Source organism: Cupressus sempervirens, chromosome 1 (assembly GCF_028749045.1).
Source record: "Cupressus sempervirens isolate cs-2001-9-10 chromosome 1, ASM2874904v1, whole genome shotgun sequence".
NCBI classification, from domain to species: domain Eukaryota; kingdom Viridiplantae; phylum Streptophyta; class Pinopsida; order Cupressales; family Cupressaceae; genus Cupressus; species Cupressus sempervirens.
The window spans coordinates 892387805-892531983 of record NC_143118.1 but is presented as its reverse complement, the minus strand read 5'-3'; the positions used below and the strand labels follow the sequence as shown (position 1 = coordinate 892531983).

Genomic DNA, 144179 nt, shown 5'->3' with positions numbered 1-144179 from the left:
GAAGGTGCGACTTGGCTAGATGAATGTAATTGAGATTTAGAGCATTCCAAAAAAAGAATCAGGTCAAAAGGCCCCACGGTTTGAAAGTTATTGCAGTTTTTCGAGTTTTGGAGACCTCCTAAGAATGCTTTGAAGTCAAGTTTGGGGCATTAAATGACCTCGAAAAGGGTTGAAAAATGGGGGACGAGAAAATATTTCCATAGGGCTATAGAGCGCTTCGAGAGCTTTTCGAAAATGTAAACGGTTCGTCAATCGGAGCTACGGTTCAAAAGTTATGCCTCCCAGAAGTTCGGCTACCGTTTCTGGATTCTTCTAGATTTGCACCGACTTCTAATGCAGCTTCTGGAACCTTCTATTTTGTCGATGGATACCTACTAGCACTTTCTAGAATGTACTCCTAGTCCTTAACCCTCTGGGGTCTATTTAAGGAGATTTTGGCATTATAAAAGGCAGTTCGGATTGGAGCTTGAGAGGAGGTGCTAAAAGGAGAAATATTTTCCAGATTTATGCTATTGTAAGCCTGTAGGGCATGTTTTCAAGTTTATTCTCTCTGCACTGTTTGTACTACCTTATTTTCTCAGTTAATATAATTTCCCTTTTCTATTGTGTCCATTCTGTTGTTGGGTTGTGTCCCCATCAAGTGGTATCAGAGCAAGTTTTCCTGAGTGTGTAGACAGAGCACCGACTGTGAGGCAGTTTGCACCAGGACTGTGTGGTTGTGGGTTCAAGTTAGAAGATGCCTCCACGAAGAGAGTGTGGCAGAAAGACCAGAGCTATTGATCCTGAGGAGGTTAGAGCCCTCCAGAGATAGGTACAAGCATTGCAAGAGGAGCTTCGTAGAGGAGCAAATATTGCTGCAGATGACAATAGTGAGGATGACAATGAAGAGGAAGTAATGGAAGTTGACGGGGAAGTTCTGAATCCTGTAGAGGAAAGGATTTTTAGGGCCATTACTAGGTTTGGGAAAGGACCTACAATTGAAGTGGGTATATTTTTGGGAAATTTGAAACCAGATGAGTTGATCGACTGGATCAATGAACTGGATGAATACTTTGAGTATGAGGATATAAGGGACCCAGATAGGGTTAAGTTTGCAAAGGCCAAACTAAAAGGCCATGCCAAAATCTGGTGGCAAGAGGTTCAAATGGAAAGACTTAGAAGAGGAAAGGAGAAGATCACAAGATGGGATCACATGGTGGACAAATTGAAGAAGCAGTTCATTCCTATGGACTACGAGCTTGATCTGTTTAAGAAGATGCATGGGTTAAAGCAAGCAGGAAGATCAGTCCAAGAATATACAGAGGAGTTTTACCGACTCCTGATTAGAGCAGGGCATGCAGAAGAAAATAAGGAGAAGGTTGCTCATTATATCAGTGGGTTACGACCTAGCATCCAAGAGGAATTAGGTCTGGCAAGAATGACCAGCGTTGAAGAAGCATACCAGTTTGCCCTACGAGTTGAAGAGAAGCTGAGTAAAAGGTTTGAAGGAAGACAAAGAGGGCGCGGTCAAGGAGGAAGGGGAAGTGGTAGATCATCTGGAGGCCACAATGAAACTCAAAAGAAAAATGAAGATGAGGGTACTAGCAGGAACTAGAGGAATGAGGGTTTCGACCGCTCCCGTGATCAAGACTTTGGAAATCAAACAGGAAGAGGTAGAGGACGTGGGAAAGGAAGAGGAGGCTTCCGTGGTACCTGTTTCCATTGCAATCAAGAAGGTCATCATGCCTTTGAATGCCCTCAACGAAAAGGAAGGATAGATAGGAGAGCTGAGGGCCAAGCTAGGGTTGCTCATGTGGATGAGGATGCACAATCATCACATTCAGAGGATGCAGAAAGAGGAGAGGCCTTGGTAAATGAAAGAGTCCTACTAAGTGGTGAGAATGAACCAGGGCAACGAAGGAGTTTTTTCTGTACCAGATGCAAGTGTGAGGATAAATGTTGTGATGTGATCATTGATGGTGGTAGCACTGATAACCTAGTATCAGAAGAGATGGTCTCTCAGTTGAAGCTCAAGAGGGAGAAACATCTCCAGCCCTATCAGATTTCTTGGGTAAAAGATGATCATAAGGTCCTGGTAAGTGAACAATGTTTAGTAAAATTCAAAATTGGGAGTTACCATGATGAAGTTCTTTGTGATGTTATTTCGATGGATGTTTGCCATCTATTGTTGGGTAGACCATGGCAGTTTGATAGACATGCAATACATGATGGACATGCAAACACATACTCTCTGACAAAGGATGGAGTTCGGCACAAATAGAAGCCCATGAAAAAGGAAGGTGAAAAGGTATGTAACAGTGCTAGGATTTTTCTTGTTGATGGAAGGAAGTTTTTAGATGGCATGAAACATCAGCGTATGTGCTATGCTTTGATTCCTAGGAAAGATAAAGAAGGTAGTAGTAAAATACCATTTGAAGTTTCAGATTTACTAGGAGAATTTGGAGATATTATCTCTGATAATGTTCTAGATGGATTGCCAGCAGTAAGGCAAATAAGTCATCAAATAGATCTGATTCCAGGAGCTAGTTTTCCTAACAAGGCTGCTCACAGGATGACTCCTACTAAAATAGAGGAGCTAAATAGACACGTTCAGGAGCTGTTGAGGAAGGGCTTGATTCGAGAGAGCCTGAGTCCATGTGCAGTACCTGCAGTACTTGCACCAAAGAAGGATGGAGAGTGGAGGATGTGTACAGACTCTCGAGCTATAAATAGGATAACCATCAAGTACCGGTTTCCTTTACCAAGGATGGATGATCTTATGGACTGCTTGAGTGGAGCTCAGTACTTCACAAAGATAGATATGAAGAGTGGCTATCATCAAATACGGATTCGTGAAGGAGATGAGTGGAAAACAGCCTTCAAGACCAAGGAGGGTCTTTATGAGTGGTTAGTCATGCCCTTTGGATTGACAAACGCCCCAAGCACCTTCATGCGGCTCATGAATGAGGTACTTAAGAAGTTCTTGGGAAAATTTGTTATTGTCTATTTGGATGATATTTTAATTTTCAGCAAGACTTTGGAAGAACATTTACTACATATTCGTAGTGTCCTTGAAAGGCTAAGGGAAGAGAAATTGTTAATTAATCTAAAGAAGTGTGTCTTTGCAAAAAGGGAGTTAGTCTATTTGGGATTTGTTATATCACCTGAAGGTCTCAAAATGGATCCAGAGAAGGTAAAAGCCATCTTGGAATGGCCTACTCCAAGGTCTGCTACTGAGGTAAGATCATTTCATGGTCTGGTTAGTTTTTACAGGAAGTTTATTAAGAATTTCAGTGGCATATGTGCACCTCTAACTGATACAATAAGAGGGGATAGAAAAGAGTTCAAACGGACTGTAGCAGCTGCGAGAAGTTTTGAATTGCTGAAGAAGAAGGTGACTGAACAACCTGTGTTGGCACTTCCAGATTTTAGAAAAGTGTTCCAGGTGGATTGTGATGCTAGTGGCAGTGCTATTGGGGCTGTATTAAGCCAAGAAGGTAAGCCTATTGCATATTTTAGTGAAAAATTGACTGATGCAAAGAAGAAGTATTCTGTTTATGATCAAGAGTTCTATGCAATAGTTCAGGCCTTAAAGAAATGGAGGCATTATTTATTGCCAAAGGAATTTGTTTTCTATACTGATCATCAGGCATTACAGTACCTAAATAGCCAAGGTAAGTTGAATCAGAGACATATGAAGTGGGTAGAATTCTTGCAGAGTTATACATTTGTGTTGAAGCATAGAAGTGGAAAATCTAACAGGGTTGCAGATGCATTAAGTAGGAGACAACTGTTGCTTACAACAATGCAGGTTGAAGTAGTTGGGTTTGATGAACTCAAGAATTTGTACCCTGAGGATCCTGATTTTGCTGAAGCCTGGAAAGCTTGTAAAGAACCTGTTGTTGTAGATAGAACCAAGTGGTTAGACTATTTGATTCAAGATGGCATGTTGTTCAAAGGTAGTCAATTGTGCATTCCAAGGAGTTCCATGAGGGAAAATCTGATTAAGGAGAAACATAGTGGAGGGATGGCAGGACATTTTGGTCGGGATAAGACCATTTCCATTTTTAGGGAACATTATTTTTGGCCTCAAATTACACAGGATGTGAAGAAGTTTGTACAGAGTTGCCAGGTTTGTCAAGTGGCCAAGGGGTTTAGTCAAAATACTGGCCTATATCAGCCATTGCCTGTTCCATCAAGGCCATGGGAGGTCATAAGTATGGATTTTGTTCTTGGATTTCCAAGGACACAAAGGGGTAATGACTCAGTATTCATGGTGGTTGATAGGTTCTCCAAAATGGTACATTTCATTCCATGCCACAAAACTCATGATGCTGTCCATATTGCAGACTTGTTTTTCAAGGATTTGATTCTACCACAGGCAGAGTTTGCTTATAATAACTCTGTAAATAGGAGTACTGGAAAATCACCATTTCAAATTGTATATGGGAATAGCCCAAGGACTGCACCAGAATTGAGGAAGATAGAACAAGGGGAGAGAACAAGTGTTGAAGCTGAGGAATTTGCTGAACACATCAAGCGTCTGCATGAGGAGGTTCAAGCACACATTATCAAGATGAATCAAGAGTATAAAGCTAGGGCTGATGCAAGGAGAAGACATAAGGAATTCCAAGTAGGGGATCTTGTCATGGTGCACTTACGAAAAGAAAGATTTCCAGTTGGTACCTACAACAAGCTGAAAATGAAGAAATTTGGCCCCTGCAAAATTTTGAAGAAACATAACTCAGGAAATGCATATGAGGTGGAGCTTCCAGATGGTATTCACATTTCTCCCATTTTCAACATTGCAGATTTGATAGAGTATCATGATGATGGTGCAGATGAGGAGCTGGTTTTAGAGCCGTGTCCAATTCCTGCTTCTAAGAAGGAGGAGATAGAAGACATTCTAGATCATCGTGTGGGTAGGAGTACCAAAAATAGGCAGTATGAAGAGTATTTGGTCAAATGGAAAGGACGGCCAATTGAGGACTCGACTTGGATTTCAGCAGCTGAGGTTTCCCATTTGGGATTTCCTCTACCATCCATAAAGTGACAGGGTCACTTTTCAATCTACCCTGGGTGTCTGATGCAGGAGCATCCAAAGGTATAAGGGCAATCCCGTGTCACCCAAAAAAATGTACTTAGACTTAGTTTCTATTTTATGTCTTTACATTTTTGGATACCCATTTGGCTCAAATAAAGGTTCCAACTCTCATAGTTCAACTATCAGTGCATTTGAAAATCTTGAAAAAATAGGAGCATGCAATTTGACCATCATTTTGGTGACCTAGAAGGTGCAACTTGGCCAGATAATGTAATTGAGATTTAGAGCATTCCAAAAAAAGAATCAGGTCAAAAGGCCCCACGGTTTGAAAGTTATTGCAATTTTTCAGGTTTTGGAGACCTCCTAAGAATGCTTCGAAGTCAGGTTTGGGGCATTAAATGACCTTGAAAAGGGTCAAAAAATGGGGGATGAGAAAAGCTGTCCACAGGGCTATAGAGCACTTCGAGAGCTTTCCGAAAATGTAAACGGTTCGTCAATCGAAGCTACGGTTCAAAAGTTATGCCTCCTAGAAGTTCGGCTACCATTTCTGGATTCTTCTAGATTTGCACCGACTTCTAACGCGGCTTCTGGAACCTTCTATTTTGTCGGTGGATGCCTACTAGCACTTTCTAGAATGTACTCCTAGTCCTTAACCCTCTGGGGTCTATTTAAGGAGATTTTGGCATTGTAAAAGGCAGTTCGGATTGGAGCTTGAGAGGAGGTGCTAAAAGGAGAAATATTTTCCAAATTTATGCTATTGTAAGCCCGTAGGGCATGTTTTGAAGTTTATTCTCTTTGCACTGTTTGTACTGGATTATTTTTTCAGTTAATATAATTTCCCTTTTTTATTGTGTCCATTCTGTTGTTGGGTTGTGTCCCCATCAGATGTTCATTAACAATTCACATCCTAATCTTTCCCACTACATGGTTATGAATTGCTTGTAAACATATAAAGATATCAAGGAAAAGGGAATGTTCCTTGAGCAAGGTCTCATTAGGGATCAAAATTTACAAGGAAAACACCCAAGACTGAGGGAAATATAATAACAAACCTCTCTATTGGAATAAAAACAAGAACATGGTCACCAATCGTACCACTAATACAAAAAGTGTTCATGTGGTGGGAGTTGTACCCAATGCACCTAGTACTCCTTATAACCAAATGTTGCAAACCCAATAGTCTTCTTATCAACACAATGTATTCCAACAACCACACCAATAGTCTCCATAAAAAAAAAATCAACTCAAAGCACAATCATCGAATCCTCCCAATAAAACTAATTCCATTACTCTCATATCTAGGTCAAGACCATTTGTCTTGAGTAAAACTCGAGTATACACCCTTTTGGGTGAACCCCTTGATGTTATTTTTGCGAAATTGGCCAAAGATAACCTTATTCAGCACCCACAAATGCAATCATTAGAACAAAATCGGTATAGGGCACCCTAGTATAAGGAGAATGAATTTCGCAAATTCCATCATGTTAAGGGACATTGCATCCTTAAATGTATGTAGCACAAAGCCTATGTGCAAGATGTATTTTCCTACAAGCCTCACCAAATGTAGGTTTATTGATATATCAAATTGCATTTCCTCCATATAAAAAAGGCAAAACCCTTGCAAACAATCCCATCACCATCAAACCAAAAAATGCCCTAACACAATAAGGTGATAACTGTAATAAATCACAAGACTATAATTTGGCCTATCTAAACTATGGAAATTTGATTGGCTACATATCTTATGAAGAACCTTCTATTTGTGTCAGCAATATCAAAGGCCCATATACCCAATATGTGGTCACAACTAGAAGAGCTCAACTCAACATAGCTAGACCTTTTGTACCTACCCAATCCTAACCCTCTCCATTAGGACCATCCCCATTAGGACCATATTATAACATCTTGGAAAAGCTTCAAAATATGCTAGCCCAAATATCCATTTTAGATCTCTTGCGCACAAGCCCACTTTGTCAAGAGATCCTTGGCTATACTCTTTTTAGGTCAAACATCCATACTAATATCAATGCCCTAGAATTTTTTAATCTAGTAGGCCATATATCTACCTAATGCACCTTATCTTTTAAAAATTCTAAAATCCCTTTTATTGAGCTAGATCATATACTTCCACTACACATATCCATTATGTTTTTCAAATTTCCTATCAAAAGGGTCATGATAGATAATGGATTGACCTTAAATCTTTGTACTTTAAAATGTATCAAACAAGTAGGGTACATTAAGGTAGATATTATAAATGAGTTCATCACTATAAAAGCCTATGAAAACTTGCAGCGGACCACTAAAGGGACTATCTTGCTACTCATTAAAGTTGGCCCAGCCATTGAAGAAATAGTATGTCATGTAGTTGATCTTAACCTTCCATATAAAATCCTCCACTGTCAACCATGGATTAATGCTATGAAGCTCATTCCCTCTACATATCACTAGTGCATCAAATTATTGTATAATGGCACTAAGATTCCACACTGATCCTGAACACTTTGCTTATTGCAATATGGTAGATGCCTCGTACACTAATCATTGTCCTAAAATCAAGATTGACAATACCATGGATAGCTCCTCTAGAACTTTCCATGATCTAGATACCATATTAGTTTCCACCCTTTTTATGGTTAAGATCAATTATTAAGGTTTTGGGGAATACAATCTTTTATATGCTTTTTCTATCGATGCTTTACCACTGGACCCACATATTGGAGGGCACCTGATCTATCAGGGGCCAAAACTAGACACCACTCCCTGACTCATAACACCTGGGCACACCATATTTGTTTTAAATGGGATCCTCGATGGAGAGGAAACAACTCCTAATATTATCACATGGATATAAAAGCATCCACCTCCAAAAAGTAAAGATCTTCTTGATCACTTCAAACAAGAATACCCATGGTCACATCACATTTCTACCAAGTAATGGGATTATCAAGAAGGTGGTTTAGGTCGTGTAGAGTCAGGCATTAGAAATATTTTTGAAGCCTACAAAAAGAAAAAAATAAAGAAAGGCTTAGGCTACAGACTCCTTACAACTAGGGGCCCCAACAAGGATAGTCATGCCTTTTTCAAAAATCCAAAATAATCTTGTTTAGGTTGAAGACATTCCTAAGGAAGTTGAGAAGAAAGCTTATAATGATACTTTCCTTAACAAACTTATCTTAGGAGACTTTGTGGTCTTCCAACTATCCATTAACCTCATAGAATTATCCTGCATTCACCCCAAACTTATTTATTTGGACCAACAAAGTTATATTCATATCGACAAGTTCTCCATGGGGCATACACTCCTTAGATTCATGGGAGCTGAAACACCACACAAGAAACAACCTCAACAATTAGCTTATGTCTACAAGTTGAACCCAAAAGGTTACTTTGGGGAGGAGGAAATCTCTAGTCACAAAAATGAATAGATAAAATAAAACAAAAGGAAAAAATGCAAAGAAAAAATATTCTCTGATGAAAACTCTTCTGGAGCACCATTGAATGACTCAAAAGATGAAAAGAAAATAAGGGATACATCCAATGGTGAAATTTTTTTTGAGGCACCTAAGGATGGATATTTCATCCTTCATCCATGGGATCACATGCCCAAAATATAATTAGTCCTAATAGAGGAAACTAGGCCAGTCAATATTAGTATAATAGAGATACCAAAAATCACATACATTGCAACATCTCTACCACTTGAACAAGCATAACTTTTGATCAAGGTTAGTTGCAAGAATATTGGTCACTTTGCATGGTCCTATCAAGAAATGTTGGGTTTGGACCCCAAGTTAGTGGTACACCACTTGGCCATAGATCCATAGGCTAAACCAATCAAGCAAAAACTTATTAAGATGCATCCCAAAGTTGCTTTATTAGTTAAAGAAAAATTAAAAAGACTTCTAGATACGGAGATCATTCACCTAATTGACTATTCGGATTAGATTTCCAATATGGTACCTTTTACAAAGCCTTCTGCTGATATTAGGATTTTCATAGACTTTAGAGATCTCAAAAAATCTTGCCCAACATATGATTTCCCATTACCAAACATAGACATGATTGTTGATCTCATTATAGGCTATGAGCTCTTATCACTTATGGATGGTTTCTTAATATACAATCAAATCTAGATAGTAGACATAGACCAAAATAAGACAACATTTACCACCCCTCAGGAAAAATTTTGTTATAACTTGATGCCATTTGGGCTAAAGAACATTGGGTAACCTATCAGTTAACCATGATAGTCATTTCCCATGATCTCATCCATAAAAATCTTGGGGATTATGTGGATGAAATTTTAGTCAAGTCTCTAAATGCGCTCCATCACTTATCTCACCTTGAGGAAGTGTTTGATATGCTAGCTATGTATCGTCTCATGCTCAACCCCAAGAAATGTGTCTTCAGTGTTACATTTGGAAGGATCCTAGGGTTCATTGTGTCATAACATAGAATTGGTATTGACCCTAAAAAAATCAAGGCCATCATGGATATGTCTCCTCCCAAGAAACTGAAAAAACTTTTCTTTCTCCAAGGGAAGTTGAAATTAGTTAGAAGATTTATCTTACAACTAGCAAATAAGTGTTGACCAATTACACACTTAAAGGGCCAAAATTTCAAATGGGATCCTATTTGCCAGTGCAACTTTGAAATAATCAAGAAATACTTGGCTAATCCACCTATTTTGGTTCTATTAGGTGTAGGAAGACCACTCATATTATACATCACAACTACCCCAACAACACTAGGTGCTCTTCTAGCACAACTTGATGATGCAAGAAAACAACAAACTATTTACTACATCGGCCACACTCTAGTTAGGTATGAGCTCAATTATATGCCCATGGAAAAGGCCTACTTAGCAATGGTTTTCACCACTTAGAAGCTTTTTCATTACATTTTGAGTCACAATGTGCAACTAATCTCAAAGATTGACCCTTTGAAATACATACTATCCCACACAATAGTCACAGGATGCCTAGCCAAGTGGGTCATGCTTATTAGTGAATTCAACATCCAATATGTTGAAAACAAATCTATCAAAGATCAAGCTATAGTATACCATTTGGCCAATGCACCCTTGGTCATAGATCAACCTCTCAATATGGAATTATTGGATGAACATCTCTACCTAATAGGAGAACTACCATCTTGGAAATTATAATTTGATAAGTCTTATAGATCCTATGGTTCTAGTGTTAGTATACTTTTGGTCACCCATCAAGATGACTATATTCCTATGTCTTTGAAACTCCAATTCTAGTACACTAAAAACATCTAAAAGTATGAAGCTCTTATTGTAGGGCTTAAAATAGAAGTTGAGTGGAACATCATAGAAATATAGGTCTTTGGAGATTTACAACTAATAATCAAGCAAGTCCTAGATGAATATCAGACTAAGGATGATAAGCAAGGATAGATCTTATAGATCCTATGGTTCTAGTGTCAGTATACTTTTGGTCACCCATCAAGGTGACTATATTCCTATGTCTTTGAAACTCTAATTCTAGTGCACCAACAACATCTGAAAGTATGAAGCTCTTATTGTAGGGCTCAAAATAGAAGTTGAGTGGAACATCATAGAAATATAGGTCTTTGGAGATTCATGGCTAATAATCGAGCAATTCCTAGATGAATAACTTACTAAGGATGATAAGCTTCAACCTTACAAAGATCATTCACCTGATTGACTATTCAGATTAGATTTCCAATATGGTACCTTTCACAAATCCTTCTGGTGATATTAGGATTTTCATAGACTTTAGAGATCTCAAAAAATCTTGTCCAACATATGATTTCCCATCGCCAAACATAGACATGATTGTTAATCTCACTATAGGCCATGAGCTCTTATCACTTATGGATGGTTTCTTAATATACAATCAAATCCAGATAGTAGACATAGACCAACATAAGACAACATTTACCACCCCTTGGGAAATCTTTTGTTATAACTTGATGCCATTTGGGCTAAAGAACACTGGGGTAACCTATCAATTAATCATGATGGTCATTTTCCATGATCTCATCCATAAAACTCTTAGGGATTATGTGGATGACATTTTAGTCAAGTCTTTAAATGCCCTTCATCACTTATCTCACCTTGAGGAAGTGTTTGATCAGCTAGCTATGTACCTTCTCATGCTCAGCCCCAAGAAATGTGTTTTTAATGTCACATTTGGAAAGATCCTAGGGTTCATTGTGTCATAACATAGAATTGAGATTGACCCTAAAAAAGTCAAGGCCATCATGGATATGTCTCCTCCCAAGACACTGAAAAAACTTTTCTCTTTCCAAGGGAAGTTGCAATTAGTTAGAAGATTTATCTCACAACTAGCAAATAAGTGGCAACCAATTACACACTTATATGGCCAAAATTTCAAATGGGATCCTATTTGCTAGTGAAACTTTGAACTGATCAAGCAATACTTGGTTAATCCACCTATCTTGGTTCTATTAGGTGCAGGAAGACCACTCATATTATACATCAAAACTACCCCAACAACACTAGGTGCTCTTCTAGCACACCTTGATGATGCAAGAAAACAAAAAAATATTTACTACATCAGCCACACTTGAGTTAGGTATGAGCTTAATTATATGCCCATGGAAAAGGCCTACTTAGCAATGGTTTTCACCACTTAGAAGCTTTTTCATTACATGCTGAGTCACACTATGCAACTAATCTCCAAGATTGACCCTTTGAAATACACACTATCCCACACAATAGTCATAGGATGCCTAGCCATGTGGGTCATCCTTATTAGTGAATTCAACATCCAACATGTTGAAAAAAAAATCTATCAAACATCAAGCTATAGTAGACCACTTGGCTGATGCACCCTTGGTCATAGATCAACCTCTCAATATGGAATTATTGGATGAACATCTATGCCTAATAGAAGAAGTACCATCCTAGAAATTATAATTTGATAGATCTTATAGATCCTATGGTTCTGGTGTCAGTATACTTTTGGTCACCTATCAAGGTGACTATATTCCTATGTCTTTGAAACTCTAATTCTAGTGCACCAAAAACATCTCAAAGTATGAAGCTCTTATTATAGGTCTCAAAATAGAAGTTGAGTGGAACATCATAGAAATATAGGTCTTTGGAGATTCACGGCTAATAATCAAGCAAGTCCTGGATGAATATCAGACTAGGGATGATAAGCTTCAACCTTACAAAGAATTGGTAGATCAGTTGAAGCAACACTTTACTTAGATCCAATTCACATAAGTGCCTAGATTTCAAAACAAGTATGCAGATGCTATGATTAGTATTGGTTCACTTTTAGAGATCCCTCAGGATGCTACGCAATGTGAATTCTTAATTGAGAAACTAAATGAGCTTGCATATGAGAATGATGAATCAACATGAGTATGCATCTTGGTTGGTCCCCAATCCTCATGGTACCAAAAAATTCACACTTACCTACTAAATGTTATCATATCTCCCAATCTCACAAGAACCCAATGCTAGAACCTCATTCCCAAAGCATCCTACTACACTATCGTAGCTAACACCCTATATCATCATGGTTATCATGAAACTCTCTCTTGGTTTTTAGATAGAAACAAGGTTGCAATGGCTCTAAAAGAGGTACATGCTAGACTTTTTGGTGCTCACATGAGTGGTATAGTCTTAGCTAAGAAAATACTTAGACCTAGATATTATTAGCCTACTCTAGAGCATAATGCTTGTGACTTTGTCAAAAGGTGTCCATGATGTAGTAATATGCAATTTTAATTTGAGCCCTTGCTAAAAATCTTCAACCTATTGCACTGCCATGGCCATTTACATGCTAGGGGTTTGACCTTGTTGGTGTTATAACACCTCTCTCTTCAAAAGGACACAAGTCGATAATCATTGCAACTGATTATTTCAATAAGTGGGTAGAAGTAGTCCCACTCATCATCGTCATAGGAGTTCAAGTTTCTAAATTCATCTTGTATCGCATTATCTGCTACTTTTAGATCCCAACTACCATTTTTGGAGACAATGGAGGTAATTTTGAAAACCTCAACATGGAAGAGTTGTGCACCTTGCTCCACATTCACCACACTTTTTCTAGCCCCTACTTTCCACAAGGTAATAGTTAGGTTGAAGAAACTAATAAAATTCTACTAAAGATCCTAAAGAAAGTTGTCAATTATTCCAACGATGATTAGCATTTGAAAATCAGCCCTACCCTTTAGGCTTACCATACCTCATTACATACATCCATAGGCACAACCCCATACTCCCTAGTCTATATTCCCAAAGTAGTATTGCCTATTGAGGTTGAACTCCCATCCTTGCACATTTCTTTGTGAGGGCATATATCAACTTAGGAATACAGAGTATCTAGACTCACCCAACTTGATCTACTTGATAAAAAATTTCAACATGCCTATAACCATCTCATGGTCTATCAAAACTACCTAAAGAATAAATTTAATAGGAAAGTCCATCTATGATAATTTTAAGTAGGTGATATGGTCCTTAAGGAAAACATGAAAGTCAAAGTAGACTGAAAAAAAAAGGGCAAGTTTGAGCCCACATATCTTGGTCCATATGTTGTCACAACATCCTTTGGCTCTAGAGCTTATGAGGTATCAACCTTTGAGTGTGAAACATTGAATGATCCCACAAACATCATTCACCTAAAGAACTTCTTTGCCTAAAACCCTCGATGTATCCTTCTAGTCTTTTAAAAAGAATAAAATAATCAATTTATATATATATTTAAAATATCCATTTGAGACAATGAAAGAGTCAAATAAAAAAATTCATTCATACCTTTTATTTATTTAAATGTCCACTGCTTACAAACTATCCAAACAACAAACATGTGAGCACTTGCTTACAAACTATCCAAACAAAAAATATATGAACACTTTTTCACAAACTACCCAAATAGGAAACATTGTAATCACTGAAAAAAACCAACACATGCTCATTGAGAAGCCCCTCCTAGAGGTGGGGCATTTGCGTTTCCTGTAGCGGTCATTCCCTTTTGTGCAATCCCAATCTCCATTATATTGGTGAACTATTATGTCTAATACTTTTCTTTCATATCTATTTTCTAGCATTTTCATTGAATCCTCTCATGTTTCATCATATTCATCCAATTTTGGTACCAAGTAATGCATTCATTACTCATGTTTAGTTATGTTGATACTCTCCATGCTAAACTATTGGTGTGCACTATTGTCTCCCTAAATGCTTCCACTTGTGAACATAGTTGAACCAGTTCATTCTAGGTCCTTTCCACCATAGCTCTCTTAGTGGTGAATGATGCCTCTACAATTTCTACTTGCACTCACTCAAAAAATAACATTGTTTCCTAACACTTAGCTTCCATACGTGTATCATCTTCTCGATCCCTTTTAATTAGGCCTTGAAAGAACTCGATGTCTTTCTCCACCTTATTGGCCTACACTTTTTCAACTACCATCTCTTTCGTCAACTCTTTTTCCATCACCACCACTGCATCCTACACTACTTGAACCACAATATCAGGCTATGATACTTGAAATAGCCAAAAATGTAGACAATACTGGGTCATCCTTTTGTTCTTTAGGGATATTTGTTATGTCCTGCAGAATGTTCTTTCCCTTCCTCCATAGGGCTACTATGAGCCTCACCATGGATTTATGTTTCACTTCTGATAATGTCCCTCCTATAGGCGGTTCATTTCTCGCATCCACTCCCTCTAACAGTACTCTCACACCTAGAGAATATGTCTCCTTTGATTTTTCCCTTAGGTCTATTCATTGCATCACACCTTCTATTAACAACTATAACATGGTTGGATCTTCTTCTCCCTCTTCTACCTGATCTTGCACTTGATTGATTTCACCAGCATCTATCCCTTCCTACTCACACTACCACACACTTCAATTGGTGATTTTTCTGTCTCTTCTTGTTGGCTCCACTTTATACCCTATTTCTATCTCCTCAACCACTTTCTTTCTACTTTGCTTTCTTTTTCCTCTTCACTCCATCCCCTTGTGCCTCCTTCTATTGCTTATGGATTTTGCATGACCTACTCTTGCAAATCTACCATTGATAATTCATAGGGCTCCATTCTTTGCTCACAATTCTCTTATTCTTTCTAAAACACTCAACTCACTAGGATTTCATCAGTTTCACTCACATTTTTTAGAACTAACAACATTCTCCATAGCTTTGATTACACACTATCAATATCTACAGCAACAAGCTTCAATATCTAGCACCATAACAATGAAGTTGACAACCACCTCCATCTTGCCCACACATCACCTCCTCTGTAATAATAGTATGCTATATCCTACCTCTTTCTACTAGCTTCTCATCCTAATATTTTCATCCCCTCTATCTACTCATCCCAAGGCTATCCACTATCTCCTCATCCTAAGCTTTTCCCACTATCTCCTCATCTTGATATTTTCATCTGCTATCTCATCATCCTAAGCTTTTTCTACTATCTCCTCATCCTAAAATTTTTATGCTATCTCCTCATCCTAATATTTTCTCACTATCACCTCATCTTGATATTTTCATCCAATATCTCTTGATCTTGAGCTTTTTGTGCTATCTCCTCATCTTGAGATTTTTTTGCTATATCCTCACCTTGAGGTTTTCTCCTGCTATCTTCTCGTCCTAAGTTTTTCATCTGTTATCTCATCATCTTGAGCTTTTCTCCTACTACCTTCTCATCCTAAGTTTTTAATTCACTATTCCCTTTGTAGATATCATGTTTAGTCTATTCTATATCCTCCAGAGTCATTCCTTCTCCTAAGCCCATTGTACACACCTTGTTTATGTTATATTAGTTCATGTTTTCATCAAAAATTGTAGTTCTCTTGGTTAGACACTTCAGCAAATCCTTGTACATGATCTCTTGTCATCAAAGTGTTGCCCTCAAAGGTTTTGATTGTGTGTCTCATCCTAGTTCCTACTACTACTGATAGATCCTTTTAGGATGCATCTTTCCTCTTATTTGATCTTGGTCTGCCAGTATCTAGTCTTGTTAATCTATTTGGGAAAAGTTTATTTTCTTTCAATTTATTTTATTTTCAAGATTTCCAAATTCAGTTCTTAAATTATCTCTTCCAATAAATTGGATTTTCCCCTCCTCAAGGTCACCATGATATTCTATTTCTTAGTGTGCTATGAATGGGGTAATTCAAGAGCAAGGTTTTTCTTAGGGCTTTTTTATCTTTTCTTCTTCTTATGAGTCAGTTGGATATGGCACTTGCATATTAAAAACACGTGATCAGTTGTGGTTACATGGTGCACTTGGGAAATATCATTTTCTTTTGGGTTTCCTAGTATCATTTCCACTTTTCTTCCTTTGGGATTCATGCATGATACTAGAGAAATCCTTGTGTGTTTGTTTTGAGTCAGTCCTATGTAATATTGGTGTAAAGGCCTTGATGTTCTTGGAAACCTTGGCATATACCAAATATTCCTATATTGAAATAAGTGCTCAACTACATGGTGGTGCTCCCATTTGGAACACCCCCATGCTCAAGCTTTAATGGATTCCTTCACACCTCACTTCCATGGCAACACAAGTCTTTTTTCCACACCCTATCCAAGCCTCTCATCCAATCAATCCTATGATCATGATCCAACATATCTATCAATATCATAGTATCCCAAGTCCTCCATCCCCTTTCCACCTCCTACATCACTCACCCTCAAATCCCAACCCCAATTCCTTAACAAGTCCTTTTTTGTCTTCTCCTAAAGTGGAAGTATGCATCCTTATTAATCCTCTATTAGCCAATTGTTAGGAATAGAGATTACTGAGATGGGGAGTGAATCAATAATCTACAAACTATAGTTGCCAAATGGATATTATTACTTACTTTAAGACATAAATAACAAAGTAATAAAGTAATGCTAAATAATAATAATAACCATGCACAAAGATAACTCATAACACCATATTTTGTTAACTAGGGAAACCTTGGCCAAGGGAAAACCCTAGTGGGGGTGATACCCACTAGATAATATACTAATATATAAGTTCCTTGTTAGAGGATGGACCCTATTAGGACTCAATGAGAAAATTTAGTATAAGGAGTCCATGTTAGGAGACTTTGAATCCCTATTAGGAGATTCCAACCTTGTTAGGAGTTGTGGTATAGTAGATACAAGATGAGCCCACTGCCCATATATACACTTCGAATAACAAGAAGAGTTCACTGTGCAAACAAGTAATCAGACTTCTAAAAATAAGTAATGTGACTTCTTCCTCAATTGATCTCTAATCTTCAGCTTGATCTCAACTCATAAAATAGCTTTCACAAAACTTCTCATATATCACTTTCACAGTAAGTTAGCATATCAAAATATTTGGACAACTTACAATCACAACTCCACTTCTCATCCCAAGATGTTCTTTGCTTAAATACCATGCCTTTACACAAATTGTTGCTACATCAGCTAAGACCATAATACACTTTTCCAACATATTAGAGTAAACATCCAGGATGTCAGCCCTAATTGGATAGGTAATTATTTTGTAAACAAAATAATCCTTTCCTTCAATTTTGCTGTCCTATTTTGCTTAAACATGAAAATCTCTTTTCTGTACAATTTGTACTGATGTTTGAAGCTATACACATCATCATTAACATGTATAAAACCTCCATCTAACTTTTCTAGTCATAATATGACATCTGCAATAAGTTATAAACAAAACAATATATTGTTGTATACAAAATTCATACGTAGACAATTTTTTGAGTACCAAAAGTTAAGTATCTTTATTTTCAAGGTTTCTTGTAAACATCTAAAACATGTGTTGTCATAAATGACAATAATTACATATATTCATTAGCCAATTGTCAATACGTTCCACCTCCTACATCACTCACTCTCCAATCCCTACCCCAATTCCTCAACAAGTCCTTTGTTGTCTTCTCTTGAAGTGGGAGTATGCATCCCTATTAATCATCTCTTAGCCAATCTTTGTTCTCCCTCTTGCACCCTAACTCATTGTACCTTTTGAAGAAGTCACTATGCTTCTTTTTCTTTCCCTACTACTTTCCTAAGGGAGCATCACATAGTCCATTATCTCCTCTTCTACTCAAGACTAGTAGAATCATATTGCCTTAAAAAATTTCTTCATGTCGTCTATCTTCAAAATTCTTTGAAATAATATTGTTCCAACACTATCCCAAAGCGGGGCAAAACATAGATACCTAAATCTATTTACATCACTTAAGTAATCCTATTTAGTCACCTCCTAAGGCATCATTAATTAAGTATTTAATATTTAATTAATCTATTGTCATTCCTTAGTTAATTAATTCAATTAATCAATTATAGACCAATTGATAAAATCAAATGAAAAATCCAAAGTCTAATTATCAATTAAATCCCTATTCTCCTATTAAATTAAATAAATTCATAAAACTATTTTTTAAATCACAAAAATCTCCTTTTATCTAATAAATAATTTTAAATAAATTTCCAACTCCTAACTATACCCAAATCTCCACCATTACCTAAATCGAACACACTGACCCATGCTAACCCCACTTAACTAACTAATTAACCTACCTCATAAGTGCTAGCCCACTTGCATCCCTATAACATGCCACTTGCACCCTGATTCCCTCTTAAACTAAGCCTAATCCCTTCCTTAAGCATATGCACAACTTTAGCCAAGGGGTATGAAAGTCTTAAACCAAACCAAAGTCAAAGTTCTATCCTATCTCTCTTGCATTCTTATCCAAGAGCCTTAAAGGCTCTTAGATGACTTGAAGGATCCTTTAATCTCTTTTACACCCATTTTCCATGCTCACCTTCCCTCGTCCTCCCTTATCCTCCCTCATAACTCCCTATGACCACCTATCTTGACCCTCTTCCCTATCCAATCCCCTTGTGACACTTGTCACAAGGCTAGAGCTTTGAAGAAGCATAATCCATGTGCTCTCTTCTCCTTGCATCATAGCCCTCCTTAACCAATTCCCTTTCCTTGCATCTTGACCCTCCATCTTGCTACCCCTTTGCCTATAAATAAAACCTTTTTCATTAACAATGGACAATCAACTTCCATGCAAACTTATAATGCCCCATCAGCCACCACAACATACCCATTTACATCCTCACCATGTCAAAATCCATACACACTTCTATTGTTGAATCCTTCATCCACCTCCACAGATGATAACTTACCATTTGGAGCTTGAGCATACATGAGCACACATTTCTCAATCACTAGACACATTGACACCATCAAGGTCACACTTGGGAGTCTACCATTCTTGGTTTGCTTGCCTCAAATGTTTTTCCTTTAGCTTCTCATTAAGTGATGTTTAATTTCATTCAATCTATAATTTTTTAGTTAAAATTCTAAATGTTATTTTGCATACTAGTTTAAATAAAGCACTACATCATGTTTTTCTATGGAGTGTTGATATGACCTAGGAGGTTATAGATGTTAATTTTGTTTGGTTTGACAGGTATTTTTCCTCAAAGTTGAGGATTCTATTAATAGGAGACAACCCAAGAATACCCTAACCCTTACTAGATCTAATTAGGCCCAACGATCATGCCAAGGATCTAAAAGTGAGCCATAATTGGGGAGATATTATCCAATACTCTATGTCTACTATTTTTAGAGTGTATGTTTTCCAAGGGAAGCCTCATGTTCTTCCCTATCAAGTTCCTCTGAAGGTTGGGATTGCAAAATTTCTATGGTAGATATGAGGACTAGAAGAAATAGAACTGATGGGGAGATCTACAAGGACAATTTTCACAAACTTCATAGTGGTCAACAATTTTTTGCTTATAAAGGGAGGATGGAGACATCTAGGTAAGTTCCTTGATAGGTACAGAATGGTTATATCCCATCCTCATTTCATTGACCTAGAGGGCTTTTATGATATGTTTAAAGATAAGACCAAAGCTAAATCCTATAAACATTTTGTTTACTTTCTTAAGGACATTATTAGAAATGAATTTTCATTGCAAGAATAGGAAGTAAGAAAGTAAAAGTGGAAAGTGTATAGTATAATTCTAGAGTTTATTAATGCATTAGATAAAAAATATGACCCCCTTCATGATATTAAATATTGGGGAGATGAGATTAATAGACTTATGGAGAATTTTGTTGGGTTCATGCAAACTCTTAATGAGAAAAAGTCAATTTTGATACAAGAATACCCACACTAGGTTATAGAGAATGAGAAAAGTTTAGAAAAAAGAGCAATCATAAGCCCAAGTTAGTACACCTTACAAAAGAAGGCAATATATGTTGTGTCTAGAAGTGTGAATATACAAACTATCCCTTTGTACAAGAGGTAGCTCTCAGAAAGCCCTCCTTAACACCAATTACTAAAAGGAAGAAGTTATACTAAGGTTCATCATCGAGAGATGATAAGTACTCTCCTTCACAAACACCCATTCCTATTGATAATGAAGATTCCTTGATGGTAAACCTAAGGAAAGTGGGAGGCCAAGGTGACCTTGTGATAATTACAATAGAGGTGGATGAAGGAGCACCAGAAGAGCCTCCAATGCCACTCCTATCCTTTTTTGTAGAAGATTTCAGAGGAAAGGAGATTGATCCTATTATAGAGAAAGAAACAAGGAAGTTTCTTGATGATGAAGGTTTTTTAAAATCTAGGACCTTCATCTAGTGTTTATGAAGGAGTAACATTGAAAATTTTGAGGCAAAATGCAAGAGGATAAAAGTAGAGCAACCTACTAGACATGAATCTAATATTGAGGAGGTAGTTAAGGCTAACCTTATGCAAGAATTCAATAAAATAGCTCCAATAGGGGAAGATAATTACTAAAATACTTGGGAGTAATGATACTATCAAAGTGGGACATTGCTAATGCAATGATTTTTGATGTAGTGAGAGAGGAAAAATATACCAAATTCAAAACTGAAGGAGAAGTAAAACAAGCCTAGAAAGGGGTAAAGAAGAGTGATGACCAAAGCCTTGGTCATGTGGTCCATTCAAAAGAGAGATATGTTAAGGGCCCAAGAAATTTCAGATTCTGATCACACTAGGAGCTTAATGGTCCTTATAGTGGAAGAAATAGATAGTGAGCAAGTAGCTCAAATGGATAAGGAGGTAGTTGATTTCAGTGTAGTAGTAGCTACCAAAGACAAGAGAAAGTTCCTAGTGCTGAATGAGAAATTTGAGAAGGTGTTGGAGGCTTATGATGAAAGGAAGACAAATCTATCAACAAGGAAAAATAATTGCAAATATGGAGAAGCAATTTGGAAAAAACTAAAAAGGGGTAGGCAGTCCAATTAGCTTAGAATTGTAGCTTCCCTTGTTCCACTACCAGCCTTTTGTCCTATTGTGGAAATTCCTAGTACACCATAGCAACCAAAATTCTACATATCTATGAGCTCAATGATGGAAAGATAAATACATGGTCATTGCATGTAGAGCTGGGCATCCAACATGGAGACAGTTAGAGATACAATTATGTATTTAGTAGACAAAGTCAATTGGCCCCTTTTTCACATAGGGTTGCCAAAATTGGTGGATACTTGGAAGGAATTGAATAATAATGAAGTGATCTTAAGATAAACTATGAATAAATGGATCAATGGAGGTGATGTCATTATTTTTCCATGATGTTCTATCATTGACAATTCTGATGACTAGATGGAGAGAACTTTTGATTAGGCTAGTGATCTTTTGAATTTTGATCACAAAAGGGATTTAGTGCTGAGAAGACTAAGAATTTGTTTCTCAATGTATCTTAGAAAATATTTTTACCTCTTTCCTAATGTTTTAAAATTTATAGGTTGTATAAAAGAAAAAGAAGACTGGGGAAATAAGTTGAAGGAGCTCCTTTTAGGATGAATAAGGTGGTAAATAAAGAAAAATATATTTGGTTTGCTAGGACCACAAAAGAAAATTTTCAAGCCAAATTATTCTTTGATTCTATCAAGTAATATTTTTTTGTGATAAAGAAATTGGTGAAGGATATTCTAAAGAGAGAGAAGGAAATAATGAACTTCAATTGGTTAGATGACACACTTTTCAACAAGTGGATTATAGATTATTCTCTAGTAACACAATTGTTGCAAATGGCAACTGAAGAGAAATTTGTGGACAAGGTAACTACCACAGAGGAAATACGATTGGTTGATAAAGTTGTTCAAACCAATGCATAGATAAGGATAACAATATTTCAATAGTTGATATAGCCACCCAAAATGATGATTTGGTAGATAATCAATAGCTTACAACGGATATCCAAATGTCAGAGCCTATCACAAAAGAACAGAAAGTTGTCCCACAACCTAAGGAACAAAAAAAAGAGGAAGATAAATCATCAAGTATAGTGGATATCCAATAAAATTCCATAATAAAGGGACCATTGGGTTACCAAGAAAAATATCGATAATTTTTTCTTCTCTCGCAGGGTTCAATAGTTACAGTTTTGTCCTTTTGTTATCCTTTTTGTTTTAAGGATAGCTATAAATTTTCTCTTTAAGCCTAAAGCTTGTTGAAACTCACATTATATAAGTGATTTTCCAAGGCTAGTGGAGGGGCTAAATTTCTTTTGTTGTACGATTCTATGTAAATTTTGAGTTGGTCCATGCATATTGTAAATTTGTTCCAAAATTGAATACAAAAGTTAATCGTTTCTAGTCTATGTGTGTTATTTGCTAATAGATATGATCATTGAATTGTATACATTTTCAAAAAAATTAATACAAATACAGAGAGTTGATTTCATCCTGGATCTTGTCTCTATTCAACTATTCTATGAGATTTGATAGAAAAGTTTATTAAGTTTTGGTTGTAATTCATATTGAAAAATATTTCAATTTGTTTTTTTGCTGATAATATAATGGATTATGTAAATGGTTGAGGAATATTAAAATAACTTTATGGATTTAAGAAAAGATATGATAAGCATGAGATCTAGAAATGAATATAGATTTATTTTTTGCATAAATTGTTAAGATAGTATCTAGAAGTAGGTGTGTGATCTTTGTGAGTTATAGCCCAATGGATCAAGCATTGACCATCATTGTGAATTGATTTTATTAGAATGTTTTTCCAAATGCAACAAACTTATATCAATCAATCTTTTAATATTCTGTTATCCAAATGTGAAATGTCATCATGTACTTGGTTAATGGTGTCTAGGGTTTGGTAAAATAGATCATTATCATCTCTTTATTACCATTGAATTAGAAGAAAGAAGGATAAACAATCTATTATTTCATGATCTCATATTGAGAATCTTGATTTAAAAATGAATAAGACTAAATTCTTAATGTAAACCCACCCAAATCTTGCAAAATTCAAAGTGTAGAAGACTTTAAGGTCTTGTTAGTTGGTCCTTTTATTTTGATCTTCAGAGTCAACATAATGGTCTTTAACTAATTCCTAGGTTTTCTAGCATCATAAACGGTAGTTTAAGTTTTGTCAAATTAGGAGCCAACACTATGGTATCCAGCTAGATTTCCATGTTGCATGAGGACTACTCCTAGGGAATATTATGATGCATCTATTTGTATTTCAAAAGAATGTTTTAAATCAAGAAGATATAAAACTGGTGCAAAACATAACTTTTGTTTTAACTCCTCAAATGCTTATTTTTGAGAACCTATCCACTTGAAATTTTCTTTCACACTTCCTCATAGTGATTGATTTAAAGGCCAAAAAAAATTTGAAAACCCAAATACAAATATGCGATAAAAATTAGCTAACACCAAGTATTGACATTAAGGTCAATTTGTCTATCAGTTACTCAACACTTAGTCAATTGGTTATAGTTCTACCAATCTTTATAGTTGCTACCAAGCTTATCATTCAATTTTCAGTATTAACCAATTGATTTAGTTTTGCTTGTGCTAGGTAGTTAGAATATAGTGTCTATTGAGCACCTAAGTTAGTTTGTAGTGTTTGTCAAGCTACACAGTGTTTACATAGCTTCATAAACAAAGTTCAATGTAAATTGACCGTAGTATAGGCTACCAAGCTAGTTAGTAGAAGTGAAGAAGATCATAGTGTTAACTAATCTATGGTATGTTAACCAAGTTATACTGTATCTACCAAGATTGTTGTGTTGACAATGTAAATCTAGTGTTGACCAAGTCATGCAATGTCAACCGAGTGATTTAGTTGCTATCAAATTTCTAAGCGTTCATTGAGTCACACAATACTAACCGAATTCAAGCTACTTGGAAGTGATTAGTATGGACCAAGCTTCAAGCTTAACTGAGTGCCAAATTTTTTTGAGCATTGACATTATTTTTTGTGTATCGAAACATCACCAAGTTTTTCTTCATAACCCAAGTTACAGTAGTTGGGCTGACTTTGTGAACTGTGATGAAATTGGTACTGTAGCCAACTCTAGTAAGTTGTGGTTTTGATTGGTATATATGTAATGCATTGTCTCATATCCAAGTATGTATGTGAAGAATATATGATGAGCATAAGTGTCAATTAAAGAAGGCTACAAACAGTATAAGGGACAATATAGATTTATTCATCACAGGCAAGTGATCATTACAATACAAGGAATCTCAACCAACAAATCAGAGTTGCAAATCAGAGATTAACCACTGGTTCATGCTAATAGGTGCATTAGTCAAATCCTTTAATAGGGTAGACTTAATATTCTTTGCTAAATATCTTAACTAAGTGCATACTTCATTGTATGTTTGTAAATCCTTTAACAACGTGGACCTCACAATCCTTATTGCTCCTAATAGGATAGATCAATAGAAGTGGTCAATTGTAAGCCTTAATAGGTTAACTTTCTACTATAATACTAAAGCTTATGGATCTCATCCCAACCCTAATTTTACTTTCTAATTAAAATATTTCTAGAACACCATATCTTGTGTCAAAGTGTTATGAATGTTTTAAATGCTTTCATTCTTTCATGCATACAATTAGATCAAAATATTATATGAAGGATTAATTGGTAAAGTAAGATAAAGTTTTATTGGTTCTTGATTCATGCCTCTTGTAACAAATAGATTTTCATAACAAAATAAAGGTGATCTTGAAAGATTTTTCCACAACTAATTATTGAAATTAAATATCTTGAATTTCTATTCATGAGACATTAATTGATTTTAACTACTAATGATTAACTATGATAAAAGAACCAAACTAAAATAACTATAATAATGTTCAACTAAAATAACTATAATAATGATTGACTGAAATAATTGTAATAATGATCAACTAAAATAATTATAACAATGATCAACTAAAATAACTGTAATAATGATTAACTAAAATAACTTTAATAATAATAAACTAAAATAACTGAAATAATGATTTACTATATTTCCTTACATGCAAGTAAAGTAAATGTATAACATGAAATAGAAAGAAGAAAATATGAGAAGTAATTGGCGAGTTTTTAATTGGTTCTACAAGCCTTGGCTTTTGGTAAGAGGAGAAGAATTAACTTAGGCTTAACCTCCCAACCTCGGACCATATTCATTCCCACACAATTTATTGAATAAAAAGGCACTCTCTACCCTAGGATTAGGCTTGGAATACTTTTATTCCAACCACCTGAGCATTCTAGTGTTAGAATATCTGCACAATTATGGACAGCCATGTCTAAATAACTAGCACTACTAACATCAAGTGATCATAGATGGAAAACATGCCTTTAACAACCTTGGCCAAGGTTTTTGGATGGGTTCAATGACCTGATCACCACCACTAGACTTGAGAATAGAGGAACACTAAGTATGAACATGCATGGGCTATTAAACAGTTTTCCCTTTAAAATAATCTAGAATTGTTATATCATGTCTAATTTTTATTTGCATGTTATTGTAAATTTCTATCTCACCTCTTCCTTGGCTATACAGCTGGGTGAGTCCTAGGTGTTTGAATCTCAAAGAAAACAACATTGTTTGTTGATCCTCAACTTTATATAAGAATATTGCATATTTTTGACATATCAAATTTTTGTGACTTGAGAAATATAATATTAAGACTTGCAAAATAAATACCATTTGATTCTAAAATTTAGTAGTAAAATAAAGATGTGAAATCATATCATGAACAATTGGTCTTAACTTATCATGACAATTTATGACTTAAGGATGAACTATCTGATGATATCAAAAAAGAATGTTGTATGATATTTGAAGAATCTATACTTACTACTATAAATACAATACAATGGTATTTGATAAAAACACATTATACATCAATTGGATATGGTAAGTCAACCACATAACCTAGTAAGTTCAGAAGTATTGGAGCCTTGGATGGATGCTATGAATCAATTCCTTCATGGAAATAACTTCAAACATAGATCTTAGTGTGATTACCAATCATGTCTTTCAACAAAAGTATTCAATGAAATGGGCAAATCATGGCAAGCAAATATGTAGAGGAAAAGAACATGAGGAATAATGAGGAGAGATATTGTGAGGAATGAGACTCTATGGTCTCTCATGACTTCATAATTTAAAGAAGTATTTGAAAAACCTTTTGGCTTCCAAGAAGTAATAACTTAAAAAGAAAAGACTTGGCTTCTTGAATGACGATATGCCAAATGTGCATTTTGGTTTCTAGAAAGAATTTGAATAAATATGGAAAAATATTTGAAGGTTATAAATCAAGGATAATTACAATATGTTTATCTACTTGCACATAGATGTATTTATGAGGTGGCATCATATTATTTATTTTATCCAAGGTTGTATATATTTTCTAAATACATGCTTTATTTGGAAGATTGTTTTAGCTTCTAGTAGATGTATTTGAATGTATGTATATTAGATAAAATCTTGTATACAAATATTATGGTGTCACCTTTATTTCTATATCTATGTGCATGTACATAAATTTACATTATAGTGACGTGCTGAAAAAGTCAATCAAAAGCCATTTGAGGTTCGCATTATTTTTGATTAATTAAAAAAATAAGTAATATTTTAAATGTTTATTTAATAGCTCATGCATGTCCATCGATTGTATCCTAATGTTAAATTTGGTAGGTCCTTACCAAGAGAGTTAAAGGTCATACTTCTTACCCCAATAATTGGACTAAAACAGTATCCCATTCCGTTGATCTTGTTTAGCAATGCTTCTCCCCTTCATCTTCTCTTGCAATCACGTATGCAATATTTTCCATGATAATAACAAGTTCCATGATAAATCTGTAATAACATTTAATTTAGATAAGGAATTTAATTATTAACCATAATTCTAAGATCAAGCAACTGCTAATCATCGGATGAAAAGCAATGGATAATGATTATCATCATTAAATAGTTAGCATAATGAATACAACAGATATATTTAACTACCCTTTTCACATGATTATGAAAGAAAATCTATTCAATTCAATGGCTATAAATAAATTAAAATTATTTCAAAATTTGGGATGTAACATACCCCCCCCCCCCCCTAAAGTTTTTCATCATCCTTGATGAATTTCAGAACAAAACTTAAAATTTATATCTATTCATACTATTACATTAATGAAAAGAATTAAAAAGTAAAAGTTCATGCTCTAGCCCTTGAGATAAGATGAGGGTATTTTTGAAATTTTTTGTGATAATCTTCCCAAGTAGCATTATCCTCTACATACTAATCCCAATGGACCTTGCATTGAGTCACATCTCGATTTCATAAGCATAGCTTATGCACCTCAAGTATTCTGAGTGGTTCTATTTTCACCACCTATGGTTCTTGTACCTATAATAGGTTCCAATCAATTATATGATCATGATGAGTAATTTATTTCTTAAGGTACGACACATAGAATACGTCATGCATCCTTGCAAGAGATGGTGGTAGAGCAATTTTGTAGGCTACTAGGTTCATAATTTCCAATATTTCAAAGGATCTCACATACCTTGGAGCTAACTTGGCATTTTTACCAAACTTGATGGTCCTCTTCTAAGGTTTTACTCTTAATAGCACCTTTTCTCCAAATAAGAATTCTCTAGGTGTTCTTTTCGCATCCACATAGCTTTTCTATCTATCATTGGCTTCTTTCAATCTTTGATGAATTTGGATTACTTGTTCTTCCATTTCCTTAAGCATTTGGGTCCAACAATAATTCTATCCTCCAATCAGCCATATAGAGCCTCAAAGGGGACCATTTTAATGATGGAGTGATAGGAACTATTATAAGAAAATTCTACCAAGAGTAAATATGTTTCCCATTGGTATTGCTGATCCATACAGTAAACTCTTAAAAGATCTTCTAAAACCTGGTTTACTCTTTCTAGTTGACCATTAGTCTCAGGATGATAAGCTAAACTAATGTTTAGCATACTCTCTAATGCTAAAAATAATGTTTTCAAAATTTTAAAGTTATCCTAGCATCCCTATCTAAGATAGTTTTTTGTGGAACTCTACATAAATTGGAAACATCCTTTATGAATTTATGAGCAATTTCTAGTGCTCCATCGGTTAGATTTCTTGGTATAAAATGAGAAACTTTTGTCAATCTATCTACTACTACTAGAATGTTGTTGTGTCTATTCCATGTCATATGTAACTCTTGTATAAAATCCATGGAAATTATCTACAATTTCTGTTTTGGTATCTCATTTGGGTGCAAAAGGACAACTAGGTAGAGATGTTTTGCTTTTAATCTTTGGCATTCTCGACATCCTACCAAAAATTCTATAATTTCCCTTTTCATTTTTTTTCCACAAAGATAGAGGTTTTATATCGGACAACATTTTAGTCACTCTAGGGTGTCATGAATATGGAGCTGAATGAGATTCTTCCAAAATCATTCTTCAAAGTTTACTTTTGTTAGGTATATAAATTCTATCATGATATCTTAACAATCCATCCTCTTCTATCCTAGATTCTAAGTACCTAGGATCCTACGGGTATTTTATGAGAGCTTGGCTGATCGTTGCATAAAATTCATCATGCTCTAGATGTTGTAAAATTTGATCTTTTAATCTAAAATTTATAATAGCCATTGCGAAAATGTGTCTCATTCTACTTAAGGCATTTTCCACTTTTCTTTCTTTACCCTTGATGTAATTAATGTCAAACTCATAGTCTATTAGAAATTCTAGCCATCTCCTTTGTTTAGCATTAAGTATGGGTTGGGTAAAAATGTATTTTAGGCCATGGTGGTCAGATCAAAGATCAAAAGGTTTCCCAATCAAGTAATGTCTCCACATTTGGAGGGCATGTACTATAGTTGCTAATTCTAGATCATGAGGGGCATAATTCTGCTCATAATTCTTTAACTTCCTTGACCGGTATACAATTAGTTGCTCATCCTATGCTTGTACTCCTCCAACTCCTTATGTTACATCTATTATGACTACGAATTTCTTTTGTGGATCAGCTACACATAGTACAGGTACAGTAGTTAACTTTTCTTTCAAACATTCAAAAGCTAATTAACATTTTCCTGTCCATACAAACTTCCTTCCCTTTCTCTAGAGTGATGTGATCGGATAAGCTATCTTGGAAAAATTTCTGAAAATTTTCCTATAGAGCCCTACTAATCCCATCAAACTTCTAACTTTTGTCACATTTTTAGGTATAGGCCATTACTTAATTGCCTTGATTTTTGATAGATCTATAGCTATTCCTTGAGCTGATATAATATGTCCTAAATACTAGATTTCCTTTTGATAGAAAGCACACTTAGATAACTTTCCGTATAACTTATGTTCTCTTAGTCTTTGTAAAACTTTTTCTAGATGTTCTTGATGTTCCTTCTCCTTTTTTGAATAAATTAGGATATCATCTATAAAAACTAGTACAAATTTATCTAAACAATCTTGAAATATTCTATTCATCAAATTCATAAAAGTTGCTGATGCATTGGTTGACCTGAAAGGTAAAACTATGAATTCACAATGCCCATACATTGGTTTGAATGCAATTTTGTGAATATCTTCATCATTAACACAAAGTTGGTGATATCTTGACCTCAAATAAATCTTTGAAAATACTATAGCACCTTTCATTTGATCAAAGAGGTCATCAATTCTAGGAAGTGGGTATTGGTTCTTGATAGTAACCTTATTAAGCATTATGTAATCTATGCATAATCTCATAATTCCATCCTTCTTCCTAACAAACAATATTGGGGCTCCCCATGGTGAAACACTAACCCAAATCAGTTTCTTATTTAGCATATCCTACAACTATAATTTCAATTCCATTAATTCTATGGTTGTCATCCTATAAGGGGCTCGATAAATTGGTTTTACTCTTGTATTAATTCTATAGTGAAGTCAAAAACTCACAATGGAGGTAACCTAGGAAGTTCTTCAAGACATACATCCTGATATTTCTTTAGATAAGGGTACTTCCTTTTAAAGGTATCCTTCAAATTTTCCTTTATTTCATGTGGGGCATCCCTTAAATTTTCAATCCTTACTACAAAGATCTCACAACCTTTTCTTCCACATTTCTTAAGTTGCATGGTGGATATCTGTTTTGATTTAATCTCATGTATAACCCCTTTTATGTTTACTAGTTTTCCTTGGTCATCAAAACAATCTACAATTTTAGCAAGATAGTCAACCTTAGCCTTATGCACACTGAGCCAATTAATGCCTATAAAAATTTCATAAGACCCAAGTGGTGCCACATATAAATTCAATTCATGGGAGAAATTTGGAAAATCAACTTGAGCCTCAAATAGACACTACTCTACCTTAGCCCTTAACTAGTTCACATACTCGACTGTCCATTGTTTTTCCATAAAACTAGATCTCTTGGGAAACCTACTTAATGATTTAGTGATATAAAACATTCAAAATCTCCTTTATCAATTAAGATGGTAATAGGGTTCCTATAGATCTTACCTAGAGTTTTGATCAAGCATATCTATTGTTCTGCTTGTTGATTGTTAAGGGCTACATGAATCCTTTGCTGATAAACATGCTACTATTATTAAAGGGGTGGTTGGTGTGGCTGATTGGTATTGATCTTAATAGGCCATTTATTAGAATAATTATCTCCTCCAAAAGTGAAACATCCTGAAGGTGGCCCCTTCTTTTCACTACCCTTATTATTCTTATTTGTATTGAAATTACTTTTAAAATCCTTGATTACATTCCCTTTTGTTTCTAGTTTACTAAATTTATAATCCTTAAATTATTTATTTTGAGATCTAGTAACTGTACTTTCTATATTCTTGTTTTTTTTTCTTTTATAATCCCAGATGAAATCATCTCTCTTGATTTTATATTCCTATCAGACAACCTTTTCTAGAGCTTCTTCCACAGTTCAAGGAGTGAGAACATCAACTACCCCTCCTATTCTATTATTCAAACCCATGATGATTTTTTTCACTTTTAGGTTCCTATCTTGTTGCTATGGTGGTACATACTTGTTGGAATCATAAATTTTGATGATATTCCCATGGGGGAGTATTGTAGATATGTTTCTATGATGATATGTTACATTCATGACTGAGTTTTTCATTAATGTCAACATAGTAGTTTTTTGTGGTATTTAATAGAAAAATAGCAGAAAGATCAAGTTGGTACAAATGTATAGTTGAATATTCTAACTATTAGAGGTTATGTGAGATACTTTTGAGTATCTTCTATATGCATTTAACATCAAAAGAAGAAAGGATAAGTCTAGAAGAAGTTATGTGAGTTTTGGTGATGTCTGTTATGAGAGTTTACAAAGGCATGTTCTAGTAAACTTGTTATATCTCTTAGCAGAGTTGATATTCTAAGGATTGAGGTTGTGGACATGAAGAAGATATGTTGATGATGACGTGGCTAAGTTGAAAATTTATTCAAGTTGCAAGGTAGAAGATTTATGGTATCCCTAAGTGTAACATGTTCTTAATATGATCCTATAATAATTAATTTAGAAGGTCTAGCAGCTAACTCAGGGAATTTTTTTTGAGGAATTGATATAAAGGAAGGATATTTTCCTTTGTCATGGTATGGTTTTGAATTGATGATAAGCAACAATAAGAGCAGTGTGGAAGTGAAGGAAACTTCATTGCCAAGGTTTTGTTGAGTGATCTGAGGTTTGATATTTGTATTTGGGGTTCATGACCTAGTCTACAAGGTCTGATAGTGATTGGCTCAGTTGACAAAATAAAGGGAAGAAGAAAATAATAGTAAATTACATGTTTAAGCAGTGAGCTCTTCTTGTAGTTGAAATTGCATGTTTGGACAGTGGGCTCATCTTGCTGACATTGCACTACACTCCTAATAGGGTTGGAATCTCTCAATAGGGATTCAAATTCTCCTAATAAGGACTCTATGTACTAAATTTTGTAATAGAATCCTAATAGGATCCATCTTGTAACAAGGAATATTTATATTAGTACATCATCTTGTGAGCATCATTTCCACTGGGGTTTTCCCTCTGATCAATGGTTTCCCTAGTCAACATATCTAGTTTAATTATCTATGTGCATTTTATTATGGTTGCTATTTACTTTGATTGAATGGTTAATTTTTTTTAAAGAAGATAAATTTTTTAATTATTAGATAGCTGATTCATCCCCTCTGCCCTAGTTATCTTGGTGGACTATTGTTTCTAACAATTTGTGTTGGAGCATTAGTTCCTTGAACATAAAGTTTATCAACTTTAGGAGATTCATGGAAAACATGTTCAATAAAGATAGTCCAAATTTTGATGGAAAAAATTATGATAGCTGGAAGGAAAAGATGAAGACACATTTATTGTGTACGGGTCCAAGATATTGGATCTTGACAAAATTAGAGAAGACATTCATTGTTGAAAAGGTTTTGAAAATTTGCACCAAGGAAAAAAGAGATCCTTTTATGTTCGACATGAGAGCTAGAGAAGCACTATTGACTGCACTTCTTGAAATTGAGTACAATCAGGTAAAATCACTTACTACTTTACATTTTATTTGGAAAGCCTTGGAAAATACTTTTGGAGGAAATGCACATTCTGAGAAGTTGAGACTACAAAGTTGGATTTGTGCATTTCAAGATGGTAAAATTATGGAAGATGAATCTATAAGAACATATATAAGTAGGATATAAAAAATTACTATAGGCATTAAAGCTCAAGGAGGAAGCAAAGAAGATGATGAGGTTATATGGAAGATATTGAACATTCTAACACCACCATTTAAGTCAATAGTTCAGATGATGTAGTTGTTGATATATTTTACCAAAGATTTCATAAAGGAATCATTGCTTGAAAGAATTGAAGCAGTTGAGAATGAGCTCAAAAATTCTAGAGAATTGACCAGAATAGAGATAGCTTTCAGTGCCCTAAATATTCAACCCAATCTATCAAGGAGCACAAGTGCTAGAGGGGGATTTTCTAGTAGCAGTAGATCTAAGGAGGACAAAAAGATTGAAAAAGGAGTAGCCCTTCTAGTAAAAAGAGAAAAAGGAGGTAAGAAAATCTTTAAATGTTGCACTTGTGATGAATATTGTCATTATGCATCTAAGTGTCCTAAAAGAGAGAAAAAGTATAAGGGAAATTAAAAACTTAGAAAAGATAGAGAGTGTTTGTACGAAAAATGAAGATAATGATTTTGATGAACAAGCAGTAAGTGCTAGTGATGATGAAATTGGATTTGTGGCAATTAAGGAAGAATGTCCAAAAAAGGTAGCTTTGGTGTCACATGATGAGAATAAATCTAATTGGATAATTGATAGTGGTTATTCACGTTATATGATTGGTGATATGAACAAGTTTATTGACTTAAAAGGTTGGGATGGAGGAATTATCAGAGTTGAAAACAATGCAACATGCCAAGTTAAAGGTATTGGAACTATAACTCTTCATGGTAAAACTAACACCAAGGATGTATACTTTGTTGATGGTTTAAAGAATAATCTTTTGAGTGTTGGAAAATCAATAAACAAAGGTTATCAGTTGTAGTTCATAGAAAATACATGCATGATCAAATACAAAGATGGAAAGGTAATGTATTTTAATTGAATCTTATCGAAGTGACAAATTAGTTGCAAACGTAGATGATAGTTGGTTATGGAACAAGAGATTTTTTCATATAAAATTTGACAGTGTTGTGAAAACCATTAGAATGTTTGTATTTAGAGATTTTCCAAAGATTGTAAAACCTACTAACACAATTTTCAAGGAGTGTGTTTTTGCAAAGCATAAAATAACTTCTTTTCCTAGCAAGAAGTTTACCACTACAACACATAGATCTAAGTGGTCCTACAAAGACTAAAGCATTCTATGGTGAAAGGTATTTTATAATTCTAGTTGATGATTTTTCTAGAATGATGTGGGTTGCATTTCTTAAAGAGAAATTTGAGGCATTTGATAAGTTTAAGATATTCAAGAATAGGGTTAAAAATAAATTTGGTTTGAAGATTAAATTTTTAAGATTTGATAGAGGAGGAGAATTTACTTCAAATGAGTTTAACATGTTTTGTGAAGAAAATGGAATTATAAGTCAATTATCAACTCCAAGAACCCCTAAATAGAATGGAGTTGTAGAGAGAAAGAACAAGTTAGTTATAGAAGCTACAAGAGCTATGTTGGCAGAGAATGATGTATTTGAAATGTTTTGGAGAGAAGCTATAAATACAATAGTCTACACTTAGGAAAGACATGAACAAGAGAACTTATGAACTATGGTTTGGTCTCTCACCTACTGTTAAGTATTTCATAATTTTTGGGAGTAAGTGTTATATCAAAAGAGATGATGATATTGGTAAGTTTGATGCTAGAAGTGATGAAGGTATATTTCTTGGTTATTCATTGAAAAGAAAGGCTTATAGATGTTATAATCAGAGAACTAAGACTATTATGGAAAGTAAAAATGTGATAATTGATGAGAAATTTAGAATACAAGAGATAATAGTTGATTACCATTCAGATGATGATGTTGTTACTAAGCCAGTGAATGATAAGGTATTTCTTGAGACTAACAATAATTTGTAGAATGAAAGAGAGCCAAGGTAGGAACAAAGCTCAAAACCTTTAGTAGAGCCAAGAGTTGAGATGGAAACTCCTACTTTAGGAAAGAATATGATAAAGAATCATCCATTCAAGTAGATCATTAGAAGCAAAGGCAAAGAAGCGATGGCAAGAAGTAGAATAAATGAAGAACTATGCTTGATATCTCAAGTTGAGCCTAAGAATGTAGATAAAGCATGGAAAGATGATTATTGGAAACAAGCCATGAAAGAGGAACTAGATTAGATATTAAAGAATGAGACATGGTAATTGGTCCCCAAACTAGTAGACAGGAATGTGATAGGAACTAAATAGGTATTCATAAACAAAAAGAACAAACAAGGTGAAGTTGTAAGAAACAAAGCAAGATTGATATGTAAAGGTTACTCAAAAAAAGAAGGGATAGATTATGAGGAGACTTATGCTCCAGTGGATATAATAGAAGCAATAAGCTTATTCTTAGCCTATTTAGTATTGGGACTCAAAATTGAAGCCCTAATTTTGAGTACCATTGAAAAAATCAAGCTCTATAAGCACTTTTTGATCCATGTGTACCTGACTATCCTTTTGAGGCCTAAGAGGTGTTTAATGTTTCAAACACCTTACATTCAATACATATATGTGCTCCATGAAGATAAACTATTATTTTGAGTCATTTTGTGAAGTTTTGTTTTGAACAATATCCAAATCTGCATTTTTCCTAAGTGTCAAATAATGATAGAAGGCCTTATTTGCATTTGAATATCTCACACCTAGTATTGTTTCATGATTTACCACTTTGGGAGTGTTTAATATCAATACTAAATAACTTATGTTTTAGATTTTGAGTCATTTTGATATTTTTTTCCAGGTTTTGAATCATTCAAAGTTGGTTGCTTATTGTTGTCATGTTAATGCAAATTGTTCATAATTCTAGGAGGCCCTATTTGACTTGTTATAACATTGACCCAGTTGACCGAATGAGAAAATTCCTTTTGAATTACATTCTAGAGGTTAGAGACTTTATATTTTTCAATTTCCAATTCTTGAAAAATCTATTTGATTAGTTTTCAAACGCAATTTCAAATGCAATTTGTAGAGTTTTACTAGTGTCATAAAGTGTAGATTGGTTGGTACCCCTGTTTGTGATGTCATATCTATGAATCTATGATAGGTGAGATCAAATTGATTGTACCATTACATTCTAATCTAAAAATTCTTTAAGTGTGCTAGAATACAAGTCTTGACAAATCCGTTTGCACATTTTTCGAGGTCCATTTTGTTTGCCAATGTTTCTAATCCTACAAATTTTAGTAGCCCACTTTGATCACTTGCCAAATTCACCCCATTATTTTTCATGAGCCCAAATCTTGGATTTATAATCTCCAAATGAAAATAAACCATCGACCCAATTTAAATGCCCCCAAGTGTCAACTTGACCTATTTTCAAAACTAAATTTGAATGTGTTTTATGGTTTTCTGACATGTTTGCTTGCATGGAGTTCTGAGAAGGTAGTTCTGACAAGTTGTAGAAAGAGGTGAATTGAGTTTTAAAAAGTTGAATCAATAGTGATCGAATGGTTCTATTCAATGTTAGATGTCCAAGAGGACACTCTGAGATGTCAGTTGTTTGAAAATGAATTTTTTTTTAGCCAGACCCAGTTTAGGGCCTGACTAATTACATCAGATTGATAAGAGGAAAAGATGAATATTTACTGGGCAACATAGTTGAAATTGAGATTCACAACTTCATGACATATAGCCATCTAGTATCTAAGACAATGCCCCATCTTAATCTTGTGATTGGGCCAAATGGAACAAGAAAAAGCTCTCTAGTATGTGCAATTGCATTAGGCTTTGCTAGAGAACCCCAATTACTTGGAAGAGCATCCAATATTGGTGATTATGTGAAATAAGGAGAAGAGTAAAGAAGGATAAAGAATTCCTTTTGGGGTAGTAGAGAAGGGGAAACCATCACCATTGTTAGGAAAATGGACAGACAGAATAAATTTGAGTGGCTGCTTAATGGGCAATTAATACCAAAAAGGAAAATTCTAGATGTTGTTTACAAGTTCAATGTTCAAATTGGAAAATTGACATAGTTTTTTCCACAAAAAAGAGTGATAATATGCAAAATTAATCCCTATAAGGATTTTAGAAGAGATAGAAAAGCTATAAGAGATCAAGAACTTTCAGGGAAACATCACACTCATATTGAGAAAACCTAAGATTTGAAGAGACTAGAAATAACTATAAGATAGAATGAGGAAACCTTGAGTCAACTTAACACATAGAATGTTGAGCAAGAAAGAGATGTTGAGCATGTCTACCAAAGAAAACAACTACTACAAAAATCCAAGTATATGAAAAAGAAGCTACCCTGGCTAAGATATGATTTGAGAAAAAAACTAGTATATGGATGCAAATAAGAGCAGTAAGAGTAAGTGGAAGCTGAGGGGGGATGTTGAACAGCTCTAAAGGAGAACTAAGAAGTTGCAAGGAAGTCTAGGGGAGTCATATATTTAGATATCTAAAAGGAACATGTGAGTTTCTTGGTTAAGCAAGAAGCACGATTGTACATTACAATGTACAACAGAAGCAGAGTATGATGCATCAACAAATAATTGCAATCAAGTCATTTGGATGAAGTAGATACTAAAGGATAAAAGGATATAAATTAATGGACCAATTTTCATACATTGTGACATCACAAGCTAGTAAATATGCATAAGAATCCAATGTTGCATTCTAAGACCAAGCTTATTTCTATTAAGTATCATATGTTGAGAGAGGAAGTTGCAGAAAAGGATATCAAATTAGAGTATGTAAGCACTAAAGAGTAGATTGTAGATATATTCACTAAGCCTCTTCCCAAAGAGACTTTTAAGTATTTGTGAGGTATGCCTAGGGTTATGCCCCTTCCTAAATTAGAGTAGAAGATGCAAGAATGCATTAGTCCAGTGTAACCAAGTACCATTGTGGTCTAGATTGAATGCTAATGCTCCCTATATGGGGGAGTATTCATGATGGATAGAGTCTTCTAGGACTCTTGTTCGGTGTTGTTTTGAATAGTTTATTTTGACACTCGAGCTCAGTAAAAAATAGTTTTTGCAAAGTTTAATGTAGTAAATTTAGTTGTTGAAACCTTTGACATTGATGTCAATGGGGGAGATGTTTGGCATGAAAAAAAAACATGAAAAATAGCATGCATAGCAATTGGAGAAGTTCTGCTTGAGTACAGTATTTTTGGAGGAAGTAAAAAATGAAATGATAGTTTGATAGAAAGCACATTGAGGTATATCAATGAGGGAGAATGATTGATGAAGAGGATTTGAAGTCAAACAATCTTTTGTTGGTATTCTTGGAACTAGATGTTTTCATCTATGTTGTCATCAATGCCAAATGGGAAGATTGCTGGAAGCATGAATGCTAATGATATTCCTATGGGGGAGTATTTTAGATATGATACTATGATGATATGTTACATTCATGATTGAGTTTTTCATTGATGTCAACATAGCTATTTTCTGTGGTATTTGATAGAAGAACAACATAAAGATCAAGTTGGTACAAATGGCTAGTTGAGTATTCTAACTATCTAAGGATATAGGAGGTACTTCTAATAATTTGGTATAACTAGTTAATGTCAAAAGAAGAAAGGATAAGTCTAGAAGAAGTTATGTAAGTTTTGGTGATGTATATTCTGAGGTAGAGTTTACAGAGGCATGTTCTAGTAAAATTGTTATATCTCTTAGTAGAGTTGATATTCTAAGGATCAAGGTTGAGGACATGAAGAACACATGTTTATGATGACATGAATAATTTTTCTCATCATAATATTGTGCATACAAAAAGTTATTCAAGTTGCAAGATGAAAGATTTATGTTATCGCTAACTGCAATGTATTCTTGATATGGTTCTATAATAATTAATTGAGTAGTTCTAATAGCCAACTCAGGGAATTGTTTTGAGGACTTAGTATAAAGGAAGGAAATTTTTCTTTATTATGGTGTGGTTTTGAATTGATCATAAGCAAAAATAAGAGAGGAATGTGAAGTTGAGCAGAGTAGTGTGGAAGTGAAGGAAACTTCATTGTCGAGGTTTTGCTGAGTGATCTAAGGTTTGATACTTTGATCTGAGGTTCATGACCTCATCTAAAAGGTCTAGCATTGATTGGTTCAATTAATAGAAAAAAGTGAAGAAGAACATAATAGTAAATTACATGTTTGAGCAGTGAGCTCTTCTTGTAGTTGAAATTGCATGTTTGGGCAGTGGGCTCATCTTGCATACATTGCACTACAACTCCTAATAGGATTGGAATCTCCTAACAAGGATTCAAAGTCTCCTAATAGGGATTATATATACTAAATGTTGCAGTAGACTCATAACAGGGTCCATCCTCTATAAAGGAATATTTATATTCATACATCATCTTGTGGGCATCATTCCCATCAAGATTTTTCCTCTGATCAAGGGTTCCCTAGTCAACATAGCTAGTGTAATTGTGTTTGTGCATTTTATTATGGTTTTTGTTTAATTTGGTTGAATGATTAATTTTGTTTAAAGAAGATTAATGTTTTAATTATCAGATAACTAATTCACCCCCCCACTTAGTTATCTTGGTGGACTATTGTTTCTAACAATACTTATAGTAATTGGGTGAATTTCTCCCAGTACTTATGTACAGTCATATCTCCTTGCTTAAGATTTTGGAAATCCAACAACTTTTGGTCATAAAAAGTTTGGGGTAAGCAATGTCTCCTAAAAATGGTTACAAATTTCTCCAACGTAATCTTAGTAGTTTTAATGTTCAGTTCAACCTTGGTATTTCCCCACCATGTAGCAGCTTCTCCAATAAAGTGGTATATTTCCCAAACTACTTTTGAGGTTTCTTAAAAGTTCCTAATTTCAAATTATTGCTCCATTTCAATTAACTTGGCCTTTGCATCCTCTCTAGATTTAGAACCAAAAAATCTGGGTGGTTTGATCTTCTTAATATTTGTAGACAAATCACTCACTATTTCTATTTTCTTTTGTTTTTTAGTTTGGGTGGGTGAAGCTTGAGAAGATTTCTTGTTGTGTTCAGAGACTTCTATTTCTATTTTGGGAGAAGGCAAGGATTGCATTTCCTCTTGGTTCTACCCCATCTAGGTTGCCATCCCATTCATTCATTTTTCCATATTATCCAAATTGAGTTGTGTTTCTTGTAAAATCTAAAGTAATAAATTAGTAGATGATTGTGAGTTATTTTCATGGACCATGTCATGACCTACAACATTTCTCATCACTAGTCATTTTGTTTTTTTACTAGTTTAAACTGGAAATTGCAAGATTCTTATGTCAATTTGTTTTGTGTGTGTGTGTGTGTGTGTGTGTGTGTGTGTGTGTGTGTGTGTGTGTGAGTGTGTAAGCATGCCTTCAACAAATTAAAAAATTTTGTGAGTGGATATAACATATGAATAAACCAATTTATTTAATCAACTTTAATACTAGTATGTTGCATTTATAATAGGCTTTATTTACAAAAAATCCCTCTTTTGAGGATGTTTAAATTATGGAATCTAAATTTTTCTTCTCAACATTTAGATTTGTGTCAGATTTGTAAGACCCAACTAGTTCCACGCATACATTCAATTCAGTGGAGAAATTTGGAAAACCAACCCGAGCCTCAAATAGACACTGCTCTACCTTGGCCCTTGACTGGGTTACATGCTCAACCCCCAAGAAATCTTGAGTTTTTAGAAACCCTACCGAGCATGGTATTTTTAAGAAGCAAAGTGAAGAAAGGTTTTGAAATGTTGGTTTGTGGAGTCAACTACAAAGCACCTAATTTCAAGTCAAGTCCAGTGATTGTAGAGACACTCAATATAGCTAGTGCATTAATCATAGAGATTAATGAAGTGTTCAATGGATTGTGTGTAGATGGTGCATTAAAACCTAAGCATCAACATTTGGAAACCAAAGGTTTGATGCATATTTCACATATGGCAAGAGAATTTTAGATCATATGAATTAGATATATTCTAATCCATGTTCACAATGGATAGCTATGGTTGGACCAACCCATTTAGATTACAAAGAAAATGATTCACAAAATCATTGGGATTCCAATGCTAAACAAAGCTAAAACAACCAAAACCCTAGGTCAGGCATAACTAACCAAGAAGACACTTCTCAAGTGGGACAGAGGAGGTATGAAGCTTAATGGTGTAACAGACATGGAATTGAATTTTTGCATACATGTGATTACACATTAAATTTATATTTCTAGTTTCTTGAACAACGTATCATGTGAAGCTATCGATCTTGCATACAAGATAGTGAAGAATAATCTATCCTTTGACATTTCTAAGTTGTTATTGAACCAATTCAACAATAACATGGAAAGCATTAGAGGGTCAAAAGATAACCCATGTAAGTTTAGATCTCTTTTGAGATGATTATTCTTCTTTGTTCAAAATTTTTCCCCTTACAAAGGTGTAGTAGTACGGAGGAAGGATGTTCCTATTTTATATCAGATCAATGAGTATATAGAAGAGATGGGTGAAAATTTTGATAGCATAATGGATAACTATTTTGAGACATTCAAAGAGAAAATGAAAAATATGTTTAGAATCCCTAAGAAGCTTGTAGAATATTACAAGGATGATAGCTATTTCATGGTGGATTGTGACAAAGTATATATTCATGCAATTAGACCTAGAGTGGCATGGGTTAAGCCTCTAAAGTAAAAGGTTAACATTGATGACACTAAGGATATCATAGAGTCTCTTCTAAATTAGCCTATGGATCCCAAAGATACCTATTTTGAAACATATGATGAGGTAAAGGAAGGAATTGAGCTTGAGATCAAGCTACATCAAGTAGTAAATAAAGGAAGGAAAAGAGTTGAGAAGCCACTAAAAAGCACAAAGTAAGCAAGTTCTCATGTAATTCTTATCAAGGGAAAAGTTGATAATGTAGAAGATGATGATGAAGAGGATAAAGAAGAAGAAGCCAAATCTAAGGAAGTAGAGTCCCTCAAGAAGAAAGGTAAGGTTATTATAACTAGACCTACCAAGTGCTCTCTTACTGTATTCACAAGAAGGCAAGCCAAGTCCAAGAAGAAATTGAGGTTAGGTAAAGATGAAGCTAAGAAAATTATCTTCAAAATATCTACACCCACACTTCAAGAAAGATTGAAGAAGTTGGAAGAAGGAATTGGCAAGACACGTTTCAAAATTCTCAAGTATGAGACAAGGAATGAGGAAGATAAAATGCAAATAGAAGATACACTCATGACCAAACTAAGTAAATGGAAGTACTCACTAGATGATATTACATAAAAAAAAACCCAAGGAATAGATGTGGGAAATAAAGCCTAGATGGGAAAATGCAAAGAAGACTACCAAGGACATCTATGAATAGGCCTTGAAGAAACTCATGCAAAATCTTGGTAAGGAGGTAAAGTAATCCCTAAAAAAAATGAGAATAAGTTCACTCTCAAGTCAAAAAAACTTGCATGATATTGCTTAAGGACATTGAATATGTGGCAAAGGTAGCTATAATTGCATGGAGAAACATCTATCAGTTGCATCAACCTAGTGACTTTGCTATTCATGTTGATGTATAAATAAAAGATGATGAGCTACATGATGTCAATCTAGATGATAAGGAGAAAGAACAAGAAGCTATTGGAGGAAGCCTTCTAGAGATATAAGGGATTGAGGAAACTAATGTAGAGAAAATTGCAGTAGTAGTCATGGCCTCATTTCCTCATTCTTTGGGCAAAGCCTTAGTCTAATATGGCTCTGAGAAATCTTCTAACAAGTTAGTTGTGGATGCCACTACTATAAGAAGCACCCAACCAAGCTTTAGATCTGTTCAACTAAATGTTACAATGACTGAAGTGCCCAACACTTCATCTATTGTAGCAAGGTCCTCCATCATCAAGCTTGAATGAGAAGCAACAAGGTATTCCTATTGTTAGTGTAATTTCTACATTTGTTCCTAGTCCATCAAATTCTACAATTGTTTCCATTCCAAGTGTATCCATAGCTAGTGCAATGATAGTTGAGAATCAATGTTAACCACACACTGAAGTTTTTAAGGGTAAATAATTGTTTCTACTATTCTGAAAGAAGATAGTAAAGAAGAAGTAGAAGCAGTTGACCTAGATGAGGATATAGTTATTCCAAATAAAGATATCTCTACCCTTACCCCTAATCAAATGAATACCATGGGTGAACTACTTAAAAAGAGAGCTAAGAACAAAAAGCTTAGAGAAGAAAAGAAGAAATAAAATCTAGTTCTTGAAGACATAAAAAAAAATCTACTAATGATCTAGGTATTGAGGTTGATGGGAAAACAACCAATTCTAGACCAGTTAGCAAAAATTGTCCAAAAATATAATGAAAAATTGAATGGATAGGATAAATTGCTACAAAGAGTTGAAAGGAAATTTGAGAATATAGTACTGGAACAAGTTGCACATATAATTGCAATAGATCAACTAGAGCTACCTACTATTCTTGCTTCATTGGAAACCTCTATTAATAATGTTGTTTCACTATTTGTCAAACTGAGTGACACATCTATCTTTACAAAGGAGATTAAGGATAATCTATCTAAGATAGATGAAGATATAAAGGCAAGTGAACACTAGCTATCACTTGAGCCAAGTCATAGTTTTGAACATTATTCAAAGATTAGATATCTAACAAATCTACAGGCCGAATTATTGAAGGAAGAAGCTAGAATCTAGGTCACACTTGCAAAAATCTAGGGCATGATTTTTCCAAACATGGATGCATTATAGAAACACATTGCACATGCAAAGACACTCATCCATGATAATAACTTCTTCACAACTAATCACATGATGGAATTATCAATAGAAGTTTAGATTGTATTGCATTCAAGAAAGGTATAATACAAGAATTGGGACAAGAAAATGGTACTTATTCTAAAAGTACATTTAGAATTCTTGTTGCATTTTGGTATTAACATATAGATATCATACACCATTGGAATTTATGTTAAAAAGAGAGCGAAATGAACATGTTTGATACATAAAGGAGGAGAAGTATACTATACTTCATTTGTATGTATATAGGAGAGATATATGTGTGGGAGATATATTAGTATGGGTAAGCAGAAAATACCTTTACAAAAGCAATTTTGAAAAATTAAAAAAACAAAGTATGCTACCAAACCATAAAAAATGGAAGTCAAAATCAAGTTGAAGACACTAAATAATGGTAAAGTAAGTTTTGACCTATAGTTTTGAATGATAAAATTTTTGTTTTGATAAGTGTTTTTTTCATTAATGCTAGAGGGGGGATTGTTGCCATTAAGGTCAATTTATCTATCAGTGACTCAACACTTATTCAATTGGTTTCATTGCTACCAGGCTCTACAATTTCTACTAAGCTTATCATTTAGTTTGTATTGTTAACCAAGTTATTCAGTTGTTCCTAAGCCAAGTAGTTAGAATACAGTGTCTACCAAGCACTCGAGTCAGTTTGCATTGTTTTTCAAGCTACACAATGTTTACCAAGCTTCATAAACAAATTTGAGTGCAAACTAAACATAGTAGAGGCTATCAACATAGTTAGTAGAAGTGAAGAAGACCATAGTGTTAATCGAGCTATGGTATGTTAACCAAGTTATACTATATCTACCAAGACTACTCTATTAACAATGTGAATCTAGTGTTGGCTGAATCTTGCAATATCAACCAAGTGATTTAGTTACTACAAAGTTTCTCAGTGTTCACCAATTCACATAGTGTTGACCAAGTTCAAGCTATTTGGAACTAATTAGTATGGACCAAGATTCAATTTCAATTGAGTGCCAAATTTTTCTAAGCATTGAAAGTGTTTTTCATGTATCAAAACATCACCAAGTTTGTCTTCAAAACTTGAGCTACAATAGTTGGGCCAACTTCATGAATTGTGATGAAATTGGTATTATAGCCGACTCTAGTAAGTTATGGTTGGAATGGTATATATATATTGCATTGTATCATTTCTAAGTATGTATGTTAAGAATATATGATGAGAAGAAGTGTGAGTTAAAGAAGGCTATAAGTAGTATAAGGGACAACAGAGATTTATTTATCATAGTTGGGTTATCATTATAATACAAGGAATCTCAACTAGAAAATCAGAGTTGTAGATCAAAGATTAGCCACTGGTTCATCCTAATAGGTGAATCAATAAAATCCTTTAATAGGGTAGACTTAATAGTCTTTGGTAAATCTCTTAACCGAGTGCATAATTCATTGTATGTTATTAAATATTTTAACAAGGTGGAATTCATAGTCCTTATTGCTCCTAATAGAGAAGATCAATAGGAGTGGTCAATTGTAAACCTTACCAGGTTAACTTTATACTATAGTACTAAATCTTGTGGGTATCATCCCCACCCCATTTTTACTTTCTAATTGGAAGGTTTCTAGGTCACCATATCTTAAGTAAATGTGTTATGAATGTTTTAAATGCTTTCATTCTTTCATGCATGTAATTAGATCAAAATATTATATGAAGGATTAATTGGTGAAGTAAGATAAAGTTTAATTGGTTCTTGATTCACCCCTCACCTCTCAATAACCTTGCCTACCTTATATTAAACAAAAACTGGTGTACTCTTGAATTGATTGCTCCTTCTTTTGTTAGTGTAATTTCCATTACACATATTTCTTTTCATTCATGTATCTTAAGGGTAATATTCCTCTTTTATATTCTCTATAAATTCTTCCCATTTGGGTTTTCCATCAAATGACATAGAAAATTCATGTCTATCTTGAGCTTCTTGGGTTTCTTCAGTTGTTATGTGAACCTTCATGCCAACTTTATATGATTCTCATCTTTGAGGAGGGTAGAGATGAATTTTTTGGTATCTAAGAAATTATTAACACAAAAGTACCTCTCCAATCTAGACAACCAGTCATCAACAACATCTGCATCAATTTTCCCTTGAAAAGTTTGAATATAAAAATTTACCCACTACTTGGATGGGGTTTACTTGCCAAATGTTGAATTCCTTGTATTGGCCCATAACTCTCATTTTTCAAGCATCCATGAAAATTGGTCCATCATTTCTTTATGTTGTTTATTTGATGCCTTTTCCATGAGTATTTTGATAGACTCATCCATTCCCACAGGTTGTTGTTTTTCCATCTATGACCGTGTGTGTCTCAAAGGAAGATAATTTGAGAGATATCTTGTACCCAATCCCAACCTTTGATATTTGACCACATCCAATGGGATATACAAGAGCAAACAAGCTCTAACACCACTAATCTAAATTAAGAATTTGGATTACAATACTTGGTGTAGAACCTATAGTATTGTGATTTTAGTTGAAAATAGTTAAATTACAACAATAGATTTCAGCAAGCGTGATCCATTCCATTTGAAAATTGAGTTTATACAAATTTGATGGACACCAAGGATCACCACTATCCCTTGGAAATGAAAATGAAAAGTTCACAAAATTTTTAAATGAAAAATAAACTCTAAAAGCTACAAGAACTATAAAAATCTATATTAAAAATTATGTCTACTTGTAGAAGTCATAACTTTCTACTCATAGATTGAAATCATGTACATGACTGGGACTAATAAAACTTTAATAACTTTGTTTGTACAACTCATAATGACATGTTCTCTAACATATATGATCACCATACCCTATTATATCTTCCTTTAAGTTCACACATTATAATTTTGTCTTTGTAAACTTTGCAAGCCAAAAAGGTTCCTTTGCTAATAGTTAGTATTTATAATACTTAGACAATTTTCTAAGTTTTCAAAGCAAATCTTTGTCTTCACAATTTTATGAATTAATATGGATAATATGTTTCCATAAATGACAACCTCAATATATTTCCATATTTAACTCTTAGCCAAATTTCCAAAAATCTCCCCCTTTGGCATTGATGGTTATAACAAAATACCTGATTTGTCTTGTAATGACATATAGTTAGTCTTTTCCAAAGCTTGATGTGACACTTCTACGATCACATAAATATGAATTATTTTCTTTCAACTGCATGTCATCATCAAAAATAATATCTTTGAAAATCATTGTTGTTTAGGTGGCCCCCCATTGTTCTAATCATTAGCATGGATCTATCTTATTAGCCACCCTTCATATTTATTATCAATTGGACATGTGTTTTTGAGAATTTGATCTACCATCTATCTATAAGGATTATATTTTACTATTTCTTGTGTGACCTCATTCTCAAAATTCTCATAAAACAATAAAGACTTTACCAATTTTGAGATGCACTCCTGAAAAAGTGTCATATTCATGACCCGTGCTATTGGTTTCACCAACTCATTCACCTTGTTTATTGACTCAACACTCCAATCAGAAAACTCTTTTACATTTTTGTCTTCTTTCATAATAGTTTGCACAAGTGCATCTTCAAATCCTTCAAAATTATCCTTTGGCTCCATCATTTTGATTTCAATATAATCTACAAACACCAAAAAATATTTTTAGTTATTTAACAATTTTGACAATGGGCACAACATGTAGAGGGGCATTCCACTCACCCACTTCTGATAATTTTGTTTAACCAACATCCTATCATCTTCTAATTTCCTAATAGCCAAGTATAGAAATGAACACGCCTGATTAATCCTAAATATTTTAGAAGTTGTTTTCTAATGTAGGTGCATTAAGATAATTTAGACAATCATTTCCTTATTGAAATCAAAATTGCTTTTGTCATTTTCAATCTTCAACTATAATCTAACCACCTATTTAATCAAAGAATTAACATCCTTACCCCCCAGGAGAAATTCGTTATAATGGTACTATGTTACTTACTAGTGTGATTGGTTTTATATTCAACTATTTTGAATAACTTGCCTTATCTGCACTATGGGGACTAACCTCTTCTAATTGGATTATGTTTTGTTCCAACAAAATCACTTGAGTTTGGAAACTAGTAATCATTTTAGACTAAATCTTATAGGCTACAAAAATATGCCTATTCTTTTCCTACAATTCTTCATATTTCTTCTCCTTTCCCTTGTCCAAATCATACACATAAGAAACATGCTCCTTTATGTCACTTGTTAATTCTAAAATTTTTGCCACTTCTACTCTGTACAAGACTATATTACCCCTAACACCAATATTCTCATCAACAATGTCTTTCCTAGGAGTAGAAGAAGAGAAAGACCAAGTAGCTAAAGTAACAAGATCCTTAGTATAGTACATTCCTCTAGAAGGTTTGTTAGATTGCTTGATATTAGGTCTTTTTGACCTCATCTCTTGCATGATTGAATCAAATGCCACAACATCTGCTATATCAAATTTTGGTAACCAAAAAACTCTTGTTATCATCATAATTTTTCTCCTTTCTTTTGGGGTGATAGCTTCAAAGTTAGGCAATATCTCTCCCTCGATTTCTTGTATGAGCTCCTCAACAATAGCTCCAGGACTTTGTGCTATCTTTGATTCTATTTTCTAGGGCCATTCTAGCCTATAATGGTCCCAAATTAATTTCTTGAAGGCTACTCATTTGATGAATTGACCATCCTTGATGAATTCCCTTTGTCAATAACTACTCTAGTATCTATATGAAGTCTTCCTTAGGGATATCTACTTTTCCTAGTTTCTCCACATTTTGAGTGGGAATTACACTCCTTGATACTTCTTTTTGTTCAAGTACAAAATCATGGTGCCTATGAGATGGTGAAGGTAGAGTGGGTGACCCTGGAGATTGTGGTGAATGAGTTATTCTCATTGGATCTTCTACTTCCTATGCCTCAAGGATTATGGGTTCTAGTATTCTTTTAACATATTTCAACATGTGATATACCTTCAAACCACTTTGATTCCTTTTTCTTTGTAGGATCATAATCTTGAAGCTCTAGCTCCTCTCTTAATCTCTTACGTCCTCTTTCCTTTTCTAGAATCATATCATAAGCTTCCAAGAATACTTCTAAGCCTTCTACATCATCCAAAAATGTGACCTTTGACTTCTTGGATTTTCCAAGTCTCTCATTCATGGTATGATATATACCTAAGAAATTTCCAAAGATTATTCTCATTTTTTGAGCCCAAGTCTTGGCAACTAGTAGTGGATCATTATTGAGATCCACTCTATGAATCTCACCTAAGAAATCTTTGAAAGAAGACCATTATATTTTTTTTATTTTTTGAGATTCCATATCCTCAACACTTTTTATTATATCTTTGGGGAAATCAAATTCATGCTCACCCTTTGGTGTTATCTTGATCCTTCTCATTAGCATCTGATGGAAGCCCTTTATGTCATTCAACTTCCTACAAATGGCATCCATCTGTTAGAATATTTAGAATAGCTAATAGGGGGAAAATTAATTAAAATTAGGTCCAAATGTACCAATTTAATATTTAACAACTTTATATAGATTAAAGAAACTCCTTAAACCACTTTTTCTATATAGAAACTCATTAGTCACTTAAAATTCTTTAACTCTCTATTTGGTACATGTGATAACTAACAGTGAACAAAACAATTATAAAATAAAATGCATAACACATATCATTCAAACAAGTAAATGACACTAGGATTTAATATGAAAACCCAATTTGGGAAAAACCTCCAGTAACATACTACCAACATTTCACTCTTGTAAAGTGAACTTGGTTAAGCACATACCCTATTAAAGGTTACAAAACACATTGTTAGGTGTGACCCTATTAAAGGATTAAATCATTTTTTTTAGGAGTGGCCTAGTTAGAGGACATTGGATCATTCCATTAGAAAGTCACCTGATTAAAGAATTTGAAAAGTGAATATTAGGACAACCTTGATTAAAGGATTTTGACTGCCACAATGGTTAAAAAGTAACAACAGGTTTGATCTATGAAACACAACTCACTTTGCAAATTTAGATCTCCATTTAGCTCATGTTGGTTCATTGATTGGACTTCATTATCATCTCCACCATTGATCTTCTTCACATCCCTTCAAGCAATCACACTTCTCCTTTGATACTCTATTCTTATAGGTTCACCTTAAGATCACCAATAAACAATGAGCTAACCTTAGAAAAAAGCTCCTATGCCTCCTTAAATAGGTAATTTTGATCTTTTATCACTTAAATAGAACCATAGATCTTAGGGTTAGCTTAGATCCATTGAATCTATCCATAATTTGTACTTCTAATCCTTTCTTGATACTTGTAGAAACTTCTTAAATCATTGGATTTGATTGCATAAAAAACTCTATTCATGCATTAAATACACATATTCATCAAGCCTTATCATCCATACATTTTTACTAATATGAAAATTCAATTGCATCAATCTCAAACTTGATTCTTTTAGAAACTATAATTTTGTTGACACTTGGTCAATGCTATGCAACTTGATCACTAATGTTTTAACTTTCTCAACTTTTACTGGCTCACTTGGTCTTCACTATGCTTATTTGGTACTCCAACTTTCTTGGTCATAAATACCACTCAGCTAATACTATTGACTTGGCTAACCTTTATGTTCCTCAATCTTCTATTTTAATATCCTTGTAAAATTGTCACTTAGTCAAGCTTAGCGTTTTACTCAATTTCTTGTTTTATCATATAAACATCAACTCAATATTCTTCCTCACTTCCTTTAATTATTAAACAACTCATTATCTTGTCAAAGACTAGCTGACCAAATTTCCATTGTAATTCCATACTACTTATTCCTCTTCATTCCTCAACTTCACTAGTTCATCTAGTTATTTCTCTTTTCAAATCCTCTTCATCAACCAACATGTATGGTACTCAATACATGTTGTAAATGTCTTACTACTAAGGTTTGACATTAGTGACAACATAATAATTATTCCAATTGTAGTTTCCAACAATCCCCCTCTTTGGCATTGATGGAAACACCTCTTGTTACCATGAAAATGTAAAAGACATCACTTAATGTATCAATCACAACTCCCTCTATGGTTTTATATCCTTAATCTCTTTCTAATTATTATTCATGCACTCACTTACACTTCACCCTATAAAATACGAATTGTACATTCTTTAATTCTAACACCAATTGTATTACTAACTCTATTTGAAACACCTCTAATCATAATCTCTAGCTTGATATGTCTCCACCTTCTTTCTCAAATATAGGATGGTAACTGTATAACTTCTCCCTATTTGACGATAATGCCAAAGACATCAACCATTCACATAAACAACATCCTCATGTCACCATCTGATTGATATTGAAAGATCACTTCCTCTTTCATCTTTCTTTATGACTCCTTGCAACTCTATTTGCTCAAAGTCTAGTCCAATATTTCACAATCTTTAGACAACTACTAAAGTGTGACTTCTTACATCAATGTGTAAGATATTCTGATCACAATATTTGATTCAATGTTGCATCTACTTAGGTTGCTTTGAATAGGGGAATGGCCTCTAACTTACCTCTTAGATACTCATAAGCATCCTTAGGTAATGCCTTTGTGAATATATTAGTTATCTTCTCTTTTGTGTTCACATATTCTAGTCTCACTTCTTTGTCTTGTACCAACTCTCTCAAGTAACGATACTTGATCGTAATGTTTTTTGTCTTGGTATGCATCACAAAATTCTTAGATATGTTTATAGCACCTATGTTACCACAATATATCACCATAGGTTCAATGCTCTCTTCCTTCATACCTTTCAATAATTTTTTGATCCACATAATGTTTGAACAATTAAGTATTACAATGATTGTTCATATTCAACCTCCACTATGGATGGAGAAATATAATTTTGTTTCTTTCTTTTCCATGAAATCAATTTCCCACCAAGAAAGGAAGATTCTCCATTTGTACTCTTTATATAATCAATGTTCTCTTCCCAATCAACATCTATATAAATATTTAACTCAAACCTATCACTTTTCTTGTACCATAATCCATAGTATTCTATTCCTTTCAAATATCTTAGTATCCTTTTAACTACAATCATATTTTTTTCTCTAGTATTAGCAAAAAATCTAGCTACAATACCAACTGCTAATGCAATGTCAAGTCTTCTATGCACAACATATTACAATTTTCCAATTATTGACCTATATCATGTTTGACTCACCTCAATTGAACCATAATTCTTTGAAACTTTATATCCAATCACCATAGGTGTTCCAACTAGTCTTGAGTCTTCCATTCCAAAGGTCTTCAATATCTCCTTAACTTACTTTGATTGTGTAATTTAAATACCTTTCTTTATCTAATAAACATGCAAAGAAAAAAAGAACTTGATCTCACTAAACATTGAAATCTCAAATTCCTTTTTCATCTCAATAGAAAATGACTTGCACATCATATATTTTCCTCCAAATATGATATCATCAACACAAAATTTAACTAGCAACAACTTACTTTAGATTCACTTTTCAAGTACAAATTACAATTTTCATTAGTTCTTGAAAAACCAATTTTGATGAAATAAGTCTGTATCCTCTCATACCATGCTCTAGGGGCTTTATTCAATCCTTATAATGATTTGTGTAGATTGCATACCATATTCCTCTTTCTAGGATCAACAAATCCTTCACGTTAATCAATGTAGATCTCTTCCTTCAATATTTCATTCAAAACTAAAAATTTCACATCCATTTGGTATACGTTGAATCCTTTGTAAGAAGCATATGAAAGATAAGTTCTCACTCCTTGCAACCTTTCACCCGGGGAAAATGTATCACCTTAGTCAACTCCATCTTGTGCATATCCCTTACAAACTAGTCTTTCTTTGTTCCTTGTGACTTCATCTTTCTCATTCATCTTGTTTATGAAAACTTACTTAGTTCCAATCTCATTCTTATCCTTTGGCCTTGGTACCAATGACTATGTCTTCTTCTTCTCTATTTGATCAATTTCCTCATTCATTTCCTTTATCTAATGTTCATTCTCCAAAGCATCTTTAATTAATTTGGGTTGAACCTCACACAACAAACTTGTATCATTTTCTAACTTACTTCTTGTCACAACTCCTAAAAATTTGCTTACAATGATTTTTTCTGGTCTATAATTCCTCCTCACATATGTGGCTAAGAGAGGTTTAGGTCTTCTTTCATCTTCATGTATTTCACTTGGTTCTTCTTTATCTTGTATTTTAGGTATCTCTAGTTGGAAGTTATCTTGGTCCCTTTGGTTTTTGGTTCCTTCATTCTCATATCTTCTTCTATCTATGACTCGACTCCTATAGTCTAATTCTTGGTAGTTTACAAATGCTCGACATAAATTTTCTATTGAACCTTGGTAACGTTTAGTTGATGATGCCTGAAAACATCCTTCTTCAGTTCAAATTCATAGATGTAGAAAGATTATTTTTAGTCTATAGGTTCTTTCTTCCATTCATCCTCATTTTTTTCTACAAATTCATCAACTCTAACATTTGCACTTTACAAATTTTTTTTAGTGTTTGGATTCAAACATTTGTAAGCCTTTCTTTTAGTGAAATATCCTAGGACTATACCTTCTTCACTTTTTGCTTCAAGTTTTCCTTTCCTTGCATCTTTTAGCATGTAACATTTACTTCCAAAAAAATTGAAATAATTCACATAGCCATACCAAAGTTCAAAGGGTGTTTTGTTTGGACCTTTCTTTACTTGAACTCAATTCAGAGTATAAATTTCTCTCCAATACTTTTGTGAAATATTCTTCTCCATAATCAATGTCCTTATAGAGTCCATGATTGATGTATTTTTTCTTTTGACTATTTGGTTATATGGTGGAGTCCTTGGTGCACTCATTTTTCTTTTCATTTCTTTACCATTGTAGAATATGTTGAACTCATCTGGCATGAATTCACCTCCTCTATCTAATTTCAAGAATTTTATAATCTTTCATGTTTCCTTTCCAACTCTAGCCAAAAACTACTTAAATTTTTAAAAGGCATCATATTTTTATTTTAGAAATATCATAGTCATTATTCTAGAAAGCCATCAACAAATAGAATGAAATATTTTTCACCATACTAGATTTTCACTCCAATAGGACCACATAAGTTAGTATGAAGTAACTCAAAATTATAACCAAAATAATAGGTTTTGCTCTTGAAACTAGACTTTGTCATTTTACTCATTTGGCATTATTTGTGCATCACCTTATCAGGTTTGCTTAATCTTAGTAACCCTCTTACTCTTTTCATCTTCTTAATGCTTACCAAATTATCAAAGTTCACATGATATAGCCAAGTATCTTTAGATAGATCTAGATAGAAAATGTTACCTATTGTTTGATCAACATTCCTATTATTTCACTAGTAGTATCTCTTTATGTTTTGAAATTCAACTCATTATCTTGATTTGATCAACTACACCACACTCAACAAGTTATATTTCAAACCATCAAACCAATATTCATTGTCATATTTGATCTTATTATTTAGTTTAGTTCATCATTTACCTTTTACATAACATGATGCATCATTTCCAATCTTAACGCTACTTAAATTATAATGTTCTAGCTTTTCAAACTTACTTGTATCACCAGTCATATGATGTGAACAACTAATATCAATTATCCATCTATCATTCTTGTTCACATGTGAAATCAATGCAACTTTCTAATCTTTATCAGAACCATCTTTCATTGCTTCATATATAACTTCTTCATTAATTTCATTAATATCACTATCAAAACCATATTCTTTTACAATGTAATAAGATTTCTTACCTTTTCCTTTGTAGTCTTTATTACCTCGACTGTCTCTACTTTCCCATCTTATATATTTTATATCATTTTTCTCCTCCTTTTCATCTTATTCAAGAAATATTGCTATAATATGACCAACTTGTTAGAGTGCTTTTTTCATTGCACTAAAATACCAATCAATCAATGCTTGATACAACTACTCAACTTATAGTACATATAAGATAGTTAAGCCCTTGTCATAAATCTCAAGGTGAGCACTAATCTTAAAAGGTTAGTATAGATGACTAGAACTTAAAATTCTTTACCCTAAGCTATTCAGTGAAGTTTTCAACCTTATCCCTAACCATGCTACAAATGAAATCATTGATATGGATGATTTAAAAGCAAGATATGATGCACAAAGAATATGCTTGAGGATAGGGCCATTGCAGGAGCATGCTACTAAAATTGGAACCTTGTCTGTGATTATTGCTAACACACCTGAGCCATTATTGAAAGGAAATTTTAACCCAATGGCTCAGGCATTATATACTTCTCTTTGCAAATTTTTTGGGATGGATGAAGCTGAGCAGATCGTAGGCTCAATTGTTCTCATAATGGCTCAAACTCTTCAATTTTGAATGACTACTATTCTAGATTTTGCTACTTTCCTTGCGAAGGAGATTCACAATGTTTTGGTGGGAATAGCAAGGGGAAAAGTGAACAACCCATTCTATTGGTATTCATTGCTTATGCATGTATGCTTGTACAAGGGACTCACCTTCTTCTCCAAGGGTATTGAGCTGGAAACAACTAGGGATGGAGAGAGAAATCCAGTGCAGTTGTGGAGTGTAGATATGACTTTGGAAGCTACAAATGCCAGTTATGTGAGATTTGATAGATACTTTGCATCAAAGCTTAGGCTGCTTTTGAAAGGGGATAGCCCCAAAATTCCACAAGTATTGTTAGAATTGGTCAGACCCAAGGACCATGCATAATGACTGTTGGTTAGTCATAACCGGGGGCATATAATCCCTTACAATGTCTCAATAGTAATAAGAGTATATGGCTTTTTGGGAAAGCCTCATGTGCTACCTTTCCATGTGCCCTTGAAGATAGGGATAGTTGAGCTCCTATGGTAGATAAGCACTATAGATGAGAGGGAATTGTCTAAGAAGGGTACCTTCTTTCCAATTGTTACTGTAGTGCATGATTTTTTTTTGTAAGGAAAGGCTGAAACCATTTGAATTTTTTTTTAGATAGATATAACAGGAAAGAGTCTCATGCCAGGTTTACTAACCTTGAAGGATTCTATGATCTCTTAAGAGAGAGAAGAAAAGCTTCCCGCATGGTGCAACAAGCATATTGTTAGAAATGGAAAAAGAAATATGTAAATAAGCAATACCAAAAAGAATCTAAGCGAGTTAATGCATGAAAAGATATTACCATAAGATAGGAGAGAGAAAGCTTCAAGCTCGAACACCACGAGACAAGATATTTGAAAATGGGAAATCAAAGAAAACCCCTTGTAACATTATGAATGAGACATGAAAAGCCTAAAGAGAGAGTGAGAGAGCAATCGCTCATACAATAATTGAGAAAAGGAAGAAACCTCATTAGAAATGAGAGAGGAGGGTCATCTCTTAAATAGAGATGAGAGAGAGGAGTTATAATGTAACTCCCATGTCTATGAATGTCACCATTGATAAGTGTGTGAGGCCAAGTGTGAGATTCCTCTTAAGGAGGAATAATCTAAATTACAAATTACAATAAATATTTTTCCTCACATATTCCACTAGATGACAAAATAAGATGTAGTGGAAAAAGGACAAAAAAGAAATATATTAGGATACCTTGGCTTATATCCTAATATATTATAACAATAAAGAAAGGAGGTCTAACCTTGGTTTATAAACATACCAAGGAAAGATTACAACTTCTAACACCCCCCTTTAATCTTTACTTGGGGTAATTATATCAAAGGGTATTAAACCCATATTTTTACAATGAAATTCTAAATAGCAGCAACTTGATCTTTGATAATGTCATCAATTATGAAAAAGGTCTTTGTGAGTGAAGGTAGATCTTCGTAGATCCAAGAGAGAAGTGGATAGGTCATGAAATGTACACCAAATAATATTGTCTTGTATGTGCCTGGATAGATTACCTAAAAAACATAGAGACAAGGAACAAGACAACTATCCAGAAGAAGTATTTCATCTTATATTCAAATTATAAATCCTTTTGAATAAGGAAAATAAAACTCTCATGGAGAAACAATGAGGAAAATAAAACATGTTACCACAAAACAATAGAGATAACCTGATATCAAGATAAAGTATATGCTCAAATATTATCAATAAGTACAAAAAAGTTTGATCAATGATCTCATGACAAGTATATTATACTAATGTATTAATGACCATAGACAAGGCCAACTAATGATACTTGCATCAACATTGCATCAATCATGTGGATATAGATAGTCCACTTAATGAATCATCTCACTGCAAGTTAATGGGTTGCATCACCATAACTTACATGACTCATGATCTAAGCAATAAATTATGTAGAACATTATCACATTTTATATTTATCAAAGAAATATAAGAGACAATAATAAATAAGTAGAACATGTGCCTCAAGCACCAAATAATTCAAGTTACAGTTTTTCCAAGAATTATAGCTGAAGTGGACCAAAAGAAAGGTTTATGCGGAGTAACAACATATTGCCTTCAAATAAGAAATCCATCATGGACAAGCAACATCATTGCCATGAGGAAATATATCAACATGAGTCAAAAAAACTTTCTCAAATAGAGTCTCCAATATTGGAGTGCTCCAAGATATGGTAGCCTCATCACCTATACACTAAAAAATTAGCAAGGTGTTGGAAGTCAAATCATGAATAAATGAAAACTAGGAGCATACACCAAGGAGACAAAGGGATTGGAATGAGAAATCGCATTGAGGAACAAAGAAGGATGAATGGAGGGAAACTCCATTGAAGTAAGTGCACACCAATTATAGGTTGGAGGGATACTTCCACGAGCTAGATAAGGTAACTATGAGTCAATTAAAAATTGTCGGGTCCACCATAGTTAACCTTGATAAATTGGCTCCCTATGCAACTTAAAATATATATATATAATAAAAAAATGGTATTAAACCATGAAATGCTACTATGAGCATAAAGAGATGCTATTAAAGCATAAAACTACAACCATGTGCAGATAGATCAATAGAACATAGAGAAATCAAATCAATAAATAATGAAGGCAATAGTGTAAGATAACTCATAAACCTAAATAATTTAAGATAAATAAGAAGCATAAATTATTAGATATTAGGTAGAAAACTCCATTAAGGGTAAACATGAGTACTTAAGTGATGTTATGCATTTGAGCATATGTATTTTAGAGAAGAAAAAAAGACATTCTAAATTAATAAAATCACAATAGCTTGTATATTTATCTGGGTATATATGTGGGCCCCCATATATACTTGAATAAATATACTTAAAATATGAAATCCTAAAATGAAACAAGGTCATATCTAGCTCACATTGAAGCCAAATTATTGATGGAACATAAATACGTATTCTAAAAGAAATAGACTAGAGGTACTTACCTTGATGCTTGATCAAAAATTAAAATGAAAAATAATATAAATACCTATATTCACAAAAAAAAATGATAAAGTTTCTATCATTTTCTCTCCAAATTCAAATATATTAAATTGCATTATAAGATTTTAAGAATGTGGACTTGTCAAATAAGATCAAAAACTTTAGTAGGTCTCTATTTGAAGATTGAGTCCAAAGTTGAAAAGAAGAGTATAATTCTTTTTGAAAGCATACTTAGCAATGACTGATGGCAAACTATTGTCATATAGGTAAGGTTTTCAATATAATCTGCAGAAATATTAGTTTGCACACAACCACATTCGATTCTCCTTCACTAGTTTTCCAACTATTTAGAATTAAACACTTCAGAAAAACACAATATGAATTGACATAGACAAGAGTGCTACAAATTACCATTACCTAACCTTGTAGTGCATATATTTTGGTGGCTAAAAATTGTATCAGTTACTACACAGCTAATGCAATTTTTTCCAACATAAACTAAGAATATGGTTGTTTAGAATATATGAAACAATATGCACTGAAGGTGTTAAAATAGAGAAGTTTATTCTTACTATGAAGGTTGTTTATAGGTTGTATATGCAAATAAAATTTCACAATCAAATAACTGATTTATTCTAATCAATGTACAGATTGTATACTGTTAGAATAGTAACAAGCAATCCATTGACTATTCATTATTTAGAAAATGACCTGCATCATATTCACAACAAAGATTAGTAATGGAAGATTTAATATCCAAAAAGGGCTCAAAATTTGTAAAGAACTCCAACAGTAGTAAGTGATAGTCACAACTGGAACGAAAGTTCAGAGATGTATAACATAGATACCCAAAAGATGTGCAACCACGACAGTAAGATTCCTAGCTAAAGTCATGTCATATTACAATATGCAAACCCCAGAATGAGGAATCATGACTCTTAGAAGCAAAAAGGCAGAGAAATGTCACAATATCAAGCAAAGGCGGGAAGATTTTATGAATTGCAGGAGTAAAGTTATATGTTTAAAAACTTTTGCAAATGAAGACATTTTTTAGACTACCTCCAGCCCGTGAAGCCAACTCCATATCAGAAAAAGAAAGAAGGTCGACTAAAACCTTCAAGGGTGGGCTAAAATCAAACAAAAAATGTGTCTAGAATCACAGCTCACGTCAAAGCCTCCAAATGAAGAATAACATGAAATGTCCAGCAAGTATAAAAGAAGCATTTTTCTTACTTATACAATTTGGAGTAATTGCAAGTACACTACAAAAATTCGAATCCTTCCAAATAATGCCAATATAAAATTTCAAAAAAATTGAAAAATCCACAAGGAGTTATCTATAGTAAAGGGAAAAACATCAATAACAAGCTCCTGTCAAGCATCTTTCCAGAAAAGGGAATGAAAAAATTGATTTGAATGAGTTGATTTTTGAAAAAAAGTGACAGTGAATGTAGAGAATGTATCAAAAAATGGTACAAAATCATAATAGAGTATGAGCTGGAGTAAAACAACAAATAGATCAGAGACGTTATATAAATCATTCAATCCTACATAACAAGTGTTAACAACTAAAAAATAAAAAGAATATAATGAGAAAATCAGAGAAAAGGAAGAATAATAATTGTGCATGTAAATAATCCAATGCACATGTGTCCAGATAATTCAATGCAATGAAATAACAAACAAAAAAATAACTCAGATGAAGAGTGGGGATTGAGCCCAACTAGGAATCAGTAAAATGAATCTGTCAGTTCAAAAAAAAATGTAGAATACAATCCTGCAAATGCCTGTTGTTCGCAACTTTCCTTGAAATTGCGTAATGATTAAGATATCTCAACTAAGGAACTAATTCTTAGGCATGGCCCCATCATCCCTCTATGCATGCTAATAGCTGCTATATAAAATAGGTGATTACCCAAACAATTTGTTCTACTAAAAGTCTTTCTCAGAGGAGCTTAATTCAAATCCCTGAATTAAGAATGACAGGGTGCCAAGGGTTGTAGATGTGGAACTCATGGTCATTTTTGCCAAAGATCTAAAGAACGTGAATTGTTGATATGGAGATCTATGTCCTTATGCAGTGGTTTGGGTCAATCCGGACAAAAAAGTTTTGACTCAGGTCGATTGAGAGGGTGACACGAAATGCTCATGGAATGAAAAGCTCACCATTCCTGTTACAAAGCTGCTGCAGCATGCTGAGCTAAAGATCGATATTGTTCATGAAAAAAACCTCTAAGGAGACAAAACCCTTGATTGGAATGGCCAAGGGTGCATCTACCCACAGGAATCGTGATGGGCGATCTAGTGTTCAAAACTTGTTGACTGTGCACAAGCCCTTCAGTCTCATCCATAGCAATCGTATGCACCATACTCTCTCCCAGATGCTAAGATACCTCCAGAACCAGTCAAATATTTTGTTAGTAATGCTCTCAAATGTTGAGGCCATGGCGAATAGCAATGCTCTTTGTAAAAAAAATATTTATAGATTTAAAGAAAAAAAAAGTTGTAGATAAGAGAACATTTTAAATTAATTAATTACTTTAAAATATATATATATGAGATAGATTTAACCAAATAGAGAAATAGTGAAAGTACAATTAAAATAATAATAATCAAACTTAGAGTTATGAAGTCTTCCCTACAAAAAAATATTAGAGAAATAATAAATTTTAATTTTAAATATTAAAAAAATTGCACACTATATAATAAGAAATACTATTAAAATAAGAATTATAAATGCTACTTGTTAAAAGAAGAATAAATTATTATTTTTTATCAACAATATATCAAAACCTACATAGAGTAGAGCAAACAAAAGTTAATCGAGTTTGGCGGTAAACAAGCCAAACCCAAAAAAAAAAAATGCAATTTCTTCCAACTTAAGAAGATTAAAAAAGAAATTAGTGAAATCTCTCTGAAGAGTCTCCTTCGAATTGTACCTTCATGCAAACACTCAAAAACAAAGATTAAACTGCTTTGATACCATGTTAGAAATGGAAAAAAAAAATGTAAATAAGCAATACCAGAAAGAATCTAAGCGAGTTAATGCATGAAAAGATATTACTATAAGATAGGAGAGAGAAAGCTTCAAGATCCAACACCATGAGACAAGATATTTGAAAAGGGGAAAGCAAAGAAAACCCCTTGTGATATTATGAATGAGGCATGAAAAGCCTAGAGAGAGAGAGAGAGAGAGAGAGAGAGAGAGAGAGAGAGAGAGAGAGAGAGAGAGAGAGAGAGAGAGAGAGAGCAATCACTCATACAATAATTGAGAAGAGGAAGAAACCTCATTAGAAATGAGAGAGGAGGGTCATATCTTAAATAGAGATGAGAGAAAGGAGTTAGAATGTAACTCCCATGTCTATGAATGCCACCATTGATAAGTGTGTGAGGCCAAGTGTGAGATTCCTCTTAAGGAGGAATAATCTAAATTACAAATTACAATAAATATTTGTCCTCACATATTCCACTAGATGACAAAATAAGATATAGTGGAAAAAGGACAAAAAAGAAATATATTAGGATACCTTGGCTTATATCCTAATATATTATAACAATAAAGAAAGGAGGTCTAACCTTGGTTTATAAACATACCAAGGAAAGATTACAACTTCTAACACATACTATCCAAAGGATGTGATCAAAAATGTTTCTACTCTACAAGAACAGGAGTTGAGAAAGGAGAAATTTATAGTATATAGCAAAACCTTAGAATTTATTAATGCTTTTGACCTCCATTATGATCCATTGAGAGAAAAGAAATATTGGGGAGCCAAGATGTAGGCACTAATGAATAATTTTTTTATGATAATACAAGCCATGAATGAGAAGAAGGATTCATATGTCAAGGCTTATCTAGACAAGGCTGCAGAGGTGCAGAAGAGAATAAATAGTAGAAATGTGGTGTCTCTTGGTTAGTACACTTTGCAGAAAAGGGCAAGGTATTTAATGGTCCAAAATGTACAGTAGGCTCCCCCTCAGTAGAGACCAAGGCCAGGAAGCCCACTTGATGCCAGTGCTCCAAAAAGAAAAAAAATAGAGCAAGGGTCTTCTTCCCAAGTGGAACAATATTTCCAAAGCCAGTCTCCAATTAGAATGGATGATGAAACATCTCTGAGAGAACAGGTTAGACAAATTGGTGGAGAGGGAGATGTCATTGTTACCTCCATAGATTTGGAGATTGGAAAGCCTTAAGAACCACCTACACCTTCCTTGGATTTAACTATTGTTGATTACCAAGGTAAGGAAATTGACCCTATAGTTGCCCAAGCGTCTGAGAGGTTTATTAATGATGAAAATTTTGTGAAGTCTAGAGCATTTGCACAATTTTTATGGAGGCTAAACATAGGAAATTTTAAGAAGATTTGTGAAAAGATAAAGGTAGAAAAACCTGATAAATCAGATTTTGCTATTAAGGAGGAGATAAAGTCTAAATTTTTGAAATATTTTTCTCAATTTACCCCTGAGGTCGATAGGCAGGTAAATAAGCAGTCAAGAGTCCTTATTTTGCCAGAATAGGATATAGTGAATGCCATGGTTCTTGATTCAGTAAGGAAGCAAAAGGATGTCCAATTTAGAATTGAAGAAGAGGTAGTACAGGCTCATAGAGGAGTTAAATTTAGTGATGACCACCAAGCCCTTGTTATTTGGTCAATTGAAAAAAGAGACAAAACCAGAATGTAGGAAATTTCCACTGTAGAGCATACTGGTGCATTGACAGTTTTTGGTGCTGGTGAGGTAGGCAATAAGAATATAATAGGAATGGCCTTAGAAATGTTAAAATTTGGTAGTGTTGTATCTGGCTAGGAAGAAGATAGATTTTCCTAACTCAATGCTAGGTTTGAAGAAGTTTTGAAAGAATATGAGGAAAGGGGTATGTAGATATTGTCATTGCAAAATGAAGTATCTGAAATGGAGAAGGTCCTTGGGAAAGGAAAAGTAGGAGAATCTAGCAGACCTAGGATTGTATACCCTCCTAGGCCACCTATTGAACCTTTCAAGTCCACTCCAAGTATTGAAGTACCAGATACCCCTGAAAGGCCACAGTTCAACACTACAAAAGATTTTGAAGAAGAAAAGAATAAGTTGTATGCATTGCATGTAGAGCTAAATAATCAGTTCGAGGATAAAATAAGGTAGGGTATAATGTATTTAGTAGATAGAATTGAGTGGTCATCATGTTTTGATTTATTGGCTAAGATTGCATCCATCAGGGATGAACTGAAGAGAGATGAAGCTATATTCAGACCCCTTGTGCAGAAGTGGACATAAAGAAATGAAGATATCACTACTATATGTATATTTGTCATCCAACTACCCTGTCATCAAATAGAAAAAATCTTTGACTTGTTGAATAAATTGCAAGGATTTGATGATAAGCAAAATTCTTTTCAAAAGAGACTAACTATTTGTTTTTCTAAGTATATTGCAGAAAAGTTTGATTTATTTCCTTGTGCATTAAAAATTGTTGATATAGTAAAGGAAAAGGAGGAATGGAAAAAGGAGTTAGATGAGATTTTTTGTGAAAGGATAAATAAAGTTATAAATGTAACTGGAAACTTGTTATGGGCTATGACAAATGAGGAGTTGGTTAAAGTGTAGATATTCTATAACTCCATCATAAAAGAATTGGTTGATATGGAGGCAATTGCAAATTCCCTGATAACTATACAAAGAAAATTCCTAAATTTTGATTGGCTGGAGGACACTACCTATAATAAGTAAGGAAGATATTATGTCTAAAAAATAGATAGAAGGAGCTAATGAGGTGGAGGATGATGATAAAGAAGAGGGTACAAAAGTAGAAGCCACCATTACCACTGATGATAAAGACAGAGAGGATCCTCAAGTAGCAAGAGATGACTCATCACAGTCACATTTGATGGCTAGCTATCCTGAGGAACTAGAGCACTAAAAGGAATCCGATCATAATATTTTTTTCTTTCCAAAGGGAATAACAATAGTGGACCCACAAAGGAATGTTTGATGTACTAATCTTTCTGTTAATCATAGTTTTGTCTTGTTGTGATGGGTATATGTAAAATTTTTTGAAGGACACCTACCAATTTATCTAAGCCTAAAGCTTGTCATATCTCACATTATATAAGTAAGATTATAGGGCTAGAGAAAGGGTCTGAATTCTATTTTTTCTAAGTGATATACTTAGTCTGTTTTTGGTCCAATGTTTGAAGCAAGTTTATGATGTATTTTCTCTGTTAGTTCCTTAGAATACTTGAATAATAGAATGATCTCTATGTTTCTTCCTAAGGTAGTGGAAAGGATTTTTGAATGATGAATTCTGATAAGAATTGTTGATAAAATTTGTTGTAAGGCAACAAATTAGATCTAAGGATTTGTAGTATACTCTAAAACCCAATGGATTAGGCACTAGTCAAATTGATTCAGCTAAAAGAGAAATGTGTCATAAATGGTTTTCAAATGTAGAATTATAATCAATTTTACTTTTATTTCTTGAAGATTTTCCAAGTTGTCTTGTACTTGTTTGCATGGAATGTTTTAGCTTCAGTTAGCCACTATTGCTAAGAATACGTGCAGACCTATAGAAGAATTTTGGCTAGATTTGTTATATGAGATGTGTTTATCAAATTGACATGAATTATGCATGGATTTGAGGATTTGAGATGAGAATCAAAATGAAACTAAAATAATCCTCATACAATATTTCCTAGTCTTGAATCATCCCTAGGTATACCCACCCTGGTTTTGCAGAGCCTAGAGAGTAGAAAACCACCCTTGGTTTTGTTGAAGTTGGGTCCAAATGGTTTGTACTTATAATTGTTTATAGGAAAATGCTAATCCTTAGATTATATGAGTGATTTCATTTTGGTATTGAGCATTTTGGTGTTTGGTAGTTTTGAAAACACCAACAAAATGGTGACTAAGCTAGGAAGTTGTCCAACACATCTATGAAAAGTACTACAGTTTCTTTGGTTCTGTTGTGTACTTGTGTCTTAGTTTGTTTTAGTTTTGCCATGGTTATAAGGGAATATTTTAGTGACAAACCTTGAGAATTTAAAGAGGGAATAGCCCAGGTACCATAGTGACACACTGGCATATCCAGCCTATCCAAGTGTCTTATCTAACAAGTAAAGAGTTGCAGTCTTATGATCTCAATGATTGGTCTATCTATGTCAGATATTTCTACTTCTATTTGTGTGTTTTTTTCCTTGGAGTTAGCAATAATTGTCATTGTGTATTTTCCCAAGAATAGGGTGGCGACTCAATCAATTTTTGAAGCTAGTGCTTATTTTAACAAAAGGTGAATATGGCTGACAAGAGAAAGAACACAAGAGCTTACATGAGAGCCAATCTTGATGTAACAATGTATACTAATTTACCCCAAGGTGGTAGGAAGAACCAAAATAAGAAAAGGACAGATCCAAATCCCACCTGGAAACCTAGAAGTAGTGTATCCATCAATTCCCAGTATCAACTAGTATTAGGGAGAGAGTATTCTTCACTCAGTTCTAAATCTAAAACTACAAGACTCATAGGAGGCATTTTCAATACCCCATTACCAAATGAGAGTTTTTCAAGACAAAGATGTGTCCATGGTAGGAATTGCTTCATCGAGGCTAGATCTCATAGTAGATATGAACCGTTGGCTAGGATTTATGAGTTCATTTGATGATCCTTTTAATCCCAAAGGATCCCCATACATGGAAACCAATCTTATAGATTTGGATGATTCTGGTGATTCAAAGGCTACTTCTACAGACCCTAAAGAAGTGCAATCCAAGATAGGAGTTTTGAAGAAATGGATTGCTGAAGAAGAAGCTAAATTCATTCATCTTGAAAAGGTGAAGGAGAAAGCCACCTTGGATGCCATAATAGAAAGGGGTGCTCTGCTAACAAGGATGGCTACCTTGAAGGAGCAGATTAAAAAGTTAGAAGAAAATACCACAACTCTCCATACTGATGTATTTGGAGGTGTAGAAAATCTGAGAGCTAAAGCTCAAGAACAAGAAAAATGTCTGACTCAAAGGCAAGAACCAGTTACTGCTCAAGTCAGAGCCTATAAACCTATTCAAGCTGACCTTGTAGAACCCACTGCAAAAGCTACATATAAAGGGAAAGGAAAAGCTATAAGAATCTGAATAAATGAACCTCAAGCTCTACCAAGAAAACCCATACAATCCTCCATGTCAAAATTAGATCTAGATATGGAGAAGGAAGATCTTGCAAAAGAACTTGAGAAGGTTGAAAATGAAGCTCAAGCTACAAAAACTAAGAGAAAAATCTAGTTCCTTAAGACTAATTCTGCTTTAGCCTCATGGCCAAATTTATCGATTCCAGCTCTAGCTTCTATAACTCATGTACCGGCTAGTGGTCCAATAATCTCAACTCAGGGAATATCCCAATCTGCCCCTGCCTCATCATCCACTATTAGCACCCAAGTCCCCTTTGTCCAACCTCAAAAATCCCAAGCTGCTCCTCTAAACCAAGCTAACATAACAAGTACCTCAAATTTTCCTGGTTTCTAGAAGAAACCTGTATACCTGAAAAAGTATAAACAAATATCATTTGCTAGTATCCTTGGTGCTCCACATCCCATATCGTTTGATTTAAGAGACAAAGTGGTTAAGTTTTCTGGGAAAAATGTTGTTACTAGTGAAGAACATTTGAGAATTTTTATTGATATATTAAATGATTATGAAGTTGAACATGAAGATATGGTAATGAAATTTTTTGTGCATTCACTAACTAAGGATGCAAGGGATTGGTTCAGGAGGCTACCTGATGATAGTATCACCTCATTGAGCAACTTGGAGAAATTATATAAGGAGCAATATAGAGACAAAACTAATGTAGGATTCATGTTGAATGAATTCAATAACATCAAGAAAAACCCAAATGAGTCCATATTTTACTTCAGTGTAAGATTTTAGAAGGTATGTATAGACTATTTCAAGTTATGAGGTTGAATGAGGATGTCTGTCTCACAACATATTTCAATTCTTTTGATAGAAAAATGTCTTATCAATTGAGGGATAAGGATCCCAAAACTTTAAGGGATGCCTATAAAGTTGCAGTAAATATAGAGAATAATAGGAAGGCATCTGGCAAACTGGGTAGGAGGGATGATCCAAAGCTTTTTAATCCCAATAATAATAACAAAAGGGAGGGTGATAAAACTCCTATAGGAAAAAAGCTAGAAGAACCTACAATAGGCTAGGTGTTGGAATTGCTGAATAAGATGAATCCCACCAATTTCAATAAGCCAAATGCTGCTAAGAAAACCCCTGTGAATAATATCAATTTCAATAGGCAACCTAGAATGAAAAATTACCCTTACACCACCCAGTGGAAAAATGGTAAGCCAGTCCCCAACTAGACACAAAATGTGAAGGATAAGGGTACCCCAGACCCCCTGAAAAGGAACATCATAAATATGAATGATGATGTACCATGGTGAATTACATGTCAATTAGCTCATTCTTCTAATTATTGTGATGTTGCTTAATCATTTGCCCAAGATTAAGGTGTGCAACTTGAAGAAGAAAGTGAAGAGAAAAGTCATGATGATATAAGTTGCAATATGGTGAGCATGTGTGATGACTTTATAGATTTTGATTCTGAGGAACCTAAAAATGATATTACCAATCAGAGAATTACTTATCATTTACATCATTAGCAAGTGCTTTTAGATGATGAAGGTTATGATGCACATAAGATATGTGTTACATCTTATGATGTAGGTCACACAAGCTTAAGAATGCCCTCCAAAGAGTAAATTGACAAAATCATAGCAGAAATGATTTTCCAAGACCATAGTAACTACAATTTGAGAAATAGAATAGTAAATAATTATGTAAGAAAGCCATCTAGTATATTCATCAAAGACATTACCCATAAGATGAATGATGAAAGTAAAAAGATCAATATAGATGTACCTAAGATCAAAGACAACAAGGTTAAGAATTGGGAACCAAAAAAAAATGTTCAATTTCAAATGAATGAAACAACAAAACTAGTTGTGGAAGGAAAGAAGTCAGGACCTAATAGTATTAATAAAATAATGGTGCATGTTGTTCAAAAGACATCAACTCCAGGTATTCTTGTAAAACCCACTATTGTTGAACCTGTCAATATGATATCCATGTTGTCCCAAATAACTGTTAAAGTACCTTTGTCTAAACTTCTTAGAATTAAAGAACATAAAAGTAAGGCTTTATCATGGTTGGGAGGGATAGGAAACAATAATACTATTGTAGAAAAAACTATTATCACACAAACCCCATTAGTAGTAGAGGATAGTGGTATCATATCCCAAGTTTCCCAAATGTTTTTAGATGATTCCTTAGTGGCCTTTATAGAAGATATTGACCCATTTTTCCTTAGTTTGATCAAAAAAGGGAACACCCTAAAAAATTGCATGATAGACACAGTAGCTTCTAACACCATAATGCCTTTCAAAGTAGTGGAAGCCTTAGGGTTTAAAGTGGACATCAAGCAGTGCAGATGCAGAGGAATGGATGCTAGGGAAGTCCCAATCATAGGCACCATAAATTCTTTACCATTCAAATTAGTTGCATATCCTAAAGTAGAGTTAACCATGCCTATCCTTATAGTGGATACACCTCCACACTATGGAATGTTGTTCTCCAAAAAATGGAGCGCTTCTATGGGAGGAAGCTTGCAATGTGATGTGACTTATGCAAATTTTCATGTTGGAGATAAAGCTATCAAGGTAAACATAGAGCCTAGGGTCAGTCACATTTTAGGGGAAGAAATTGACAAAGAATCCACTTGTTTCTTAGACACTGGTGTCAATGCTTTCAGAGCTAAATTGAGTATTCAAGAAGTTGAGAATTTTCTTGCCATAATTAAACATAAAGTTGAGTATTGTATGAACTCACCAGTATTATGGACAATGTTTTTTGATGGGGCAAGTTCAAAACAAGGTTCAGGGGCAGGGATAGTTTTTGTTTCCCTTGAGAAAAATACTTTCAGATACTCATTCACTTAAAAATTTTCTTGCACAAATAATATAGTAGAGTATGAAACCTTGTTACCAGGATTGAAAGTTGCTACACATTATGGAATCAAGAAATTATATGTCACAGGTGATTCTAAACTAGTTATTTCCCAGAGAAAAGGAACCCATGCATCCAAGAATAGCAGATTAAAGCAGTATAGAAATGATGTTTGGGACTATATAGAATCTTTTGATGCATTTGGTATCTCATGGAGAGATAGGACTCAAAATAAAATGGTAGATTTATTAGCAAATGTAGCAATAAAACCTAAGGAGATATCATTTGTAGGAATCTCTCAAATTGAGGTACAAAATAGACTTTCTATACCTAATAACATTGAAAATTGGCAAGTCTTTGAAGATGACAAAGACATTATAAATTTTTTTTTAAATGAAGACAAGTACCATGGTCAAGAAATAGATTTAAATGATTTAATTGAAACCATAGATGGTAAGGAAACCATTTTTGGCCAAGAGATTATGCAGTTGAAAACCAACAAGATGCCTAAGGGGTTAATGGTTTTGGAAAGTATTTTTGATAAGAAGGATAGAGTCAAACTAGGAGTTAAGGACCCCAATTCTCAAGAATTAGAATAGATAAACCTTGGTACTGATGAAGCTCCAAAAAAGGCTTATATGGGCAAAAATCTGCTTGCTAATATTAGAAAACCATTAATTGACTTGCTTAGGAAGTATAGACATGTTTTTGCATGGTCATATGATGACCTTAAGACTTATAGGGAAGATTTGTTCCAACATTTCATACCACTAAAGGATAATTTAAAACCTTTTAGACAAAAAAAAAGACCAGTAAACCCTACCCTAGCTCCCAAAATGCAAGAAGAGTTGATGAAACTAAGGGATGGGGGGATAATCAAACCAATTAGACATTCCACCTGGGTTTCAAATTTGGTACCTATCAAAAAGAAAAATAGAGAAATAAGATTATATGTGGATTTCAAGAATTTGAACATTGCATCCTTGAAGGATAATTATGGATTACCAAATATGGAAGCCATGTTGCAACAAGCAACTAGTTCGTAATTAATTTCCATAATGGACGATTTCTCTGGGTACAATAAAGTTCTAGTAAAGGAGAACGAACAATTTAAGATAGCCTTCAAAACCCCATCAGGAACATATGTATATGTAAGAATGCCATTTGGCTTGATTAACGTAGGAGCTACTTTCCAAAGAGCTATGGATGTGGCATTTCATGACTATATTGAAAAATTTATGGTTGTATACCAAATCAATCTTACAACATATTCTAAGAAGGCTGAGGATCACTATAGGCATTTGGAGAATTTTTTTATCAAAGCTCTAGAATATGGAGTATCCTTGAACCCAAAGAAATGTACTTTTTGGGTGACAGAAGGAAGATTACTAGGACATATATTGTCTAAAGATGGATTGAAAATAGATCCTGAGAGAGTAGTAGCTATTGATAAAGTCCCCAAGCCAAAGAATGTAAAAGGAATTCAATCCTTCTTTGGCCAAATTAATTTTCTTAGAAGGTTTCTTACTAATTTTACTAAAATTAGTAGACCTATCTCAAAGATGCTCAAGAAGGGAGCTACTATAGATTGGAATGGAGACCCTTCACAAGCATTCCAAGATAATAAAACTACAATAAAAAATGCCCTAGTCCTTAGAACCCTAGATTTTATAAAGCCTATGCATATTTTTTCTTTTGCATCCTTTCACACTATAGTCGCAGTCTTGTTGGAGAAAAATGAAGAAGGATATGAATAACCCATTGCCTTTTTCAGTAAGTCACTATAGCTTGTTGAACTAAAATATGAGATAAATGAAAAATAGGCATATGATTTAGTGAAGGTTGTAAAGGCTTTTAGATGCTACCTAGTAGGTGCTATTGTCATTACCTTTGTACCTAGTGCAGCTATGGAGGACATATTCTCTCAACAGGAAGTATCAGGTAGAAGGTGTAGATGGATCAATAGGATCCAAGAATTAAATATTGAAATATAGATAACTAAATTGGCAAGAGGTCAAGGTTTGGCTAAACTCATGGCTGAATCTAATTTTGATGCCTATCAAATAAATGTGGTATTTGATGACCTCAGATCTAACTTATGTGACATGCATCATTTTGATTGGTACACTAATGTTATGTATTACTTACAACACATGGAAGCTCCTCCCCATTTGCCTAAAAATGAAAAGAGGAGTACTAAATTACAAGCCATTAGATACATAATTGTCCAAAGCAGTTTGTGGTGGAGAAATTTTGAGGGAGTGTTGTTGAAGTATATTGATCAAGAAAAGGCAAAAGAGGTCTTAAATGAAATGCATGTTGGAGTGTGTGGAGGACACTATATGGCCAAGACTACTACACATAAAGTCATGAGGGCTAGATTTTGGTGGTCCTCTCTTTTCAAGGATGCTCAAATTATGATTAGGAAATGTGACCCTTGTCAGAGGTTTGTTGGAAAACTGAAGTTCTCAGGTAATACTCCATTGAAGACAATGGAGGTCCAAACACCCTTTCAATAATGGGGTATGGATTTCATCAGAGAGATTTCCCCCAAGTCTAGCACTGGCTATTCTTCGATTCTAGTGGCTACTGACTACTTTACAAAGTGGGTAGAGGCTATCCCCACAAGAAATGCAACAAGTAAAGTTGTCAACAATTTCCTATTGAATAATATTATTTCCAAATTTGGTTGTCCTCAAAAAATTGTAACTGACAATGCAATGTGCTTCAAGTCTGAGGAATTCATCAAATTTTGTGAAAAATATGGAATAACAAGATCATCATCTTCTCCTTATCATCCACAAGGAAATGGACAAGCTAAATCCACAAATAAGAGCTTGTTAAAAGTTACTAAGTGAACCTTGGATGATAACAAGAAAGCATGGGATTCCAAGTTACAGTTAGCAATATGGGCTGACAGGGTAACTGTAAAGAAAGCCATTAGTGTAGCTCCATTTTATATGGTGTATGGAATTCAATTAAGAATGCCTCAAAAAAACCTGGTAGGTCTATATAACTACATTCAAATGTATGATGAGGATATCATTGATGATATGCAACAAAACTTGGATAAACTAGTTGGGCTAACTGAGACAAGGAAAGAAGCATCAATCAGAAACCAAAAGTTGCAACTACAGGTTAAAGCACTTTATGATAAGAGGACGGTGAGCAAGAAGTTTGAAAGTGGAGATTTGGTCCTTATGTGGAATGCTAGGATAGAAGATAAAGGAAAACATGGAAAATTTGACCCTATCTGGTTAGGCCCTTATTTGATTGGTGAGGATTCTTACATTCTCAAAGATCTATCAGATAGTATTCTTGAACTTCTAGTTCATGGAAAATTATTGAAGATGTATTTTTCTTGAAAAATACTTATTTTCTCCATGAACAGTAGTCTAGGTTTCCTTGTACATTCTGTATAATCTTTTTGTCTTTTGTACAATCCCTATATATTTTTTTGTCCTGCATTCTTGCTCTCTCTAAGTTGTCATAGTTTTTAAGGTCAAGCTTGTGGTTTGCTTCTCCCAGGGATTCTAAGCCCTCATATGAATCTTGCTTATTCATTGTCCCCAGACAAAGCCACTGTTTGGCTTAGTTTTTCACCACCCTTGTTTTGTTGTATTCAGTAGTGAAAAACCCTAAATGTGCACTCCAAAGTAATTTGAAATTTGGTCAAAAAACCCTAGGCAACAGATTCATTTATAACCTTATGCCTTGCCTTGTTTGGCCCTAGCCTTTGAAAACTATAGAGAATATTATTTCAAATAAATTTTGGTGGAACAATTTTTATCCTAAAGGTTTATTTACAAAAGAGTGACCTTTTAATCTTTTGATAAACCCTATAAAGTTTTCCTAAACTGCATTATTTTATTTTGAAAAATTCCTATGTAACAACAAACTTTGTGTGACCATTGATCTTGATCAGATCAATGGCCATCGCATTATCACAATTTGGAGTTGCAAGGTCAATCTATTTAGGGTTTACCCTAAGCTGTTTAGTGAAGTTTTCAACCTTAACCCTAACCATGCTATAAATGAAATCATTGATATGGATGATTTAAAAGCAAGATATGATGCACAAAGAATATGCTTGAGGATAGGGCCATTGCAGGAGCATGCTACTAAAATTGGAACCTTGTTTGTGATTACTACTAACACACCTAAGCAATTATTGAAAAGATATTTTAACCCCAGGGCTCAGACATTATATGCTTATCTTTTCAAAAATTTTAGAATGGATGAAGCTGAGCAGATCCCAGGCTCAATTATTCTCATAATGGCTCAAACTCTTCAATTTGGAATGAGTGCTATTCTAGATTTTTCTACTTTCCTTATAAAGGAGATTCACAAAATTTTGATGGGAATAGCAAGGGGAAAAGTGAACAAACCATTCTATTGGTATTTATTTCATATACATGTATGCTTGTAAAAGGGATTCACCTTCTTCTCTAAGGGTATGGAGCTGGAAACAACTAGGGATGGAGAGAGGAATCCAGTGCAATTGTGGAGTGTAGATATGAGTTCAAAAGCTATAGATGCTAGTTATGTGAAATTTGATAGATACTTTGCATCAAAGCTTAGGCTGCTTTTGAAAGGGGACAACCCCAGAATTCCACAAGCATTGTTAGAATTGGTTAGACCAAAGGACCATGCACAAGGACTGTTGGTTAGTCATAACTGGGGGGATATAATCCCTTATAATGTCTTAATAGTAATAAGAGTATATGGCTTTTTGGGAAAGCCTCATGTGCTACCTTTCCATGTGCCCTTGAAGATAGGCATAGCTAAGTTCCTATTGCAGATAAGCACTATAGATGAGAGGGAATTGTCTAAGAAGGGTACCTTCTTTCCAATTGTTACTATAGTGCATGATTTTTTTTTTGTAAGGAAAGGCTAGAAGCATTTGAATTTTTTCTTAGATAGATATAACATGGTAGAGTCCCATGCCAAGTTTACTGACCCTAAAGGATTCTATGATCTGTTAAGAGAGAGAATAAAAGTTTCCCATGTGGTGTAACAAGTGTACTATCCAGAAGATGTGATCAAAAATTTTTTTACTCTACAAGAATAGGAATTGAGAAAGGAGAAATGGATAGTATATAGAAAAACATTAGAATTTATTAATGCTTTTGACCTTTATTATGATCCATTGAGAGAAAAGAAATATTGGGGAGCCAAGATGCAAGAACTAATGAATAATTTTTTCATGATAATACAAGCCATGAATGAGAAGAAGGATGCATATGTCAAGGCTTATCCAGACAAGGCTGGAGAGGTGTAGAAGAGAATAAATAGTAGAAATGTGGTATCTCCTAGTAAGTATACTTTGCAGAAAAGGGCAGGGTATGTAATGGTCCAGAATGTACAACAGGATCCCCCTCAATAGAGACCAAGGCCAGGAAGCCCACCTACAACCAATGCTCCAAAAAGACAAAAGTTAGAGCAAGGGTCTTCTTCCCAAGTGGAACAATATTCTCAAAGCCAGTCTCCAATCAGAATTGATGATGAAACATCTCTAAGAGAACAAATTAGATAAATGGTAGAGAGCGAGATGTGATTGTTACCTCCACATATTTAGAGATTTGAGAGCCTCAAGAACCACCTACACCTTTCATGGATTTAACTATTACTGATTACTAAGGTAAGGAAATTGACCCTATAGTTGCCCAAGCCTCTAAGAGGTTTATTAATGATAAAAAATTTGTGAAGTCTAGAGTAATTGCACAATTTCTATGGAGGCTAAATATAGGAAATTTTGAGAAGACTTGTGAAAAGATAAAGGTAGAACAACCTGATAAATCAGATTCTGCTATTAAGGAGGAGGTAAAGTCTAAATTTTTGAAAGATTTTGCTTAATTTACCCTTGAGTTTGGTACACAAGTAATTAAGTAGTGGGGAGTCCTTATTTTGCTACAATGGGATATAGTGAATGCCATGGTTTTTTATTTAGTAAGGAAGCAAAAGGATGTCATATTTAAAATTGAAGAAGAGTTATTACAAGCTCATAAAGGAGTTAAATTTAGTGATGACCACCAAGCCCCTTTTATTTGGTCAATTGAAAAAAGAGACAAGACCAGAATTGAAGAAATTTCCACTGTAGAGCATACTGCTACATTGATAGTTTTCAGGGCTAGTGAAGTAGGCAGTAAGAAGATAATAGGAATGGCCTTAGAAATGTTAAAATTTGGTAGTGTTGTATCTAGCCAGGAAGAAGATAGATTTGCCCAACTCAATGCTAGGTTTGAAGAATTTTTAAAAGTATATGAGGAAACGGGTATGCAAATACAATCATTGGAGAAAAAAGTATCTGAAATGGAGAAGGTCCTTGGGAAAAGAAAAGTAGGAGAATCTAGTAGACCTAGGTTTATATACCCTTATAGGCCACCTATTGAACCTTTCAAGTCCACTCCAATTATTGAGGTACTAGATACCCCTGAAAGGCCATAGTTCTACACTGTAGAAGATTTTGAAGAAGAAAAGAATAAGTTGTATGCATTGCATGTAGAACTAAATAATTAGTTCAAGGAGAATATAAGGTAGGGTATAATGTATTTAGTAGATAGAATTGAGTGGTCATCATGTTTTGATTTATTGGCAAAGATTGCATCCATCAAGGATGAACTGAAGAGAGATGAAGCTGTATTCAGACCCCTTGTGCAGAAGTGGACATAAAGAAATGAAGATATTAGTACTATGTGTATATCTATCATCTAGATGCCCTATCATCAAATAGAAAAAATCTTTGACTTGTTGAATAAATTGCAAGGATTTGATAATAAGAAAAATTCTTTTCAAAAGAGACTAACTATTTGTTTTTCCAAGTATATTGTAGAAAAGTTTGATTTATTCCCTTGTGCATTAAAAACTGTTGATACAGTAAAGGAAAAGGAGGAATGACAAATGAGGAGTTGGTTAAAGTGCAAAAAACTATAACTCCATCAAAAAATAATTGGTTGATATGGAGGCAATTGAAAATTCCCTGATAACTGCACAAAGAGAAGTCTTGAATTTTGATTGGTCAGAGGAAACTACCTATAATAAGTGGAAGGAAGATCTTTTGTCTACAGAATAGATAGAAGGAGGTGATGAGGTGGAGGATGATGATAAAGAAGAGCATAAAAAAGTAGAAGCCACCTCTACCACCAATGATAAAGATAAATAGGATCCTCAGGTAGTAGGAGATGACTCATCATTGTCACATTTGATGGCCTCCTATTGTGAGGAACTAGAGCACTAAAAGGATTCTGAACATAATATTTTAGTCCTTCCAAAGGGAATAATAGAAGTAGACCCACAAAGGAATGTTTGATGTACCGATCTTTTTTTTATTCACAATTTTGTCTTGTTGTGATGGGTATATGTAAAACTTTTTGAAGGACACCTGTCAATTTCTCTCAACCTAAAGCTTGTTGCATCTCACACTATATAAGTGAGATTCTAGGGCTAGAGAAAGGGTCTGAATTCTATTTTCTCTAAGTGATATACTTAGTCTATTTTTGGTCCAATGTTTGGAGAAAGTTTATGATGTATTTTCTCTATTAGTTCCTCAGAATACATGAATAATAGAATGATCTATGTGTTTCTTCCTAAGGTCATTCTGAGTTTACTGTAAATGTATACAATTTTCAAAGAAAATTAATATAAATTATGGGTTGTCCCCATATCAGTTCTTTTTGAATTTTGTCTCCTTTTGATTACTTGGTTATCTTGATATTGTATGAGTAAAGGCTTGTGCAATTGAATGCAATCCAATTAGGTTGTATATCTATTCATCACTACTATTATTTTAATGGATTAAGTAAAAGCTTTAATGAATTTCATAAGGTTGCTATAGTAGTGGAAAGGATTTTTGAATGATGAATTCTGATAAGAATTGCTGATAAAATTTATTGTAAGGCAACAAATTAGATCTAAGGATTTGTAGTAGACTCTGAAACCCAATGGATTAGGTTCTGGTCAAATTGATTCAGCTGGAAGAGAAATGTGTCATAAATGGTTTTCAAATGCAGAATTATAATCAATTTTACTTTTATTTCCTGAAGATTTTCCAAGTTGGCTTGTACTTGTTTGCATGGACTGTCTTATCTTCAGTTAGCCACTATTGTTGAGAATACATGCAAACCTATAGAAGAATTTTTGCCAGATTTTTTATATGGGATGTGTTTATCAAATTGTCATGAATTATGCATGTATTTAAGGATTTGAGATGAGAATTATAATGAAACTAAAATAATCCTCATACAATATTTCCCAGTCTTCAATCATTCCTGGGTATACCCACCCTAGTTTTGTAGAGCCTAGAGAGTAGAGAACCACCCTTGGTTTTGGTGAATTTGGGTCCAAATGGTTTGCACTTATAATTTTTTATAGGAATTGGCTAGTCCTTAGATTATATGAGTGATGTCATTTTGGTATTGAGCATTTTGTTGTTTGGTAGTTTTCAAAACACCAACACCATGAAGGGTTAGTTGAGACTTAAAAGCACATTAAACATTAGGATTTGAATAATTTTTATCAAAATTTAACAACTCAAATATAGTGTGTCTACCAATTAGACTATGTAGGGTTAGATCATTACTAGGTGTACATCTCAACTCTTGAATTATAGATATGCTAAATTGTATAGATAGGAAGTAAAGTCCTCAATATCTCATAAGTAAAGTACTATTAAGTCCTTTATAATAGTTTCATAAGATATAATGACTCTAGCTCCTCTAATATTATTCACAACCTCTTTGATTCAACCACAATACTATGCAACAGTTTCTCCTTCCTTCATTCTTTTGTCATCAAATTTTCCTCTCAAACTTTCAACAACACATTTTTATCTCCTCCATGGATTTGATCCAACTTGTCCCAAATTGATTCGCAATAGTGAAATCCTTCACATAATTAAATTTAGCATAACTCGATGTAGATGCAAAATCTATCACTATTTGATTATGTTCCTTCTTCTCCTTCATTTTCTCAATAGTCATGGGTGTAGGTACTTCAATGTATTCATTTTATAGGTAGTATGCTGCAAAATCTCAAAACCTAGATAGATGCAATTTCATCAATCATTGCCATGCTGGGAAGTTCTCCTTGTTCAACTTAGGTACCTCTCTCTTGTAAATCTTGATTTTAACTTGAGTCCCTTTAATATTTCTTACAAGTATTAAATGATCTAATACTAATTGTTAGAATATTTAGAATAACTAAGAGGGAGATGAATCAATTATCATCAAGTCCAATTGTACCAATTCAATATTTAATAATTTCAAATAGTTTAAACAAACTCATTAAACTAGTTAGTATTTATAGGAGCTCATCATAAAGTTAACATCCGTTAGTTCAATGTTTTGTATATGTGCCAACTAATAGTAAACTAAACAACTATAAAATAACATGCATAACACATAACATTCACAAAGTAAATGCTACCAATTTGTTGACTCTTCTGAGTGAGCTCAGTTTAGAGCCAACTCTGTTAAATGTTACAAAACACACTATTAGGTGTGGCCCTATTAAAGCATTTAGTGAATCCATTAGGAGTGGCTTGTTTAGAGGAATTTGGACCATTCCATTCACTAGTACAAAAATAACAATATGTGACTAAAAAACCACTAAAAATTGTATATATGTGACTAAAATCTGCCAAGTGACTAATAATAGTTAATATCTAGTCATTTATAACACTAATAAATATACTACTAAGCAATTTTAGTCATTGATTTTGATCTGTGACTAAAATATACTACTAAATATACTATTAAATTAGTAGTATATTTTAGTCACAGATCAAAATCAGTGACTAATCGCTTAGTAGTATATTTAGTAGTGTTATAAATGACTGGATATTAACTACTTTTAGTCACTTGACTATTTTTTGGTAGTATATTTAGTAGTGTTAGAAATGACCGGATATTAACTACTATTAGTCACTTGACTGATTTAAGTCACTATTTTTGACCATTGATTTAGTCATATAATTAATAGTTTATTTAATCACATATTTAGTCATAAATATGAAATTTGATTTAGTCATATATTTAGTTGTATATGTAGTGATCTATTTGGTCACATAATTAGTATATTTAGTAGTATATTTAGTTATAATAGGGCATGATAGAATTGAACCACCATCCTCCTACTTTAAAAGCAAGTGTTGTTCCATTGAGCTAATACCCTTTGAAAAATAATCATACAATGTGTATAGCATTGTATGAGTACATTTCATAGCATATTTAGTATTATATTTCACTATAATAGGTTATGTATAGCATTAGGAGTTCCAGAGCTAAATGAATTGAAGTTGTTTTCAATCCTATCTTTCATTATATCAAGTATTGCAAGGAATACATTAGAATCTATGCCTTTCTCAGGTTGTTTAGCTTGCAATATCTATGTAGTCAAGTGCTTGCATCCATGTGCAAGCATTTCTCTTCCACTTATGATTTTAAGTATTGCCTTAAATTTTGATGTAACATCACCAAGGCAATACATCAAACATGCAGTTGCAGATGTAGATTCTGCATCCACCCTTTGACCATGTAGTTACACAAAATAATACTTATTTTTTAAGGAAAGAATAGATGAAAAAAATTGATTATAAGGTATTTTTAATTTCAAAATGAAATCGTGACTAATAAGGCCACATGACATTGCACAGATAAGGCACAAAAGAGTTTACTTTCAGGAGTAATAGTATCCAAAAGGAAGTAAGTGAGAATGTATCAAGAACACTAAACAATAATTACTTATATAGAAAAATTCAAAATTTTCCTTGAAGCCACATCGAGGAGCACAAATAAGTATGCAAAGTGTTTCATAAGCATGAATTATATTTCTATTGTTAAAAAAAATTATCTTTAAAAATTGGACAACTAATTTCACCCACATTCTTTGGAGGTGACAACTTGTAATATTCCATGTTAGAGAGGCTAAAGTGGTTTTATACACTATTGAAAACTTAGTTGTTTTATTTTGTTGGTTAACACAAAGGTCCGAGTAAAAATTCATATCAAAATTTTAAGTACCAAATTATTTTATATTTTACTACTATGGTCCACATGGAACATCATATAAAAGGAAACTCACAATTAATATTTAAGGTTGAAAAATTTACTAAGGTTGTTATAGTTAAGGTTGATGCTGTTGCTAGGTCTGGTAAAGTTGTGGTTGTTGTTGTGCATTGGACTACTGCATCTAAGGCTATTGTTATTGGGGTTGCAACATTTGAGGCTTTTTGTGTTGATGAGGTTGTTGTAGTTTTGGCTAAGGATGCAGTAGTTGCTTTTGTTGCTCAAATTTTTTAGCATGACTACTAGTTGCAAGATAACATAAATTGGAAACCATAAGAAACTGTATCATATTTTTTTCAAATGATAACATTTTAACTGAAAAGAGTGACCTCCACTGAATATAAATGTCTAACATTAATCACAAAGTTTCAAGTGAAGCTAGCAAGATTGAATAAAATAATATTGATTAAAACCTTGCTTTTGTTTGTCACACTATAATAAAAATACTTCTATCCCTCTAGAGAAGTATGCCCTATCCAGACACAAGTTAGCGGTGCAAAACTAGGGGCACTAACTCTTGTGATAACTACAATAATCTTAGTTTCAATAGACACAAAAAGTGCATTGGTAGAGCTAGTTGTCAGAATTCTTTGTGATTATGTTGAGAATGTCCATGGCTTTATCAACAACATATAACAATGTTAATATTATACCACATTAAGAGCCCTAAATAAATCAACAACTAAGTCATAAATGCATTACTGACTTGTTGCAGTCTAGATTATTGTGTTGGAGCCACTTGATAATAACCCTACAAAATCAAAATCATGAATAATTATTCTTAAGATATTTCACATTCACTAAACTATTTTGAGTCATTAAATTTATTAACAATATTTATATTGTACTTTCTTTTGTTGAGGGTGTATCAAGAGTGGTTGTTCATGGGATTAAGTTAAGGCCTATGCTAAAGGTGCTAGTACTAGAGGTGACTATATCTACTATTTAAATGAAAGGTGTTGTTGGGGTTGAACATTTCTTTGCATATTAGGTACCTACTATAGTAATAGCTGACTAGAGGGTTGTTGCTGTGATAGTTTCTACACTAACTGCTTGTGTGATAGTTCCTGAGTTTGGGAAGTAATTTACTAAAGAGAGGAAGCAACATTTAGCTAGATTAGGGACTAAGAAACATGAAACTTCCCATATTTAGATGGTTTTTATGAATCTAGCACATGGACAAATGGGGTTTGTTGAACATGTTATTGTCAAGATTGCACCTATTGACCATACTGTTGCAAAGATTGTTGGGCCTACAATTGTGAAGGAAATTGTGTGGGTTGTTGGGCATGTGGTTGTGAATGTTGTTGCATGTGTTGATGATATTTTTTTAAGATGGTTGGGCCTACATTTATAATTGAGATTGTTTTGGTTGTTGGCTATGTAGTTGAGAGGATTGCACATGTTGACCATATTGTTGCAAATTCAATAATTGCTGCAATTTTTGTAACTTTGAATGAGATTGTGTAGATTGATGTTGATTTTGGAATGGCTACAAAAACTATTGTTGTGTTTTCTATGTTTGTTTTACTAGTGGTAACCAACCTTGAACTTGAGTCTGATACTGCGGAGAAGATGAATTATAGCCCTCTCAAGAACAACATCCAACACATCACTAAATTTCATAAATAGAATACTATCCAAACCATTTATACAAGAAACAAAAAATGAAAATCCTTTTCAAAACTTGTCAAATTAAAATGTACCATACTAATTGGTTGATACAAAAAAAGAAAAAGAAAAATCTAAAAAAGTACCTTCTACGGAGAAGGGGTAGTCACCCTTGTAGAGCCTCCTATTGGAGTAGACACATGAAGAGGCCCTTCAACATGGTCATTTACTAAAATCTAGGGGCCACCAATAGATCCAACCTATACATCACACTTGATGTCTATGTTAAAAAATGATATAACTCTCCTTAAAAAGGTTACTAGAAACTGCCAAATATTTATAATATATATAAATAATATAATCAACAAAGTAATACTTGAATGGCCTTACCAATGGTGAATGTCCTCCTACAAGTCATGATCTTCCACTGGGAGTTGATGGCATGCCATATGGATGTTATCCAACTTGTGGGGATGGTATTCTCATATTTGATACACCCATTGGCCATTACTTTCCAAGTGCACCTTGTCCTCCTATGTGGCCTCCACCACTCATAGTAGGCCTACATGAGTAGCACAAATGATTCTACTAAATACATTATTTTAAATCTCCAACCCAAACACATTAAATTAATGATGGCTTACTTGGTTCCAAATGGCATCTATTGTTTAGCACCAAAGTCTGGTCCTCCAAACATAGGGCCATTTCTAGATAATATAACAAAAAAACTAATTGTTAGACTAAATCCTTTCCAACTTATGGTGAATCAATGCACCACATGCCATGCTCAGAAAATTATTATAATAGACCATTTGAAATGTGAAGGGTAATTCTACTATCCCCAAGTGGAGCATTAGAGATTAGGAATCATTGAAAATCTTAAATGGTGCAATCTATTATGCTGGTAATTATAAATTGGTTTATCTAGTTCAAGGTCCAAATTTTGAAGGTTGAAAATTGGTGATTAACATGATTCCATAGAGAAAGTGCTCTTTGGTACTTTTTTTTGGAAGAAAAATTAGTGCTACTTCTTTTGTATGTTGATGGGGAATATTGGAGAAAATTACAACAGCTATGTCATTATGAAGCCTGGATTTTTTGAGGAAGTTGTCATGGAATTTTCCATGAATTTGGTCGATTATTTTTTGGAGAATGCTTGTTGTGCTGCTATGACAATCTCTAACTTGTAGGGGTTTTGAAGAAGTTATTTAACTGATCCAAAAATTGAAGCCCTACCTTATTCATTCCTTAATAAATTATATGTTGTGGAGAAAAAAATACTCCTGAATCCTACATATTTTTAGTGGTATGGAGTTGGAGCACAAGAGAACATATCAACATGGATTGAGGATGAATGGATATTGCAAGGGTGCTTGCATTTTATTCATGTGCACCTAGATAGGAAACATTAATGTATGGGATTTTCACTCTTGTTAAGATACGTCTCTCTCAGACTCTAATTTACTGATGGGTGATTGTGAAGTGAAGCTAATGGAGAATTTTTTTTGAGAAAATATGGCTTCAATGATCTTGCCAAGAGGTAGGCACATCTCTTGATAATCTTCCCATGTTGTTCAGGGTTTTTGCATTGTAATTATTGGTTTGAACATATGTATTAAATTTAATCTAACACTGTATTCATGTAGAAAAATCTTTTCAATGCTCTATTCATGAAATTGTTGCATGTGTTTAATTTTTATGAGTTATTATTCAAGCTTCATTTTCTATCTAGGTTTTTTCTGGTTTTGAAGCCTTGCTTTTTTGGTTCCTGATAGGATCCAATAGAAATATATATTTATTTTTCCTCAATCACTGAGTGTCAATTCTATATTAGCCTTATTTAATTAACATATAACTTCTAGCTTACTGTTAGCTTTTAAAAGAAATTGAATAAGTTTTTTTTAGATGGGTAATAGGCCCAAGCCATGATTAATTATTATTTATCATTATTGATTATTATTATTTTTTAAGATCAAGAAGACTTGAACCCAATAAAAGTATGTGATTATAGATATCTAAATCAGCATGTGATGTAGTTGATAAGGAAGATATATTTTCCACACCAAGACAAAATGTGATGTTGCTACTAGGGTTAAAATGTCTAGTTTTTTAATTCAAACTCATTGACCCATGTTTCATGGCATTGGCTCATGTAAACCCATCTCTCATGAGAATTATGTTTTAAAACTTAAGAGAAGGGTTCACATAAACCCATTCTCATGAGAATGAATGGAACACAAGAGATATGTTCTTGTGAACCACTGTTCATGAAACAAGGGTCAATGAGTTTGATTCAAAAAACTACATAGTTGAATCTCGATAGCAATATCATAATTTGACTTGTTATGGAAAAAATATCATAGTTATCAATTCATGAGCTTAAGGGCCTTTCTAATGAATTCTTCATAAGGAACAACACTTGCTTAAGGTTTTGCAAATGGGGTTGTAAGAAAAGTAGGTTTAATCATGGATAAAAATCCATAGTTAAAGAGTGCTCAAGTTGGAGTAGTATAGGGATGGGTGGCCTCCTGGGAAGTCTCGGTGCTTCACCTTTTTGAGCATCACTTAGATGCAATGAGTGCTATGTGTTACACTCATTCTCATGAAAGATGGGTTCATGTGATGCAATGTTCACCAACCATGGTTTAAACAATGAAGTGTTTAACATTATTCATCTTGTGATCCAATATATTTCATATTCTCTATTCATGTACAATGGGAATTAACATATATCAGTTCTTCTACCATTTTGACTTTAGATATTTTTCTTTGTTTGTCTACATGGCAGCCTTCTTTAGGCATGAAGCATTGAAATTGTCTCATAAGCCTACCAAATTTATTATTTGTTACTTCATTCTTCCTCCACTTTCCCAAAAATCACCTCCTAAACCCAATGGATTTCTTCATAGGCTATCATGTTCCTTTCCCTACTAAAGTTACTAGAAAAAAGAACTTGAGCTATTAGCAACTTCCTCTAATTTCTTTTCAAAATCTCCATCTAATATACCCAAAATTTATAAACCTTTTGAATCATCTCAACCTCTAGAAGAATGTGATCCTTAAGGATGTTTGTAAGACTCTTCTCAAACTCATCCCCACTTGGAACAACACTTACCTACAAAGTTCCATGTTCTAGTCATGATTAGCACAAACATATTACAAGTGAACACTACATTCATAGGTTATGTGAGTAAATACTAAATTCTCACATGTGGATCTATTAGAAAACATACTAAAGCATTGGAAAATGAAAAGCGATTGACAAATTCTATGACATGTTTAAAGGAACTTGGAATGGAGCAAGTCTTAAACTAATTGGCAACTGTGTATGTTGTAATGAACACTTCATGTGGCATAGGATGAACTGCCCATATGTTGAAGTGGAAGAAACTGCATATCTCATTAGTAAGGATGGTTCATCATTGAAGAGATCCCAAATTAGTGAATTCTTGTTCTAAGAAGGGCTCATTCATTGCCCATAATTCAAAACTTACTATCAAAAGGAAAGTTGCATGGAAAAATGAGTAATTGAGCTTGAATCATGAAATTTTACAATCTAGTTTTACTCTAAGCTTAAATTAATGAAACATTATTCATGATGTTTGAGTTTTATATGTGTGCTCATTAATATTAAGGAAATTGGTTTTATTTTCTAATTCTTGCATTTTCATTCAAGCACATGATGAACTACCCATATGGTAAAGGGAAAGGATTTGCATATCTCAAAAGGAATGATGATTTGACATAGAAGAGAACTTAACTTAGTGAATTCCATGAATGAAGAGATCCAAAGATCAGATCTAATGATAGGAGAAAATTGTTCTAGATACCATATTAGTGAGGTTAATGTCATTTAGAATGCCTCAACAATTGTACAAACCAACACATCTACTGATGCCAGTAGAAATGTTCTCCTAAATGTCAAATGGAATACAAAGGAGAAATGCCAATTGTTCCTAAGTAACCCTCCATTTGAAAAAAATTATGTCAAAGAAGAGGAATTGAATAAAGTAACCCTTGAAGAGTATCTTCATATAAAGTCTTGAATATCAAGTAGGGAAGACTGCAACGAAAACCCTCTAGGAGCATGTAAAAATTTAGAAAAATCAGAGCAACATTCACATGAAATTCGGTCTATGGAAAATGAAATTTATAAGGGAATGCTAAGAAATGAAATCCATTTAGATTATGCGCAAGAAAAAAATTCCTAATTCTGCATCGTGTTTCTAACAGTGAGCATAGTGTTGGTGGTCTGTGTATGCAGGCAACTAGTGATGCTCCACATAATACACCCAGATCTCTTGGTGTATGGAAGCCTATTATCAATAAATCTAGTGTTGGAAAGACCAAAAAGATAGTGAAAACAAATTTGAATCTACAAATTCTAGGTCCTCAATGCATAGGTTCAGGAATCACCAAGAATCCTTACCAAAAAATGTCTCCATTGAGCTAGTTTCCATGTAACAAGACACAATCTTTTCGTGAGCAGAAGATCAGAATGTTGTTGGTATTCCTTAATTTCTTATCATATGGAAAGGAATGAAAAATAATGTCACATTGATAAGGTAGATAAATTAATTTAAATAAGGCATGATCAAAGTTCCTTAAGCCAAGATACATTCATATTTTTCTCTAGTTTGCAAGAAAAAGCATGTAGTTTTATTGCCAAAAAGATTCATTTTTATATTGAATGTGTTCATTTCTTTCTTGGGCATCAAAAATGTTCAAATATACCTTACTAAATATCCCCAACCACCCCACCTAAATTTTTGAACCAAACTAACCATTAAGGAGCAATTTGTGAGCAATTTTAGAAAGGTTCATGATAACTTTTGGTGCAATTATATAGCTCTTATCATTTTTTCTCTTATGACAAATCTATTGACCCTAATGCATTACATTCCATATTTTTACATAAAAAATGACTCAATAGACCTAGTTCTACTTATGGTATTCATATTTTACCAATTGACCCAATGCCAACATTATGCAATATGAAAATTCTTAGGACCATTAGCTATTATCACTCTATTATCTTATTAATTGGATCTTATTAACTGTATTACATCACTTTTTGGTCTATGAAAGCCTTGCCTACAATTTAAACTAAAATATTCCCTTTTTTTCCTAAATGACCCTATTCATAACATAATCAATAGCATCACAACAAAAATGACAACCAAGAGTCTATTGGTGCTACACTAACTAGTGATGTTGATGGATTAATAGACTTCCCAGGGCAAATGGATCAACTAATGCTAGAAAGTAGGGGTAACCCAAAATGGGGTTTCAACATGCATAGACTTCTTTATCCAACATCATAATAGAAAACTTTAACACCATGTGGAATCCCCATATAGATAAAGGGTTGGATCTGCTACTAATGACTTTACCTATGTCCATGCCTATGTTCCCCTTGCTAGTGGAGTACCAACCTACTATTCACCAAGGGCAATAGCCCTATAGAATCATAGGCAACACTTATGCAACAACACTATAGAATTTTCCATGCATAGGCATCACAAGATAAGTCTAGAGGCTGATAAAACCTCAAAACCATTTCACTATCTATTTTTTACTTTCTACTCATAATTTGTAGAAATTAGATTCATTTGTATAGCCCACATTCAACTCATTTACACATCCTAAATGTAACTACACCAGCCTCTGCCAAAATTTAAGTTTATTTATTTCTTACAAGAATTTGGTTCATTCAAAATATACAAGCATTATCCATCAGTTTGCACAACAAGTTATCTAAATATTGGAGTGTAAGGCATCATATGTAAAGAAATTCCCTAGCACACTAATTGCATAACACATTAGAAAATGAGTGTATTGAATAGAGAGGAAACATAACATTATAGATTTTAGGTCTAGATCTGTATTCAACAATAGAAAAATTATATTGGTCTCCATTCTAAGAATTATGCATTAATCATGTTTTGGATCTTGTGAACACAAAAAACAAAGGTCTTGTCAATATGTAATGGAGCATAAGCACCTTATGTATATTCCTAAAGGTATTCATAATAGTATATTTTCCCAATAAGATACTTTGTACTTACATGTCAACATTGCAAGTTTGTAGATGTGAGTGATGCACTAAAAGTAATTGGATGTGATCCACAAGAGCTGATCAAAATGTACTTAACCATTAGGTTCATAAAATTATGTTCCTATAAAGATTTGTTAAAGGATTTAGAGTTTGAGTTCATTATGAACCAATGAGTAATAGGATAGAGAAGCATGCTACAATAATATTAGACAATCAATTGAGATGATTAGACATCTAATAAAGTGTCAAAAACAAGTTGCAAATCTTCAAAATGGAAAAAAAGCTAATGTGATTTAGATGTAAGACTTGGAACTAGAGATATTCTTTGAGATGTCAGATAGATCTTATAATTCTTGTTCTTAATCCTACTCATTGATGGTTAAATAGTTGTTTCAATTATTCTCAAATCCTTACAAATTTATTTTAATTCTTCACTAAGATAGGAAAATCAATATATTCTATGGGGGTTAGATGTAGAAGAAGGATGGAAGAAAGACAAGAGACACTTTTATATTATAGAATAAATGTATTCATTATACTTAAAGTTATTACTATTGATGTGGGACGTGGGCAGATGTATATCAAAGTGTCTTCCATTGTGAATTCTGGCATTTTAAAATTATGCAATGGTCATGTATAGATACTCATGATAGAATTAACTAGGATTACATTCAGTTGAGTGAATATATCACCTCTTGCTTTCTATTTTATCAAGAAACTATGTTTAATGAAAATTACCATTATCGTCATGTGAAAATGCATTGACTTTATTACAAAGCCAAATTTTGTCACATAACATGTTGCTCAACACATTTTTGGAAGTTAACATCTTATAATTTTCAACTCATTTCAATAAAAGATTCCTCTATACTTTATGGTGAATAATTAAAAAAATCAAGGTTTTGAGGGTGACTTGAAGGTCATAAATATCATGAGTATAATGTTTGAGCATGCCAGAAATATCCTTAAGCTCATAAAAGTTGTCCACAAATTTAATCATGTCCTTCATTGATGGAAGAACTACCTTGCCTAAGAATATTTGTGCTATACACTTTGATTGTGACTCAAAGAATGGAAAAGATATGATTTGTAATGAGCTAGAAAATATGGTTACAAAATTTAAGAAGCATGTATATAGAAGAATTCAGGATCATCGTATGGAGATAATGCACACTCAATTTCTCATAAGGGAGAAGAATGGAATTGATCTGGCGTTCCCCATAACTAAACCTATTGTAAAGATCATACAATGAACATTCAAAGATTTCAGTATATACAAACCTTGCATGGAATTCCAACAAATAAAAGAGATGGATCTAATAAAGGTGGAAAAATATGTTCATATAATGGTCCTATGCAATCATCATCCACTATAACAATGCCCTTTGTATCAAGAAATGGGAAAGAGTAAGAATACATGTAAAAAAGAGATACTATGAGCACAACTCTGGGTGTAACTATAATTACTCTAAAGAATATCATTAATCACAGACACAATAAAAAAAGGACATAATGTACTTCCAAAACCATTTGTACTAACAATGTAATGACCCTTTCCAATAGGCCACTAAAAAAATCCCTAAATTTAATACACTACTAAAAGTATATTGTTGAATAAAGAAATAATAGTACCAATGTATTCATTCAATGAAAATGTTTTTACAAATGATATGGCAATTTTTAGCACCAAAACATTATGACATGCTACATTACAGAGAAACCCTAACTGGTTGTATACAATTGAGAACTTGTTGCAACTACAGATTGAAATGAAGAACCTGGATTGATCAAATGGTGGGGACTGAACGCTGAAGATGATATGATGAAAGTGCAACTCCAACTCAAACTCCAAACCAGCAATTGAGCACAAGTGAAAGGACTAAAATATCCTTCCCACCACTACAATAATTTAGGTGATCTTTCACACCCTCAAAATTGCGTACCAATTGAGAATCTTCGTTCTCAATGGCCAATTGTGACTACCTATAGAAACCCTAGGCTCCACAATGCACATCAACAAATATCAATATAAATCTTGATGATAGGAAATGAGCCCTCAATGCCTATTTATTATTTTTTCCTCAATAGGTTGGCCTCCTTTTTAATTTTTTCTCTACTTGTTCCAACAACCTCTAGAAGATTTTTTATTTAATACATAAAGTTACCTCGTAATTTTTTTTAAAAAAAATTGAGAACTTTATGATTAGTCCTCCAAAAAAATGGGACATTACAGGTCCGCCCCTCCTAAAATTGCTTGGCCTCAAGCAATCTTAATGCTGGATGCTAAAAAATTAGTTCTCCCTCCCAACTAGCATCTTCAATAAGTAAATCTTTCCACTTAACTAGATACTCTCCTGTGAAGTTGCTTCTCTCTATTATCTAGAATGGATTCTAGCACTAAGATCAATTTCCCCTCATCATCCAAGGGAGGTAATACTGTAGAAGGCATCACATTCTGACCCAACGCCTTTTTGTGGCATGATACATGAAACACATTGTGCACTCTACTATTTGTGGCAAGCTCCAACTCATAAGCCACCTCACCAACTTGTTTGATGATCCTAAATGGTCCATAATAGCGTGGCTTGATTTTCTCTGCACCACTCGTCTTGAGAGTGGATTGCTTATATGGCTGCAACATGAGGTAAACCATATCATTTACCTCAAAACTATGCTCATTCCTCTTCTTTTCTACATACTACTTTTGCTAGTTCTGAGCTCTAGCAATGTTGTCTCTAAGAGTAGCAACTATATCCTTACTTTCTTGTAATAGTTCACCTACACGGGGTACTCGACTCTCTCCCAACAACAAATCTAAGAAACTAGGTGCCTCATAACCGTAAAGTGCCATGAAGGGTATCATTTAAATAGTCATATGATATGTAGTATTGTAACAATACTCACAGAGATATATCCATCTGACCCAAGCTCGCTGTTGATTTGCCACATAATTCCTTAAATACCCTTCCACCCATTTGTTTACAATATCTGTTTGACCATTAGTCTGTGGGTGATAACTGGTACAAGGTGTAAGCTTAGTGCCACACAATCAAAATATCTCCTGCCAAAAGTGACTCATGAAGTGGCTATCCCTGTCACTCACAATGCTCCGAGGCAAACCATGTAATCTAAAAATCTCCCTGAAGAAGACCTTTGCCACATGAGTTTTTGAGTATGTAGTACTGATAGGGAAGAAGTGAGCATATTTTGTCAGCCTATCCACCACCACATAGATACAATTGTGCCCCTAGGCCATGGGCAAGCCCGTAATAAAATCCATAGAGATGCACTCTCACTTCCTGTTAGGAATAGGATGTGGTTCTAGGAGCCCTACTAGATAAGTGTGCTCTTTTTTGTTCTACTGGCAAACATGACACTCTCACACATACTAAAAAACATCAGCCTTAAGTCCCTTCCAAGTGAACTATTCCCATACTAACCTGTAAGTCTTGAAATACCCAAGATGGCATGCTATAGCTGAATTATGGAATGCTCTCAAAATCAACTGCTTCACTTTCGGTCCTAGGACTAAGTAAATCATGTTCTTATAAATGATCAAATTATCTATGAGAGTGTATTTGGTGTCAATTGTTGTTCCCTCCACTATAGTAGAGGCCCACTTGTCTTTGGCATATTCTGCTACAATCAAGTGTCGCCAATCCTCTAATATCTAAATCATAGAAGTGAGGTGTGGCCTATGGGATAAAGCATCTGCAACAATATTTTGTGTCCCCTTAACATATGTGATATAAAAATCATATGCCTATAACTTACTCACCCACTTTTACTAATGATCATTCAAGTCCCGTTGTCCCAAAAAGTGCCTCAAACTATTATGATCAGTTTTAATACAAAATTTGCTACCCACAAGATACTGTCTGAATTTGGCCAAGGCATGCATGATGGCCAACATCTCCTTATCATATATACTAAATGATCTCTCATCCCCTCTGAGTTTCCTACTCTCATAAACTATAGGATGTTTGTCTTGCATGAGTACAACACTAACTCCCTCTCTATAAGCATCACATTGAAGCTCAACTGGCTTCATGAAATTAGGCAATGCTAATACTGAGCATGTAGTCATTATTTCCTTGAACCGCATAAAACACTCCTATGCCTCCTGAGTCCACACAAATGCCTCTTTCTTCAAAAAATATATCATAGGTGCTACATGTCATGAGTAGCCACTAACAAACCTGTGATAGAATCCACATAAACCAAGGAACCCTCTTAACTATGCAAGGTTCTCTGGTGGTGGCCAATCAACAATAGCACAGATCTTTTTAGGATCCATTCATACTCCTTCTACATTAATGATGTGTCTAAGATACAACAATTTTTTCATCCCCAAATCACATTTGGACTCCTTGGCATACAAGGACTCACTCTGTAAAATGCTCAATACTGTCTCCAAGTGCTCTAAATGTTCCTACCATGTCCTACTATAAATTAAAATATCATCAAAGAAAACTAGCAGAAATTTCCTCAACTAATGGTGGAAGACCTTGTTCATAGTGGACTGAAAAGTGGCAAGTGCATTAGTCAAACCAAAAGGCATGACTACAAACTCGAAATGCCCATAATGACATCTGAAAGTAGTTTTTTCAATATCTTGCTCTCGAACTCTGATCTGGTGATAGCCCGATCTCAAATAATTTTTTGTGAAATAAGAAGCCCCATGAAATTCATCTATTAGCTCATTGATGCATGGGATGGGATACTTTTTCTTTATAGTTCTCTTATTCAACACCTTGTAATCAATACACATTTGTAGAGTTCCATCCTTCTTTTTTACCAAAATAATAGAAGATGCAAAAGGTGACTTACTTGGTCTGATGTGTCCTATCACTAGCAACTCCTTGATGGTCCTCTCGATCTAATCTTTGAGTCATTTTGGGTGCTGGTATGGTGTGATCATTATAGGCTTAGCACCTTCCTCTAGCTCAATAATGTGCTCAATACCTCTATCTAGTGGCTTGCCTGGTGAAATCTCACTGAATACCTTCCCATACTTGATTTTTAATTTTTGAATATCTGGATGATATTTAGTCTTATGGTTCTCCCCCAGGGTAGGCATCAAGGCACATATTGCCACCCACTCTATATTATTATGCTTGGCTAATCTCTCCAACTACTTAAATGAGATAGTCTTAACATCACCATTACCGATAGCCTTCAGCACATGAGTCCTGCCATCCACCACGAATCATATCTCCATATCCTCCAATATTAAGGTAACCTCCTTCAAATAATGTAGCCATTGCATCCCAATTAATATGCCCATGTCACCCATGTTGACCACATGATAGTCTACCTTAAACTCATAGTTATTTAAGCGCAAAGGTAGATCTCACACCATCCTATCACAATGAAGAGTATATCCATTGGCTACCTTCACTCTCAGTCCCTTGAACTCTTCAGTAATTATTCCATGCCTCTCCACAAATCGTGCATAAATAAAATTATGCATGGCACCTATATCCAATAGAGTAATAACCTTCTACCCTGCCAAGACTCCCCAAAATCTGAAAGATCCCTCTCTTTGAATACTAGATAGACATGCCTCTTGTAAATGTATCTCTGGAGCCTCTTTTTTCTCAGCACTATCTACCTCTTGTTTACCCTCTACCTTATCAAGATCCTCATCATGGTGCTCTAAACTTTCTAAATTTGAACCCTCATAAAAAACCCACATCGCTCACTTAGCCTTCCCCTTAGGCCTCATAGGACAATCATGACCAAACTCATAGGGACCTTTGCAAAAGAAGCATAGCTTTTTCTTACATAGGTCATTAAGTGTTTCCTTATCCCAAGGTGTAGCTAGCTTGCCTTTTGAGTCACTAATCTTCTCTTTACCCTTGCTAAATTCCTCTTTGTTATCTCTAAATGATGAAGAACCCTTTGAACTAAACTAGTTTGCATGAGTTGCAAGTTCCATACTATGGGCTTTCTTCATGGCTTCCTATAATTTAGGATGATCAAAGGCCTCTACCCATCCCTTGAGTGGTTTAGTTAATCCCTCTGTGAATAAAATGACTAGCCTCCTTTCTAAAATGTTAGGCACCATCACTGCAAGCTTCTGGAAGTCATTGATAAATTGTTCTAAGCCTCATGACTATCTCAACTGGGAAAACTCCTGGAAATAAACTTCAAGATTTTTTCTATCAAACCTTTCTATCAATCTATCCACAAGCTCCTAATAAGTGGTTACCTGATTGTGTTACAATGTGATCATGACATGTGTCCACCAATCATGTGCTGCCCCATCTAAGTGTAAAGTGACATACTTGAGTGCTTCAAATTTTGTCATAGTCTTCAGAGATAGGAAAGTATCCACCTTATGAATCCAAGCATGAGAAATCATTTTTCCACTACCATCAAATGTGGGTAATACCAACTTGTTGGTGACGTGTTACAACTCACTATGTTTATCTACTTGCTTCTACCTGGTAGCTCTATAGTTCAGGTACCTATCAAATGTCCATCGATCCTGTACATATTCTAGTAATGAATTCCACTCATTCCTTGCTTGTTGAAGTTCATCTAGAATATCTATTACCGGAGCATTACGTATGCATACTAGAGTTTCTTCTATGAATGTAGGATGTGTAGGTCTATCAGTTGTTCTAGATTGTGTCCTATTTTGTGATCCTGCTATGCTCCTGTCATCCTAGTCATTATTGTGATTATTTCTCCTACTTTCCCCAATCAAATGTTGCATCATAACTATCATTGCCTATTTACTTGCCTCTATTGACTGTAGAAGCCTCTCCTATTACTGTAAAGTCTCATCATCTCGCACACTTCTGGATGGGCTTTGAGAATGTCTCTCAGCCATATTCTTAGTTATGTTGGTTCTTTTGTAAACTAAATTAAATGGTGGCTGGGTAACCCTATTAGGCTGGAAAGAAACCGCTTTGAAACCACTGTAATGACCCTTTCCAATATGCCACTAAAAAAACCCTAAATTTAATACACTACTAAAAGTATATTGCTGAATAAAAGAAATAATAATGCCAATGTATTCATTCAATGAAAACCAAATGTTTTTACAAATGATATGGCAATTTTCAGCACCAAAACATTATGATATGGCACATTATAGAGAAACCCTAACTGGCTGTATACAATTAAGAACTTGTTGCAACTACAGATTGAAATGAAGAACCTGGATTGATCAAATGGTGGAGATTGAACATTGAAGATGATATGATGAAAGTGCAACTCCAACTAAAACTCCAAACCAAAAATTGAGCATAAGTGAAAGGACTGAAATATCCTTCCCACCAGTATAATAATTCAAGTGATATTTCACACCTTCAAAATTATGTACCAATTGAGAGTCTTTATTCTCAATGGCCAATTGTGACTACCTGCGAAAACCCTAGGCTCCATAATGCACATCAACAAATATCAATATAAATCTTGATGATAGGCAATGAGCCCTCAATGCCTATTTATTCTTTTTTCCTCGATAGGTCGACCTCCTTTTTAATTTTTTCTCTGCTTCTTCCAACAACCTCTAGAAGATTTTTTATTTAATATATAAAGTTACCTTCTAATATTTTTTTTTTAAATTGATAACTTTATAATTAACTCCTCCAAAAAAATGGGACATTACAAAAAATAAGACAATAGATGATGAAAAGTGCTCTGGAAGGAACATAGCAACTAAACCAACCTGTCTTACTTGGTACAATGTATAATATAGTCTGCAATAACAAAGGAACCATCTTGAAAAGCCATAAGTCCATTTTCATTAAGAGATTTCACCTAGATCATGAGAAAGCCCACATTAGTAGGCTATTCAACATCAAGTATGTTTATTGTACATTATATTTTTCCATGGTGTTTGAGCATTATGGTAGAAAAAGGATTTGTATTTCTAAGTTGCTAGCTTTGAAGTTAACTGATGCTCAATTGGCTACATTTTTAGAATAAAAAATTATGCATCATAGGGTCTAGTTTAGTTGTATTATGATGTGATTGGTGTAAACTTCACCATTTTTAATGATAAATGATGGAGTACATCAACAAGCTTCAAGAATTGAGTTGAACTATTAAGGTTTTTCTTTATACAATGGGACATAAATCTACATTGTTAAGCATCTAGCATGGTGCTTTGAAATCTTGAAATTTATTTTGAAGTTCAAATCCATTGGAATAAACCTCCCATTGCATGGAATCATGGACTAAACCTTACCAGTTCAATGCAATTCATTTGCACATCATTTGAGCCCTATAGATGCACCTGATAATATATTATTGGTAAATCAGTTATTTTTCCTTAAAGATTAGTATGTAATATTTATATTGAGCCCTTCAAAATCCAAAGCTAATAAAATTAGTCTTGTTTAGGTTTGAACATGATTTCAAGATGATTATAAGTTGATATTCATGGCAAGAAGACTAGACTCCTGTATAATTTAATACTATTAAAAGATGATTAGATAAGAATGTTCATAGTTTGGACCTCCAAACTAAGAGACTACATCTATAAAGTGCTCATGGAGCTCAAGAGTTAATTTTAGCATTGGTTTAGGATATGTGGATAGAACCAAACCTATTTATTAGGGAACAAGGTCTCCTTTCAATAAAATGGGCCTCTCAAGGTGAGAAGAGATGGACCCATTTGAGGAGATACAATTATTAACTTTATACATCTTTTTCTATTAAGATTAGTTAGTCAGTTTGAATTCCAAATCAAAAGTTTAGAAAAATTGTACAAAACCAAATACAATAGAGACAAATGAAAGAAATTCCTTCAATGGTTTTCATAACCAATGTAATAAATAAACCCTAGAATTTATCAATTAAGATAAGGGAAACTCTAAAAATACAATGGATATTACCTTCATTGATGAAGTCCCTACAACCTTGACATGAAGATCCTTTAATTTTCAACAATAGGCATGTAGTTCTCACAACTTTACCGTTCTTTCCAAATGGTGATACATGTAGATGTAGTATTAGAAGGTTTTTGGAGATGAATTGAATAAAAAAATCCAAAATCTTATGCCCTTCCTAGCAAATCATGACTCTTTGCTGCCATTTCTCATTTTCTTTTTCAGCAGAATAGTCTTTCGACTCTTTTTTGCCATTCCTCCTTTTCTTCTGTAAAGAAAAAATATGTGTTTTTGAGCTTTTTTAAAATTTGAAAAAATTAATAATAATAAATAATATAAGTACTAATAAAAGTTACAAGAAAAGATATTATTTAAATAAATAAAAATTTACATAATTTATTTTCATAACTAGTTTGTGTTATTTTCTTAAAAAATATTTCTCATTTGTCAAGTAATACTAATTGTAAAAGAAAAGAGATATTAGGATTTTAGAGACTTTAGAACTTACAAAATTTGACAAAAAATTATTTTAATGCAAGGCATCTTGCATGAGCATAGGCACGGAGATTGGTTGTTGAAACCTAATGCATTGAGTTTCTGGAAGGACAAATGCATACAAAAGGAGTTTTCATAATGGAGCACATATGAAACTTTAGAGAAAACCTATAGAAAATGCATCTTTGATTAATTAGCAAAGGGAAAATGACAAAAAATTCCATCATTTTTCATGCAAAAATATCAATTGTCTAAAATTCCCTCCAAATGAAAATGAATACCAGTGTTCTCATACTTTATTAAAAAATAACATTTATATTTTAAAAATATATTCTTAACTAATAATAAATTGTTAATATATTTTAATATGTTTTTAACTACTACTTATAAGTTAGTAGTTCTTTTAATTATGAATATTGAAATAAATAATTGACAATCCAAATGAGTAATATAAATAAAAGATAATTACATTAAGTAAAAAAGTCAATAATATACTCATTTATTGATATGCCTCTAAGTGAATAACTAAATTAGTTTTCAATATTGATTGATGAGCTCAAAATGGTGAATAGATCCCTCAAGCCATTTAACAAAGAAGAAAGAGAAGGTCTAACAACTATGAATGAGTTATGGAAAATAAAATTAACTTAGTCCATTAATAAATAAACCTTAGACAAATTGAAGGTAGGAAGTACATATGACTAAATATTAGTGACTAATTATCTAATCACTTATTTAGTCATCTATTTGATAGTTTATTTAATCATTTCTATTTGGTTCATCTTGAGATTTCACTCAGTGACCAAATTAGTCACTTCTTTAGTCACCTGTAGCTGTAAATTGCAAAGAAATAGTAGAATGTGATTAGTTTTAGTCATGTGACTAAAAATTTTAGACACATAGTCACATATTTGCCAAAATGTACTAGTGATTAGAATGTCACATTGATTAAATGATTTAAAAAATGAGTGTTAGGTTAATCTTGATTAAAGGATTTGGATTGCTACAATGGTTAGATAGAAGTATCAAGTTTGATATGTAAAATTCTATCACTTTGTAAATTCAAATCTCCATTTGGCTCATGCTAGTTCATTTAGTGGACTTCACTATTATCTCCATTACTAATTTTCTTGGCATCCTTTCAAGAAATCACATTTCTCCAATCTCCTTAAGGAGTTTCTATTAAAACTCTATAAGCAAACATTTTAGGATTTTGGTTTTAGCATAATTTCCTTCCTCCAAAAAAGTGTAACCCACGATTGTGGGTTTGCCCCTCACTTCTTCATAGGTTTTCCTCAAGATATCTAATCACCAATGAACCAACCTTAGAAAATATCTTCTATGCCTCTTAAATAGGAAATTTAAACCTCTTTCTTCTTAAACAACATCGTAGATATTAGAGTTAGGTTAGATCCATTAAATGTATCCATCATTATTTCCTTCTACTCCTTTCTTCATACTTCTAGAAAATTCTTCTTAAATCCCCACCTTTGATCACATAAAAAACTCTATTCATGTATAAAATATGCTAACTCATTAATCCTCATCATCTACACACTTTGACTAATCTAAAAATTCAACTATGTCAACCTCAAATTAATTCTTTCAAAAAATATAATTTTGTTTACACTCGATCAATACTATGTATCTCGGCCACTTCTACTCTATCTCACCCATCTTTCACTAGCTTTCTCAATCTTCACTATGCTCGACTTTCACTAGCTCACTCAATTTGGCTTATATTATTTACTTGGCTAAAATTTAAGTTCCTTAATCTTATATTTCAATAGCCTTGTAAAATTGTCGCTCAATCAAGCTTAGTGTTTTACTCAATTGACTTTCTTCTCTTCTAAAAATCAACTCGATAGTCTTCCTTATTTCATATAATTATTAAACAACTCATTATCTTTTGAAAGACACACTGCCATTCTAATTTCATCATACTTACTCCTCATCAATCCTCAACTTCACTAGTTTATCTGGTTACCTCTCATTCCAAATCCTCTTCATTGATCAACTGATATGAAACTCAACATAGGCAGTAAATTTCTTACCATTAAGATTTGACATCAATGATAACATATTAACAATTTTTTCCAATTTTAGTTTCCAACACCATCTTGTAAGGCCTAAGAAAATGAACAAAATCCTTTTATCCTTGTTTAAGCATTGCAAAAAGGTGAAATACTATGAGGTGAGGAAGAAAAGTTCACTTACTATACTTTGCAAAAAAACCAATATCCTAAAATATGCTAATTTTCCTCATGGACTAAATAAATCCAACCCTCAATAGGACATATCTTGGTAGTACGAAAGGTCTCTCTAGGAAACTATAAATTTTGATGATAGTTGTGCAAGGAAAAAAGTGAACATCACCCCACCAATGAGACAATCTTGAAATAGCATTATTGTAAATGGGTCTTAAAAATTGTTAGGATTTAAAGAGATAGAAACAATAATTACATGCAAATATAACCAATATTAGAAAATAATAATGCATGTAGAAGAGAAAACAAGACACAATGATTTTTAACGTGGTTCATCCAATCCCTTGGCTATGTCAACCTAAAATGAGTCCTATATCTTATTATCCAATGATTACAACTTGATTAAAATCTATAATCCCTTACAAATCAATACCATTGCAAGAAGGTACTATCGTATCAAACCTTATGCAAAAGCCCCTAACCTTAAGCCATTTTATACAAGTATTTTTGCCACTTTAGAGTTTGAATTAGTTAAAACATGTTAGCCCAAAAATGTTGATAAAATAGGACAAAACTTTTGTTGGAGTTATTGGAAATATAAGGTAGGATAGGTTACTGAGAGGGGAGGGGTGAATTAGGAACCAATAAAACTTTCACTCACTTCACCAATTAATTCTTCATATATATTATGATCTAATTGCATGCATGAAAGAATGAAAGCAATAAAACATTCATAACACTTTGACACAAGATATGGTGACCAAAAAACCTTCCAAGTATAAAGTAAAATTTGGGTAGGGATAATACCCACAAGCTTTAGTATTGTAGTATACACTTGTTCTATTAAGGGTTACAATTGACCACTTCTGGTGATCTACCCTGTTAGGAGCAATAAGGACTGTTAAGTCCACCCTATTAAAGGATTTACAAACACATAGTGAAGTATGCACTTTGTTTAGAGATTTAGCAAAAGACTTTTAAGTCCACCCAATTAAAGGATTTGATTGATGCACCTGTTAGGATGAATTAGTGGTTGATCTCAAATCTACAACTTTGATTTGCTAAATGAGAGTAATTGAATTGCAATGATCACCTGACTATGATAGATAAGAAACTTATGTACCTTATATTTCTTGTAGCCTTCTTCAATTGACAATAATCTACTTCCTACTACTTCACATACATATTGATTAATTCTTTGGATATGATATAATGCTTTACATATATACAAATCCACTTGATTATCTACTAGAGTTGGCTACAATACCAAATTCATCATAATTCATAAAGCCAGCCCATTATTGTAACTCAGGTTTAGAAGACAAACTTGGTGATGTTTTGACACTCAAAAAACACTATCAACACTCATAAAACTCTAGCACTTGGTTGAAATTGAAGCTCTATCCATATCGATCACTTTTTGTAGTATGAACTCAGTCAACACTATATGACTTGGTGAACATTGAGAAACTCGGTAGATACTAGACCACTCAGTTGACTCTACTTGACTCAGTCAAAATTGTATTCTCTTTGTTACCACTGGGAGCTCAGTAGACACTAATATACTTGGTTAAAACTAAGATCTTTATCACTTCTACTGGCTAGCTTGGCAGACTCTAATATGCTTGGGTGATAATATAAATTGTCTTAGATGCTCGATAGATACTATAAAGCTCGGTATGAACTGCAATGTAACTATTTAGCTTGGTAGCAACAAAAATACTTGGTTAACATAGTTAGATGGATGATAAGCTTAGCAACAACTATAGAGATTAGTAGCAATATAAACAACTAACTAAGTGTTAAGTCACTAATAGACAAATTAACCTTAATGTCAACAATCTACCCCTTTGACATTAGTGAAAATAACACTTATCCTACCAAAAATTATGAAATCTCAAAATTACAAGTCATAACCTTCCTTTATCAACATTTTGTGTATTCAACTCAGTTTTGACTTACTACTCTTGTAGCTTGGTAAATTACTCTATTTTTCTGATTTTTCAAAATTTCTTTTGTAAACATATTTTCTACTAATTTGTATATGTGTCTCCATATTACTACTCCCCCCATACATATATCTCAAGTATGATAATATTTTCTATACATATAATCTTCTCCCCCTTTTTGACATAAATGCCAAAGGTGCAAAATATTTACAAGTTAATACCAAAACATGTCAAGAAATTAGTGTGTACCTTCAAAATGATTATCATGGTCTTGTCCCAATTCTAGTGCAATATATTGGATAAATTCAAGGATATTTGTACCTCTACTAATAGTTCCATCATGTGGTTAGCTATGGAGAAGTTATTATCATGGACACATGTTTTTTCATGTGCAATATTTTTTTACATTGCATCCATGTTTGGAAGAATCATGCCTTGAATTTTTGCAAGCGTAGCCCTAATTTTGGCTTCTTCCCTTAAAAATTATACTTCTAGATCTATTAAATATCTAGTATTTTTAAAGTGTGTAGAGCTACAACTAGGATCAAATGACAGATGATGTGCACTTGCCTTCATATCCTCATCTATCTTGGATATTTATCCTTAATCTCCTTAGTAAATATAGATGTGTCACTCAACTTGACAAATAAAGAAACAACATTATTGATAGATGTTTCTAGTTTAGCAAGAATAGTAGATAGATCTGCTTGATCAATAACAATCTTCACTACTAGTTTCTCAAAAAAATTATTTTCAAAATTTCTCTCTACTCTCTGCAACAATTTTTCTTGTCCATTCAATTATTCATTGTACTTGTGGACAATTTCAACTAACTGATCTAAAATAGGTTATTTCTTATCAACCTCAATGCTTAGAGAATCTACAAATATGCTCTTGATGTCCTCAAGTCTTGATTTTTCTTTTTCCTCTATTTTCTAAGCTTCTTTTGTTTATCCTTCTTCTTGCAAAGTTATCCAAGGGTATCCATTTGACCAAGTGTCAAATTGGAAAGTTCACAATCTAGTATTACAATATCTTCCTCTAGATCAATCTCATCCTTAGAGGTTTCAAAATCTTGACCCTTATCCTTAGGAATAATAGATGAAACAATTTCTTTTCCCTTATTGAAAACTTTAGTGCTCAGTTGAAATTGGTTCTCAACTATAATTTCACTAGCTATGGTGGAAACAATAGTTGAAAAAGTGGGAACAACAAAAAATGTACTAATTATATAAATAACATTAACAATAAGAATACCTTGTTGTTTCTCAATCAAGCCTAATATTGGAGAGACTTTCTACTTGATAGATGAAGTGTTAGACACTTCACTCATTAAAACACTTAGTAGAGAAATTTTAGAAATTGGTTGGGTGCTAGGTGATCAAGTTGTAACCAAAATCAACTCAGTATAAATCTTCTCTTAGCCTAATTGCATTAAGGATTTTCTCAAAAAATGAGGAAAGGAAGTCATAACTTCTACTGCATTAGTAACTTCAATACTCTAGATTTCTAGAAGACTTGCTCCTGTGGCTTCTTGTTCTTCTTCCTAATTAGCATCATCAAGATCTACATTTTCTATTTCATCTTCTCTAATTTATACTTCCTCTTCCACATCATTAGCATATTTGTTATCTACTTGCACAACATAGTCACTAGGCTTGTGCAGCCATAGATTCAATGTCTTTTAGAAATATTAGACATGTATTGAATTTAGGTGTAAGCTTTTGCTCATTCTTTTGCAATGATTCTTTCACCTCTTTATCACTAAGATAGGGCATAAGCTATCTCAAGGTTTATTCACTAATGTCTTTAGAAACTTTCAGTGCATTATCCCTTTGAGGTTTGACTACTTTTAGAATTACATCAAGAATTTTTTCTATTAATTCATTAGGTGAGTACTTCCACTTACCCAATTTTTTCTCAAGGGAATCCTCAATTTTATTTTTATTCTCTTGGCTCCTAGTCTCATACTCAAGAGATTCAAAACATGTCATACTTGTTTTGTATTCCAATCTTTTCAATTTTTCTTGAAGGGTGGGGGTAGAGCTCTGAAATATAATATTTACAGGTTCATCCTCTTCAGCCAACTTTAACTTCCTCTTAGATTTGGTAGATCTTCTTGTGAACATAATAGGGGAATACTTTGTAGGTTTTGTTATAATGACCTTTCCTTTCTTCTTGGGAGGTTCCTCTTCCTCAAGTTCTGATTCCTCTGCATTCTCCTCTTGATCTTCCACTTCAACTAAGTCATCTCCCTTACCTCCAATAAGCATGAGTGGAGAGATTGATTGCTTAATGGTCTTCATTATTTTATCTATCCTTTTTCTTCCTTTGTTCATTGCTTTGGGTAATAAGAATATGTATATTACTTTCCTGATTAGTAAGCACAAAATAATAAAAATGTGAATAGGAAATGAGGAAAATATCTAACAAATAGAAATATTCTCCTTCTAAACATTATTCCAAATTATTTCTTAAACACTCTATAGCTAGGCTCATTCCAACCAACATACAAGATGGTTGACCATAACTAAATATGCAACACCTCATCATTCCTCTCAAACTCCATACATGTGTTTGGAAAAATAATCTCTATTGTAGAAAAGAATCATTTGCATAAGTAGTAAATACCATCCAAAGTCTTTTATTTCTTCTCTATGTAGGGCTTCCAATCCTTCACTAATCCTCTCCTTTAGGTACTAAGGGAAATCATAAATCACTGCAATTCCTCTTTTTTGAATCTCTAGTACATCTACATTGTTGCCTTGTTGAAATTTTCCTTATTATTTAAACCTAGCACTTGAATAAGGCAATGTGTGTTCAATAGGTTGTCATAATAGTTGTCTATATTACCCATAGTGGATTACATAGCTACAAGTGTCAAGTGTTAGCTTGATCCCATTTGAAATTTTTAACAAAGGGGTCATGATAGAGCATGCAACCATAACATACAATAGAAACAAAGAAATAGCACAAATTAGAGAACAAAATATGAGCTTCTTATTATCGTTGCAATTATAGAATTATAGCATTGGAATGCCTTCCTTACAAAAACATACAAGGTAGAGCTATAACTATCACCTAGACCTACCATAGACAACCTATATATCTTCCTTATATATGCACTTGTAACCATCTAAGAAGGTTCTAGATGCTAAGCCCTATCCTTTGAGGCTGTCCAACCCCATATTATTTCATTTCAATATACATTATTTCATAAGTTTGAATAAAAAAATGAAAATTATATTTTTGGATGGGTCCATGTCTGGAGACCATAACTAACAAACCATTGACCCAATCGGCTATTATCAGCCCTTTTGAAATCCTTGGCTAGCGATCTATAATGGTTGATCATGAAAGAATTCATTAATAAGATTTCACTTGATTTTGGAGCCATTTAGGCCTTTATTGTTGGACCTAAAGTTTGGATAGCCAAAATTCAGTCCAAAAAATATGGAATAACAACACCAATACATATGATATGATAATAAATCTCATCCAACAAGTTGATATGTCAAAGATGAACATCAATGTATGAGATTAGAATAATCTGAGCACATAATACCAACTTACTAAATTTAGCAAGCTCCCAACAATTCTATATAGGTATAACCATTATTAAAAACACCAAAAACACCAAAATTGGAAATATAAATATTAATTTATTTTTATCAGAGCCTCTTCATCCAAATTCCTAATTATCTATGTAATAGGATCATAGTTTTTTGTTGATTCCAATAGTAGATCTATCAGAAAAAGGGATTTTTTTTTTTTTGGGGGGGGGGGGGGGGGGGGGGGGGGTGAATTAGTAATCTTAGTCACCAATAAAGTAATGCTGAATAGTAACAGTAACAATGTATAAAGATAACTCATAATACCATATTTTGTTAACTAGGGAAACCCTAACCAAGGGTAAACATAGGTCGAGATGATATCCACTAGATAATATACTGATATATAAGTTCCTTGTTAGAGAATGGACCCTGTTAAGATTCAATGAGAAAATTCAATATAAGGAGTCCCTCTTAGGAGTTGTGGTATAATGTATTCAAGAGGAGCCCACTGCCCCAACATGCAATTTCAACTACAAGAAGAGCTCACTACTCAAACAAGTAATTTACTGTTATCTTTCTTCCTTGACTGATCTCTAATATTCAGGTCAATCTTAGATCACCAAATAGTTCATATAAAATTTCACATATATTGCTTTCACAAAAGTTAGCATATAGTCACAATTCACAATTCACACTTGCACTTATCTTACATAATAGCTCACTTCTTATCACAAGATATCCTTTGCATAAATACCATGCCTTTATATAGATTACTAGTAGGTTGGCTAAGACCACAAACCACTTTTCCAAGTTAGAGTAAACATCTAGGATGTCAGCCCTAATTGGACAAGTAATTATTTTTTAGACAAAACAATTATTTCCTTTAATTTTGTTTTCTTGTTTCACTTCAAACATGATTATCTTTGTTCTATATAGTCTATACTAACTTCTAAGGTTATACACATCATCGCCAACATGTATACTATCTCCATGTAACTTTTCTAGTCATAATATTATGTCAGAAAAAAGTTATAAATAGAACAATACACTACTATAAACCAAATTCTATACTAAGACAATTTTCTAATTACCAAACACTAAGTATCTTTATTTTTTAGGTTTCCTATGAACATGTACATCATGTGTTATCATAAATGACAACAATTACATATCACTATTAGCCAATTGTCACCAATCTCCCCCTTTGGCATTGATGGCAATAAAATAGGAAAAATTGTCTAAGTGACAAAAACTTAAAACAAATAACATATAAAAATTTCATCTATTACAACTTGTTCAACTTTACATATGCTCCCCTTTACTTCTTTCCAATTTTTTGCAATTACTTCTCCCCCTTTGACATTAATGACAAAGGTCAAAATGTCAAGATCTGTCCAAAAATGTTGTCCTTCCATATGTTGATATGATCTTCATGCAATCATCAAAATTAGCCTTTAGATTATCCATACCCTTATCCCATGTCTCTTTGGTAGACTCAGCTAATATGAGAATTGCACATAAAGAATGTGATGCAATCTCAATTTCATTTAGATCTAGATACAAAAATTTGGAATATGAGTCCTTTGCCTTGACACATTCCTCTAATTGTTTCTCAATAAAAGATAATTTTAGAGCAATAGATTATCTAAAATCTTATATCCTCTTCAAAATCTATTCCTTCCAAAGTTCCAGTTTCTTGGTGTCACTGTGAATACTAGCCACTTGTCCTTCAAAATCATCTACTTTACAAGATGGATGCTGGATCTAGTTGGATAAACCTCTAGTTCACTCATCTTTATCACTATCTTTCTATTAATGTCTTTAGTTAGTTTGCATGATAAGGTGCACTTAACAAATAGAGATTTCCCTTCCCATTGGCATTTCTAAAGTTCTTTTATACAAGTATCAAGATTAACTAAGTCTTTCTTGATATTCTGAAAGATGGTGCTAAACAAGTTAGCATCATGGGAAATTTGTGTCTTACCTCTATAACATTCAAAAAATTAGTAAACTCTTCATCAAATTATTTCAGCACTAATTGTGCCCTCTGTTTAAGATCCAATTTTGTGTGTTGTATTGCCAAGGTATTGTGCAATCTATCTATAATTTCCATTAAAATTCTCTATAAACTCATTATTTTCCTAACTTTCTCAATCAACTTGGTCAGGGATGAGATTAGATCTATTTGATCATCATGATCAGTAGATAATCTGGCAAGAGAGAGCAAAGTAGATGAACTAGATGGTTTAGTTTCATCCTCCCTTTGTTTCTGCACTCCCTCTTTTGTTCTTCTTTCTTTTCCTTTTCCTCTCTTTCTCTCATCTCTTCCAATATTTTCTTTTCATCTTCCTTAGTTTTTTTTCTCTTATCTTCTTCTACAATTCTTCTCTTTTCTTCATCTCCCTTTCTTTTCTTATCTTCCTCAAGAAATTTTGGCTTGGATTCCTCTATTTTCTTCTTTTCTTCTTCTAGTAGCCTTTTCTCTTGCTCAATATATCTCAATTTATCCTCAATATCCTTAGTGTCTAGTTCATTTGGTTTGAAACCACAAAATCAATTGGTATCATCAATGTTAATGGTAACATTCATTTGATCAAATTTGCAGAGTGTCACTGCTCACTAACACTTCTAAGGTTCTAGGTGCTAGAGGAGATGTTGCCTATGATTCTAACATCATTTGACTAATTGTTGTTGCAGTCTCACTTCTTAGCTTATCCTTTTCACCAATCATAAATAGAAATGGTCTCAATTTATTCCTTAAGTATGGTGCAAGGTTAATCAATAATCTTTTGATTTCATCTTCATCATCAGTCTTGCAAATAGTTCTAAGCATAGACTTCCAAAGTTCAAGGTCTTCTTCCCTTGTAGGAGCCTTCTTATGGATGAGTCTCTCATAGACTTTATGGTTAATAATGCTCTCAAGATCCTTTAGTTTCATATTGTTAGCCACAATATATCTCACAGTAGATATATTAATCTGGTTCTTCTCAAAATTGTTGTATAAATCATAAAACTTGTTCATCTAAACAAAGTTACCTTCATTGGCAATAGATATATTGATCTTCTCTATCTTTGGCTTCCAAGGTTATTGAGCTTTTCCTACTACTTATTTAGGTGGATTCAGTTTCTTTGCTTGCTCAGTTTCTTGTTCTTCATCTTCTTCATCATTGGAGTCAATTGTCAAAAATGTTTTTTTTCTTTTTCCTAGTTTCATGGCCTATATTTTAACTCTCTTTGTCTTTGTAGATATTTCTTCCACCAATCTCTCAGATTTTCTTTTCTATTCACTAAGCTAAACATTGAACACTGCCACATACAAAAATGCACTATTCCAAAGATGTCTCAACAATTGATACTGAAAAAGGTTGAATGTTTAGTACACCTTACTTCATCATCTGTCCTACACCCTTAGCTTAACTTTTTGTTATTTTGGCCTCTGATAGTGCCTTTTGCATTATAGATTCAACTTGCTTGTTGATGCCTTCTTCACAGATGCCTAATGAGCTGACTGTGTGATCTCATCATACGTACCAAATCTATAGTTTACTTTATCTTTGTCTGAATTTAGCAACAAATCAATATAAACAACAACTACATAATCATTCAATTCATTGCTCAAGGGATCAAGAAATGTCTCCCAAGGCTCCATTCCTTGAATATAGATATGATTTGTATCAACCAAAATAAAAATATCTTCCTTGAATATGTCCGCAATTGTAGGTACAATTCTAAATCTCTATTTTATTTCATTTTGAAATCTCCTCATTATTAGGTTGCCACCATCTAATATCTTATCTTAGGGTGCCTTCTACATAACCTTTTAATCGTCTCCATCATGCATCTATCACTACTCATGATGTATGTGACTGATAAGTAAGGAAATATCTTAAGTACATGAAATAATATGTGATTGATCGATGACTGGAATCTAATTACACCATTCTTTGTTATCTTGATCTTTTCAAGGTTTTCTAAGAGTTGCATTCTTAAAATTTCACTAAGATTTAGTTGTTCCTTCTCTATACATATCATATATGCTACATAGATGAATCCTTCTAAAAGTTCATCAATCTTAGAACTTGCAAAAATAGAATAGACAATGATTCTACTTAGAAATCTCACATCATCTTTCTTGATGGTGTTGATCACCATAGCCTTTCCATTATACATTGCTTTAGTATAACTTTCAACTTTCTTCTTGACCATTTTCTCACCTATAGGTATATTGCCTTATTTAATAGGACTAGTTACCTAATGAATAAGGTCAGACAAAATGTCAACTACATTATCTCACATCCATAAAATAACACCATGTATCCTACACAATATGATCAGCATCCATTCATCTATGTCTAACTCACGGTAGAAGTGATATTTAAACAAGTCTAATTCCCTTAGATTTTCAAATCTCAGCTTCACTTTCATGTTTTGGTTGAAAACCAATTCCATATCTTTTTTCATGAATTCACTACCAATGGATTCAAATTTGCTATTCAAATAACTTCCTACATCTTCAAGATAAACTACATTGTTCAAAATGATAGACAATGCTAAGTTTGGGTTTTCTTTAGTAGGTTTTATGGAAACAATATTTAACTTAGGTCTATCCTCATTCTCAACACTATGCACTAATGACATATCCATGATCTTTTCAACAAAAAACTTTTATCAAACAAACTTGAGGAAAAACAATAAAATACCTTTTTTCTAAAAATAAGGTTTTCTTTGAAATTGCTTTGACAAGTTGCTTCTAAATGTTCTTCACTTTGGATGTGTTCACAATGAAGTAAAAATCAATTATGTACTCCATTTATCCCATCAACTTGAACTTGCATTAATTGTGTGGTTTGCAAATACGAAAAAGCTATCACTTGTATCTTCTAATTAAATGATTGCTCAAGATCATCTATTTTATCTTTAGATGTCACCCGAGGTTTACTATAGCCTCCTTTCATCGTGATAAAACTCTTCTGAACTTTGTATCATGAAATTCTCTGCAAAAACATACTTTTCATCTTCTTATATAGAATTAACCTTTACTGTAATACCAATAAATCTGAATTCCTTCATAACTTGTTTAGATAATCTCCACATTACAAGAAAGCTTAGGTGCCATCTAAACATAACTGGATACAAATTTTCCCAACTTTGCTACCTCTAATTTAGCTTTCAACTAAAGCTCTCAAATTCTGATTTTGTAAACAAGCTTAATTCAACTTAGTTGAAACAAACTCAAAAACTAACTTTGATCTTCCTATCTCATCGTCATCGAACTTTTCTTTTGAGATGTCTACTCCTTTCACAAATACTTCATTAAGGTCTTCTCAAATTTCACTCATAATATTTCTTTGTTCTTCATTGTCTATATTAGTTCTAGAGTTCCTTTCATGGTTCCTTCTATCATTTATGATTTTCTTTCCATCATTCCTTCTATTCCAAAAGTTTCTTCCATTATTTTTCTATCTCTGAAATTTCTATCCATTCTATAGTACTTTGTTGTGTGTCTAAAGTTGTTGCATAACTAACATATAGGTTGTATACTTCTAGGATTCTACTAATCATTAGGCGCATGACAATTCCAAGCAATGTGTCCTAAGTTGTTGCACTATAACACACTATCTATCTTCTTTCTTTATAAGATCTGCCTTCTCTCGATGTTCTTTCACTAGATCTTCTTCTATCTGCAGGGTTAGTATTTCTAGACATTGTACTATTTCTTATATCACTATCATACTTAAGTTTCCTATAATCCATTGCATTATGACCCATACCATGAAAATTATGACAATAAAATTCCTTAAAATGATTAAATACGTTATTTGTACAATCTCTTTTCATATGACCTATTTCATTACATAAGAAACACTTACCTCTAAATTCATACATAATTGCCTTAGGAGTTTACACATGCTTTGGTTCATCCAAGATTTCAACTTCCTTGTCTTGTCTAACTTCTTTAGGTTTGTCAGATGATTCACTGGATTTAGTCTTATCATCAGTTTTGTCTTTTTCTCTCAAATTTGATCTAATCTTAGGTTTCTTCGCAGACACGCTAATTAGATAACCAAGACTAGTCTTATCATAATTAGGTCTCTGTATTGACATTGAATCATCAATCTTTTCTTTGCTAGAATAAAGCTGCTCAAATTGCTACTTGCATTGTGTTAATTTTCCTTTCACAACAGTATTGTACTTATGGAGATCTTCATGATCTTCTTTCAGTGTTTCAAACACAGATGTTTTCTTTTCCAGACTTGCTCTTAGATTTGCATTTTTAGTTTTCAAATTAGATTCAATTTTTTTGGGATCATTTCTCAAATTCAACTTTAGATTTGTAATCTTTAACTCATGCTTCAAGATCTTGTACTCTATCTTCAACTTAGAATAGTCATCATCAATAGTTCTAGATTCAGTAGATTCAAGATTGGAGTTGAGATGTTCAATCTTTTCCTTCAACTAATTAATGTATACTTTGGAATCTTCATATCTATCCTTCAGCTTATCTCTTTCTTTAGTAAGGAGATCAATCTATTCAAGAGCTTCTTCAAGGTTCTTCATCAACTATTCCATATCCATAGGGATTTTATTTAAGTTATTAATCCTCTTCAAAGTAATTGTGCTTTGATACTAATTGTTAGAAATAGGGATTACTTGGGAATGGGGGTGAATCAGTAATCTACAAACTTTAGTCACCAATTGGATGTTATTACTTACTTTAAAACATGCATAACAAATAAATAAAGTAATGCTAAATAGTAATAGTAACAATGCACAAAGATAACTCATAACACCATATTTTGTTAACTAGGGAAACCTTGGCCAAGGGAAAACCCTAGCAGGGATGATATCCACTAGATAATATACTAATATATAAGTTTCTTGTTAGATGATGGACCCTATTAGGAGTCAATGAGAAAATTTAGTATAAGTAGTCCATGTTGGGAGACCTTGAATCCCTATTAGGAGATTCAAACCCTCTTAGGAGTTGTGGTATAATGTATGCAAGAAGAGCCCACTGCCCAAACATGAAATTTCAACTACAAGAAGAGCTTATTGCTCAAACAAGTAATTTACTATTATATTTCTTCCCTGACTAATCTCTAATATTTAGCTCAATCTTGGATCACCAAATAGCTCATATAAAAATTCACATATATTACTTTCACAAAAGTTCACATATAGTCACAATTCACAATTCAAACTTGCACTTCTCTTACATAATAGCTCACTTCTTATCGCAAGATGTCCTCTACATAAATACCATGCCTTTACACAAATTGCTGCTAGGTCAGCTAAGACCACAAACTACTTTTCCAAGTTAGATTAAACATCTAGTATGTTGGCCCTAATTGGACAAGTAACTATTTTGTAAACAAAAAATTCTTTCCTTTAATTTTTCTATCCTATTTCACTTCGAGCATGATTATCTATGTTTTGTACAGTCCGTACCAACTTTAAATGTTATGCACGTCATCACCAACATGTATACTATATCCATGTAACTTCACTAGTAAAAATATGATGTCAGCAACAAGTTATAAATGAAACAATACACTATTGTAAACCAAATTCTATACTTAGACAATTTTTTGATTACCAAACACTATGTATCTTTATTTTTGAGGTAACCTATGAACATGTACATCATGTGTTACCATAAATAAAAAACAATTACATATCACTATTAGCCAATTTTCAACAAGATATACATCTAAGAAAATAGTAGGAACCACCAAATTGCCATGATCATAGTGCCAAACATTGTAGAAAGGGATTCATGCATTAGCCTAACCATAGCACCTTTTGAAAACATCTAAAGCCTTAACTGCCATGAATGAATCAAGAATGTTTCCATACTTATCTTTTAAACCTATATGCGCTTCATTTTAAAGTGTCTTCTATTCCTTTGATGCAACTCTACCCTTTTTGGATAAAGGTAATTGATCGATGAAATAGTCTCCTAGATGCCTATCCTCATATTTAAATTTTCTAGAATGTGTCTTTGGTGACATCTTCAAAAATTTAGGCTACTTTAGGATGACTGTGATTTCACAAGCATTTACTAACTAAGCCTAGGGCTTCAAAAATTACCGAAACAACTGAAATCACTAAAGAGATCCTACAATTTCAATCTTTCCTAAGAATTCATACACTTTGAAAATGATTGGATAAATATTGTGTACTTGTTAATTTTCACCCTTGGAGTCTCTAAAATTTTCTTGCAAATCATCTATCACAAATAAACTCATTCTCTCATAATTGCAAGTAGAAGGTGATGGTAATTAGATGAAATGTCTAGCCTTAAAGTATGTTGAAGATCATAAATGTGTTGCTTTATTTCTATAATAAATAAAATGGTTGTTTCTTTGCAATAGTACAAATTTAAAAATGCATAGTTGATTTTCTTCTTCTCTACATCAGATGACTATTCATTCTGGCTAACCGCCGTTGATGATCCTAGTTAGCACTTGGGCCCCACTATTAGACCAATGAGAAGCAAGAAATAACACCACATAGAATCCTTTGAAAACTCAACATCATTAGGAAGAGAGGTCACATATCTTCATCTTGTTTTTTTGTGAGACAAATGTCAAGTCTCAAGAAAATACATGGGTTATCAATCTTTGTCCAACATGTCTTCTTAGCACCAAATCCTTCCAAACACTTAATTAATTCCCAACCATCAATTTTCATCACATGAATAATATTCTCTTTAAGTGGGTTAAATCTCCTTTAGCACTATAGGGACATGTGGACACATCTCATTTTTTCATGTTTGAGGAAAGAGAAAATCACAAATCACAAGAGCTATCAGATGTATTTCCTTTGAAGATTTTACGTCATTAGCTACATTTAGTTCCGCTAACATATTCCATGTGGATCAATGATACCTTAGGTCATTGTTAACTCATCAAGTCCTGCCAAACATTTCCTTCTCTCCAAATGTGATACACATCAAGATCTCATATTTTTTGTGTGACCTTCCAATAGGGTTGCAAAAATACAATAATCATTCAATCCTTTTCTATGGGCCCATCTCTAAACATCGTTTATATATCTCGAGGAACACATGGCATAATCTTACATTTTTGTGTGACCTTCCACCTAGGACATGAAGATGTGGGAGTTATCAATTTCACATTTTATTAATTTTGTGTTGGACCCACCATATTGTACCCATGCTAGCACTAATATGTTTGTGCCTATATTGTGATGAAAAACCATCACAATTGAGATGGCCACCCATTTCCCAAGAGATAGTAGCACAAATTGGCTTCTGTTAGACGGGTGTCAAACTTTTGCTATTGAAAATTATGATAGCAAGGGCATCCACAATTGTGATGGAAAAAGCTATTGTAACTTGGAAGATGGAACGGGCAAGGGTTCATCTTCACATCATCACAATTATGATAATATACCATCACAAATACAATGGCTTATGCTTTTAGTTTTTCGTCCCAGTTGTGATTGCTATTTTGTAGGGCTAATGTCTATCCATTAGAGTAGGCTATCAAAAGAGTGATGGGTATGCGACAATGGTGTTGTGGGAGTGATGGCTATCCATCATAAAAAACCATTGCAATTACAATAGCTTGCTGAATTATTAAAAAAAATTGACAGAAAATCTTAAATAAGTATTCCCAAATTCCCAATGAGGACATTACAAAGAGACTCAAAGTTAGTAAGATTCTCTAGGGAAGAAAGAGAAGGAGATGTTCTTGGATACAACATGTTTTTTTATTCCAAAAATAAGAAGTGTGGCCATTACAACATGGGATGCTGAGTTTTATCGAACACTTGGTTGGGGGACTCTTTTCAACAAATGTCTTGATGAGGAGGATGGAGATGGTTGGATAAGGATGAATGGTCACTTGAGGAACATGAGGAGGGACATTGCAAATGGACAACCTCCATACCACCTTTGGTCTCTAAAGCAAGTTATCAAGGTGAATTCAATGCCTTCTTGTATGAATTTATTAGTCATGGCATGGTTTCACCTTTGGTCTTGAGATATTGCTCCTCAATAGATGAAGTCAATGCCTTATTTTTATGGCTTTAATAATAATTGATAGGGTACCCAACTTCTCTAGGTATAATGAGCTGTAAAATACTTCTTTTTTTTACTTTGATAATTCTAGAAGCAATACGTGTTTGACAAATAACAATAGATTCATATAGTTAGTTGTCATGCAATCATAGGTTAATCTTGAGCTTTACTTAGTTTCAAGAATAGTTTAATATTGTCTACTAATCAGGGCCAACCTCCCCCCCCCCCCCCCCTCGCCTCCCTCCCCAACATATAAATTCCCCATTAACATCTAAAATTCATTCATTCATTAATAAAATTCATTCATTCCATTAATAAATTCCGCATTAACATCATACCATTGATTTGATAAACTTGTGAATGCCACTATGAATCAAGAATGCACATACAAGTGCATTCCATATGCATGGACAATAGCAGAGCTGAAAAATCCCACCATGTTTATATTTATTTAATAGGTCTATGCAAGCATCTAACAAAAATGTAAACTTGTTGGGTTTTTTCAGCTCTGCCTGATGGCATATGTGTAATGGACACCTACTGGTTATAACTTTGTGAAACACTTTGCAAGCAAGCTCTGATACCACTGTAATGGACACCCTTGGATGTCCCAACTAACTAAACCAAATTGCTGAAAGGAATTATGTCAAACAGTTTGCATTCAACTTCTTAAAACCCCTTATAACTCTGGAAATCAAATGTTTATTTGTTTGTTGTGTTTCGTGCATGGAATTGGTATCATACAACATAAACAAGAAAGAAACTACAACAATATGCAAAGTGGAAATGAACTGCTGCTAATAAAATGTTATTTTCAGAATTCATAAAGCCAAATACATGGCAGATTTATCAACTCACTAATTACTTCAGCAATATTGTCATAATACTCCAGCCCATGCTTACGAACTTGCTGCTACAATACTTTGTCCTCCAATCAGTCCACTACCTTCATAATACCATTCCCTCCAAGCGGCAAAAGCATCGGACAAGTAGTGAAGAAGATGAGCAAAATATCAAATCTGCCTGTAGCCGGAAATGCAACTAAACTGCCTGATAATGAAGCCAATAAGAAAGAATTCCAAAGGCCAAACCCCAAGGGAATGACGTCTAGAATGTTACAAGAGAGGATAGACGTCCTCAAATGCCAAGAACAAAGCTACAACTCACACACCAATTTCTTCTCATATTCAACCTGCCTAATGAAGCCACAAATGCTTCCTTTTATTCTATTCCCACGGGTCCGCTCAACTCATATGGGCAATGTGGGATAAAAGATGTATAATATAAAACATATATTAAAATACCCCTTATGTCTCCTTTGGGTACACATCACCATAAAATAAATATTAAAGTAACAATTGAATATTTTACAATTAAATTAGACGTTACTTTAATAAAACTTCAGGCATTAAAATGTATTAGCAATCGGACTCCGAATAATGCGAGTGATAGCTCATCGGAAAGCTCTCACCGAGGAGTATCGAATCCAATCACCAAAATTGACCTGCACTGTGTCCTCCCGACTTACTAAAAATAGTAAGTATGCCTGAAACTGAGTAAATCAACTTCATTTTGGCCCAAATTGGAAATGACTAGGCCAAAACACTCCAAGATCCCATTAAACCCTTCGTTAGCCCTCGGGACCATGTAGAACAAGGCTAACACACACACACTTGGTCAACTTCTAAAAGATGGGATCATTACAAATCCGCCCTCCTTGAAATTGCTTGTCCTCAAGAAATTAAGCAACATAATGAACTCCAACCTCCACCTGGATCCCAATTGAAGTAATGTGTGATATCCATATAGACATTAAACAAACTGCAAATGAACATCATTAGGACCAACCACATGTCCTACAAGTTAGCTCCCAAAACTTGTGCTGATGAAGTCTAAGTCTGGATGTCACCAGAAGGCGGCTCCATAGAAGATCTCTGAAACCTCTTCCTCCCAACTGCTGCAACACAAAACTGAATCTTTGTAGATAGTGAAAACTAAGCCCATCTCCACTCAGGTGAATGATTAACATCAGCCTCAAACATCAGATTGTCATAAGACAATGTTGCATCCATGTTGAACATAGTACTATCCCAAGAATGAACATTAACACTTTGCTGATCGATAGTATAATATGACTCTGTCACTATATTGCTCACCTCATTAGCAATAACAAGTGTACTATCATCAGAGCACACATCTACAACCGCATGCTTATTACCAAACTCCTCATTGGATGGTTCAACTAACATAGAAGTGGTTGTTGATATGACAGTTCCCTTGCATTCTCCTAATTCCACTATTGCTACATCATCATCCCCTGACAAGGCTTCATATGTGGTCTCCTGACTTTGCACGCATGTCTCTACTGACTCTATCAAAATGCCCACATCACCAACATCATAATTGGTTGGCTCTATACATGTCTCGATCCCACCTGAGGAATCAACTACCTTCTGCTCTGGAGCAGCATACAAATCATCAATGTTGATGCCCATCTGTCTAGCCATAAGCTGCAACATCATATCCATTTGCCTATTCTGCTCCTGTTGCATACGTTGCCCCTTCTCTAATGTACCCAATAACTCTCTGAACAGTACCTCCCCCTGATCTGGACCAGCATTCCTGCCTCCGCTTAATCCTGTATTCCTGTCATCTCGATCACCCATATTGTTGTCCTGATCAAAGAATATCTCCTCCGTGTCTATATGGCTGGATTCAATGTCCCCCTGCATAGATGTACTAGATTGTTTGCTTTTCAAATCTAAAATCCTATTTTTTCTTGCTCTGGTATCGCGAAAATTATAAGGCCCATGTTGCATGCTCAAACATAAATGCTTAGCCTGTGTTTTTTACTTACTTTTTCCCTCTATCCGGCTATTCCAAATTCCCTATAAGACCTCCACAGGATGGCAGGACTTATAGCTCTGATACCACTATAATGGGCACCTACTGGTTATAAATTCATGAAACACTTTGTAAGCAAGCTCTGATACCACTGTAATGGGCACCCCTGGATGTCCCAAAAAACTAAACCAAATTGCTGAAAGGAATTATGTCAAACAGTTTGCATTCAACTTCTTAAAACCCCTTATAACTCTGGAAATCAAACGTTTATTTATTTTTTGTGTTTTGTGCATGGAATTGGTATCATACAACATAAACAAGAAAGAAACTACAACAATATGCAAAGTGGAAATGAACTGCTACTAATAAAATGTTATTTTCAGAATTCATAAAACCAAATACATGGCAGATTTATCAACTCACTAATTACTTCAGCAATATTGTCATAATACTCCAGCCCATGCTTACGAACTTGCTGCTACAATACTTTGTCCTCCAATCAGTCCACTACCTTCATAATACCATTCCCTCCAAGCGGCAAAAGCATCAGACAAGTAGTGAAGAAGATATGAGCAAAATATCAAATCTGCCTGTAGCCGGAAATGCAACTAAACTGCCTGATAATGAAGCCAATAAGAAAGAATTCCAAAGGCCAAACCCCAAGGGAATGACGTCTAGAATGTTACAAGAGAGGATAGACGTCCTCAAATGCCAAGAACAAAGCTGCAACTCACACACCAATTTCTTCTCATATTCAACCTGCCTAATGAAGCCACAAATGCTTCCTTTTATTCTATTCCCACGGGTCCACTCAACTCATATGGGCAATGTGGGATAAAAGATGTATAATATAAATCATATATTAAAATACCCCTTATGTCTCCTTTGGGTACACATCACCATAAAATAAATATTAAAGTAACAATTTAATATTTTACAATTAAATTAGACGTTACTTTAATAAAACTTCAGGCATTAAAATGTATTAGCAATCGGACTCCGAATAATGCGAGTGATAGCTCATCGGAAAGCTCTCACCGAGGATTATCGAATCCAATCACCAAAATTGACCTGCACTGTGTCCTCCCGACTTACTAAAAATAGTAAGTATGCCTGAAACTGAGTAAATCAACTTCGTTTTGGCCCAAACTGGAAATGACTAGGCCAAAACACTCCAAGATCCCATTAAACCCTTCATTAGCCCTCGGGACCATGTAGAACAAGGCTAACGCACACACACTTGGTCAACTGCTAAAAGATGGGATCATTACAAATCTGCCCTCCTTGAAATTGCTTGTCCTCAAGCAATTAAGCAACATAATGAACTCCAACCTCCACCTGGATCCCAATTGAAGTAATGTGTGATATCCATATAGACATTAAACAAACTGCAAATGAACATCATTAGGACCAACCACATGTCCTGGAAGTTAGCTCCCAAAACTTGTGCTGATGAAGTATAAGTTTGGATGTCACCAAAAGGTGGCTCCATAGAAGATCTCTGAAACCTCTTCCTCCCAACTACTGCAACACAAAACTGAATCTTTGTAGATAGTGAAAACTAAGCCCATCTCCACTCAGGTGAATGATTAACATCAGCCTCAAACATTAGATTGTCATAAGACAATGTTGCATCCATGTTGAACATAGTACTATCCCAAGAGTGAACATTAACACTTTGTTGATCGATAGTATAATATGACTCTGTCACTATATTGCTCACCTCATTAGCAATAACAAGTGTACTATCATCAGAGCACACATCTACAACCGCATGCTTATTACCAAACTCCTCATTGGATGGTTCAACTAACATAGAAGTGGTTGTTGATATGACAGTTCCCTTGCATTCTCCTAATTCCACTATTGCTACATCATCATCCCCTGACAAGGCTTCATATGTGGTCTCCTGACTTTGCACGCATGTCTCTACTAACTCTATCGAAATGCCCACATCACCAACATCATAATTGGTTGGCTCTATACATGTCTCGATCCCACCTGAGGAATCAACTACCTTCTGCTCTGGAGCAGCATACAAATCATCAATGTTGATGCCCATCTGTCTAGCCATAAGCTGCAACATCATATCCATTTGCCTATTCTTCTCCTGTTGCATACGTTGCCCCTTCTCTAATGTACCCAATAACTCTCTGAATAGTACCTCCCCCTGATCTGGACCAGCATTCCTGCCTCCGCTTAATCCTGTATTCCTGTCATCTCGATCACCCATATTGCTGTCCTGATCAAAGAATATCTCCTCCGTGTCTATATGGCTGGATTCAATGTCCCCCTGCACAGATGTACTAGATTGTTTGCTTTGCAAATCTAAAATCCTATTTTGTCTTGCTCTGGTATCGCAAAAATTATAAGGCCCCTGTTGCATGCTCAAACATAAATGCTTAGCCTGTGTTTTTTACTTACTTTTTCCCTCTATCCGGCTGTTCCAAATTCCCTATAAGACCTCCACAGGATGGCAGGACTTATAGCTCTGATACCACTGTAATGGGCACCTACTGGTTATAAATTCATGAAACACTTTGTAAGCAAGCTCTGATACCACTGTAATGGGCACCCCTGGATGTCCCAAAAAACTAAACCAAATTACTAAAAGGAATTATGTCAAATAGTTTGCATTCAACTTCTTAAAACCCCTTATAACTCTGGAAATCAAACATTTATTTGTTTGTTGTGTTTCATGCATGGAATTGGTATCATACAACATAAACAAGAAAGAAACTACAACAATATGCAAAGTGGAAATGAACTGCTGCTAATAAAATGTTATTTTTAGAATTCATAAAACCAAATACATGGCAGATTTATCAACTCACTAATTACTTCAGCAATATTGTCATAATACTCCATCCCATGCTTACGAACTTGCTGCTACAATACTTTGTCCTCCAATTAGTCCACTACCTTCATAATACCATTCCCTCCAAGCGGCAAAAGCATCGGACAAGTAGTGAAGAAGATATGAGCAAAATATCAAATCTGCCTGTAGCCGGAAATGCAACTAAACTGCCTGATAATGAAGCCAATAAGAAAGAATTCCAAAGGCCAAACCCCAAGGGAATGACGTCTAGAATGTTACAAGAGAGGATAGACATCCTCAAATGCCAAGAACAAAGCTGCAACTCACACACCAATTTCTTCTCATATTCAACCTGCCTAATGAAGCCACAAATGCTTCCTTTTATTCTATTCCCACGGGTCCGCTCAACTCATATGGGCAATGTGGGATAAAAGATGTATAATATAAAACATATATTAAAATACCCCTTATGTCTCCTTTGGGTACACATCACCATAAAATAAATATTAAAGTAACAATTGAATATTTTACAATTAAATTAGACGTTACTTTAATAAAACTTCAGGCATTAAAATGTATTAGCAATCGGACTCCGAATAATGCGAGTGATAGCTCATCGGAAAGCTCTCACCGAGGAGTATCGAATCCAATCACCAAAATTGACCTGCACTGTGTCCTACCGACTTACTAAAAATAGTAAGTATGCTTGAAACTGAGTAAATCAACTTCGTTTTGGCCCAAACTGGAAATGACTAGGCCAAAACACTCCAAGATCCCATTAAACCCTTCGTTATCCCTCGGGACCATGTAGAACAAGGCTAACACACACACACTTGGTCAACTGCTAAAAGATGGGATCATTACAATATGCATATGAATTGAGATTGCATATTGGACTATGGTGTCCTTCTACATTCCTTGAAACCAAAAGATTCGCACAACTAGTTGTCATGCAAGTAGAGGTTAATGTTGAGCTTCACTTGGTTTCAAGAATAATCAAATATTCTCTATTAGTTAGGGCCAACCATGTGAAGGTGGAAGATCATTTGGCCCCACAACACCCCTAACATCTAGATTCCTTGTTAACACATAAAATCTTTAAGAAAGGAACAATATTAGACCTAGAATGTCCTCATCAACTCATGCTGCTCTTAGGAAAAGTCCATCTTCATTGCTCATGAGAAATTCATCACAATTATTTAGTGATTCCTATACATCTAACACAAGTACATTCAGGAATGTCCTCATCACATCCTTCATAAAATGAATCCAATATTTAAAAATGTCTCCTAAGAAATAATAGTTCAAGTGAAATAAACACATGAAAAATGAGAGAGAAAAAGAGGAATCTACTTTCCAATAGGCATTGCCATCGCATCTATGGCCATGCTACATGTTGGGTGTTTTTTATTGTTTTCCTATTGTGCCAAGATCTCTCTACTTATATGCGCCCACACACACACACAAACACACACACATATCTACATATTTATATATGTATATATACATACATATATACATATACAAAGACCACAAGAGCATGACAATGAGATACAAAGATCACAAGGGCATGACAACAAAATGTAGGGATCACAAGGGCATGGCAACAAAATCCTAGATCTCCACGGATCTCCACAATCCACAAGATCTCTCTGTATATATACATACATATATACATAGACACACACACATATGTGTGTATGCATATATATACATATATAAATATATATTTATATACATAGACACATACATATATACATATATACACACACATATATACATACATACATACATACATATATACATACATACATATGTACATACATCTGCATATGCAATTTTATCACCTTGGAAAATAATATTTGATCCTACTTGCTAGGAATAGCTGATTGTTCCTACTATGATATGTTTTTGTAAAATTTATTGTAAACTCTACCCATTTTTCTTGGTTTGTATTATTTTTAGGATCTTGAGGTAAGTCACCTAGCATGAGTTGAGCGAGTTTTATTGTATTATTATTTGGATTCTAGAATATGTATGCAACTGCATCAATTTTTTTGTTGTTCCATGATCTCTCTCTATATATACATACATAGGAACACACAAATGTGTGTATGTACACACACACATAGAGATATATATGTATATACATACATACATATACATAAATAATAGTAATATATGTATTGCATCTACATTTGCTTTATGATTTCTTATAAGGGTGTTTCAAGGTTGGGAACCACTTCAACATCCTTTGCATGGTTTAGTGAAGAGTTGAGTGTAAGGAGTTACTACCTTGAATCTATGCTACAAATACCTAGGAGCCAAGGGACCCTAAATCTATTCTACATATTTTGGAGACATGGGAGAAGTTACTACAGGCTTTAGTACTTCATAATTTTCTAGATCATATAGTGATGCCCAAATTAGCTATAGTAGTAAATACTTAGAATCATGGCAGGGAGAATCTACTAATAGATGCATCCTTACATCCTTGGCTTCCATTGTTGGGCTAGCATATGGAGCCTTTATATCCAACCATTCGCTATAAATTGGGGAATGCACTTCATGCCTGGCATGCAAGTGATGCATTTGGATATAAAATTTTATCAGCTTGAAAAACTATATTTGATCCTACTAGTTGGAACAATTGATTGTTCATTTTATCATACCTAATCTAATGATAGTTCTATAAGAATTTTTAACCAACCCAACCAATCAACAATTAGACCAATTTAAATGGGTTATGGCTCATGTATGTGTTATTCCTATTTATCATATGGTTGCAATGTTGGAGGCAACATTTTTTCCAAAGTGGTAACAAGTTTTGTATCATTGGCTTTGTTCAAGTCCCAATTTTAATGAAGTAAAAAAGTATTTTTTAGAGTGGAAAAGACTATTTAATCTTGAGATTCTTTCTAATGAGAGGATAAAGTTGGCTAGATGTAGCCCTTGAAATGATAAATCAAGTTGCAAAGGGTATGAATGTGGAACTACTTAGGGCTAGAGAGAATGTAAGCCATCTCAAGGTGATAGAGCAATGCCAATTTGAGGCACTTCAGCAATAACAAGTAGTAGAAGCATATGCTAAACAACAAGCCACAAATTTCATGGGTAGTGGGATTCACCTGAACAATTCCATGGGAAAACCTCAATTGAGTTTGAAGGTAGTGATTGAAATATATGCACAAGAACATGACATCCATTTTTTCCCTAAATTGAGATGCACACATGATGGTCTTCAGGTTTATGGCTTTGGAATTCTCAGTATATTTCTAGATTCTATGAAACAACAAGTTCTTGCATAATTCGGAAATAGATGGGTGATTTTATTATTGGAGCAATTAGTTGAGATGAATTGTAATCAAAATGGAATAAATATTTGATAAACCAAACATATAATGAAGAGGAAGCTTGAAAATAGGAATGTTGAAATGAAAGCTATCGAGGATCAACCACCTATGCCAAAGTTACAAAACAATGTGAACTTGATTTTATATATATATATATATATATATACAACATAAATCATTCCCCTTTTCTTTTTTACTATGGAGAGTTGCACATGAAAGAGGGTGGAGAGCTCTGCTTGTAACCACTGCATTTCATTTCCATGCCCTTATGATTTCTACATTTCATTTTCGTTCCCTTGGTAGAGATCAATGGAGATCTAAGATTTTGTTGCCATGCCCTTGTGATCACTTCATTTCATTATTTCCCCCTTGTAGTCTTTGCATTTCATTATTAGGGCCTTGTGATCTCCATGCACTTGCTCTATGATTTATTTATTTTTTCGTACCATTGTGATCTTTGTGCCCTTAGTCTTCAATTTTCTTCAAGGGGAGAAGAGATATCTATGTAAATGTTCTTTTCTTTCCCTTCTAATTATGTATCTCTTTATATTTTCCCCAGTAGGTGATTAGAGAAGCTTCTCTTTATGTATATTTATGTGTATATACATACATACACACATATGTATGTTTCTTTGTATGTATATATACACATATATACATATAAATATGTATATATGTACATACATACATATATATACATATATACATACATACATACATATACATACATATATACATATATACATACATATATATATACATACATACAATTGCAAATATAATTTTATCACCCTTGAAGACTATATTTGATCTTTACTCAATCACTAAGAGATAATATAATATGTAAGTATAGATTTTTGCATATTTAGTTTGGTATGAATAGTTTCGATTGAATTCATTTGAGGAGAATGAGTCTATTCATGATGATAATGGCTCCATGTATTGGGTCTTTAGAGGAGAGAGACTTAAAAAATATTAGATGTTTCTAGCACAAATATTCCCAATTTTATGTTCACAACTCAAATGCTCTCTCATGGCTTCAGCTAAAACCCTCATTACTACATCCAAAATTAAGGAATATAATATGATTATGCCACCAATGGAGAATTAAAATGATTTTTTTTTTGGATCCACTCATCACCATGTCAATAAATTCAATAAATTCTACTACGATGCATATTAACTTACATTTATTATTAAGCTTAGGCCCTAACAACAATCACAAGGTAAATTGTTGTCAAAGAATGTGCTAAAAACAAGCAAGAGTACATATTTAGAATGAACATAGATATTGGAAACAATGAAGAAACATATAATCCTCTTATACATAATCAAAATTATGTCATAGATGTACTTAAGAAATTGAGCAATTGAGTAATCCAAATCCGACCTTTCAATTACGACACTCTATCCATCATTATCATTTTATAAAATTGTATAGTAGTTCAAGAGATTTATCCAAATATTAAATTACAATCATATAGAATTTCATACCATGAGATATATTCAAACTTATGGGCTATTTGGAATTAATACTAATTTAGTAGTAAGATGACACTATAATGGAGCCATATAGATATACTTCTTACTTGTGTGTCACTCTTGAAGACCAACTAATATCTCCACTATCAAAATTATAATATCCCTACTCACTCAAAATCCCTACTCTCTTAGAAGATAAAAGCTTGAGATAAGACTTGAATAAGATTATTGTGATGTTTTTTTATAGAAAACTTATATGGATTCATATCTAGGGATCATAGGCCAAAAATTTCATGTGTATATACACTTTTTATGAAAAAACCCCTAGTTATAGAAGTTGCTTCTACCATTGGAGCAAGTATTCACCCTTGAGTGAGGATCTGTACACCATCTGTAAAATCCCTTTACTTTTTTGGGACATGATCCATGAAGCACATTCTATGTTAGTAAAATTTAGGTCTTTAGTTATTTGCCCTTTTTTTTATAAGATATAAATAGTGAATGATTAGAATTTCATGCATTTGTTTCTAGATATTACCCCCTATCATTTCCTTCTTTTGGATATTATTGTCATCTTTAATTTCCCAAATCTATCCATACACACCTTCCTTCTACCCCACCATAGGAAGGTACTAGAGCTACATTCAGCCCATGTTCTCTAACGTACATATGGTCAAATATAGACATGAATTACTTGGGATCCTCATAAGGAGACTGTGCGAATACATGCATGGTTACATCCTCAGCTTCTATTGTTGGGCCAATTCATGGAGCCTTTATATCCAACCATTCTTTATAAATTGGGGAATGCACTTCATGCCTGACATGCAAGTGATGCATTTGGATATGCAATTTTTTCACCTTGAAAATTGTATTTGATCCTACTAGCTAGGAAGAACCAATTGTTCATTGTTATTATGGCTAATCATATGACAGTTCTATGAGAATTTGTAATCAACCCATCTAATCAAAAAATAGACCCATTTAACTGGGTTATGGCTAGTTTCTTTCTAAAAATATATTCTATGATATGTTTTTGTAAACTTTCTTGCAAACTCAGCCCATTTTTCCTAGTCTACATTATTTTTGTGTAAGATCTTGAGGTAAGTCACATAGCATGGGTTGTGTGAGTTTTATTGCTTCAATATTTGGATTTTGTAATATGTATGTAGTTGGTCAATTTTTCTATTTTATTAAAATGTAATAAGAACCTTAAAATAGATCTATAAGATATACATGTTTAGAAGGAATTCTAAAGAGATACCTATTTAGAAAGAAAAGGAATGAACATTTACATAGCCATTAAAGAAAATCATAGAGCAAGGGAACAAAGATCACAAGGGCATGACATGGAAAAAAATCATAGTGCAAGGGCACAACAATGAAATGAAGTATATGGCAGGGAGCAAGGTAGAGTAATTGGTCAACTTGTTAGGCCCATGTCCTGAAGATTGCAAGTTTGAATCTTGCCCCCACATTATGATGCATGATGACTATTGCTGAGTCAATAATGGAGTAACTCAACCAAGAGAAGGTCAGGAGGCATGCCAAGGAGGGTAAGGGGAATGATTGATTGAAAAGTCTTAATGGAGGGATGGAAGCCCCTCCCTTACTATTATTGGTGAGGTGAGGCGAGGTGAGGTGAGGTGATTATTATAGGGCCCTAGAATTTTATGGCTACCATACCCATTGTTTCTATAGGCTATAGGTAAGGAAAGGGATTCCCATTAGAATTTTAGGGACCTACCTTGCCTTGCCAAAAAATGATTGGATGGGCCTAGGCCTGAATGGCCTACCTTCTATTCTATTGTCAGTCTATTGCCAATTCCCTACAATTCTATATGGGATGTAGAGAGCTATTCTAAAGGGGTGGGGGGTTTCCTACTATTCTTTGGGTGGCCTAGGATGGGCCTACTATTTCAAATGATCATCTTTCTTTCCCATCAAATGGTTCATCGAAAGGTGAAGGAGCTACTATCTCTCATCAACCAACCCCTTACCCTTATAATAGTAGGGGTCAGGCTTCTGGAACATATGAACCACAAGATCTTCATGGGTATTGGATTGACTCAATTTAGGTTGGGAAACTAGTACAATAATAGGCAAAGGGGAATACTTCATCTATCTCAAGTTGGTTCATCAGCAGGGGTGTAGTTATTGGGTTCTTAATAGCCACCACATTGTTGCTCTGAGTGATTGTCAAAGTGATGAAGTTCAAACATCCCTCAGGGTTCATGTACATTAAGAACTAGCTGGAAGAAGTCCCAACACGAATGTTCCATCCTAAACTCAATAGAGGCCTTGATCCACCTCTCTTCTATATGAGAACAATTGGAGGGCTTGACACATTGCCAAATAACAACTTGTGGTGGAGCACCAACCAACTATTAATGAACATCGCATGCCAATCAAGAATTGTTATCTTTGAGGCTGGGTATCCTAACATTACCTCCCACCAACCCCTTCATTACCCCTAGAAATAGGTGGAATGGGCACCAAGAAGATGTATCAATATCCATATCTATGGGTGGGAGCCACTAAGTATAGATAGATGTGGGTTCAGTCAGTCACCTACCCATAAAAGGAGCAATCTATTATCATTTTGTTCAGAAGTAGCTCTACTATGGTGTAGCCTAGGTAGTTAAATAGCCAACTTAGATATCACAAGGGAACAACAACAAAATCACAGAGTAAGGACAAGATGTCAAAATAAAGAGATCAAAGTAATGAAATTGTAAAGCAAGGGCACATTAATGAAATGCAAAGATCATATTGATGAAATGCACTGATCACAAGGGCATGATAAAATTTAGAGATCTTTGCCCTCATTCAAATACCTTCTTCCTCTTTCACATGTAACTCTCCACAATCAAAACAAATAGGGAATGATTCATGTCATTTTTTTTGTTTATACTCATGCAGGTGTCCCAATTTTGATGCCAATGTTGGTATTCTAATGGCATCATGGAAAATTATTTTTAAAAAAATGAAAATCACCACAAATTACACTACCATCATAAATTATTGTTGCAATTTGACCCCAAAGGTTGTAGTGTGGAGCTACATAGAGCAATGAGAAAGAGAATAAATTTGTTGATTCAATAAGTTCCACCCTAATCTGTTAAGCTTATGTCCCTACAACATGGAAAGATCTCATGTTCTCCCATTCAAGGAGAGAGAACATCCTAAAAATATAAAAGCCATCTGATCTTCCCTTATTCATGAAGCATAGTTTGAAAGGTTGGGCCCATAGGTGACACATGTAAAAAAAAAAAACTTGTGTGAGTTTCTATCAGGTATGCAAAAACATGATGAGTTTTGGATTCAATACCCACCTTACCCACACATGAAAAGGCTTAAGATGGTTATATACCAAGGTTTAGACTTAGGGAAAATGTTTTGGCAATGGATGAAAGTTTAAAAAATTTATATAAACTATTGGAAACCGCAATTGGAGAAATTTTTATATTTTCATTGATGTCAAACCTATTGGTAAGATATGTTGAGAATAGATTGAAACCAATTCAAGAGAGAGATTGTTTGAGAGAGATTGTTGAGAACATACAAGTATAATCAATATGTTTCAATCATTGTTTATCACTGATGTCAAACTTGCTATTTTTTGGTAAGACAAATGTTTATATGATTTAAGTATTGTCACTTATTTAATTGATGAAGAGGATTTGATCAAAAGATGTAACAATAGACCCTAGAGGAAAGGTTGAGTTATGATTATGTAAAGGTGTACAAGAATCAATTAAGATAGTGATAACATGATGCATTTATAATCTACTTAAGGTTACAAAGGTTGGTTACACTAAGAAAGTTACGAAGAACAAGTTACACAAAGTTTGTCTGCCAAGCTTGACCAAGTGGATAGTAGGTGTCGAGAAAAATCAATGCAACTTGAGTAGAAAATCAGTTGGAGCTGAGTAAACATCTATTCTTGTGCATGCCAAGTAGAACATTGGATATCAAGTAAAGTTTAGTTAGTGCTGAGCACCAATAAACTTTAGTTCCTACAGAGTGATTTTACAGAATATTACAAGCAACATAGTATGTGTCAAGCATCAAAAACAAGTTAATGCCAAGTAGTTGCATTATTTAAAAGATCATGAATTTGATGTATTTGAGCTAACAATTTTGTTTTCTTGGATTATGTGAACCAAGTGGAAGATAAGATTGATGAGCTAGAGGTATAGAATTCAAGGTGAACAATTTTTAGGTGAATTCAAAGACGATTCAAGGAGAAGTTTTTAGAAAAGATATGGAATGTGGGATAGATTCATTGTATCCTACCTAATCTATCCTAACCCTAAATTGGATGATGGAGAATGAGCAAAAAAAATATTTTAATTTCCTGTTTATAGGAAGGGTTGGTAATGAAGCAAGGTTTTCATGTGCAAGAACCTAAGGAAGTGAAGGAGACAAGGGTTTTTTCTTCATCAACTAACCTAAAAGAAGAATCTCAAATGGCATGTTAAGCAAGAAGACTTAAGGGTATGAATGCTTGAAGGGTGAACAAGCTATCAGAGTTGCAATGAGTGAATGCCAAGTAGAATGGAGGAGTGAAATAGAGATCTATAATCTACAAATAGAGTTGTAAGTTATTATTAGATCAAGCCTTATTGTCACTCTCTAATAATTGTATTAGTTTAGGGTAAATCCTTTGGATTAAGATTGATTTAATAGTCATTTGTAAATACTTTAACCAGGTGACATTTGAAGTGAATGGTCTAAAGTCCTCTAACAAGTCTCACTCCTAATAGGGTGATTGAAACCTTTTAACAATGTCAATTTATAATGTGTATTGTAACCTCTAATAGGGTTGGCCTTTAATAGGGAATCACTTTAGAAGAGTGAAAAAGCGTAGCATGTTATTGGTGGTTTTTTCCAAACTGGGTTTCCACATAAATCATTGTATAAAGTGTGTTGATGAATCTGTTATGTTTCATGTTTACATTTATGCAAGTTGATTTAATAGTAGCCTACAAGTTTTGAGTGATTGCATAATCTTAAGGATGCATGCATGAGGTCAAATTTTTTATGGGTTCACTAAGCTATGAAATTTTATATTTATACATCTGGACCTTGGATAACTAATTCACCCCCACCTAGTTATTCTAAAGTATTCCAACAATTGTTATCAAAGTCATCTGGTTAAGAGGACTAGTTTGAAGGTACTAGATGCACAAAGATCAAGATGTCAAAAAGAGAAGTATCCAAGCTTAATATAGATCATTTTCCTACATAGAAAATTTTGATGAAGCTACACCTTAGAGGACTTGGAGATCATGCACAATCTACCATTTTGACTGAGCAAGTTGATCTTACTAGTGCCCCAACTGCTAAAGATATGAAAAATAAGAAAGGACATAACCAAGCAATGTTGGAGATTGCCTCTATCCTAAGCTATGCTGAATTTAATGATATCAAAAGTCTTGATAGTGAAAATAAAATATGGGATGCCCTAACCACTATCTATAGAGGAGATGAAAATGTTCTAAGGGCCAAAGTTAAAAGTCTCAAAGGCAATTACATGAGAATTGAAGAAGGTGAAAATATTGCTTAATATGTTGAAAGGATAAAAGAATTTTTTGATGCTATAAGAGGAGCTACTAGTAATATAGATGATGATATTGTACTAAGAAAAGTTTTAAGGACGCTATTCTCTATATATGCTATTAGAGTTTCTGCAATACAAGAACTAAGATGCATACTAGTGAATAAACTATCACTTGAAGGTCTTGTAGGTAGACTTATTGCTTTTGAGCTATCTAAATTTGATAATTATAGACTTGAGAATACTAAATTGGGTTTCAAAGCTAAAGTATCATTGAAGGAACTTGATGAAACGAAAAAGAAGAAAAAGAAGAGGTATGTGTCCAGTGATAGTGATATAAATAAGTAGGATGTAGAACAGCTTCAAGCACTATTGGAAAGAAGATTCCACAAAGGTAAAGGAAAGTCCAAAGGTAAATTACCTATCATTTGTTTCAATTTCAATGAGGTTGGTCATATTTCTCCTAGATGACCAGAGAAGAAGAATTACAGAGGTTGTGACAAATACAAGATCAGAAGAGATAAAGACAACAAGGATAAAAAAGAAAAAGGTAAGAAGTCATGTTATATTATTAAAGAGGAAACAAGAGATGAATCTGATGAACATGATGATGAAGTGGTGTATGTTACAATGAAGGATGAATCTGATGAAGATGAGGAAACTAAACTTATGACTTGTGTGAGCAATAATGATAGATGGATCATTGGCAATGGGTATTCACATCACATGAATGGAGACAAAAGTAAGTTCATTACCCTAAATTGATATGATTGAAATAGTGTAAGATTTGGTAATGATGCACCATGTTTGATAAAGGAAAAAGGTTCTATCAAACTCACAAATAATATTTTATATGATGTTTCTTACTATGTTGAAGGACTTAACTATAATTTGTTGAGTGTGTCACAACTGAATAATTTGGGATGTAAGGTTGAGTTTGAAAACAAGATTGCTAGGATATATGACACAAATGGAAAACTAATTGGAAAAGGTGATCAAACTAGGAGTCATCTATTCTATCTTGATCTAGAGGATGCTACTTGTCTAGTTGTAAATTTTGATGATGTGTGGTTGTGGCACAAAATTTTATGTCATGTTAATTTTGATAACCTAGTCAATATCAGTAACATGAGAAAAGTTAGAGGTTTGCCTAAGTTGAAGAAGCCTGATAATATAATGTGCAAACAATGTTAATTAGGAAAAATGTCAAAGTTAAGTTTTAAGAGTAAATCTTATACCTCTAAAAGGATATTGGAGATTGTTCATACTAACTTGTGTGGTCCAATTGATGTGCAAAGCTACAAAGGAAATAAGTACATTATGTTTTTTGTTGATGACTATTCTAGAATGATGATAGATATGTTTTTAAAATAGAAATCTGATACTTTCCAAATGTTTAAGTGGTACTTAGCAAGAGTTGAAAAGGAAATAGGTAAAATTCTAAAGTGTTTAAGATCTAACAAAGGAGGAGAATTCACATCACATGAGTTTGAGATGTTCTATAATGACAAAGGAATCAAAAGATAGGCATCTGTACCTAGAACCCTTCCACAAAATGGAATTTTTGAAAGAAGGAAAAAATATATAATAGACTATGCTAGAACACTCATGATGGAGAAAAATGTTTCTTTCAAATACTAGAGAGAAGCTATAAGTAAGACTGTCTATACCTTGAACCATGTACAAGTCAAGAAAGGTACTCAGTCAACACATTTTGAACTATGGTATGGATACTCACCCAATGTAAAATACTTTAAGGTAGTTGGAGGCAAGTTTTACATTCTTAAAGACTTCAAGAATGGTAAACTAGATGCAAAAAGTGAAGAAGGTATATTCCTAGGATATTCCACAAGAAGTAAAGCTTATAAGTGTTTAAATACTAACACTAACAAAGTTGTGGAAAGTGCGAATGTAAATTTTGATGAATATGTAGAAGTACATGAGGTTGAACACATTAAAGAACTAGAAGAATAAAAATCATTTGTGTACTTTTATGAAGGTATTCCTACTAAAGAAGATGCTACAACTAAAGGTACAAACAAACAACGAGCTTTAGCGACTACTGAGTCATAGACTATGAATGTCAAGTTGCATTTAGGAACTAGGATACATTTAGATGCTGAGTTATAGAATGAAGTTGAATCATATTTTGATTCTAAGATTAGTGTACATGAAAGAGATGTTGAACTGCCTGACAAAAATGTACATAGTGACTCATAAGCTAAAAGACAAAGTGAGTAAATTAGAGCTGAACCAAGATTGTCCAAATATGTCAAAAGACATCATCTTGCTATACAAATTATTGGAGATAAATATATTAGACTAATGACAAGAAATAGATTGAGAAATGATACATGTTTTTTGAGTATGAAGGAAACCAAATTAGTGAGAGATGCTTTGGAAGATGTGGATTGGAGTAAAGCCATGGAACAAGAGATTGAACAAATTGAGAATTAAAAAAATGGACTCTAGTTCCTAGACCAGAAGATAAAAATGTCATTGGCACCAATTGGGTATTCAAAAACAAGCTAGATGAAAATGGTGAAGTCACAAGAAACAAGGCAAGATTAGTTTGCAAGGGATATGCACAAGAGGAAGGAATTGACTATGGAGAGACATTTTCTTCTATTGCCAAATTAGAAGTAAGAAAATTACTTTCTTATTTTACATACAAAGGTTACAAAGTTTGTCAAATGGATGTTAAATCTACATTTATGAATGGCATATTAGAGGAAGAATTTCACATAGAACAGTCCAAAGGATTTGCTGATGTTAACAATAAGAACATGGTATGTAGATTACACAAAGCTCTATATGGCTTGAAATAAGCACCAAGAGAATGGTATGAGAGATGTCATAATTATCTTGTGAATATTGGATTTGAAAGGACTGATGATAATTTCAATCTATACATGAAGACAAAGAAAGGAAAATGTATTTTGTTATCTAAAATTTTTGTTGATGATATCATATTTGGAGGTCAACATACTTTATGTAAGCATTTTACAAATCAAATGAAGCAAGAATTTGAAAATTCTCTCTTTGGAGAGATCAAATTCTTTCTGAGTTTCCAAGTATATCAATTGAAGTATGGTATATACATCACTTAGTCAAAGTATGTCAAAGAAATACTAAAAACTTTTGGATTGGAGGATTCCAAACTAGTAGGTACACCTATGGTAATAAGACACAATTTTTCAAAGAATGATGATTAAGTTGAGGAAAACCAAACATTTTACATGTCTATGATTAGAAAATTACAATATGTAGTACATAGAAGACCTGACATTGCATTATCTATAGGGATAGTTGAAATATTCTCTTCTAATCCCAGAGAGAATCACTTGATGACTATAAAGAAAATAATGAGATATCTAAAAGGAATATAGGAGTATGATCTATACTATAAGAAGAATAAAAAAATTGAATTAAGAGCCTAAATTGATGCTGATTGGGCTGGAAATATTGATGGCAGAAAGAGCACCAAAGGAGGAGCATTTTTCTTAGGCAAGAGGCTAGTTAAATGGACTAGCAAGAAACAAAACTACACTTCAAAATCTACTACTAAAGTTGAATATGTTGTTGCTACTATAAATTGTACAAACATTGTATGGATCAAACAGTTACTCAAAGGTATGAAGGAAGACATCATAACATCAATGATACTTTATTATGATAATACAAGTGTTATCAATATATCAAAGAATCATGTGATTCATACAAAGACTAAGCACAATGCAATCAAGTATCATTACTTGAGGGAATTAGTTCAAGATAAAGAGGTGAAGATGGAATATGTTAACACTAAAGAGAAAATTGCTAATATCTTCACAAAAGTATTACTTAAGGATGCTCATGAGTATCTAAGAGGTAAACTAGGGGTGATATCCCTATCAAAGGCTATCTAAGTAACAAGAGGAGTGTCCTACATCAAACAAGTTAATGTTCATATGTTACACATTGATGAAGAGGATCTGACTTTAGGAGCTACCTAAATTAATCAAAGAGCTAAAACTACAAATCAGTCTAAGGTGAAAAAGGGAGAAACTAAAGAAGCTTATATCTGCATGTTAAGATAATAAGTCTTTGACATTGTTGTCAAAGAGGGTGAGTTTTACTAATCTCAGGGAGAAATAAATTAAAGGAAAGATAATTACTATATTAGTTAGAGGGAGATTTCTAATTGTTGATCAAGAGAAAATTGACAAAAAAATCCTCACATCGACCTAGTAAGAGGGAGATACAAGAAGTAATTCAGAGCGAGTTATAGGGAGGAAATTTTTAACCTATTCATAAGATGGAAGTTTCTGATAGAGGGAGAGATTTCAATGCAAGGAATCATTTTATTTTTTGTATTTTCTTACTATGTTAACCAAGTTATTTTGGCTAATTATTTTGGTTTTCCATCAATGCCAAAGAGGGAGATTGTTGAGAATAGATTGAAACAAATTCAACATAGAGATTGTTTGAGGGAGATTTTTGAGAACATTCAAGTATGATCAATATGTTTCAATCATTGTTTTGTTACTAAGGTCAAACCTGTTATTTTTTCTGGTAAGACAAATACTTACATGTTGTCAAACCTACTAGAAAAATATTAGTAACAATTTAGAGTACCATATCACTTGATTGATGAAGAGGATTTGAAAAGAAGAGATCTTGTTATTGAAATACAATAGAAACTTGATAAGTTAGTCCTTGACAAGAGAATTCATTGTTCAATTAATACATGTAGTAAAGAAGATAGTTGGATGAAGCTAAGAGTAAAAAATAGTCATTTGGATAAGCTTGACCAAATATTAGTGTTTCTTGGTCAATGAAGGAGTTGAAGAAGAAGATTAAGGAACTTAGTAGAAGTTGAGTGAAACAATTCAAGCTAAGTGTTAGTTATTTCCAAGAAAATGTATGAAGAAGTGTAGTTGTGATTGAATGTAGTAATGATTGATCAAGCATTTTTATGGTGAGTGAGAGAGTATAGTGATTTCTGAGCTTTAGAATAATGACCAAGATGAAGAACACAGTGATAGTTAAGTGACAATAAAAGTTACAATTTGAGAAAGATGTGATTTTGAGGCTCACAAAGTTGGAATTTTGAATTATTCAAGGCATGTGGAATATAAGGATTTATGAGTTGGCACATTTAATGGATAAGGAGATTTTTTTATATGATCAAAGGTGAGGATTTGATTAGAAGTTTCTAGAGGAAGATGGAAGAAAAAAGGATGGAAGGATTCGATGAATCTAACCTAGCCCTAAGATCAATGGTGAATTTTAAGAGATAAAAGATCAAAATTACCTTTTAAGAAGGAATAAGGAATGAATTTCAAGGTTGGTTCATGGTTGATTGGTGATCTTAACGAGAATTTTTGAAGAGGAGAACAAAAAAGGAGAAGTGTGAAGAGTTTGTGAAATGTGAATGCTTGAGGAGGTGGAAAGCATATTAGAGATGGATATGTTAATGAAGGCAAACCAATAACCCAAAAAATAAGAAAATGGAGATCTAAATTTACAAAGTGAGTTTTACTTTATAGATAAAAACAACTATTACATTCTAACCATTGTATCACTCTAAAATCCTTTAATCAAGGTTGGCCTCACAATAATTTTGTAAATCCTTTAATCAAGGTAGCATTATAATGGAATGTTTTAAAGTCCTCTAACAAGTACACTCCTAATAGGGTGATTAAATCCTTTAAGAGGGTTGGCTATTAACTAAGCTCACTTTGAAAGAGTGAAAATTTGGTAGCATTGCTTCATGGTTTTTCTCAAATTGAGCTTCCACATTATATCTTGGTGTTAAAAGTGTTATTTTCATGTGTTGATGTTAACATTTTGCATGCTATATTTTACAATAGTTTATTTAATGATAGTCAACAAATATAGAGACAAAGAGTTAAGAAATTTCATGAAATGTTAAATTACTAATGATATTCTATAGAGACCAAGTGGGTATCTGAGTTTTTTAAAGTTGTTTGAAGTGTTTAAAACTTGAAGTGGTACATCTCAACTTGAGGATAATTGATTCAACCTCCCCCTTAGTTATTCTAAATAATACTAACAATTGATGTGAGAGCTTTTCTATTTGTTAGGAAAATTTTCAGAGACTCAAGTCAAAGATAAAGATGTACAAGAGAAAGATACCTTAGCTAAAAAAGGAGAGCTACGTAACATGATAAAGGCTAGTGAGATTGTATTGTCTGGAATTGGAGATTCCACATCTTACTACTTGGAAAATGACTTCATTAAGGTGCCTAGACCTATGAAACTTGAAAAAATCAAAGACAAGCATGAGCATAACTAAATGATTATTAAAATTTTAGAAGCCCTTAGATTACCATAATTTGATGATGTGAAGGAATGTACTACTACCAAGAAAATGTGGGACAAGTTGGAAAAATAAATGGTGAAGACAAGAATGTGTGAATAGCAAGGGCATAAATATTGAGAGGAAAGTTTGATAATATGAGAATTTAGGTGTTGGCTTTTGATTTGATAGAGTTTTAACAGCCTTTTAAAAGAAGAGAATACCTAGAAGTTAGCTAAAAACCATATCAAGTATTCTAAGAAATAATTTAAAGGACCAACTGACAAGATCTTGTAATGTCATCTCCATTTTTATCTCTAAAAAATTAAGATGGGTTTACCTAGGAATTCACTTTATCCCTCCAATTCTCATTTCTTAATATGAATTCCAATATAATAGATGATTTTCTATATATTATTCTAATTCTAGGATTATCAAAGGAATGGCAAATAGCTAGTCTATCAAAGCCTAAAACTCCTTGAATCAAGCACAGGCTCACTTTTAGATCTTCAACAATAAAATTTTAAAATATTTGTTCATAGATGGATGCACTCTATTGACATTCCAAGCTATATCAACTTTAGAGATGACTGGTACCTTATCCATTGGGTTGTTCTCTTGCATAAATTTAACATTTATTATTAGACCCATCTTAACACTTTGTAAAAAGAAATCAATATTCAACTTGAAACCTCATTCTTATTAGAATCTTCTTATGATCTCTCAACTCACATTATGAATTTACTTAACCCATTGGATTATCAACAAAACATAAACTAAAATATAATTGAAGAAAGAATCATAACTAGAATTTAATAGACTTTTCTTACAAATCTCATAAAATCAATGGTAACAAAGAAGAGACAAGATTCAGATTGAATAACCATTCTATTAATGTCTTTTTATTATCTTCCTTGAAAATATATGACTCAATGTCAATTTCAAGTAGAGACACTCAACTAGACTCATTACTATTAACCATGTCTTTAATTCTAACTTTGGAAAGTAACTATATAGTATATATGGACTGAATCAAAAAATGAGCAAAACTAGTTCAAAAAAAATGATTCTTGAACCCTTTGTTAGCCTTGGGAACTCACTTATAAATGTGAACTACAAACAAGCTTCATGAAACAAAAGGGATGCATTTAATTCATTGATTTGACAATTCATTTGTTATAACTATAACACGTGACTTACCTTAGTACACCAACAATTCCTAAAATTACAAACAATACTAATGTGACATGCACGATATATAACTAACTTTATACAAAATATTCCCCCCCATGAGAGAGAACCGATTTCATAATTAGTTATTCTAGTAGGTCCTCATGATTTGATCATTATTTGGATCATATTTCTTTATCCACTCAAGATATTCATCATTAGTTGACCATGTGTGCTCAAGGATCTATTTTTTCACTTGTCTATAGGAATTATACTTTACTATAGCATGAGCAACCTCCTTCTCAAAATTCTCATAAAATGTGCCAGAAATTACCAACTTGGAAATACACTCTTGAAAAAGTGTCATATTCATATCACTCCCTATAGTTTTTACCATATCATTTACCTTAGTAATGGTATCTTCTTTCCAATCCATGAATTCTTTGATATTTTATTTGTATCTAGAAGTGGTGGGACCAAGTTGTCCTGGTAGCTTTCTACTGTATCTTTTAGTTCCATCAATCTATTCTCAATGTGATCAGGCAAAAATGAGAAATTCTTTAGTGTTTTGACAATCTTAGCAATTGGCATGACATTTTGGGAAGCATTAGGATGTATCCTTCCACATAATTCTACATTCTTCATTTTTTGCACTCGAATGATCCATTTTTGATAGGTGGGCTTAAACAACATTCTAGCATCTTCCATTTTATTGATTGCCAAATATAATATATTTCATGCATGCTTCATAGAGGTTGAATAACTTTGCATTTATCTTTTCATGCAACATCATCAATATAGTTCTAAAAATGATTTCTTTATCAAAGTAATGTTTTTCTTTACTATTCTCCAACTACATTTTTAAGTCAGCTGCTTCTTTTCTCAGTGCATCATCCCTTTTCCTTCTTTTATCATAGATCTATTGTAAATGACCCTATTAGGAGAATAACATAATGCTCAACTTCTTAGATGGCTCAATAGTACTAAGGATTTTAACTACCTCCAACTTAGATATTCTTCCTTATAACAAGTTTTTTTTTTTTTTGGTAGTTCAATTGTCTCTTTTTCCCTTTGCTCATAAGATGAATATGCATGTTTGTATTTTTCTTGTAAATCATCATATATCTTTTCCTTATTTAAGGAAACATCATGGAGATAAGAAACTTGTTCTTGTATGCTTGTGGTTGAATCAGAGAGCTTAGCATCCTTTAACCTTTTTATAATGATATTCCCTCTAACCCCAAAACCGATCTCATCTCCTTTTTCTAATCCACATGCAGTAAAATTCCATGTTACTAGGGAACCCAAGCCTTTACTATAGTATGTGTTAGTTGACATGTTTTCATCCCCCTTTAAATGTGATCTTTTCAATCTCATATTCCTTGTGATTGAAATAGATGAAATGACATCAACGATCCTAAGATTAGTTTGGACCCCTTCTTGCTTGACTATATGTCTCCCTTTTTCTAGAGTGATTTTCTCAAATATAGTCATCATTTAATTTTTTACTTCTTGTTCAAAATCATCTAGGTCAACATCTAGTTTCTATTTTCTCTTTTCTCAAATTATCTTCAAAGAATCCTCTCTATAATGTTGCCACAATAAGTTCTTGAATGCTACTGATTTTACAAATTCACCATCCTCCACATCTACATCAAAATCCTCTTTCTTTAATTCCCTAGGGACAATCCCTTTTATCTCTTTTGTGGTGATGTCAGAAAAAGGGGCTATAGGGGTTTGAGGATATTTTCCCCTCAGCAATACCTTAGGGGTATAAAGATATTCTTCTTCCTCAGCATCATCATAAAGAAATTTTAATCCACCTAGCTATGCTACTTGTTGAGTATGCTCTTTTATGGTGAGCTATAGGAGATGAGCTAGGGGATTTAGGGCATGGAGATCTCCTTTGAGGATCCTATGAGGTGATAGCTCCCCTTCTTGGGACTTTAACTATGTTTAGATCAACATACCTTTCTCCCAATCTTCTTCTCTTATATATCCTCAAACCAGTTTGAGCTTTAGAATCTTCACTTGTCTCAGTAGCAGGGGCTACCGTTTCCTGTCTGGCCCTCTTTTGTCCCCTTTTCTCCTTTTGAACTATATCAGTTGAATATAATAATGCATTAAGGCTTTCTTCATTATCCACAACTATGAGCTTTGTATTTTTTCTCTTCCCAAATTTCTCATTCATTGTGCTCTATATTTCTATAAAAATATTCAAAATTATCCTCAATATTTTCTCCAAAATTTTGCAATTTGAGACAGGTTTATAACTAGGATCATCATCATGAATCTCATTTAACATATTATGATAAACATGCCATCCAACCTTTTTTCCTTTTTTGAGACTCCAAATCTTCATCATTTCTGATTATATCTTCTAGAAAATCAAATTCATGGACACCCCTAGTGTTCATGTCTATCTTTTTCCTTAATCAAGCATAAAAACCCTCAATATCTTTTAACCTCTTTGAATTAACATCCATATTTTATGGCCTTAAAAAATGAACCAATTGATTCCTACCTTCTTTGATTATTGCATAGTGATGGAATAAGGTGAGGTTAGGGAAGAAAGTTCCTTTTCTTGCTTTAGCTGGTGGGAAATCTGTATCTTGCAACATTGCAATTTTCTTCATGATCTCTAAAAATCTCATCCTCAAAGGAACATATATGGGCATTACATTTGGTCTCCCTAGAAAACCATATGTTTTGAAAATTATTGTGTTCTTGTAGAAGGAGATATCCCCCATTAATGAAACATATTTGGCTTGATACTGCAATCAATTGGTCTAAAAAATTCCCTTAAGTCTTGAGGGAAATTTCTCACATTTTGTAAAATTATCTTTCTCAATGCTGATCCAAACTCATTTTTAAAAAGAATAACATTAGATCCCTCCCAATCAAAAGATAAAGTGGTAGTCCACAACTGAACTAGTAGTTGTTCAACATCTCTTTCAAATTCTAAGTCCATATATTGTGCAAAACAATCTCTATACTAGAAAAGAATTAAATGTATCAATAGTGAAAACGATCTAAAATTTGAGGATTTCCCTATCTTCAAAACTACCAATCCCCCATTGATATTGTTCTCTAAATAAACCAAGGAAATTAAAAATCACTTCTTCTCAATCATTTTGTAGTCCAAAACATATCCACATTGTGGCCTTACTATTTTTTTTGTTATTTGGCAATCCTATAATTTGATACAAGGATATGTGTGCATTCACAAAAGCATCATTATAATGCTCACAATTTCCCAAACTATATGAGATAGCCAAATGTGACAATTTTAAACCATCCACTTGTTTAAGAAAAAAATCAATTTCTATTGTCTATCAGCCCTTGCATGGTCAAAATCTTCATCAAGCATTTTGAGATCTATTAGTTACTTCATCAACTAAATGCAAATTGAAGGCTTGCCTGATTGAATCTACATCAATTTTAAGGAGAACATTCCCATCTATATCTCTGATCTCATGTGTGATGGGGTCATATTTCTCTACCAACTCAAGGAGAAATTTGATGTCTAAACATATAGTGGGGACTACAAATTTACCTAAATCATGTTCCCATATATTTTTAAGTGGACTTCTCACATTTTCTCGATTGTGCCTATTGGAAATTTGTTTAGCGCTCCCCTCTAGATTTGTGATAAGGTTTTAACTTCCTCCTATGTACAATACATTTATTCATTCTATCTAGCATGGATAGATTGGTCTTTTGGTGTGATCACAATTCCACTCTAACAAGTGGTATTAGAGGCTAGTCATAGGTTTGAATCCTTAGACCCTCAGGTAACCTCGAGGGGGAGATTGTTGGAAGTTTTTTCAGTGCTCACCTTAGGAGTTGTAACAAGGGATTAAATGCCTCCATTGTACTTTGAGTTAAGTGGTTGTATCGAGAATTGATAGATCAATCTTTTGGTATGACGAAAACCCCACTCTAACACTAGTACCACCATCTAATAAATGGTAAACCCTTGGTTGGCATGTGAGTGTTAGCAATGGCTCAAAACTTATCTTTCAAACAAAGGAAGGTTTCATTTCCTAGGGTTTCCCAAAATATAGTTGTCTCTTTACCCTTCTTAGAATAAGGAAACTATTCTAGAAAATCATCTTGAATTCTCCTATCTTCATAATTAAATTTACTAGAGTACTTTCTAGGAGGCATCTTCCTTATATTTTTTCAGTCACAAATCCTAGGGTTCTTCTTCATTCTAGTTTTCAGTTGAACTAGGGTTTTGAATATATCACAAATTATTATCTATGATTTACTAATTCTTTTACAAAGGAAGGAAGCAAAAAAGTTTATTTTAATTACTTGTTATTTCCCTACACATATCTTCTTCAAATCCTTCACCAAATGGTAGTTGTAGCAAACTCAAACACTTTGCATTTTGAATTCTTTATGTTTGATGGTAGAATCCAAAGGATTTATCTAATTATGAGGTATGAAATTCTTTATTGCATCATTTATATCACCAATTTGTGTGATACAATGTCTACAATTTTGAATTAGAAAGCTTTTTCATTATGTTACTCTAATTTTGAATTTTGACTATATATGTGATCTTGCTAGAAGATTAGATGGTCTTAATCTTTCTTTGACATTTATTGACATTCCAATGTTCTCTCCAGGCTAGGTTCCTAGCCAATAGGAACAAATATAGAAACCACTCTAGTAGTTGTTGAAATTTCTATAAATACGAGAATCACAGACACATGTCACAATCTCACTTAATCACCATACAAATACCTCTTCTATGTGAGAGAATGAGGGCTATTGATCTTTTATTTTTTTGACAAGAAGATGGATGACTAAGATTTTTTCCAAATTAGATTTGGGCTGTTGAAATTCCCTCGTACATAAGTCATCCCTTAAAACCTTTCAACGTCAAGCAAGAACATATGGCACCATCATGCTTTATCTCAAAGAAAACACCACATGTTTGCAAAATAATGTGATCCATTAATTTTTCATGTACCTAGCACATATCTTATCCAACTTATTTATGGGTTCCTCTAACAATTTTCAATCATGGCTCAATTAGCACTTAGGTCTTGGTGACTGATAAGATTCCACTATTAGGATCACCCTTCAAGGAGTGTCACACATCAACATCTTGCATAGACTCAAAATTCATGTGTCAATCAAGCGATACAACATGGGTCATTGATCCTATTTCAAAAGCTAACTCAACCAATAACTTAGATGCATTACAAGATTAAATTAGGACCATTGATTTTTTCTTGTGCTTAATTCATTACTTAAACAACATGAAAATCTTCATTAGAGATAAGACACATGGCCTCATCTCATTTATTTGTTATAAGATCAAGATCCTTTGTTAGAGAATGTGAGGTATTTGATAACCCTTAGTATTTTCCCTATACTCAACACACATATCAAGGGATTTGTCAGCAACTATGTGGACCAATCATGCTTTAGGTCCCTACTGACAAAACTAGATCCCACTATATATTGGACCCCATCAGAGTCCACATGTCAATATCACGTGTAGTCACCAATTCTTCTATCGGATTAGCCAAAAAAAGTGTGCCATAAATATTCTTTATTACTTTTAGAGAAGACATGGGTCCCTTTAAGACACATGTCATAATTGTGCTAGTTCACTATGAGCCAGAATCTTTTTGAGAATGAATGTGGATCATATATTTTTCCCCTTTATTTTCTACATTGATCCCCCCTGTCTCCA

The 144179-nt window shown here is 33.7% G+C and overlaps 1 pseudogene; it reads right to left on the bottom strand.

Annotated features, from left to right (window-relative positions):
• Window positions 1-80216: 80216 nt before the first annotated feature.
• LOC149580727 (uncharacterized) lies at window positions 80217-140654 on the bottom strand (annotated as a pseudogene).
• Between the last annotated feature and the right edge of the window lie 3525 nt (window positions 140655-144179).